The 117,500-nt window shown below is 43.7% G+C and overlaps 2 protein-coding genes across 2 annotated transcripts; one reads left to right on the top strand and one right to left on the bottom strand.

The window, feature by feature from the left end:
• Positions 1–21,842: 21,842 nt before the first annotated feature.
• LOC309565818 (5-hydroxytryptamine receptor 3A-like) lies at positions 21,843–99,089 on the top strand (the record flags this gene model as incomplete). The annotated part of the gene is made up of 9 exons (XM_082270824.1): positions 21,843–22,007; positions 38,375–38,538; positions 71,290–71,334; positions 74,379–74,488; positions 80,467–80,633; positions 85,428–85,585; positions 94,742–94,949; positions 96,073–96,276; positions 98,815–99,089. Exons 1-9 carry the CDS (start codon positions 21,977–21,979, stop codon positions 99,087–99,089), a joined length of 1,362 nt encoding a protein of 453 aa, XP_082126950.1. The 5' UTR covers positions 21,843–21,976.
• Positions 26,531–32,393, bottom strand: LOC309565069 (IQ motif and SEC7 domain-containing protein 2-like). Its single transcript, XM_082269826.1, is given in 2 exon segments — positions 26,531–28,967; positions 28,969–32,393. Coding segments are annotated over 2 exon segments (4,215 nt in total). The 5' UTR covers positions 32,265–32,393; the 3' UTR covers positions 26,531–28,048.
• Positions 99,090–117,500: the final 18,411 nt, after the last annotated feature.

The following is a 117,500-nucleotide window of genomic DNA, read 5'->3' as shown; positions in this document are numbered from 1 at the left end:
TGTTTTTTGTTTACAAAAAGTTACAGCCTAAGGAATTGTGATTGTCCTTTAGGTTAATCATTTGAATAAATCATTTGAAATAATAAAAAACAATATGATGTTCAAACTTTTGACTTCTTTCTTTAATAACTACATAACACAGTACTTCTACTTCTACTTTCAGTACTTGAGTAGAATTTTTTTTTCAAAACTACTGGTACTTTTTACTTTTAGTACTTAAGTAGCAATTTTTTTGAAAAAACTACTTGCAATACTTAAGTAAAAAAAATGTTGAATACTTTAGTACTTCCACTTAAGTAACTTTTTCTGCGAGCACTTCCATGTACTTTATACAAGTCTGGTTTTACATGGTTCGCATCTACCACAAGAAAAAAATCCTTTATGATCTAAGAATGTGGTGAGTGATTTCGGGGAATTAGGTACATTTTTTACCAACTTGTCCCTTATATTTGGGCCCCTACTGTACACAAATTTAGGTGTGTTCGGCAAAACATCTTTTAAATGTTCATTCCTTAAAAGGATGGGCCAATGTTGATGAATGATATATTCTATTTCCTTGTATCTAGTAGTGAAGTTGGTAATAAAGGTTAGGGAGTAGTCATCTGCTTTTTTATCTTTTTCACTGAGCAGTAATCCCCTATCCATTTGGGCTAGCTCTTCTCTTACTTTTTGTAGGGCTTGATGTTTATATCCCTTCTCTGAATCTGTTTACCAACATTTCAGTTTGTTCTTCAAAGTCCTTCTCTTCTTTGCAGTTCCTCCGCAGTCGCATAATCTGTCCTTTTGAGATACCTTTTATCCAGTTAGGGTGGTGGCAGCTGTGGACCGGGATGTATCCGTTCTGGTCTGTAGTTTTAAAATGGGTCTTGGTGTATAGGTGATGATGTTTTCTGTATATGGGGAGGTCCAGGAAGTTTACCTGATCTTTGTCCCAACTTCCAGTGAATTTTATGTTGTAATTATTGACATGGATTTCTCTAAAAAATTATTCTAATGTTTCTTCTGATCCTTTCCATACAATAAAAATGTCATCAATTAATCTTTTATACAAGCAAATTTCCCATTCAGTTAAAAACAGGTTGGCTACACTTGGAGCGTATTTGGCTCCCATTGTGACCCCCCCTATGTTGCCGATAGTAAGATCCTTGGTGCCAAAAGTAATTTCCACCCATGGCTAATTTTAGTAGCTTTAAGATGAAACTGCGTTGTTCTTCTTCCATTGAGGTCTGCTCGTTGAGTGCCCATTCTACTGCATGCAAAGCATTTTTTTGACCAATATTGGTATATAAGAACTCTACATTGATGGTGGCGAGGATGACCCCCTCCTTCACTTCTAAGGGATCATTCAAATTGATGAGGGGTTTACTGTCCCGTAGATAAGATGGGTGTTGTTGTACCATTGGTTGAATGAATACATCAATGTATTCTCCAATTTGTGAGAAAAGGGAGTCAATCCCACTGATGATGGGCCTTCCCAGGGGTGTTTCAGCATTCTTATGGATTTTGAGTACCTGGTAAAATGATAGGTACCCTGGGTGCTTCTGGTAAAAGATATTTATATTTCTTCTTATCAAGAATGCCTTTGTTATATGCCCTTTTTAGGTATTTTTTACATTTGTTTCTCTACTTGTTTAAAGGGTTACTTTTCATTTTTTTAAGTATCTTTATCTTGTACCAGCTTGTTCAGTTCTCTGCAGTAGTCTTCCTTATTTAGGACTACAACCCCCCCCCTCCTCCTCCCCTTGTCGGCTGGGCGAATAACTAAATTTTTCCTCTTTTCTAATTCCTGGATGCTCGCACATATATCTTTCTTAGGTTTGTTCCATGTCTTCTTCATGCTTCTTACATCTTGTTCTATCATAGATTTAAAGGTGTCCACAAAGTGGTTTGATCCATTCTTTGGGTTGAAGGTGGATTTGTTTGTGTACTTGAACTGTGTAGGTAGATGCTATTATCAGGGTGACTTATATTGTCTTTCCCCATATGTAGAGATGTCGCGAACATAAAATTTTATGTTCGCGAAACAGCGAACGCGAACTTCCGCAAATGTGCGGGCGAACCGGGCGAACAGCCATAGACTTCAATAGACAGGCGAATTTTAAAACCCACAGGGACTCTTTCTGCCCACAATAGTGATGGAAAAGTTTTTTCAAGGGGACTAACACCTGGACTGTGGCATGCCGGAGGGGGATCCATGGCAAAACTCCCATGGAAAATTACGTAGTTGATGCAGAGTCGGGTTTTAATCCATAAAGGGCATAAATCACCTAGCATTCCTAAATTGTTTGGAATAACGTGCTTTAAAACATCCAGTGTGTGAATATGATCAGGTATGATGTTGTATGGATCAGGTAGTGTAAGGGTTACGCCCGCTTCACAGTGACAGACCAAACTCTGACAGACCAAACTCCCCGTTAAACGCACCGCAAACAACCGCAAACAGTCCATTTGCAGTGGGCACAGTACAGTCTGTGGGCCTGACACTCACTGGCAGGCAATGCAATTATATTACAGAGGAAAAATTAAATTACTTTTTTATCTGCAAGGTGCTGTGTCACCCTATATGAGTGGTGGGCAGTGGGCACAGTATGGTCTGTGGACCTGACACTCACTGGCAGGCAACTGCAATTATATTACAGAGGTAAAATTAAATTAATTTTTTATCTGCAAGGTGCTGTGCCACCCTATATGAGTGGTGAGCAGTGGGCACAGTACAGTCTGTGGGCCTGACACTCACTGGCAGGCAACTGGAATTATATAACAGAGAAAAAATTAAATTACTTTTTTATCTGCAAGGTGCTGTGCCACCCTATATGAGTGGTGGGCAGTGGGCACAGTACAGCCTGTGGGCCTGACACTCACTGGCAGGCAACTGCAATTATATTACAGAGGAAAAATTAAATATATAAATATCACTACTAGTGTTGAGCGAACACGGACTGTATTATTCGTGTTCGTACCGAATAATTGGATTTTTTTTACCCGAACACGGACACGGACACTTTACTGTATGTTCGGGTAAAAATCCGTGTTCGGTCGTTTTATTTCCGGGTTTTGCATGCTTTGGCGCTCTTTTCATGGCGGGCTTTCAACAGCCAATCAACAATCGTTTAACTGGTGTGCCTTAAGCCATCCCAGCCATGCCTGCAAATGTCTTAGTAGCTGTGATTGGCCGTCTGAAGCATGTGACCAAGTCTTTATAAGTTCGAGGCAGCCGCCGCAGCAGCGTCATTCTGCTGCTTAGCTAAGGGACAGAGCACACATCAATGTGCTGGCTGCTGATTAGGGAAAGATAGGCAGGAAAAAACCATTTGTGTCCGGATAGAATTGAGGGACAGGTCGGAGTGTTTAGGCAGGGCGAGTTGTAGGCATTTTAGGGATAGAGTCTGCTGAATTATAGGGTCAGTGTCTTCTACAAACTACAATCGATATTGCTGTGTGGGGGGTGGGGTGAATCTGCACTCAATCCTGATCTACGATCTCTTCTCAATCCTGTTAGGGACAGAGTCTGCTGAATTTTAGGGAAACTGTGTTCTACAAACTACAATCGATATTGCTGTGTGGTGTGGGATTGGAGATAGGCAGGTGTCAGTGATCCACATCCATTTTTCTGTGTGTGAGCTGCAGTGAACACAATCTTTTTGGGCTGCAGTGAACACAATCTTTTTGGGCTGCAGTGAACACAATCTTTTTGGGCTGCAGTGAACACAATCTTTTTGGGCTGCAGTGAACACAATCTTTTTGGGGTGCAGTGAACACAATCCTTTTTGGTGTGCAGTGAACACAATCTTTGTGGGGTGCAGTGAACAAAATCCTTTGTGGGGTGCAGTGAACACAATCTTTTTGGGGTGCAGTGAACAAAATCCTTTTTGGGGTGCAGTGAACAACATCCTTTTTGGGGTGCAGTGAACACAATCTTTTTGGGGTGCAGTGAACAAAATCCTTTGTGGGGTGCAGTGAACACAATCTTTTTGGGGTGCAGTGAACGCAATCTTTTTGGGGTGGAGTGAACAACATCCTTTTTGGGGTGCAGTGAACAAAATCATTTTTGGGGTGCAGTGAACACAATCTTTTTGGGGTGCAGTGAACACAATCTTTGTGGGGTGCAGTGAACACAATCTTTTTGGGGTGGAGTGAACAACATCCTTTTTGGGGTGCAGTGAACAACATCCTTTTTGGGGTGCAGTGAACACAATCTTTTTGGGGTGCAGTGAACACAATCTTTGTGGGGTACAGTGAACAGAATCTTTGTGGGGTGCAGTGAACACAATCTTTGGGGGGTACAGTGAACACAATCTTTTTGGGGTGCAGTGAACACAATCTTTGTGGGGTGCAGTGAACACAATCTTTTTGGGGTGGAGTGAACAAAATCATTTTTGGGGTGCAGTGAACAACATCCTTTTTGGGGTGCAGTGATCAAAATCCTTTTTGGGGTGCAGTGAACACAATCTTTTTGGGGTGCAGTGAACAAAATCCTTTGTGGGGTGCAGTGAACAGAATCTTTGTGGGGTGCAGTGAACACAATCTTTGGGGGGGTACAGTGAACACAATCTTTTTGGGGTGCAGTGAACACAATCTTTGTGGGGTACAGTGAACAGAATCTTTGTGGGGTGCAGTGAACACAATCTTTGGGGGGTACAGTGAACACAATCTTTTTGGGGTGCAGTGAACACAATCTTTGGGGGGTACAGTGAACACAATCTTTTTGGGGTGCAGTGAACACAATCTTTGTGGGGTGCAGTGAACACAATCTTTGGGGGGGTACAGTGAACACAATCTTTTTGGGGTGCAGTGAACAACATCCTTTTAGGGTGCAGTGAACACAATCTTTGTGGGGTGCAGTGAACAACATCCTTTTAGGGTGCAGTGAACACAATCTTTGTGGGGTACAGTGAACAGAATCTTTGTGGGGTGCAGTGAACACAATCTTTGGGGGGTACAGTGAACACAATCTTTGTGAGGTGCAGTGAACACAATCTTTGTGGGGTGCAGTGAACACAATCATTGTGGGGTGCAGTGAACTCAATCTTTGTGGGGTACAGTGAACACAATCTCATACTTCTGAAGATTTGAGGGTGCTGCCTGTTCCATACTCCCCCTACTCCTCATCTAGCCTTTTAGGGGTACAAACAATAGTAATTGGGGCCTAGTGTGGTTGTGTACGTGTGATATACATACACTTTTTTTGGATCATATTTTCTATTCCGCTATTTAATCAAAAACCTTTGGGGATCAGTTAAATTGGGGGATAGTCTGTGTTGGTACGTGTGAGAGAGATCCACCTTTCCAAGTTGTTGGGGTTCATCTCATACTTCTGAAGGTTTGAGGGTGCTGCCTGTTCCATACTCCCCCTACTCCTAGCCTTTTAGGGGTACAAACAATAGTAATTGGGGCCTAGTGTGGTTGTGTACGTGTGATATACATACACTTTTTTTGGATCATATTTTCTATTCCGCTATTTAATCAAAAACCTTTGGGGATCAGTTAAATTGGGGGATAGTCTGTGTTGGTACGTGTGAGAGAGATCCACCTTTCCAAGTTGTTGGGGTTCATCTCATACTTCTGAAGGTTTGAGGGTGCTGCCTGTTCCATACCCCCCCTACTCCTCATCTAGCCTTTTAGGGGTACAAACAATAGTAATTGGGGCCTAGTGTGGTTGTGTACGTGTGATATACATACACTTTTTTTGGATCATATTTTCTATTCCGCTATTTAATCAAAAACCTTTGGGGATCAGTTAAATTGGGGGATAGTCTGTGTTGGTACGTGTGAGAGAGATCCACCTTTCCAAGTTGTTGGGGTTCATCTCATACTTCTGAAGGTTTGAGGGTGCTGCCTGTTCCATACCCCCCCTACTCCTCATCTAGCCTTTTAGGGGTACAAACAATAGTAATTGGGGCCCAGTGTGGTTGTGTACGTGTGATATACATACACTTTTTTTGGATCATATTTTCTATTCCGCTATTTAATCAAAAACCTTTGGGGATCAGTTAAATTGGGGGATAGTCTGTGTTGGTACGTGTGAGAGAGATCCACCTTTCCAAGTTGTTGGGGTTCATCTCATACTTCTGAAGATTTGAGGGTGCTGCCTGTTCCATACCCCCCCTACTCCTCATCTAGCCTTTTAGGGGTACAAACAATAGTAATTGGGGCCTAGTGTGGTTGTGTACGTGTGATATACATACACTTTTTTTGGATCATATTTTCTATTCCGCTATTTAATCAAAAACCTTTGGGGATCAGTTAAATTGGGGGATAGTCTGTGTTGGTACGTGTGAGAGAGATCCACCTTTCCAAGTTGTTGGGGTTCATCTCATACTTCTGAAGGTTTGAGGGTGCTGCCTGTTCCATACTCCCCCTACTCCTCATCTAGCCTTTTAGGGGTACAAACAATAGTAATTGGGGCCCAGTGTGGTTGTGTACGTGTGATATACATACACTTTTTTTGGATCATATTTTCTATTCCGCTATTTAATTTAACTGGGCCTCCATGCGAGACCTGTGTGCCTTGTTGCGCTGTTTTGAGTACTCCACCAACATGGCCAGTGGCAATGACGCCGTTCTCAGCTTAACTATCCCACTTCTATGCCTCCTTGAAAAAACAATTCGGGCGATGATGGAAGAGGATGTGGCACAGGATGAGGAGGAGGAGGAGGATGAAGAGGTAACATTTCCAAGGCTTTCAGGGCAGTCATTCGCAAGGGGCTCCGAGGGTGGGTTCCTGCACACGCAAACGCCAGGGACGCAATTGTCCAGCAGGGGCACAGTTCTGGAGGATGAGGAGGATGAGGAGGAGGAGGAGCTGGAGGAGGAGATGGAACCATGTTCACAGCAGGGTGGCACCCAGGCCAGCTCATGGCCATCACTGGTGCGTGGCTGGGGGGATACAGAGGACACGGACGATACACCTCCCACAGAGGACAGCCTTTCGTTGCCTCTGGGCAGCCTGGCACACATGAGCGATTACATGCTGCAGTGTCTCCACAACGACCGCCGAGTTGCCCACATTCTAACTTGTGCTGATTACTGGGTGGCCACGCTGCTGGATCCCCGTTACAAGGACAACGTACCGTCCTTAATTCACTCACTGGAGCGCGATCGCAAGATGCGCGAGTACAAGCGCACGCTGGTAGACGCCATGCTGCTGGCATTCCCATCTGACAGCGGGGCCACAGTGGAAGCACAAGGCAGAGGAGGAGGAGGAGGAGGTCGCCAACGCAACCAGGGCACCGCCAGCACCTCAGAAGGCAGGGTTAGCATGGCCGAAATGTGGAAAAGCTTTGTCAGCACGCCACAACAAACAGCAGCACCAGCAGCTCAGATGGAACGTCTTAGCAGGAGGCAGCATTTTACCAACATGGTGGAGCAGTATGTGTGCACACGCCTACATGTAGTGAATGATGGGTCTGCCCCCTTCAACTTCTGGGTCTCCAAATTGGGCACATGGCCTGAGCTTGCCCTTTACGCCTTGGAGGTGCTGGCGTGCCCTGCAGCCAGTGTATTATCTGAACGGGTATTTAGCACGGCTGGGGGCGTTATAACAGACAAGCGCAGCCGCCTGTCCAGAGACAATGTGGACAAGCTCACGTTCATTAAAATGAACCAGGCATGGATCCCACGGGACTTTTCCGTACCTTATGCAGAATAGCAATGGATACCGACCTTACCCACCCATTGTTCCATTTTTGCTCTTTCTCACTCTTTTGGGGTGTACCCTCATTTAAAATTTTTGAAAAGAAGCAGTGTTGGCTACCTCGTCCTCCTCCTCAGGGCCAGATTAATGTAGGGGCTATTGGAGCTGCAGCTCCAGGCCCCTACCTTTTATATAGGCCCCGGGTTGGCCATATTCACTGTTACCGCTCTTCTGTCACTTGTAAACACAGAAGTCTGGCTTCTATGCTCGCTTCCCCAGGCAGCACCCTCAGAACCTCCCCACACAGCGTGAAGGCCGGACAAGGAGGGACAGTTGGCGATGCATGGATGTGTTTATGGGCTTCAGAGACAGCATCCCATGTTGAATTAGGCATGCATGGCTGCACCCTTCCTCCTCTGGGTGCATGGCAAGGCACGGCCCTTAAGGCCCTTCAAAATCCTCAGCACCAAGCCCATGATGCTGTTAATCCGGCCCTGGTCCTCCTCCACCGCCGCTTCCACCTACACCGCCCATAGGTGTGCGCAGCCTATTGCATTAAGGTGTGCACCCCAAAGTTGAAATACACATGCATGTGTTTGCCAGCAGGGAGAGTAATGTATCGGGGCCATGTACCTGTAGGCAAGGAGAAATAGAGCAGAGCAGGTCCCAGGGAGATCTTTCCCATCTCCTCACTGGCAATGCTATGTGCCCTAGGTGATTAGGGTGTGCCCAGGCACACCCAGCACACCCTGTGCGCACGCCTATGTCACCGCCACATCCACCACCACCTCAACCTCCCTCCTACTCCATATGGGCCTCGTCCTTCAGAGATGAAGAAGAACATTGTTTTATTTTCTGTTTTTTTTTGTTGTTTTAAGTTATTTCCCTATCCACATTTGTTTGCAGAGCACTTGCCATGCTCTTAATTACGTTTTGCTGCCATTTGCAGCACTCTAGCCCTTTCCTTTGGTGTTTTAGAGCCATTTTAGTGCCTTAAAGTTCGGGTCCCCATTGACTTCAATGGGGTTCGGTGTCCGGGAAAAGTTCGGTAAAAGTCCGGGACACGGACCCGGACTTTTTTTTAAAGTTCGGCCGAACCCGTCGAACACGGACATCTAGGTGTCCGCTCAACCCTAATCACTACTTGTACTAAATTAATAGACGATGTTGTAATCCACTGCGCTTTAGGAAATACAGGTAACACAAACCTGACAGAATAACACAAATAACACAAATTGCTGCTACTTAAATGAGTAAATATAATAAAAAATTAAATTCATCCAGAAAAAACAGGAACTGGCTTTTTCATTTGAATTTCAGTAGCGCAGGGATGGTGATAACCTCTTACCAAATAAATAGGATGATAACATATACCAAAATACTTGAATCAGATGTGATAAATATAAGCATAAAATCATAAATACATAAAAGCATGAAATCACATCAATAGGAGTCCATAAAGTCCATAGGTATAAAGTGCATAGAGCAATGAAAGTGCAAACATGACGGATCACAGGTGCAACTTATGGGGACCATCTTTGCTTGCCACCACCACACAGTGCTGGGAGAAGTATCTGAAATTCAGACTCACCAGAAGCCTATGCCTAACCACTCTCATGGACTAGCCAACAACAGCATATAGTAAAATCAGGTTTCCTCCAGATCTCTGATTTGTGCTGCAAAGACTCCTCTGGAAGATTTCCTGGTAAATTTATAGTGAGTCTGAATTTCAGATACTTCTCCTGGCACTGTGTGGTGGGGGCAAGCAAGGGTGGTCCCCATAAGTCGCACCTGTGATCCTTCATGTTTGCACTTTCATTGCTCTATACACTTTGTACCTATGGACTTTATAGACTCCTATTGATGTGATTTCATGCTTTTATGTATTTATGATTTTATGCTTATCACATCTGATTCAAATATTTTGGTATATGTTATCATCCTATTTATTTGGTAAGAGGTTATCACCATCCCTGTGCTACTGAAATTCGAATGAAAAAGCCAGTTCCTGTTTTTTCTAGATGAATTTTATTTTTTATTATAGGAAAAATTAAATTCATTTTTTATCTGCAAGGTGCTGTGCCACCCTATATGAGTGGTGGGCAGTGGGCACAGTACAGTCTGTGGACCTGACACTCACTGGCAGGCAACTGCAATTATATTACAGAGGAACAATTAAATTAATGTTTTATCTACAAGGTTCTGTGCCACCCTATATGAGTGGTAGGCAGTGGGCACAGTACAGTCTGTGGACCTGACACTCACTGGTAGGCAACTGCAATTATATTACAGAGGAAAAAATTAATGAATTTTTTATCTGCAAGGTGCTGTGCCATCCTATATGAGTGGTGGGCACTGGCAGTGGGCACAGTTCAGTCAGTGGGCCTGACACACACTGGCAGGCAACTGCAATTATATTAAAGGGTAAAAATTAAATTACTTTTTTATCTGCAAGGTACTGTGCCACCCGATATGAATGGTGTGCACACAGTACAGTCTGTATATATATAGAAAAAAGTAAATAAAAGCAGACTGATATACCAGCCCTAAAAAGGGCTTTTTGGGGTTCTGTCAGGATGCGGTCCTTACAGCAGGAGTGGACACAGAACACTGGCCTAGCTAATGATTTCCCTATTAAGTCAGCAGCAGCAGCACTCTCCCAGCTCTAACTAACTCTGCAGCTTCAGAATGAATCTAAGATGGATGCTGTCCTTGCTTTTTTATAGGATGTGGGAGGGTCTGGGAGGGAGGGTATGCTGATTGGCTGGAATGTGTCTGCTGACTGTGAGGTACAGGGTCAAAGTTTGCTCAATGATGATGTATAGGGGGCGGACCGAACATCGCATATGTTCGCCCGCCGAGGCGAACGCGAACAAGCGATGTTCGCCGGGAACGGTTCGCCGGCGAATAGTTCGTGACATCTCTACCCATATGGTGTTTTCTTAATTTTCCTGATAAATCTTTGAATGTCTATATATAATGTCTATATATGCTAGAGGTATCATCCCGGAACCATTTTTTATAGCCGGCGGTCAGCTTTCTGGCGGTAATGACCGATGCGGCTCGGGAGCCGCTCGATCGTTACCCCAGCGAGCGGGAGGGGATGCCCCCCTCCTCCCGCCGTCTTCTGCAGCTCTGCCCGGCTGGATGGAGTCCCGATCAAAGCCGGATGCGGCTTAGATCGGGTCTCCGATGATGTAACCTGGAGGCTGCGTCCATGATGTCATGTCCGGGTTACTCGGCTGCTAAAGGCGCCAAATTTAAAAAGTGAGTGTATTCAAAAATGCAGTTTTTGGCGTTTTGAAAACATGGAAGTGTAGTGGAAGTGTAATTTTAAAGCGTCACCTATGGAGATTTTTTGACCATAGTTTGTCGCCATTCCGCGGGTGTGCGTGATTTTAAACCGTAACATGTTGGGTATCTATTTACTCAATGTGACATCATCTTTCGCAATATAAAAAAATGGCGTTTGAAAGACCGCTGTGCAAATACCGCGTGACAAAAATTATTGCAATGACCGCCATTTTATTCTCCAGAGTCTTTGCTAAAAAAATATATATAATGTTTGGGGGTTCTAAGTAGTTTTCTAGCATACTGATTTTAACTTGTGAACAAAATGTGTCAAAAATGGGCTCGGTCCAAAAGTGGTTAAAGTGGCATAGATGGGAATGGGTGCCATTAAAATCAAGGGGCTGTGACTTGCCAGTCAACTTTGTGTGTCCAAAGTTGCATGAAAAGTTGCACTAGTGGGAATGGAGCCTAAAACTCATTACTTACATGTTGAGCAATAGAAATCTAAACTTTCAAAAATGTTCCTTTGTAGCTTATTTCCTTCATATATTTTCCAGTCACGTTACCTCTCTCTCCCTCCCTCTCTCTTCTCCTCTCTCTCTCTTTCCCTCTCTCTCTCTCTCTCCCTTTCCCTTTCTCTCTCCGTCTCTCCCCCCTCTCCCTCCTCTCCCCCTCTATCTCACCTTCTCCCTCTCTCTCTCTCCCTCTCTCCCACTCTCTCTCCCTCCCCCCTCTCTCTCTCTCCCTCTCTTTCCCTCTCTCTCTCACCCCCCTCTCTCTCCCCCCCCTATCTCTCCCTCTCAGGAGAAGCTGCTGGCCTAAACGAGGCTATGAAGTCAGGAGCAGATCATGTTCTGTGAAGGATAGGAGGGATGGGGGGTGGGGTTGGCAGGTCTAGACATGTCTGTCTAAGAAAGACTGACAACCTTTTCAGGAAATGAAAGTTAGCTTATCAAATTCAGATAAAGGGAAATATTGTTGTCAGTAAGGAACAGGAAGATTGTCCAGCTTAGATAAGACTTTCTAAGCTACTCAAGCAGCTAGCCAGAAAATGAATAATATCAAAGATAAATATATTTAACATACTATTAATGGGAAACATTTTATTTTTGGAGTTTCCCTTTAAGATTAAAATCAGTTAAATACCTTACAGATGCAATAAAACAAAAGCTACGTTTCATTAGAAAGCAGTAGAGCAGAAAAGTCTGTTCCCTGCCAGCATGGTGTAGAGAATAATCCTTTCTCACTGCCTATTTTACGCTGACAACAGAGTTATCTACATTATGAAGGAAGGAGCAGTGAACACATACTTTCCAAAGCTGTAATAGTGAAGGTAATGCCCAGTGCCAGTAATCAGGCTTTCATTTCTTAATAATAATAGATTGCTACAGGAAACTCAGACATTACATTTTTTGCTAATATGGATTTATTATGCAAGACTTTTTTTTACCAGCTACACACATAATCTATAACCATATAATATGTTCAGTAACAACCTTGCCCACACCGTAACTGTAACTGACAGCCTTGTATACACTGTAACTCTACTCTGATAAACGAATGTAGCACTCTCTAGCTTAGTGTGCCAGTGTATAGCTGTAAGCTGTAGTGTAGGTAGATTTGGCTTGGCTAGCAGCCAAGTCTGGGCTGAATCTGGATCAGCGTTGAGTGACTCAGGGAGGCTGGGTGACTCATCAAGCAGCACCTCTGGTACCTCCACCTACTTGCTGGAACCTTGAAGAAGCTTACAGAAGAATAGGTGGGAGGTTAGGAGGGGCTGCTTGGAGTATTGATGATTGCCACAGCCAATCCTCACCTAAGTGGGCTAGCAGGGGGCGGGCATCTCTTAAATACTTTTAAGTCATGCCAACAGGGGCCGTCGGGTGGAAGATTGAGATGGAGTGCTGAGGAGGCTGTCGGTAGCCCTTGAGGGAAACCCTCTAGTATGGGGGGGGGGTGACCTTGGGCCTGGGGCTCGGGAGCTGGAGGGACCCTTCACAACACATGGAGGAATCCTTGCCTGGATGCACGGGAGCACGTTTGAGGACAGCAGGAGAGAGAGTCAGCAAGTCCAGGATGTCTCAAAGAGAAGTCAGCCGGGTGGGCTGGTGAGTGTGCAGTCTGGGAGGACTGTGGGAAGTAGGGAAGTAGCCAGGAGGGCTAGTGAGAGGGGCAGCTGGAGCCAAGCGGGCTGGAAGTACCTGAAGAAGTGGTGCTGGGATCAGTAGCCACAGGAGGAATGTAAGCTGGACACTAAACACTGAGCTACACAACCAAAAGTACCCGTGGTCCCTGCCTGTAAAGGGCCTTTGCATGATCTGAGTGCTTTGCCAGATTCATCAGTGTTCCAGCTGGGTCTGTGTTTTTTTCTGCAAGCAAGTAAGCGCTTGAGGAAGAGGAGTGTATATAGACCGTGTATAGGAAAGTTGTCCCCAAAGAGTTCTGAAGTCAAGTGGGCAACCCATAATTTCCCTTTTCCCTATCCAAGTTTTAGCCCATAAAAAGCAAGCACTGGACTGTTTCTTGACTCTGGGATACTGTGAAGATTCAGTGTGCCTGTCTGTGCAGGGTAGGGGATCCCAATTCACCAGCGGCTCCTACGTGGGGTACGCTACACTAATGAGACCTATTTGCACTATGCTGTGAATTTGTATAGTTTTACAAACAGCCCAAATCCAATAAACAACTTTGACTTCTCACTAAACTCGTCTACGTTTATTCTGTTCAAGTACTGTAGTGCACAGCCAGGAAGAAAACTGAGTCTATATTAATTGTTTTTAAATGATATACTTAATGCAATGGTGTAGCATCATAGGTTGTAGGGGTTGCAAATTGTGACCCTGCCCCTAGCTCAGTGGGGCCCGTGCGGCTCCCCTATCATATTAGCATGCTACATCCCCTCCCCACAAAAACCCAGAGTACAGCTCCGATCCGCCTTGGGTCTCAAAGCCAGCTCTGTAACCAGTACCCTAAATTAGTGGTTGGTTGCTAGGGATGCCTACCGTCTAGCAACCAGCCACGTGGTTGGTCAGCCTCCAGCATTGAGTGGAGGAAAACTGCACTAACCGCGCTGCATTAAAAAAAAAAACACGGTGATATGGAGCCCATTAGGTCCCGCCCACTAAGCCCCACTTACAGAATCCCACCTGTTAAGACTCACACACTGAGTCCTGCCCCCTAAGTCCCGCCCACTGGGAGCCTCCTGTCAAGCACTCAGTAAGGTCAGATTAAAGCAACCCAAGGTGGGGGCACTGTGTGTGTTCCCAGGTGTCAATGTTGAGGGACAATGATGGAGGTACATCTAATAAGGGGGGAACTGATGGGGGCCTACAGTGAGGGGGACACTGATGGGGAAATTACAGTGAGGGAGACTTTGATGGGGGAGTTACCGTGAGGGGTACACTGATGAAGGAACTACAGTGAGGGGACACTGATGAGGGGGGGGCTACAATGAGGGGACCACTGACAGGTGAGCTACAGTGGGGGGGGGGGAGTGATGGGGTAATTACAGTGAGGGGGGTCACTGATGGGGGAGATACAGTGAGGGGGACACTGATAGAGTAGCTACAGTGAGGGGGACACTGATAGGGGAGTTACAGTGAGGGGAAAACTGATGGGGGAGCTACAGTGAGAGGGAAACTGATGGAGAAGTTATAGTGAGGGGGACACTGATGGAGGAGTTACAGTGAGGGGGACACTGATGGAGGAGTTACAGTGAGGGGGACACTGATGGGGAACTACAGTGTGAGGGAAACTGATGGAGGAGCTACAGTGAGGGGGGCACTGATGGGGGAGTTACAGTGAGGGGTACACTGATGGGGGAGTTACAATGAGGGTTACACTGATGGGGGAGTTACAATGAGGGTTACACTGATGGGGAACTACAGTGGGAGGGAAACTGATGGAGGAGCTACAGTGAGGGGGACACTGATGGGGGATTTACAGTGAGGGGGACACTGATGGGAGAGTTACAGTGAGGGGGACACTGAGGGGGGAGTTACAGTGAGGGGGACACTGATGGGAGAGTTACAGTGAGGGGGACACTGAGGGGGGAGTTACAGTGAGGGGGACACTGATGGGGGAGTTACAGTGAGGGGGACACTGATGGGGGAGTTACAGTGAAAGAGAAAACTGATGGGGGAGTTACAGTGAAAGAGAAAACTGATGGGGGAGATACTGTAAGGGAGACATTGATTGGGGGGGGGGGGCTACAGGTAGAATACAGGGGATAGAGATGATGGAAGAATACAGAGGATGGAGATAACGATAGAATACAGAGGATGGGTATGATGGTACAATACAGAGGATGAAGATGACAGTAGAATACAAAGGATGAAGATGACAGTAGAATACAGAGGATGAAATGACAGTAGAATACAGAGAATGGAGATGATGGTAGAATACAGAAAATAAAGATGATGGTAGAATACAGAGGATGAAGATGGTGGTAGAATACAGAGGATGGGGATGATGGTAGAATACCATCTGACAGGGACCACTGACAGGTGAGCTACACTGGTGGTGGGGGGGGGGAGTGATGGGGTAATTACAGTGAGGGGGACACTGATAGGGGAGTTACAGTGAGGGGAACACTGATAGGGGAGTTACAATGAGGGTTACACTGATGGGGAACTACAGTGAGAGGGAAACTGACGGAGGAGTTAAACTGATGGAGGAGAGGGAAACTGATGGAGGAGCTACAGTGAGAGGGAAACTGACGGAGGAGCTACAGTGAGAGGGAAACTGACGGAGGAGCTACAGTGCGGGGGACACTTATGGGGGAGTTACAGTGAGGGGGACACTGATGGGGGAGTTACAGTGAAAGAGAAAACTGATGGGGGAGCTATAGTGAGGGAACACTGATGGGGGAGATCCTGTAAGGGAGACATTGATTGGGGGGGGGGGGGCTACAGGTAGAATACAGAGGATACAGATGATGGAAGAATACAGAGGATGGAGATAACGATAGAATACAGAGGATGGGTATGATGGTAGAATACAGAGGATGAAGATGGTGGTAGAATACAGAGGATGGGGATGATGGTAGAATACAGAGGATGAAGATGACAGTAGAATACAGAGGATGGAGATAACGATAGAATACAGAGGATGGGTATGATGGTAGAATACAGAGGATGAAGAAGGTGGTAGAATACAGAGGATGAAGATGGTGGTAGAATACAGAGGATGGGATGATGGTAGAATATAGAGGATGAAGATGACAGTAGAATACAGAGGATGAAATGACGGTAAAATACAGAGGATGAAAATGACGGTAAAATGCAGAGAATGGAGATGACGGTAGAATACAGAGAATAAAGATGATGGTAGAATACAGCGGATGCAGATGATGATAGAATACAGAGGATGGAGATGACCGTAGATGATGGTAAAATACAGAGGAGAAGATGATAGTAGCATCCAGAGGATGGAGATGATGGTAGAATGCAGTGGATGCAGATGATGGTAGAATACAGAGAATGGAGATGACAGTAGAACACACAAGATGGAGATAATGAAATATATCTGCTGTACTGTATGAAGACAGGTTGGGTGTTGGGAGATTTTGGGGTATTTTATTCATTTTATTTCCCTCTATACTCTTTGTTGGGGATAGATGGGGTGGGGGGGGGGCAGTGAAAGTCCATGTAGGGGGATTGGAAAAGACACCCCCCTTACTGATGGGAAGATGCCTCCAAACTAGATGGAGGGGGGGGGGTACAGAGGTGAGTGATGGAATGGGGGGATCCAGCGATGAGTGATGGAATGGGGGGTAAAACCTGCCACCCACCCCATGGACATGGACTCTGGAGGAGAACTTGGAGAAGAGGACAGAAGTGGTGACGAGAGGAGCATCCCAAAGGACCGTGCCTGCCTGCCTGGAGGTCAGTGTCATGCAGCTCCAGTCTTAAGCCTAGTACACACACATGCACACTTAAGCCTAGTACACACGCAACGATTTTCCGCCGACTGGTCGTCCGTCTTTTGTCCAGAGTGGTGTTTTGTTGGTTGGAATGTGCCTAGACTGCACTGGACTTTTGTCGACCGACAAAATTTTACTTCAGAAGTGATGTCATGTGTTAGTTTGCTTTCTTTGTATTCTTTCTTCTCTGAGCATGCCCAGTCTTGCTCATTGGATTTTTCCCTGTCGAAATCTGTACTGACTGCACGAAAATCGGGCGTGTTTTGACGGAGGAAAACAATTTTATAGCCTGCACACCAGATTTTTTTCGGCCGATAAGTCGGAGTCGGTTGTCGGAAGCATCATACTAACAAGCCGAAAATCGGCAGATCGGTCATCGGACGAAAATTCCCTGCCGAATTTCGACGCGTGTGTACAAAGCTTTACACTGGACCTACATGGACTTTCAGGTTAGGCAGCAGCTGTTTTTTAACCCATTCTTTACTGCATCTGAACCACATCTACCGTGCAACCGTGCCAAGACTATACCATACCTACACTGCATGTAGGTTAACTGGTTAAGTGCACTGATGCCCTTAAAGGACCCCAACAATAGCCATCAGAAGACCATCCCAAAGAACTGCCCCCTTAATAATTATTCTGCAAGCCCCCTTTGTTCCCCTGCCCCTATCCTCCTTTATTTTGGACAGTGCATACCCAGTCAGTCTAGGACCAGCATCACTGCCATAAATGCGCTCTGGCAGTATAGTTCCAGCACTCAATAAATTAAACCTCATTACTGCTCACTGCTGCACTTGAGGTGGCCATGCTACTGTTTATGCTGATCTGGATGCCAAATGTCATCTTTTGTCTAGTCCCTACTGTTTATCCTAAAGGCACACTACCACTGACGAGCGATTTTCCTCCTCGTGCCGCTCAGCAGCCTCAGATCTTGCAGTGTCCATTCTGCTCCATTCCTGCAAGGTTTCTTGATCCCCGGTATCTGCAACACATGAGCGGTCCATTCTGTCCTAGTAGTTATGTGCTTTGCCCCACTACTTTATTTGTGAGTGCATATAATTCGTTTTTTTACAATAAACACTCTGTTTTTAAACATACTTTACTATTAGCCTTCGCGCTGGTTTCTCTCTGTTTATCTATTGCATGCTCTGGAGCCCACCTCAGGCCATCCAGCAGCTTTTGTCCTTTTCTGTGTAGCTCAGCTGTCAATTGTTTAGTGCCTGGGTACCCGTGACCTATACACCAATTTATCACTGTCATATGTGCTTACTCTGTGAGTTATTGTTCTACTGCATTTATATATTGTTTTATATTATTTATTATTCCATTTATCCTCCTGGGCCCTCTGCTTTTAACCTGTAGCAAGGTTTCATATGCCTAAAAGATGACTGTTTGACATTTGAGAGGGACTCGGCTCCATCTAGTGGCCAAAACGACACATTGCAGCTGATCTGGAATTTCCTGTGATGTGATTTTCCTATCAGGAAGTTGAGCAGACTACATCATCCATAGTGCTTTGGGAGTACCAGGCACAGCCTTCTGGGGAAAGCTTGATAAAGGAAGGGAGGAGTCAGGCTCGGCCCTTCTGCACTGGACTCTGAGCAAGCAAGAAGCCAGTGCTGTGGATTGATGCTGTATGTTAGGCCAAAGCTTCTCGGCCTGAAGTGACTGATTTGAAACGTTCCATCTTCAGCAGAAGACCCTTCCCGGAGGTCCTATTGATGCTTGCAGAGACCGGAGTCGTCCACCACAAACACCTAGCTCGGCTGGTGACAGAGATCAGAGACTAAGTCAACAGTGGAGAGTTCCAGAGGGAAAGATCCTGTTGGTGAGAGGGCACTTGCCCAAAACTGACTTTATTTACCAAAAGAAGTAGCTTTATCCAGAGATAACCGTAGTATAACAGAAGGCAATAAACCCCGGGTGGCTCAGTATACCACCTCAGGAGATTCATAGACAAACATCAGTACCTGTAGAGGGGCTGTCCGAGGCCTATCTCTTCCACAGATGTTTTACCGCCAAATTACACAGACACCCCGCAGTGACTATCAACTGTTAGCTGCCTTTCTCTCTTTCTCTCTTGATCATTCATCTCTAGTGTGGAATACAAAAAAGGCCTGTGCACCAGCATTGCATGCGAAGATCTTGAGAAGAAAGAAGAGAACTGTGTGAAGGGACTCAGATAGGCCTACCTGTCTGGTACTGTGTCTAGCATTTATTATACAAGAGTGTGGGGGTATTTTTATCTTTCTAAGTTGGTACAAGTAACTTCTTAAAGAGCCATATTCCATTGTATTTCACTTGTTCATTCTGATACATAGTAAATTAAGCCTTAATTTAACGCATCCCTGTGTGTTGTCCCATTGTGTCATCCAGAAGGACTGCAATTGGAGAAAGGTAACAAGTAATTATTACTTGCTGAAGTGTAATATTTTAAGTTGTGTTCTCTTGTAGTCATTTGGTGTTCCAGTCCTATTCTGAGTCAGTTGTGCCTAGGGAGGGTTCGAGCAAATTCTGTGGGTTGTTAGGCAGGGTGTAGACCCAATAACATAATCAGCAGCTCCTGCGGGGGTGGTGCTACAAACCTTTATTTTGTTTTTTGAGATGTGCACTCTGGAATGTTTTTACTTCTAGTCCCTACTGTAAGGATAAGTTAACCTTTTAAAAAAATAAAAAATAAATGCACATTTTTTTGCAGGTAAAAAAATGTGCATTTATTATTTTTTGTTGTAGGGGCCTGGAAAGTAGATGCTGATGCCATACAGCACTCCTGCAGACCTGTCAGTGTATCTGCTTGCTTGTACCTCTTACAGGCAAGTCAATACACTCTCATAGGAAGAATCAATAAACTACCACAGCGCTTACAGTGCCGTGGTAGTTTATTGAGAACTACAAGCCAACAGCTGCCAAGGCTGTAGGGACCTGTAGTTTTCAATTCATAGAGCACTGTGAATGAGTGATGCAGCCAGTGCCCCACACGGACGCATTTTTTTTAGAATTTTGACAGTTAGCGGGTTGTTGGGGGAGATTCCTGCCAGCTTTCAGAGAGGTGGATCGGAGGGGAGCAGGGGGCCGTGGCTTTCATAAAACGTTACACACTGAATATTGATTTAGAGCAGTGATGGCGAACCTTGACTCGCCAGATGTTTTGGAACTACATTTCCCATGCTGCTCATGCACTCTGCAGTGTAGTTGATCATCATGGGAAATGTAGTTCCAAAACATCTGGGGTGCCAAGGTTCGCCATCGCTGGTGTAGGGTGTAACATATTATGAAAGGTGTGATATAAAAAAAGCAGGTGCGCTAATCTTATCTCCTGTCTCCGTTGACGTCTGCTTTAGGAGGAAACGTGTCAGGGAGGAGCGCCGCATCATCATCACCCATCGCCGCGGACCGCACTGCAGGCGGCCGCAGTTACCCTCTCTTCGGTCCAGTCCCAAGGCTTGATTTTATACGACCCATGTAAGTGCACCCTGTAATTTTTTAATAAATAGCAAGAAGGTACTGCACTATTGTCTGGTCTCTATTTTATGAGATACCGTAGGGACATATTGACTGACTCCAGAGGGGAATTATCCAGACTGAGGTTGCCCAGGATAGAAGACGCTGACCACTCAGGAGAGCTTACGATTAGCCCTATACCATCCTCCATCCGGTAAGAGGCTCATCCTCTCATTTGAGTGGTGCTCTTTAGCTTCCTTCTACACCTAAGCACCTTTTTCTCATCTGGACTTCTCTTATACGCCCTTAATTTCTACTTTCTGGTAAGGGGCTAGTCCTTAAAGTGGTGGTGGGATCACCTGCACTTGAAGTTGCTGTGGAATTTCACCTGGATATCTTCATATCTGCTACAGATTTTGTTTTGGACTTTATGCACCCCAATTTATTTATGTTTTTTTCACTTTTATTGCAGTGGCATTTGGACTTTTACACTGTTGATTGACTCACTGTATTTTGTTCTTTGTGACATATCAGAGTACGCATCAGTTTATTCACCATATGTATTAGTTAATAGTTTACCTAATTGTTGCATCATATTGCATTTGTTCACCTCAACCTGACTGGTTGACACTTATAAGTTTAGCGCACGTGCTTTTTTTATATCATATCATATTCCCCGATTGGTTCTAAGGTTGCAGCTTTACTTTATCTTTATTCAGCACACTTTTTCTACATACACATACCTATTATGAAAGGTGAACTTATCCTTTAATCACTTTGTATGCTAAATTGGTAATCCATTTTATGCTTGCCTAGTTACCAACCATATTGGGTGACAATATATAAGTTTGCCTTTACTACCTGGATTGGTACTTGTTTTCTTTGTTATGGCTCTACTACTGGGTATTAAGTATTACTTTCAGTAAATTCCTGTGATAATATATGTTCGTAGACTCAACATGGTATGTCAGAGGTTCTCGAGGAATGCCGAGACAAAGAACAAAAGACCCATCCTATCCAGCAGCTCCAATATGGGTAGTGCCACATAAGCCTGGTTGAAATTTGCTGTAACTTTAGATGCAAATACTGCTTAAAGGAGTATTTCTTAAATTGTGCTGCCATGCTCACACCTATGTGGATAAAACTATGTTTTTTAGCTGCCTGTACAGGTTTTAAACAATTTGCTATGTAATAAAATATAAGGAAATGTAGTTTTTTATGCACACTTTTATTTGCTTGTGTATATGACTTTAAATGATATTAGAAATAGATCCACTAGCCCACATAACCCAACCCATCCTAAATTGTCTATTATTGCCTTCCAGTCCCAGTTTCCAGGCTAGGCAAACAGAATTTCTATGTTCAAAGCTGGACAAACAGAATTGTATAACATTTTTCTTGACCAAATCTTTCCCTTTTTTTTTGTCCAGCCCTACCTCCCTGTGAAACGCCACTCCCAGTCTAGGGCAGGTTAAATATTTAGATTACTATGTAGGCTTTGGGAAGCAAATTATCAATAATTCCCACTTGAAATCCTGTGTTTAGCACCAGCTGTTGAAATATACTGCATGTGCATCCAGGGGAGTTGCCCGTCAAGTTTAACTGCTTGATCTTACCTTACCTGGAATAACTATGAGTTCAGAACAAAGAACGTACCTCCAGCTTTGACTGCTTGTCAATCTTCTGAAATGCTGCAGAGTCTTATGGTTCTGTTATGTGGTAAGTTTCATCTAAATTATCCTTCTTTATGACTTTCTACTTTTATTATTAGAAAACAAAGTTTACTTCAGTAGGTTGATGATGAAATTCAGGGTAAATCTAACAAAACATAAACTGGACGTGCTGCTATCACAGAAAACTACTGTCAGTCCGATCCTTTATTCATACATTCTGTGTATTTCTTTAGGGCACTTTAACGAAAACACTTTAAGTGTTTTCGTTAAAGTGCCCTAAATTTACCTTAAGGCAGCCCATTAATTATTAATGGATTGACAACCCAACAGAACGTAGATTTTAATGGACTGGCTACTTTTTTCAATGCTGCGCACCATAATGTACAGGTGGTTCCCCTCTATGTCTTAAGATATCTTAGGAATAGTTCACTGGACAGCAAAGAAAGGTTTAGGTTTCATGTACACTGGCAGCTCCTAAACCTTAGTTTAGGAGCTTTTGGCTTTTTTTTTGCAAAAGCTCCTAAACTCAGCTCCATAAAAGCCTATGTGTCCATGTACACATACAGTAGGCTTTTACCAGAGTTTAGAACCTGCCGAGTTTAGGTGAAGTTAAACCTCCCTCTCCTGAACTGGGAAGAATCGCATTTAGGATAGGAACCCTTTGACCACCAGCCACAGGAAAAGGCAAAGCACAGCAAAAACGTGTCTTTTGCGTTTTCCCACGGCTGTGGTCAGGGTAGGCCTTTGTACCCTTACAAGAGAGTCGCGTTACATTAAGAAAATAGCCACTTTGAAAGAATTTGGTTCCAGGGTAGAAAAACATGGCATATGAACCACTTATTGACTTGACAAAGATATTTTTTTTTCGCTGCTCCACATAAAACTCAGACTGATGAAAAATCTTGTTAAAGTGATGAACAGGGAAGGTTTTCATTATTTACCACTTTTTTGGACATTTCTCACATACATGTGAAAATCAGTATTTTTTGCTAGAAAATTACTTAGAACCCCCAAACAGTAATTGACTATATGTGTTTTTAAAGCAGGGGCCCTAGAGAGAAAAAAAAAAACGGTAATTGTTTCAATTTTTTTATGTCATATGGTATAAGTGCAGCAGTTTTCAACCCCAATTTTTTGGGAAAAAATGCACTTTAATGAATTTTAATGCAGAAAAACAGAATATAATACCAAATTGTTTTTTAAAAATATAAAAGATGATGTTACGCCAAGTAAATAGATACCAAACATGTCATGCTTTAAAATTGCGCAGGCCCATGGAATGGTGTAAAACTACGGAAATTACATTATCCAGGTGACGCTTTAAAAGCCTTTACAGGTTTCAGATTTACACAGGAGGTCTGGTGCTAAAATTATTGCTCTCAGTCTGACATTCACGGTGATACCTCATGTGTGGTGCAATCACTGTTTACATACCAATACCAGACCGAAGGACACAGAATGTGTGCCCCAGGGGGCGTGTGAGGGGCATGATTCCAGGAGCATGTCCATAGATGCCCTCCCAGAACAACAGCCGTGCTGTTGCCATCTTTCGGTTATGGCGAGGTTTGGAACTGGTTTAAAGAGAACTTGTCATCAAGAAAAAGAGCCCTGAGAAATAGAGCAGTAATAATTTTTACAAGTCGAAAACTGTCTAGATTAAAGTATATACCCTTTTCAAAAGAGAATTTTTTTGTAATAGAAGATTTAGCCTCACTTTCAGGAGCAATAAACATTTTTCAGATGTTGGGTCACCTTTCTCCATCCTATTCCCCAAAAATAAATTAACTTCCTTGAGGTTCTACTTTAATATTGCATTGTAATTGAAAGTTCCCTATGCAAACAACAATGCCAAATACTGTAAGGGACCATTCACAACAGGAACTGTTTGTGACTCACACAGTATTGCACTGCGTGTTCCTGTGCAATTTACATGCAGTTCTTCAGCCCATCGATTTTGAATGGGCTGAAATCGCATTGCACCGCACCAAAAGAAGTGCACTGCAACTGGGTTGCATGGTACATCTGTATCATGTGATCCAGTGAGGGCAAGCTTATTTGCAAACTGCGTTTGAGGTGTCATTAACTTTGCATTGACACCCGCTGCAGTTTGCAAGGCCAGTGCAATTTGAATGTGGTGCGGGAATTCAGCACAGAACGCGGGTTTTCTCACAAAGCAATCTTTGCATTCTCTGCAGTGTGCAGCCATAGAACAACATTGACTACTCAGACTTCTAGCAGCTTGTCACCAGAGATCTGTGAATGTTTTTGGAAAATGTTTGTAAGGAACAGGAATGACTGGAGGATTTCAGTTAAACTAGCTTACTGTAATATTTTGCCAATGAAACTAGAAAGTCTCAGTTTTATTCACTGAGCTGTTATGCTGAAATTTGCTTTAAAAAATTAAACAATCTACAATGCTTTCAATAAAACAATATACTATACTAAGATTTTTATTGAACTTATTTTCCACTGTCTATTTTTCTTTCTATGAAAGAAATATAAAACATGAGGTTAATGATATACAGTGCCTTGCGAAAGTATTCGGCCCCCTTGAACTTTGCGACCTTTTGCCACATTTCAGGCTTCAAACATAAAGATATAAAACTGTAATTTTGTGTGAAGAATCAACAACAAGTGGGACACAATCATGAAGTGGAATGAAATTTATTGGCTATTTCAAACTTTTTTAACAAATAAAAAACTGAAAAATTGGGCGTGCAAAATTATTCAGCCCCCTTAAGTTAATACTTTGTAGTTCCAGCTTTTGCTGCGATTACAGCTGTAAGTCGCTTGGGGTATGTCTCTATCAGTTTTGCACATCGAGAGACTGAAATTTTTGCCCATTCCTCCTTGCAAAACAGCTCGAGCTCAGTGAGGTTGGATGGGGAGCATTTGTGAACAGCAGTTTTCAGTTCTTTCCACAGATTCTGTAATGGATTCAGGTCTGGACTTTGACTTGGCCATTCTAACACCTGAATATGTTTATTTGTGAACCATTCCATTGTAGATTTTGCTTTATGTTTTGGATCATTGTCTTGTTGGAAGACAAATCTCCGTCCCAGTCTCAGGTCTTTTGCAGACTGCATCAGGTTTTCTTCCAGAAAACCTCACCAAACCATGTTTGACAGTGGGGATGGTGTGTTCAGGGTGATAAGCTGTGTTGCTTTTACGCCAAACATAATGTTTTGCATTGTTGCCAAAAAGTTTGATTTTGGTTTCATCTGACCAGAGCACCTTCTTCCACATGTTTGGTGTGTCTCCCAGGTGGCTTGTGGCAAACTTTAAACTACACTTTTTATGGATATCTTTAAAAAATGGCTTTCTTCTTGCCACTCTTTCATAAAGGCCAGATTTGTGCAGTATACGACTGATTGTAGTTCATCCAGAGTGACCATGGGCCTCTTGGCTGCATCTCTGATCAGTCTTCTCCTTGTATGAGCTGAAAGTTTAGAGGGACGGCCAGGTCTTCGTAGATTTGCAGTGGTCTGATACTCCTTCCATTTCAATATTATCGCTTGCACAGTGCTCCTTGGGATGTTTAAAGCTTGGGAAATCTTTTTATATCCAAATCCAGCTTTAAACTTCTTCACAACAGTATCTTGGACCTGCCTGGTGTGTTCCTTGTTCTTCATGATGCTCTCTGTGCTTTAAACGGACCTCTGAGACTATCACAGTGCAGGTGCATTTATACGGAGACTTGATTACACACAGGTGGATTCTATTTATCATCATTAGTCATTGATGTCAACATTGGATCATTCAGAGATCCTCACTGAACTTCTGGAGAGAGTTTGCTGCACTGAAAGTTAAGGGGCTGAATAATTTTGCACGCCCAATTTTTCAGTTTTTTATTTGTTAACAAAGTTTGAAATATCCAATAAATTTCATTCCACTTCATTTTTTTTTTTTTTTTTTTTTTTTTTTTTATATGGAGAGATTATATTTTACATTACATCTTATACAATGAGTTGGCAAACCACAGCTGTGCCTTGTTAAATGTTTCCCTTGCATACATGAAATAATAAATATCTATAATAGTAGTGAACAATACAAAAAGAAATAACTCCTTTACTATTTTTTTTTTTGTTTAATCTACCAGCAAGGTATATAGGTGACCGCTAGTCTTTTGCAACACAAAAAAAGGTGATCCTGCTAACAGATATTCACCTCTTTATTTCTCAAGTATAAAATGCCTTCATTAACTTATAAAAGAGAAGTTGTCATAGAAAGGTGACTTTCTACTTCAACATATGCGCGTCAGTTCACGAACGAGGGAATTGTACAGCATCAAAAGATATAGGACACTGTCACATTGTGAGGGGAGATCCTGAGAAAATATCATCATGGTACTATCGTACTGGGATCCAACTGAAGCAGTTCTCTGGTTCCCAACAAAATGGTTCACTCCGAAACTTGGCAATGAGGTTGGCTGTAGGCACAGCTCCTGAAGCAATCTGGAGGCAATTCAGCATTTTAGCGTTGCGGTTGATGAAAAATGATAGCAAAAACTATAAAACAAAAGTCAACCAACAAGAACAAAACGTAGGAGTATCAAATGGGAGGGTGTCTAATGGACATTTAAAAAGAAAAAACAGTACAAAGTGTGATTTGTTGCATTGTTTTTTTTGGCAAAAAGAGCTAACAATCCCTTTAAGAGGTCCAATATTTTGAGTGATCCAATACAAAGATCACAAAGCAATGTGCAGGCACCCATTTTGCATTCTATTATAGAGGTCCAGTGCAAAGCTATACCTACCATGCATTTTGGCTTTACGAAGAGACACAAACCCTGTTTACATCTGGGGTATACTTTATCTTTTTTGTATAGAAGATATTAAGTGGATCTGTTTACCTACACTGATTAGTGGCAGCCATTCTGTGAGGTGAGATACTCAGCGATGACATCACTAAGACCAAAGTCACGATTGGGCTGCTTTCAATGTGCGACAGCAATGGGGTCCACTCTGAGGCTGTTTTAGGTGTGTGTTGCTGGGTTAGCTGAAAGTTTGTGGTTTGCGATGCGTCTTTCTGAAAATCTTCACATCATAGAAGATCTCAGAAGTATTCATATCGAAGCAGACATTCTACTTCGTACAAAGGATTTTACACTTTATATATAGGTTCTTTATATATTTATATATATATATTAATATAGACATCTCTTCTTCTCCATATATAGATCTCTTTGTACAGTTCTGTTAAGAAAGTGGCGACTGATCAATGATTGTGCAGTAAAAGGGAGGGCACAAGTGACTTTTTGTTTTGTCTATGTACACTGTTTAAGGGGTCCATTCCCTGCATCATTTAGTGGTTTATACCCTGGACTGCACATACACCAGGAAGAGTCTTTAAGATACAATGCAGAGCCCCCTTTGACACCACAAGCAGATGGCACTGGGAAGATGTGGCAAACCTTCATATTGCAGTCATGGGGAGTGAAGCAGCATCAGCTTTGTTCTGAAGCTCCAGAGCCCACAGAGGTTCATCCTGCACTCGTAGCCACCTGGCTAGTCACTCTTACATTCACAGGCCCCTTTAGCAGTAGCAGCAGAGTCGGGCTTGACCCAGCAATCCCATTTTCTTTTGACGTACACAAGCATACTCTCACCACACATGCCAGCACCTTGAAGGTGCATTAACCTACTCCGAAGATATCAAAACAATCACCGGCACAGCAGTCTCCACTAAAACTACACAAATCACTCGGGGGTGTCACCTTTCACTAAGCAATCACAGTCCTCCTAAGCCCTTTTGAGCTGGATTAGCTTGGGGCCTTGTAACAGAGAAATTACCCAATAAAAAAAAAAAGAAAAAAGGATTCCTGTGCAGAGAAGGAAATGGAAGGGTGGCGATTACATCAGCGCTCAGAACTCTGTCCATCTTTCTTTACATGCCAGAAAGAGTTCCAGTGAGGGTCTCACTAGATGCTGCTCTGTCCTGGTAAGTGCCCAAGAGTGTCCATATAGCTGAAGGAACAACGGGACCTCAGATGCAGTCCCCCGTGTGCATGCTGTTCCCCCATTTCAGTTCCTGCACTTTCCGTATTTGCGGTTGCCCCTCACTGTAAACAGGGGGTTGGCCAGGCTCTCACACCACCGTACTGATTCTGTTGACTGGTTTTTGTTTTGGATTGCCTTGAGATGTGTTTGTCCCCATAGGATGGTGGGAAGCATGCTGGGGAAGAGGGGAAGTTGGAGGCAAAGGGGAGTGAGGAGTCAATGGAGTGTGAGGTGTGTGAGGTGTGTGTGGAGACGGCGGAGGAAGAGGAGGGTAAGAAGGATGTGGCGGGATAGGTGACAATGGTGAGCAAGGTGACTGGTTATGCTGGCTATGTGGATGCTGTGGATTATACTGGGCCTGTGGGGGGCGCTGCTGTTGAGGAGGCATTTGAGAAGGGTGATGACTAAAAACAAAGTGCTTGGGTGGCTGTTTCTGCATGGATTGGTGCATATGCTGGGGGTAAGTGTGTGTCATGGCATGTTGAGGTGCAGATCCATACATGGGTAAGGGTGACTGAGGCTGGTTTGACGGGTGTCTGCCATGCAGGGTGTATTGAGGGTGGGGGGAGCTGGGGGTCAAGGGTGGCCCTCCCACAGCCGGTCTCTTTTGCTGGTTTGGACGCTGCAATGTGAACTGAGCTGAGGATGGTGGCACATGGTAACGATGAGAAGGTGGCTGAGGGGGCTGCTGAGGTGGTGCAGAAGCTGGTGGCTGAGAGTGATAGGGTGGTGGGGGCTGAGCTATTGGCCCCCCGCTGTGGCAGTACTGAGCATGAAGAGCCTGGATCTTTGATTGTCCATCAACTCCTGGTGGAGTGTGGGGGTGAGGAGGCAGTGAAGCTGGAGGCAAATTTTGGAAGGGTCCTTTTCCTCTTTTACTTCCAAACAGAGAGCCTAGGAAAGAGGAAGAGTTGGAGACGGGTCTTGGAGCCTTGTACTCCTCAGGAGGAGGAGGTGGTTGAGCAGGAAGTCGCTGATGAGGACGAGGGCTGCTAATGATAGACCCCAACATCAGAGAGATCTCTTAATGAGCTGCTCAGTGCGCTTCTCTTCAGTCCTTCACCTAGTGCATATGTGTCATCTAGACTTGGTCGTCCCAGAGTGCCATTCACAGCCTCCTTCATCCCTGGCCCAGGAGAGGTATTGGGGCGCATTACCCCCTTTTGTTTCTCTAGTTCCGATTCGACTCTGTACTTCTCCATTTCCTGAACTTCTGCAATGGACTCTCGTAGGTCGCTGGTAAACCTGAGCCGATCTTGAAGGCTTGGAGCATTGAAGATAATTAGGACCTTCCTTTCACCACCAGGGGCAGCGGAAAGTAATTTGATTCCATGCTGGTAATAAGAATTCTGGAAGAGCTGCATCTGCATGTCCACCAGTGGAAAGGATTGCCGGAAGCTATAGGTCACCAATATCTTCTTCTTCTGGAAAATCTTTGTGACCACCAAAAGATCATTGAAGAGGAAGACCTCCCTCTGGTGCAGACCCATCCTCTGGGGACGGTTGGGATCTGGGACCTCATAGAGTTGGCAGCAGCAAACAAGACGTCGATGTGGAAGAGAAAGAACTGGCTTTTTTCCGACAATCATTCTCTCCACAGCTTGCACCTGAGATACATGATCATCATTTGTCCTCAATTCCCGACCCTGGATTCTCTGGTATATTCCAACAAGCAGATCCCTGGGAATATCCTCCCCATTGTCCACCCCACGCAGGTTTTTGATGAAGTCATCTAGCTTCATCTTGCGCTCAGGTTTGACGCTCGGGCTGTACATGTCCGTGTTCAGAAGAATAATAGCGAATGCCAGGATAAATATGGTATCTGGGTTACGGAACTGACGAACCAGGGCCGGGTTACATACACAGTAACGCTGACTGAAAGCCTCAATGAGCCTCTCCACCTTCTGTGCCTCTCCCTGAACACGTATGTGAGCCTGGAATTTGCGCAATGCCTCATCTAGATCCATGTTTGAGAAATCCATTTCATCCACCACACAGTCTAAGACATCTCTGTTAAACTGTTTTTGGCGGTTTCCAAGGAACTCTCCAATCATTTGTCGGCTCAGACCTTTCCTTTCGAGGATAAAATGTGCTACCCCCACGGGGGTATCAGATAGGAAGCCCCTCTCAATCAAGTACTGAATTCCTTTTTCTGGTTTTTTGTTAAAGAGGTTGAGACCGATGCGGTATTGCCTCCTTTGCACCACATCATTGTTGAAAGCAGGAGAGTCCCAGCTGTGCCTGGTTTCCCTCTGGTACGTCTGCTTACAAAGGGTATTGGGGGGCTCCCGTAGGCTGTCACGGGAAGAGGAGCCTGAGCTGCAGTTGATGGTTTCATTGGAGTTGGTGGTGCTGTTTAGACTTTCATTGTCACCATCAGAATTCTCCCCAAGTTCCTGTTTACCATGATGCATATGTCGCACCCCTCCCATCCCGCCTCCCACAACCCCCACTGAAGTACCGTTATTTCCACCCCCAGGGTCTGATGGAGGAGGCAGAGGGTCCGGATGATAATGGCGATGGGGATGTGGGGAGCGTGCAGGTCCTTTGTGAGGTGCTTGTTTAAGAGTCCCATGTGGGCTGCAGTTCTCTTGTTCATAAACAACCTGCCTATTTAAAGAGCCTCGGTCTGACCTATCACTTAGGTCCACAGAACTGTCACTAGGAGGCTCAATAGTGAGCAAAGGAAGATGAGCGCCTCTCATGCGAAAGTCCCGGCACTCCATGCAGGGAGTGCTCCTCCTACTACCATTCTCTCGACTGTCTTCCCGGGAGGAAGAGGTGGCCCAGTACTCCTGCCGTGAACTAGTTCCTTGTGGAGTGTCCTGATCAGAGCTTGGAGGCCGGTCAAGAGAAAGAGGTGACACGGGTACTCCTTCGTCCATATAAAGAGTGACATCACTGAAGGAAGTGGCAGTACTGTCTCCATGTTGTTCCTTGCTCTCTCCCTTTTCCAAGCTCCCTTTTTCATCTCGAGGATCTGGGCAGTGCATAGATCGGCAGCTTAGGGCATCATCTATTGACTCAGCCAAGGACTTAACCTGTTTGGAGAAGGAATCCTCCAGTTCTGTGATTTCATTGGAAAACTCCCCTGAGGTGTTGATGGAATCACCGTCAATACCGCTGCAGGAGCCCCCATATTGAAGACCTCGCTCCCCCTGCCCACGACATGCAGCTACCCCTTCGTCCAATGATACCGGTTTGCCCTGGAAATATGGGACGTTGTGGGTCTTGTCGTACTCCTCAAAGGAGTACTGCATGCGCATGTTGGATAAGATGATCCGACGAGACATGCGGCTCTCAGAAGCAGAGCTACGAAGGCGTTCAAAGTTCTTATTCATGCGATACTGTCTGAACGCAGTCTGGATGGTGCGAGCCGCTCGCCGACTGAGGAAATAGCCCCCATACTTCCTCTCCAGCATCTCCACCTTTTTGTCCTGGAGGTCTGATGACAATTCATAGCTGTCAGACAAGGCTTTGGATCTCTTGTTTTCTTCTTCTTCCTGCTTACGCAAGGCAACACTGGCTGGCTGCAGTCTGGCCCTTTGACTCCACTGGAGGCCAGGATGGGATGGGTGACGGGTGGGTGATGGCAGATCGTAATGGTCCGTTTTCACCTCTCCACGGTATGGAGGCTGCTGGCCTGGACTGTCAACAATGGTTCCAGATTCACTTCCAAGAGAGTCACCACCTTCAACACTGACCGTCCTGGAGTTCTCTCCATCAGACCCGATCCTCTGTGCTGCTAGATCGGTCCCCGCAGCATCTTCTCCTCCCATGCTCCAGCAGTCTAGGGTCCTGACATCAACAGGCCCAGGGCGCAGCCCTGCATTTGGACATGATGATGCTGTGGGACAGTCCGCCGCCAGAGTGTGGGGGAGCATCATCTGTTTCCTCTGCAGGGTGGTGGCCGGGCTGTTGCTGGTGCTGTGTCCGGGGCTGGAGCTGCGGGAGGCGGCTCTGTGTGGCCTGGCAGAGGCCCGGTGATGTGGTGGGGGGGTTGGGTAGGTGTCCCCCCCTCGGTGATGATGATGATGATGGGGGGGGTGATGATGGCCGTACCCCCCGCACCCTTCCCGGTACTCTGCTCGGTGCTGCTGATCCTGCCGGCTCTCCCTCAGCTCCCGGTTCTCCTGGCTGACTCGGTCCAGTGTCACCTCCAGCTCCTCGATGCGGCGTCTCTGGGTCTCCAGCAGCTTCTGCTGGCTCTCGATGATGTTGTTGAGCTCCAGCAGATACTCCACGGCTCGGTTCGGGGACTCCTGGCCGCCGGGGTTGGGGCCCGAGCCGGCTCCCCCTTCCATGGCCGCCAGGGTGGGTGTACCGGAGGTGGGGGGGGGAGGTGCGGAGCTCAGGTCGGGCGGCCAGGCATGGTGGTGTTGGAGGTGCCGGGGGCGGAGCGGACACGGAGCTACCGCGGCGACTGCTGCAGAGTCACTGCGCCCATTCCACTTCATGATTCTGTCCCACTTGTTGTTGATTCTTTACAAAAAAATACAGTTTTATATCTTTATGTTTGAAGCCTGAAATGTGGCAAAAGGTCGCAAAGTTCAAGGGGGCCGAATACTTTTGCAAGGCACTGTATCTATTTCCTGGCAATAGGCTGAAGAAATGAGTTGAAAAGGAGCCATTTAAACCCCATTGCAACCTTAAAGCGGTATTGCAGCTTGCCAAACAGATGTGGTACTTGCAATTGTTTTCTTTTCTTTGGCTTTCGCCCCTCTGTTTTCACTTGGTGATCTGGCCAGTAGCAGTTAGTGGGAAGGAAGAATGAGGACAGGAGGCAGAGTAGACAGCAGCATTGTCAGTCTGGGGGAGAGGGGAGTGTTAATGTATTAGCAGATTTAGAACCACTAACAAATTGAAGCAAAACCCCAGCTAACACTTTATAAGCAGTCACAGCAATCAATTGTTCCTTTTGGGATAAAGGTTTTGCATGAATAAATAAAAGCTGATCATTTTAATCACCCCTGCCCGTGTTAAGTAATACTACTCAACTTTTGAACTCCCGAATGAGGGACACTTGAGTTAAGGGACGACTTGCATCGGGCATAGAGTGTTCTGGCAAAATGTGGGTGTGGTCAAACTCTGACCAGTGGGATGGGGCTTAGGTGGACTGGTTAAACAAAACCCAATGCGTTTATCAATAATGTTAGTAAGAATATCATGTGGTATCAGGTGGGTTGGTGAGGAATGAATTTGACTTTTGTTGTGCTGCTTTATGTGGGTTAGTAGGGAAGGTCTTGGCCCATACCACACTGAATCAGGTAGGTTGATAACATTGCCTTTGGCCTGTATTACATTTTATCAGGCAGGTTAGTGAGGATGGACTTGGCCTGTGCCATGTTGTATCAGGCTGGTTGGTGCAGAGAGAAAAAGAGGGGGTGAGAGAGAGCGGGGTTAGAGAGAGAGAGAGAGAGAGAGAGGGAGGTGAAAAAGAGAGGGGAGTGAGAGAGGGGGTGATAGAGAGCGGGATTAGAGAGAGAGAGGGAGCTGAGGAATAGAGGGGAGTCAGAGAGGGGGGTAAGAGAGAGGGAGGGGAGTGAGAAAGAGAGGGTAGTGAGAGAGGGGGAGAGAGAGCGGGATTAGAGAGAGAGAGAGGGAGGTGAGAAAGAGAGGGGAGTGAGAGAGGGGGGTGAGAGAGAGCGGGGTTAGAGAGAGAGAGAGGGAGGTGAGAAAGAGAGGGGAGTGAGAGAGGGGGGTGAGAGAGAGCGGGGTTAGAGAGAGAGAGAGGGAGGTGAGAAAGAGAGGGGAGTGAGTGAGGGGGGTGAGAGAGAGCGGGGTTAGAGAGAGAGAGAGAGGGAGGTGAGAAAGAGAGAGGAATGAGAGAGGGGGGTGAGAGAGAGCGGGGTTAGAGAGAGAGAGAGAGAGGTAGGTGAGAAAGAGAGGGGAGTGAGAGAGGGGGTTGAGTGAGAGCGGGGTTAGAGAGAGAGAGAGGGAGGTGAGAAAGAGAAGGAGTAAGAGAGAGATGGGGGGGGAGAGAGAGATGGGGGTGAGAGAGAGAGACATTAGGGCAGCCATAAGTGTGAGCATGTAAACATTTGAACGTTACATTAAGGTAAATAAACATTTATTTTTAATTTTTTTATAAATTAGCACACATTGATAATATGATAAAAAAAACTGCTTGTGTTTAAATAAACTGTATAGCTATAAAATAAAAACCTTGAAAATAATGTACAGTATGATCCCTTTAAAGTTTTACTTAACCCAGAACCTGCATTAATTATATCTGGTCTCCCATAGTACACAGAACATGGAAATGCAATTATTTTTGTAAATATAAATTGCTAAATACCTTTTTCTCATCAGCAGTATGTAGCACCCTCCTAGGTAGGTGCTACAGAGAAAGTATAGTTCTGGGTCCTGTCTGCTTACCAGGCTGCAGGTTAATCTATATTGTTCTCTGCTTACCAGAGAGCAGGATCTGTTGGTAAGGTCTGATCATTGTGCTCAGGTGCAACTCGTTCTGTATGCAGAGTGTTTTACACTGGTCCAATAGGGAGGCATATTGGACAGTGGGAAGAAACCTGACAAATGAGTGCACAGCCCTAGTGTCAAGTGAGTGAAAGTGTCTTGGTGCTTGCTGTGAAACTGTACAAAAGCCAGGAGCACATGTGCTAGGGGTCTGTCGGCTAGATAGCGGAGGGAGGGGGCAGCTGCCTCCTCCTCTGTAGAGGGGTTGTGAGGCCTCAGGTGGTTGACCTGAGGGCCAAGAGTGTGCCAGTAAGGAGCTGAACCCAGAGGTCCAGGGAAGCTGACTGAAAGGGGAGACATTGGAGGATCTGATTCTGCAGTACACTGAGTACAGATCTGTGTCAAGGGGCCTGACCTGAGGGGGGGCACCCCTGCAGCTAGAAGAGTCAGTGGACAGTTGTCAGTAAAGGGGATGCTAGAAAGAGAGAGTATCCTGAAGATAATGTATATTCACCAAGTCTATTGCTGGAGAGAAAAGAGCAAGGAGACTTAACCTTTTCCATACATGTGGCAGTATGAATTAAGCAGTGCAGCTGCTTCCACAAACAACCTGGTGAGGCAAAGTGAGAGTTGTCCTTATCCATTGTGAATAGTTCCAGTTGGAGTATCCCACTATTCCCTTCTCCCATTAAAGTTCCAAAATAAACACTAAAAATAAATACCCCTGGACTGTTTATTGTGTGACAAGCCATCGGGTGTAAGGAGGGACGTGTGAACTGTGCCTCAAGTGACTGTATGCAGATAATCAGAGGAGGCCCGAGAAGTCATCATACAGCAGGCCCTACGGGGACAGTGCTACAAGTATATAACAGTCTAGTGACTTTTATCAGTTCCTGGTAAAGCTTGTAGGAGGAGTTTTCATACTGCACTGAGCTGTCCTATTAGGATCCAGGACCCCTAACCGTCTGTCTAGATGGTGCTGATTGACCCTGTGCTTATCACATGCACTCTCCCAAGAAAAAAAAAAACTCTCTAGCAATACACACCAAACTGAGCATGTGCAGCCTGACTCCAAAGGCTCTGTCTTATCTGGACATGTTCTAGAGTCAGTGGAAGAAGGAGAGGATCAGAGGAGACAGGATCTAACAGCCTTTTTACGCAATGCGGGGGAATAACCCCTTTAGGCCTCATGTATACTGCTGCTGATAAACTGAGGTTTAGGAGCAGTTGGGAGATTTTTTCAGCAACCCCTGAACTCTCCTCTATGTTATCTTATTTGTTCATGTACACTGAGACATTTATAGTCATTAACCACTTGCCGACCGCAGCAAGTACATTTACTGCGGCGGTCAGCCCCGTACAGGCAAAGTGACGTAGGACTACGTCGCTAGCCTGAGAGCCTCTAGGGGGCAAGCCCGGGCCGCCGGAGGATCGCTCCCGCCCACGCTCATTCCCTAACAAGTTCGCGCGTGTGACCGGTGGACCCGATGTCCGCCGGCCACTCGCGATCTCCCCGTGGAGAGGGAGAAAGGCAGGCGGCTGATGTAAACAAAGCCACCTGTCATTCTCCCTGATCTAACTGCAGAGATCATACGATCCTGCTATGTAGGATCGTATGTCTCTGTGGTTACATCACTAGCCACACCCCTTTACAGTTGGAAGCACGCCCCTAGGGACACACTTAACCCCTGCATCACCAATGAAGTTAACCCCTTCTCTGCCAGTGTCATTTTTACAGTAACAGTGCATATGTCTAGCACTGATTACTGTAGTAATGTCACTGTCCGCCGCAATGTCGCAGTCCCGCAAAAAAAATCGCAGATCGCCGCCATTACTCGTTTAAAAAAAAAACACCAAAAATTACAGAAATCTTTCCTTTAGTTATTAAACGCAATAACTTTTGCGCAAACCAATCAAAATATGCTTATTGCAATTTTTTTTACCAAACATTACATTTTTTGGGGGAATTTCATATAAAAAAATTTGAAAAATATTGTTATTTTTTTCAAAATTGTCGCTCTTTTTTTGTTTATAGCGCAAAAAGTAAAAATCGCACAGGTGATCAAATACCAGCAAAAGAAAGCTCTGTTTGTGGGAAAGAAAGGACGGCATTTTCATTTGGGTACAGCGTCGCACGCCCGCGCAATTGTCTGTTAAAATCATGCAGTGCCGAATCGCAAAATAGAGCCTGGTCAGGAAGGGGGTAAAATCTTCCGGGGCTTAAGTGATTAAGAGGCAGTTGAGTTTAGTGGCATTTTTTTGAAAATGTGTTCAGACAGAAGTTTATTGACATTTGAAATGCCAAATGCTTGTAACAGCGTGCAAACGCGTCTAAACATGGAAACTCACGTTTATAAGCGTTTCGTTTATAGGCGTTTACAATGGGGATACATTTCTGATCATTTTGCAATTTGTAGCAGCTTTTCCAGGCATTGGGCTTGATGTGGGTCTGCCATTGTTACCGGCAATACCTTCAGCCCATTTAAACTGAATACCCAAGTGTGAGTTTGGAGACAATGACCATTCCGGCATCTTAGGTTTGGTTTGTTTTGTTTATTTGATAATGGGGATGGGAGAAGGGAATGAGTGGGATACTCCTCTGGCTCAACTAGGTACAAATTAGACACTTTGCAGAAAAATGCCTGTTAGCGCTGTCTTGACGCCGGCTGGGTGCCAACCAATGCTTGCTGGCGCTTGAAAAACGCTGACTTTCTGAACTGTACTTGCACTTGACTTTTGACACTCTGGTTAGCTCAAAAGGTCTTGTACTGTACTACGAACTGACTCTTGACACTCTGGTTAGCTCAAAGTCCTGTATACAGCTCCCTCCAGTCCTTCCTGACTGAGGTAGCCTCTGTAACTGCTTGTGCTGCTGCAACTCTCAACACTGTAAACTGCACGCTGTACACTTTAACTCTTCAGGGCCCAATCGCTGGCGCCCTCTTTTACACTTCAGGGTCCTCTCACTAGGCACCCCCTCTACACTTCAGGGTCCTCTCACTAGGCACCCCCTCTACACTTCAGGGTCCTCTCACTAGGCACCCCCTCTGCACTTCAGGGTCCTCTCACTAGGCACCCCCTCTGAACTTTAGGGTTAACACTGGCACCTCCTTTACCGCTAGCTAGCTCCTGGATCCCTTGGACCTTCACCGGAGCAGTCCCCTCCCAGTTAGGCAGACCCCCAGGGGCAGTTTGCAGTACTCAAGAACTGGGAATGCTTTCCTGAAACTGGACCCCCTGAACTCCGCTGGTCCTCGGCACACTGGATCCTCTCTGCCGCTCAGCTCAGCTCTCTGTCCCCTCAGACAGGCCGCCTGGGACACCTGTTCCTTCTGACAGGAGGAGAGACAGCCGTACTCTCCCTCCTGGGACTCTGCTTCAAAAGACGCTGCATAATGCGCTCCCCTCCAACTTATACCCACTCCCAGAATCCTGTGTGGCAGAATCTGCCTTTCTGGGGTAGATACAGGTCTGAATATGCCATTGATTGGGTTTCCTCCACTGCCCAATGAGAGCTCTCTCATGGAGTACAGTGGGGAAACTCCCCAGTCTAAACAGCCACACCTGGGAGACATGACAGCCCAGCTAAAAATCATGGCCCTGCTGTTAGGCAGCCAAGGCCCAGTATAATTTACCTAGCACCTACTCTGTTGGGTGCTACAAATGTAAAAACACTTCTAAAATGCAAACGCCGCTAAAGGTGCATAAACATGGCATGTAAACACGGCAAAACGGATGTTTTTAACTGTTGGTTACTAGCTGTCAAATTCCAGTGTTCAGGAGAGGTTTTCAAACGTCCCGTGTACTCTAAGCCTTAGGTTACACAGTGAGTATAACAAGCGTGCTTTACTTCTTATACAGACTGATTTTACTGTTGTGGGTTTAGTAACACTTTAAACCAAATCTGTGATGAATATGGATGGATGCTGATGTGTGATATTTAGTGTGAAAGAACATTTGACCCATCATAATCCATTCTGGTCTCTGTTCTTTCCAGCAGCTACATGTTGTGGCCAGAGCACATGTGGATACCATGATGTAGCAAATTTTATTGGAGTTCTGAATCAGTCTACTCTTCTTATGAATATCCGACCTGTCACAGACTGGAGAGAACCCACCCTGGTATCCATGGACATGACCTTCCGAGGGGTTCTGGATATGGTACAGTAAATGAGCTGCATTCATTTTCATTCATGTTATCAATATGGAATACTTTTTTTACATACATGAAATCAGTTTTAGCCAGAAATCATACATTCACAAAATGCACCTCCTATCATAATTGACCCAAGGGATCCAGTTCTTACAAAAAAATTACTTTATATATTGTACAGTTGCTACCATCCCAATGACAAAACATGCATATTTTTGGACGTAACAAAACAAGATTAAACAAAAACATAAATATGAAACAGACATTAATTTTCATAAATACTACAATTTTTTCTAACGTAGGAGCAGTATAACCAGACAGGTTATGGTGAGTTGTATTACAGAGACCACAAAAGTCCTCCAACTGAACCTGTGTGGAGCAAAGTAGAGTCCTGCTTCTGAACTCTCTAAAGTAGTTGTAAAGGCTGAAGGTTTTTACCTTTGCACATTCTATAAAGCTTCAATGTGCAGCTCCCTCCTCCCTTCCCATACCTATAATATATATAAATCTTGCAGTATGGTTAAATTTACTTACAGAAGATAATCAGTTTCGTAATTAGACCTTAAGGGTCCCGTCAAAAGCAAAGAAAAAAATATTGGAAAATTTAAAATATTTTTTTAAAACTGTGCAATTTTTATACAATTTTTATGCTAACAAGTAAGTGGTACTGACCATATTAGGGGGTTAAATGACAATGATCGAGTAGTCATGTTAAAGACAATAATGAACAATACTGGGCCTCTATTGAGTGCCTATTCTGGCACTCCTCTCCTACATGCAAAAATCATAATTTTTTTGCTAGAAAATTATTCAGAACCTCCAAACTTTATATATGATTTCTTTTAGCAGAGACACAAGGTAATAAAATGGTGGTCATTGCAACTTTTAATGTCACATGGTATTTGCGCAGCAATTTTTCAAACACATTTTTTTGGAAAAAAAAAAAACAGTTTCATGAAAAAGCAAAAAAAAAAAAAAAAAAAAATACTGCAGTTAGCCCAATTTTTTTTGTAAAATGTGAAAGATGATGTTACACCGAGTAAATAGATACCTAACATGTCACGCTTTAAAGTTGTGCACACTTGTGGAATGGTGCCAAGCTTTGGTACTTAAAAATCTCTGTAGCACCCTACAGGTAGGTGCTAGGTAAAACTATGGTGGACCTTGTCAGCCTAATAGCAGGGCTGTGATTTATCTAGTTAGGGTGTCAGGGCTTCCAGATGTGCCTGCTGAGGGGAGAAGTATCCCCACTGGCTCCTGTGAGAGGCTTTTCATAGGGCAGTGTGGGAAGCCCAATCAAGGGACACATCCCAGCTTGTAACTACCCCAGAAGGCAGATTATGCTGCAAGTCATTCTGGGAGTGGGTTTAAGTTTGGGGGGGAAGTGTGTGGCATGGGGTCTTTGGCGGGAGCAAAGTCCCAGGAAGGAGAATGCGGCTGTCTCTCCTCCTGTCTGAGGAAGGTGGATGTCTCGGGGTGTCGCCTGAGAATCCAGAGAGTGCTGAGTTGAGCTGAGGGGATCCGGTGTGCCGGGAGCCTGCGGAGAGAGAGAGAGGGGTCCAGTCCCAGGAAAGCCTACACAAGTCGTGAGTACTGCGGATTGCCCGTGGGGGTCTGGCTAGAGTCAGAGGGGACCACTCCGGAAGAGGTTCTGGGATCCAGTGTCAGCTAGCTGTAAAGGGGGTACCTAGGTTGAGGACCCTGAAGTTGTAAAGGGGGTACATAGTCAGTTGACCCTGAAGAGTTCAAGGAATAAAGGGGGCACCTGCAGTCTGGGCCCTGAATTGTATTGCGTGTGCCAGTTACAGTTATAGTTATCCGGAGTTCTACAAAATACTACCTCAAGCTGTGCCAGGCAGGGGTATTCAGACACTTACACAGTGGAACAGTGTCAGGAGTTCTACAGTTCTCAGTCTTGGATCTACTGGGCTATAGGTCAGGAATTCAACACTTCTTCTGTATTACAGAGTGTACTCGGAGTCAGTGAACGTTGGCTGGCGCCGGCTGGCGTCAAGGAAGCGCCAACGGGCATTTACAGGAACAAAGTCCCAATCCAAACCCAAACCAAAGTCCCAACCCAAGCCAAAAGGAGTATCCCCCTCATTCCCTTCTCCCATCCCCTTAATTTATAATAAAAAACACAAACAAAGATGCCGGAGTTACTAATGGCAGACCCACATCAGGCCATAGGCCTGGAAACCTTGCTACATCTCCATAGGCAACGATTTAACATTTTTTTCAGGTTACCAGTTTAGAGTTTTAGAGGAGGCTAGAATTGTTGCTCTCGCTCTAACGTTCGCGCCAATACCTCAGATCTATGGTTTAAATGCCGTTTACATATGTGGGTGTGGCGAACATATGCGTTTGCTTTTGCGTGCGAGCACACGGGACGGGTGTGCTTTACATTATTTTTTTTATTGTTTATTGTTTATTTTATTTTTATTTTTACATTTTTACACTTTCCCTTTAATTTTTTTTTTAATCACTTTTATTCTTATTACAAGGAATGTAAACATCCCTTGTAATAAGAATAGGGCATGACAGGTCATCTTCATGGAGAGATGTGGGGTCAAAAAGTCCCCACATCTCTCCTCTAGGCTGGAAAGACTAAGACACCCTGGCTTGATAAATCACAGCCATGCTGTTAGGCAGACAAGGCCCACTATAGTTTTACCTAGCACCTATGTGTAGGGTGCTACAGCCACACCACACCAAAATTAGTCAGGTCCCTCTGACTCTGAGGCAGCCGCCTCCTATCAAAACCCTGCCAAAAAATCAGGAGTATCCCACAAACCTGGAAAGGGGGAAAAGGGAAAAACGAATTTACAGAATAAATTAGCGTGAAAAAATATACCTTTACAATCTTCTGTACATGTATATACACATCTTAAGGTGCATGAAAACTGATGCACCCCCCACCAAATGAACTCACCTGGTGGAGAACAACAAGGAAAAATATAATGCAAACATCCTGACTGCTTAACTCTAAGGTGGTCCAACCTGTATGAAGAAAGGAAGCAAAAGTTAGTCAATCTCATACATCACATGGAAATCACATCACATTGCTATATAACTGAACAGTTGAATGGAAAGGCCCTCCTTCAAGATTGCAAGGGCGACCTTCCCATTCCCTCCCTGACTACCTCTGCCAACCAGTGTCTTGACATGCCGGGGTCCTCCTTTAATTTGGAAGAGCCGATCCCCTCACACTAGCTGTCTAAACAGAGTCCTCTTTTTTTTTTTAAGTGAAACACAACGCCTCCTGCTGTCTCTTTGAACACTCCAGTGAGGAAACAGGGCAGGTCACAGTCTCACATGACCCACAGTCCTGCTGAGTCAGGGAAACATCACAGGGGTCAAGCAGGGCACCCCACACCAAAGCTCTTGGCCCTCACAAACTTTGCAACAATTTATACTTCTGTGTAGACCAGGGGTGTCAAACTCAATTTAATCGCGGGCCGCATCAGCATTATGGTTGCCCACAAAGGGCCGGTTATGGCTGTAAGATCAGATGTCCAGAGCACCCCACGCACCCTTACACCCTTACATGAGATGTCAAGAGCCCCCCCACCATCATAAGACAAGAGTCACCCATCCTTCCTTATATTACAATGCACCCCTTACCTTGTGCTACTGCCAGGAAGATGCGGATGGATCTGGGAAGAAGAAAGTGCAAGGTCTGGAGGAGGACCAGTGGAGGGCTGGAGTCACCTTACAGAGTCTGCTGAATACTGAGACAGTAGGAGGCAGACACAAGGTGGTGTTGTGGCTGCACAGCGAGGTGCAGGATCTGTAGGAGGAGTTTTGCCCTCCTCTCTGCTGCAGACTGCTGAGAAGGGGGGTTGGGCAAAGACGAGCCTTTTTACAGCAGCACAGAGAAGCACAGGATCTGGCAAAGGAGTTCTGTTCACTCTGCTGCTGACTACTGAGACAGGGTGGGGGCAGAGGCAAGGGGGGTTCCGCAGCTGCAGAAGAGGTGCGAGGGCCACATGAAATGGCCTGGGGGGCCGCGTTCGGCCTGCAGGCCTTGTGTTTGACACCTGTGGTGTAGACTGTGGGTAAAATATCACACAGCCATTTGTAATCCACAACAGATCCCGGCCGGATGGCCCAAAGGATCCAGCACACAAAATCTAGCTTTCAAAAGACCTGGACCCTGATTGTCCCAAAAGGTCTAGCAACACAACACTTGACTTTCCCAAAGACCCTGGCCCGATGGCCCAAGGGGTCTATTTCACTTTAGCAGATGCAACTTGAATTCAGCACTCTATTATTGTATGAACAAAAGATTTCCTTGGTCAGTTGTGGTAGCCGGCCACCCAAATTTTCTTGTTAAGTCTCATCTTCCTCCACTAGCCACTGATGAATACTGATGAACTTATTTTCTCTCAGATATAGTACTCCGGATGAGGTATTTGAACATATTCCCCATTTTCATTTTTGACCCGGATGAACCAGGCTTGTCTGGAGCCATCTGGGTGACGGACCTCCACCCTATCTATGTAGATGGAGCTTCCATAATACCACTGAACCTTGACCTTTTTAAATTTCTCCTTCAATCCTTCCTCTGGAGAATCTCGGTACCGCTTAGGGACAAAGAGATAGTCCCAGATAAGTTAATCGCACCACCAGTCTCTGTATTTTCCCACCAATAGCATGATCTCCCTCCGGGCATATGGGTAGTCATAGCCATACTCCAAGGCAACTTTTCTCTGCATCCACCTCTGCATTCTTGACAGTCTGGGGAGGGTTTTCCGGTTACCTCTCCCTGGTGGAGAAATTGGGGTATGCACTCTTCGGATCATCTCCTCATAGGCAGTGTTCTGATCCCTGGCCCGAGCAATATTTCCCAGTGGGGTGAGGTCTGGGACCCTTGTAACATAGGCCTCACAGAACCCCAATTGCTGAGCCAGTTCCCCCCTCTCAATAGCCTCCTTGGCTTCCTGGTCTAGGGGTGCAACAACTTCGGGACCTGGGGAGCTACTTCCAGTCTCCGATCCCCACTCCTATTCAGTCTCCTCATTGGATCCTCAGTCATCCATACCTTCTTCCACAGAACCATGCTTCAGATAGAAGGATGGGGAGTCCACTCGAACAGGGCTATTCTCACCCTCACTGTTGACAGGGGAGGAAGACACCTGGGCAAATTCTGTGTGGACAAGCTGGGGAATACTTATAGGGGCGGACTCCATGGTGGCCCTGACCGACTGTGCTTGGAACCAGGCCCCTACTCTTTGAGTGGCCATGCATCCCCTCCCTAGGGGGCTCTGCGACCGAACCCCCCAACTGCAGGCAGCGCCTCCATCTGCATCATCAGCCTGAAGATGCCTCTCCCTGCTCCACGGAGGAACTTTGATTCGCTCCCCGTCATCTCCTGAGTGAGGCCTGTCTCCCACATAACTGCAAGCTTCTTGGGACGGCCCTCGCTCTTCTCTGCCCTGAGCAGCAAATCTCCGCGTTGCCCACATTTAACCCACGCCTGCACCCTCAGAGCAATAGTGGCACATTGAGGACATACCACTCCCAGGAACTCCTCTGTGCATAACCTGAGTCCGCCGTCCGGCACCATACAGATACCGGTATCCCAAACTAGCGGGGGATCGGGCGAGTAGATCTGCTCTTGGCTCTCCGCAGGGCTTTCAGCCACGGTGGTAGCCATTGCGGGAACACTCTTCGCTCCTCTGGTGAACGACATATCTCCTTCTCCTATATGTGTCTCCTGCATGGCCGCCCCCGGAGGAGGGCGTATTAATAGAGTCCCCTGGGTCGCTCCGGATTGGCCAGAAGTTCCCGCTATCTCCACCCATTCTCCATGTTTGGCGGTGACTGCTCCCTTTGGGCATATCTTTTTTGTGGCGCGCTTTCCTGCGCGGTACTGTAACTCTTCCCCTGCCATGCTGCTGCGCTGCAATCACTTGGGGAGTAACTGCAAAGCGGAGTATGTCACTTGCTAGACATACATCCGCCCACCTTAATTGCACTAGGGCCTCCACTGTGCTTTTCTTACCTAAAGCCAGCTGCCCTCTCTTGCTCAGTAAGAGCAGCATCCTGCCACCGGCTGCACTCCGATACTCCTCTTCCTTGCCACACATGTGCAATTAACATCTTCCATACTGGCTCCGGGACTAGGTCTACGGCCCTCCTCGGCTGGCCGACTACAATCCCCACAGTATGTGTGCACCAGCCATTAAGAATAAATGTCCCGCTATCAGATGCACGGTCAACATTCTTCCGCATAGCTTGCACCACCACCCGGCCCCTGGCACATCTCTTCCCGTGCTCCTGGCCTCCATTTTCACTGTCCACACATGGACCTCCGGCGTCCACTTCTCTGTCCTTCCCTGGACCCTTGACGCCATTTGCACTGTCCACACTAGGACTCCTTGCTATCAGGCAGTTACTGCATTCACGCATCCTGACATACTTGTCTCCTGCTTTCCACTTTCTGACAGCAGAATACATCTCATAATCCATATGAAGAGTCTTGGTCACTATAAAGTCTTTCCTGAAGCATTTGCATTGTCACAAGCATCCCTCTCTGTGGGCCTCTAGTCTCAGTCCACTCTCCCTGCCTCCCGCAGTCACAGTCTCACACCTGGCCTGATGCTGATGTAGCAGTTCCGGACACACAAATGGAATTTTTGGACTTTCCCTTGTGCCGTTGCCAAGGGCAACCGGCCCAGTAGCTAATGGCAAAATCCCGGACGAGCCCCCAAATGTAGTAAGGTTTCCAGCCCCGTGGCCTGATGTGGGTCTGCCATTAGTACCGGAATCCTCTCCAGCCCATGTGAGCTGAGTCCCCAGGTGTGACAATTGAAACAGTGACAACTCCGGCATCTTTGTTTGTGGTTTTTATTATAAATTAAGGGGATGGGAGAAGGGGATGAGTGGGATACTCCTCTCGGCTTGAACTAATTACAATTGGGACTTTGATCCTGGAAAAATGCCCGGTGGCGCTTCCTTGATGCTAGTCAGCGCCAGCCAACGCTCACTGACTCTGAGAACACTCTGTAAAACAGAGGAAGTGTTGAATCCCCGACCTGTAGTCCCGTAGATCTAAGACTGAGAACTGTAGAACTGATGGCACTGCTTCACGGTGTAAGTCTTTGAATACTTTTCCCCCGCCTGGCACAGCTTGAGGTAGTATTATGCAGAACTCCAAATAGCTAACACTGTAACTGGCACACTCAATACATTTCAGGGCCCAGACTGCAGGTGCCCCCTTTGCTCCTTGAACTCTTCAGGGTCCACTGACTATGTACCCCCTTTACAACCCCTTTACGTCCTAAACCTAGGTACCCCCTTTGCAGCTAGCTGACCTTGGATCCCCGAACCTCTTCCGGAGTGGTCCCCTCTGACACTAGGCAGACCCTCAGGGGCAATCCGCAGTACTCACGACCTGTGTAGGCTTTCCTAGGACTGGACACCTCTCTCTCTCTCCGCAGGCTCTCGACACACCAGATTCCCCTCAGCTCAACTCAGCACTCTCTGGACTCTCAGGCAACACCCGAGACATCCATCTTCCTCAGAGAGGAGAAGACAGCTGCACTCTCCTTCCTACTCTGCTCCTGCCAAAGACACCGTGCCACGCACTTCCCCCCAACTTATACCCACTCCCAGAATCCCTTGCAGCATAATCTGCCTTCTGGGGTAGTTACAAGCTGGGATGTGTCCCCTGATTGGGCTTCCCACACTGCCCTATGAGAAGCCTCTCACAGGAGCCAGTGGGGATACTTCCCCCCTCAGCAGGCACATCTGGAAGCCCTGACACCCTAACTAGATAATTTAGTTAATTTGTTTCAGGATTTTTTTAGTTTATTTTTTTTAAATTCCATTTAGTTTATTCTATTTTCGAATGTATTCCAAAATTTCAGAATGATTCTAATTTGGATCATTGAAAAAGAATTGACTGTTTTGAATCCTGTCTTAAGAATATCTGGGTGTTAAGGAGCGGGCCAGGGGAAGCCAGCCTCCACATCTTTAACAACTGATGACTCATCAGCTGTCAGCGGGCTTCCCCGCTGAGAGCTGAAATGTAGACAAAAGAATGCTGGCAATTCAGAAAAAAAACAACGTGGGGTCCCCCTTCATTTCCAACCAGACCCTTATCCGAGCATGCAGCTAGGCAGGCCAGGAAAGGTGGTAAGGAACGAGCCATACCAGGCCCCTTGCCCTCAACATTGGTCAGGAATCTTAAGGGGTGCAATTTTTTTTAAAGGGAAACCACGGCAAAATGTAAAAAAAAATGGTGTGAGGTCCCCCCCGAAATCCATACCAGACCCTTATTTGAGCATGCAGCCAGGCAGGTCAGGAAAGGGGGTAAGGAACGTGTGAGCCCCCCCCCCCCGCGAACCATACCAGGCCACATGCCCTCAATATGGGTCGTGAATCTTAAGGGGTGCGATTTTTTTATTGGTATTGGTTCTAGCATGGTTTGTACTTTGGCCATTAAACCACTTCAGTTCTGGAAGGTTTACCCCCCTTCATGACTAGGCCATTTTTTACGATACACCACTGTATAACTTTAAGTGACAATTGCGCAATCGTGTGAAGTAACGAAATAAAATTGATGTCCTGTTTTCCAACAAATAGAGCTTTGTTTTGGTTGTATTTGATCACCTCTGCGATTTTTTTTTTTTTTTCAATTTTGAAAAATATGTATATATATATATATATATTTTTTACCTTCTGCTATGAAACATCCAATAAAAAAAAATAATTTCTTTATCAGTTTAGACTAATATGTATTCTGCTACATGTTTTTGGGAAAAAATTCCCAATACGCACATATTGATTGGTTTGTGCAAAAGTTATAGCATCTAAAATCTATGGGATATTTTTATGGAATTTATATTTATTTTTTTACTAGTAATGGCGATGATCAGCGACTTATAGCTGGACTGCGACATTGTGGCAGATGCTTTTGACACTTTTTTGGGGAGAAGTGACACTTATATAGTACTATTGACATTAGCAGGGAAGGGGTTAACATCAGGGGCAATGAAAGGGTTAAATGTGTTCCCTGGGAGGGCTTGCTAACTGTGTGCGGGTGCTTTGGCTGGGGGAAGACAGAGATCCATGTTTCTGCTTAGCAGAAACACAAGATCTCTGTCTTCCCCTCTAACAGAACGGTGATCTGCCCGCTGATTGTCTCCTGCTGTGTCCAATCACAGCGGGAGCGAGTCACCAGTGGCACACATGCACGCATCAGACCCTCAAAATATCAATGACTAACAGGTACGTGATTTCATGCCGTCCTGCAGCAGTGCATGTACATGGAGCGGCCTGGAAATGGGTAAATAGGTTGTGAAGGACTCCTGAACCAGTGTCAGGGGGTATCCTTTTTCATCAAATTTTTACTTTCGAAGATTGCCTTGTAGGGCATAGTCTTCATCCGTGTACAATTATGTTGAAGTCTGCAAAATTTACTTTTTGGAATGTTGGCCATCCACCTCTGTGGAGATAGATAGATAGCTACATCTTTATTGCACAATTCTAAATCTAAGAAAGCTACACTACTTGAAACACAGACATGGGTGAATAATGGACCAAGATCGTTGGAATTACAGTGTACAATGAAGGATTCTATAAGCGACCTAGGGCCATCCTAGAATATTACGATGTCATCTATGTATCGTCTATAATAGACAATATTCTTGAAATAGGGCTTGTTGTTCCAAACAGACTAATGCTCCCATGGTCAGGTCCACGTAGCTGGGGGTAAAATTGGCCCCCTATGGCTGTGCCCTGGATCTGTAAGTAAATGCTAGTATAGAATGGGGGGGGGGGGGTTTCTCCAAACTCTTGTGGATTTTGGGTAGGTGATAGAAGTATTGTGTTCTGTAACTGTCAGTTTGAAGAAAAGAGTCTTCTGTTTTAGTAATGATATCTTCCCTAATTGCATTATTGACCAATTGTGTGCTTCTGCACAAAATTGTGGGAGTGGGTCCTGATGGAGTTGTTCTTAAAGTCTGATAGTAATCTATGGGCTTCATGAAATACCACTCTATCTTGTAAAACAGCGCCCCTGCCCCTGTCAGCTGATCTAATAATTTGGTAGATAAGTGGTTAAGTGCCTGTTGTTCCTGAACTGTAAGATAAGAACAGGTTGGTTGAGTGACCAATACGGAACTACACATCCTTTGTAAATCTCAGTAAACTACTTGATAGAAGCTCTAGTCTAGATGTAAGGCCCTTTGATGTGTGTTGGATTAAAATGGACTTCGGATGAAACGTGGCATGCTGTACTGAGGGGGAAGTGTGTGTGCGTGGGGGGGTATTGTGTTAACAGCAGCATCATATTATATTCATTCTCATCAGGATCAGTATAAAGATCTTCCTAATGAGCTAGACACATAGTATCAATGAGGCCAGGATCCAGGAATTCTTCTAAAGTATTGTTGATGGTGCTATATGTAGTCAAACTGTCTTCGACTGCTTGTATATTGTAATATGGTTTGACTGTTAAGCTCCTAATAAACTTGAGATCGACAAAGAATGTGAAGGGATTGAGACGTGCGGATGAAGCAAAATGAAGTTCTCTACTGAGTCAATGTACTGGAGATAATGTATCTGATGAAAGATTGAAGATCTTTATAGTTTGTGCTTCTGCCTCATCTACTAGTTTTTCTCTTTTAGACAGGCAGGGGGGAGCCCCTAAAAAAGATACTGTTAGATCTACCAGGTTATGGATGGGGAGAGCTACATCTTGCTTAGAGGTGGCAACATGGGTAATTCTGCCACACTCAGATGTAGATGGTAATGGTGGGATATGTTTTTAATACATCATATCAGGGTGGGGGCCGGTTCTGGATGAGGTATAGGAGGCCTGGTGGGTGCTATGGGGCTAGTTACAGGCTGATTTGGATCTTGTGGTGCTATCTGATTGTTAGATGTACCTACAGGCTGGTTGGGATCCTGTAATGCTGTCTGATTATTAGGTGTATCACATTTTCGTTTTTCTATTTCTGATCCTCTGAAGTTTGGAAGTAGAGTGGTATGGCGGGTCCCTATGTTTTGGCAGAACAGAGGGAGTATTCTCAGATATTGCAACAGTGACCCTTGGCCCATGTGTAGGCCCGAGGTCCCTGTCTGTACTTGGTTGGTTGGATAGATCTGCAGGTTGATTAATGGAGTCTGTGAGTTTTGCAGTAGGATGATATAACATGAGGGGTATTGGTACTGTAAAAGCAGTGGTGTTATCCCAATTGATCACTCTCTGGTAATTATACCTTGTTTCTCCAAAAATAAGCCCCACCCCGAAATTAAGATCTAGCTTTATTTTTGGGGATGGCTGCAACATAAGCCCCACCCTGAAAATAAGCCCTAGTTAAAGTCGTTGTAAAAACATGTTCTCTGTTTTGTAAAAAGATTATATAATGTGCAGTGTGTCTGCTTTGGTAACTTTATTGTTGAAATATGTTATTTACAGCATTGCTGGACGCTCACGTGACCCACCGGGGATCTTCTTCTCTCCTCCCAGCTGATGTCAGAGGCTCCTCTCTTTGCAGTGCTTGGAGCTGGGAAGAGCTCCGGCGGGTCATGTGAGCACCCAGCAGCACTGTAAATAAGGTATTTTCCACAATAAAGATACAAAAAGAGACACACTGCACATTATATAATCCTTTTACAAAACAGATTACATAATTTTTACAATGCGTTAACCAAGGTTAATTTTTGGGATTACAGAATGTCATAATGCTGACTCCTGAGCTGACAAGGGGAGAGGGGGTAAGAAGACAGGGGATACAGGAACTTTTTAAAAACATTTTATTGTTTTATTCTAGGTTTTTTAGAACTTACAGAAGGGTAAATGACACAGCACAAACTGTGCTGTCTATCATGGTTTAAAGCAGGGGTGGGTAACCTTTTTTCTGTCGAGGGCCATTTGGGTATTTTTAAAATCATTCGGGGGCCGTACAAAATTATCAACTTAAAAATGTGCCTGTTATATTTGTTCAAACATTTAATTAACTCACCCTTAATGTGATGGCTGCAACTGCATCTCTTTGGTGAGGTGTGTGATGTTAGCTGGTATTGATGATGTTTCTCCTGGCAACTGGTTTTCCAGGTTTGCTCCCCTTAATGCATTAGTGCCCCCTTCAATGCAGAGTTATTAGTGCCCCTATCAATGCAGAGTGATGAGTGCCCCCATCAATGCAGAGTGATGAGTGCCCCCATCAATGCAGAATGATTAGTGCCCCCATCAATGCAGAATGATTAGTGCCCCCATCAATGCAGAGTGATGAGTGCCCCCATCAATGCAGAGTGATGAGTGCTCCCATCAATGCAGAATGACTAGTGCCCCCCATCAATGCAGAGTGATTAGCGCCCCCATCAATGCAGAGTGATTAGTGCCCCCAATCAATGCAGAGTGATTAGTGCCCCCCATCAATGCAGAGTGATTAGTGCCCCCCATCAATGCAGAGTGATTAGCGCCCCCATCAATGCAGAATGATTTGTGCCCCCCATCAATGCAGAGTGATTAGCGCCCCCCATCAATGCAGAGTGATTAGTGCCCCCCATCAATGCAGAGCGCATGGAGATTAGAGTGCCTCCTGATTACACACAGAGTGGGTTCCTCTGTTTACCCGGCGCGGGCACTCTCATACGAAGTCACGCCTCCTGGACCGACTCCTATGATAGACGTCACCACTGTGCTGTCTATCATAGGTAGGAGGCGTGACTTTGTATGATAGCGGCCGCGCCGGGTAAGCAGAGGAACCCGCTCTGTGTGTAATCAGGAGGCGCTCCCCCTCGCCTTCCCCTCCGGAGGCAGCCCAATGGCAGGGCCGGATCAGATGGCTTCGGGGGCCGCATACGGCCCGCGGGCCGTAGGTTCCCCACCCCTGGTTTAAAGGATCAGGGTATTTTTTTTTTTTTAGGGTTACAACCACTTTAAGATCGTCATGATGACATAACTGTATTTGAATAAATGTAGATTATTGTTCATTATATAAATAAATAAGACATCCCCGGAAAATAAGCCCTAGTCTGTTTTTTGTAGCCAAAATTAATTTATGACCCTATTTTCAGAGAAACATGGTAATCATCTAAATCTCTCCTTATTTTATTATTTTATTTAATCTGGTTTTAACAAGATTTTCTGCCTCTCTTTTAGTATTCTTTTTAAAAATATTAAATTATTTAAGCAGTAAATTGGTTGTATTATGTGTAATACATGTAATACAATGTCTATCGGGAATTTTGCCTTATCCAACAATGTATGGTATTTCCTCTCCCTTTGTTGGATAATGATGTAAATGCTTTTTTGGGAACAAAATTCCGATATGTGGTCCCAATCTTTTTGCAATTAGTGTGCCAAAAAATGCACACCTGTGTTTAATCCTAGGACCCTATCAAGGGGATGTTCCAATGTCATAAACTAAAATGTCTTACTTGCAAACATGTGCAGCATGGTCAGAAACTATTTTTCACTAAACAAAAAACTTGATAACTTTTACAATTGTTCATCTGAGTCCGTTATATATTGCCTCTCCTGCCTGTGTGGACTATTGTATGTAGGCCTAAACATCAGAACTCTCAGAAAGAGGTTCAGGGAACATGGGCAGTCCGTGGAGGAAGGTGTAGACAAACTTAGTGTCCCAAAACACTTTCTGGAGTTTCACCATAAATCAACTGCTGACTTCTGTTCTGGGTTATAGAAAGTATATCCAAAAGTTTCCCGAGAGCTGAGCACACTCGGCATCTCTGCGAAAGAGAAACTGATTGGATTTACACCTTGGACACTATGGCTCCAGGCGGTTTGAATAAAGACCTTGAGGTCCATTCCATTCTATAATTTTCCACTGTAACTTTTTTACTGTTCTTTTACTTTTCTTTGGATCTATTTGACTACAGCAAAATCATAATAAACCATCTTTTGGACAGACCTGTTGTTATAATTGTTGACTGCCTCTAATGGTGGCCACTCACCTACAATAGGAAACCCTTTGTTCCCCCTAGCAATCCTTCACCTACTCCCCCCCAATCCTGCAAGTCAGTTGACATCATCCTTATAGTCCAATTTATATAGATACCTAAACTACCCCCCTCTTGGGAGTAGATGTGTTTCCCATTCTGAGGTGGCATTTTTTAGGCCCCTCAGATTCCAATTTATTGTGATTAAAATGGAGAATTCCTACCTACATATTATTTTGTAATGTTCATGATTGTCTTTAATATGGCTACTCGTTCATTGTCATTTAACCCCCTAGTATGGCCAGTACCACTAACTTGTTCATATAAAAATTGTATAAACATTGTTCAGTTTAAAAAAAAATGTTTTCATTTTTCCAATATTTTATTATTTGCTTTTGACAGGACCCTTAAAGTCTAATTATGAAACTGATCATCTTCTGTAAGTAAATATAACCATGCTGCGGGATTTGTATATATTATAGTTGATTATTTTCACGTTTTCATATATGGACAGCATTAATGTTGTTTACAAGATAATGTTTTTTAAGTTTTTTTTTTTTTAGATAATGCATAATAATGTTTTCCAGTTAGATACCATTGACCTGAGATTTATATATTACATTATTACATTTGATTGTTTTCCAAAACTTTTTTATATATACTCAGCATTCCTGTTCTCTGCAAGGTAATGCATAATATTGTTTCTCAATAAAGGTATTAACCCAGATGCGTTAGCATGCTGGGAAATGTAGGCCATGCTTATATAAATATATATATATATATATATATATATATATATATACATATATATATATATATATATATATATATATATAGCCCATATCAGACATGGTCACATCACAGCCTGAGGAAGGAGCATGCATGCTCGGAACAACCGCCAGCCAGCCGGTCCTCCTGCTTTTCCTTCAGTGACCTCACAGCTGATGGCTTTGCCATCCCCACACAGACTTGGAACCCTGGAAACCACCAGTGTAGCAGTTTAGAGCGATCCGTAGCAGAGAGACCCCCACATGTGATATGTGAATATTTACACTGTGACTGTGAGTTGATTTATTTTATTTAATAAACCAGGATTTCTAATCTTCTACTACACTCAGAAAAGTGCTGCTGTGTCTCTAGTTTGACTATCTTTCCAGAGTCCCTTCTACTCTGACAGCTGGCTGCTTACACCAGAAGTGTAATCATCAGACATGTGCAATTAGTTTCATTACAAATTTGTTTTCAGGGGAAATTTGGCATATTCATTTAATTGTGAGCATCCGAATAAAAGAAAGACTCTTTTGACGAATACGTACAAAAATGAATTGTCAGAAAAAACGAAAACCCGAAAGAATGAGAATCCGAAAGAACGAAAATCGGAAAATACAAAAATCTGAAAATACAAAAAACTAAAAGAACAAAAAACGTTTTTACATCTGCGAGTTTAACTCATCAATTACATTCGTATAATTTAGTTTATCATATTTTTTGTTCTTTCCAACTATTCATTATCGCTGAATATAAAGAAATAATTGATGAATGCATTCGTAGTTCTTTTGGATATATTCGGAATAATTTGATTTTTGGATGGGCAGTGATAATGTGTTTTCTCTGGCCAATGAGCTAATGTTTCTGTGTCAGACTGCATTCCATCCAAAGTCCAGACAGGTTGTGGTGGGCCGGTGGCACTGTTTTGTTGGATTTGTGAATTTTTGTGACACAGAGAGTGAGAGATAAATTATTAGGATTGCATCCGAAGTTACAACTTTTCCAAAGTAATGAATGCTGCATCTAAATGAATGGAACAAATAAGAATGCATCCGAAGTTACGAATGATCCGAAGTAAGAAATGCCGATCATATGAACAATCCAATAAACTAAAAGAAAACAAATGAAACAAAAATGAAACAAAACACATTTTTAGTAGTGCACATGTATAGTAATCAAAATGGACTAAAATGGTCCTTAAAGGACACTTCCATTTCCAGGACATTTATATAATTTATTATCATCTATTTTTCTTAAATACCACCGTTTATAATTTTTCTTTCTTCTGATTCTGAATACTTACATTTTAAAACATTTACCTTCCTTACCGCACTCTGAGTGCCACTACTATCTTCCCAGGAACATAAATTGGAACTGTGTCCAGTTCTGGAAACTTTTTACAAAAAGATATTGATAAGACAGAAAGCATACAGAGATGGGAAAAAAAAACAGTGCAAGACTTAACCTTCCTAGCGGTATTCCCGAGTGTGACTCGGGGTAAGATTTTAGAGCCAAAAGCGATAACCCCGAGTCACACTCGGGGTAGCGCTAAGAAGATCACTGGATGCTGGAAGAGGTTTTACTTACCTTTTCTCCGGGATCCAGCGAAGACTGCGAGCGGTATGCGGCGGCGGAGCTCTCTCCCGATCGTCTGCGAGCCCCGTCTTCCGTCTCTGGCGACGTGACGTCCGCCGGGGGGTGGAACCGGCGGCAAATTCAAATGTAAAATGCACCAAACACACTGATACCGTTCCAAATTAAATAAAATCACATTACATTGCCCCCCAGTGCCCTTTCCTGCAGTTTTACTGTACCTTTTTATGTAAATATATGTATATATATATATATATATACATATAAATATATATATATATATATATATATATATATATATATATACACGTATATACATATACATATATATATATATATATATATATATATATATATATATATATATATATGTGTGTGTATATATATATACGTAATTCTTGTGAATGAGCAGCCCAAACCAACTGTATACATTATATATATATATATATATATATATATATATATATATATATACGTATATATATATAATATATGTATACATAATATATGTATACATACATATATATATATATATATATATATGTAATATATATAATAAATGTATACAGTTGGTTTGGGCTGCTCATTCACAAGAATTACATGCAAAATAATGGTACCGCTTTCAGCACCTAAAATCCAAAAGAATCATACCGCCAGGGAGGTTAAGGGATAAACCATCAGGAGAAATTGGAGAAACGTGGTGAGGTTGATTTACTAAAGGAATTGAGAATCTTTACACAATTGTGAAAATATTCACTTAAATTCGTCAATCACTTGAAGAGCAAATTGCTGTTTACTTTTTTCTGGATTGGATATTCAAAGTGAGCAAGAATTTGCTTTTCATATGACCAGATAATTTAAAGGGTAACTACACTTTCATGGGGGGAAAAAAAATAGCAAATAAAGAAAAAATAATATTGCATATACAATTGCGATACAAGTCATATTGTAATTGTATGTTATTAAAAATGACCTTTCCTTTTCAATCTGCAGCAGCTGTTATTTTCTGAAAATGCAATGCAATATGCACAGAATGTTTACAGAATGCCCCCCAGAAACATAATTTCCTGCTTGCGTGATTGGCTCCCTGATTTTCCCAGAATTCTGCCCTAAGATACAAGTCAGATTTCCGACATCCCTTGCAACAAAACATAATTTTTGGTGAGCTACTCCCAAGAGGAAATCATGTCTAAAGGGATTCAGGTCCAGCAGCTTTCCTTGTTATTGCCCTACAGGTGCACAGCTGATTGATAATTTTGAAACCACTCCCATTAGATTAACTTTCCCACATGGGCACAGAGAAACACACAGGGATTACTTCGGAATAACAAAAGGTAGGAATCTCCAACAAAGATTGTTAAATTTTTTGCAATGTACAGAGATCACCAAGGGGGGGATGTTTTTTTCTCAACAAAAGTGGAGTTACGATTTAAGTAAATATTTTTACTATTTATTGTGTGAAGATTCTTACTCCTTCAGTAAATCAGCACACATATGTACAGAATTGAGGAAAGAAGAGAAAGGGGGACATGACTAAAACATTTAAATCTTTAACCACTTCCCATCTTTAGGATATACCTGTATGTCCTTGGATGGGAGTGGTGATATCTGGGCAACTGCCGACCTGCCCGATGCCTATGACACCTGTCACATCAGATTCCCTAGACAGAGTAAGAACAACATTGTTGTTCCTTCCTCTCTGTGACATCAGAAAGTAGAACTGATGATTTTTTCACTTCTGGTTTGTCACTTCCGGTTTGTTTTCAAGTTGTTAATGGCTTGGAAAGCATCTGATCAAACTGATCTTGGTTGGATCAGATGCTTTAAAGGGCAAATGGGTTATCTGGGGTCTAGCAAACCCCAGATCTCTCCATAAAGAGGACATGTCATGGCCCATGCTGTGATAGCAATAAAGTTAAAAAAAAAAAGAAAAAAAAAGTTACAGTGTAAAAAATAAATAAAATAAAAACATTAAAGCACCCCCTACTCCTCGTGCCCATGGATATATGTAAACACACATGTAGGTCCCGCACTCATTTGTAAACGGTAATCACACCACATATGTGAGGGATTGCCATGAACGTAAGAGGGAGAGCTATCATTTTATCACCACACCTCCTGTGTAACTCCAAACTGGTACCCTGTAAACACTGCCTATGGTTAATTTTAATGTACCGCAGTTTGTCTCTATTCCACGGGTGTGTGCAATTTTAAAGCATTACATGCTGGGTATCTATTTATTCAGGGTAACATCTGTTTTTATTTTTTTACCAAAATATTGGGTATTATAATGTGTTTGTATGTACCAATATTTAGTCAAGTGTATTTTTCCGAAAAATTTGCATTTGATAAACTACATCAAAATTTCAATAGCAGCCATTTTATTCCACAGGGCCTCTGCTTAAAAAATATATAATGTCTGTGAGCTCTAAGATATTTTGTAGCAAAAAAGATGCAAATTTTTGAGACAAATTTCAGCATTGGCCTGGACTGGAAGGTGGTTAAACACAATAAGGGTGTGAATAAGGTTCAAAAGGGCAGTAAGAGACAAAGAACACCAGGACATGACCTCAAGCTAGCAGAATGAAAGTTTTCTTAGCTTTAGGAAGTATTAGTTTACCAAAGTAGTAGTTGGGGTTTATAAAAGACTTCCATCAGAGATAGTCACTCAACACTAAGTGAATTTAAACAGGCTTGGTAAATTGTTTTTTCATTTTTAAGGTTGTGCATATGAAGAAATAATGATGGCTACTAAGTGGAGGCCCAGCTTGTCTTTCTGCAGGTCATTGAGTAGATCATCAGTAACAATTGAAATTGGTAGGGTTAGAGACACTCTTAGACAAATCTAGAGAAACCAGATATGTCTGCTATTTAGAGAATGTTGACATTTTGTAATAAGCGCTCTGAGCAGAGAGTGTAACTATTCATTTAACAAATGTACATTATGTAAATGAAAAATGTAAGGCGATCAATGTCCTCAAATGACAGCTATTGGACTCTAGGTCAAAGTAAAGTCTTATAGCAAGTTGGGTACCCCCAAGATGAACAATACAAATATTCCACAACAGATGATTAAGCTAGTCAGCCCAAAAATACCTGTTTAAACAGTTTCAACATTTTAGGGTAAAAACAGTAATTTTTGCTGAATCCTGCACATTTGCTAATACAATTTTATTGATTAATTTTATATATATATATATATATATATATATATATATATATATATATATATATATATATATATATATATATATATAATATATAAGATATATTGTATACATGTTCCAGGCTGAGAGCTCAGATAGTTTACAATGAGTGACCAAATTTTGCAAATGTGTCTAGATGTTACATTCTGTGTTAACATTTGTGTTCAAGTAATTGTAAACTCTTAAACCAAGTGAAGTGACTGGCCTCAGGTGATACAGAGATGAAGGAAATCCTTCTACATACAGAAAGTTGTATCTGTTTATCTGTAGTTTTCGCTTCTCTACAGCCATTTAAACAAAATGTATAAAGTTTGTCTGAGCCGTTAGAGAAAAGGAGGGAGAGAGCTGAAGGTACACTCTGCAGAGCTCATTAAGGATAGCTCTGAGAGCTGATTGGAGGGAAGGGCTGCACCCACCCCCTTCATGCACCCCTCCCCCTTTCCCTCTCCTGCCCCCTTTTATTCTCTTGGTATCAGGAAAACATGTCAGAAGGGATTCAAGCTGATAGCAAAGAAATAAAGCAGCAGGCAGAAATGACACTAGGGGGTTCATTTACTAAACCTGGTGATCCCATAATCTGGTGCATCTGTGTATGGTAGCCAATCAACTCCTAACTTAAGCTTGCTTAATTAGGCTTTGACAAAAAAACCTGGAAGCTGATTGGTTTATATGCAGAGCTTCACCAGATTTTGCACTCTCCAGTTTTAGTAAATCAACTCCTTAATGCTCTTAACTGATACAAATATGCACTATAGAAGGATATGCTTTGTTCATTTTTCATGTCTGAGGTTTAAGACCACTTTAACCCCTTCATGCCAACAGTATGCATATATGTGGCCCCACTGGACTGGAGTTTTTTCTGTGGGGCTGCATCTACATCTCAGCGGGAGCCCTGGGTCCTGTTCTAACGATCGGTACCCAGAACTCCCGGGTTACGGGTCACCTTAGAAACCTTAAGATTGGCTATCACAGTGATCAGTCACTGTGAAGCCCACCCCTGTGTTTCTCTCTCTGTGAATGGAGAGGAGAGATACATTGTAAGTCTCTCTCTCCTTGCAGAGAGAGAGAGAGAAAAAAAAAACAACTGCGTGTAAGAGAAAAAAAAAAAAGCAACTGTGTGTAAAAAAAAAAAAAAAACTAATAATGATAAAAAATAAAATAAATAAAGAATAGCTAGATCAATTTTTGATCTAGATCAGTGCCAAGGGTTGGTGTTTGGGTCAAGTAACAGCTAAAAGTAAAGGTTAGGGATAAAGGTCATGATCATTATATTTTGGGCAGGATTTTTCTTACAAAAGCAATTTTTAAATTAGTATCAGTGTCAGTTAGTGTCTGTGTCAGTGTGTTTTAGGTAGGATAAAAAAAAAAAAAGCAAAATGCCCACTATTGTTTCTGGGCTGTATTACCGGTACATACATGATCGTCAGGAGCAGGCAAATTTATTTTGGGTTGTACTTTGGTGGTAGGTTATGGTAGTAACAAGAAATTTACAGCTAAATTTAAAAAAATATGATTTTTTTTACAATTTTGGGACAGTTTTCCTTTTGTATTAAAAAAATCAGGAGATATCCATTGCCATTTAACACAAAATTAAGGCCCAATTCATTCCGAAAAAAACAAAAAACAACTGGATGCGCAAAGTAGTTGTGATGATATATACAGTTTTACTAACACATGTCAAAGTTACAAAATTGTGCTTAGACGGTAACATTTGTTTTACCCTTCGGTGGGAAGTAGTTAACTATCTGGAGAGCATGTTGGGGAATTTATGTATGGTTCAGTGTACTGCCCTGCCCATGTGCACATTTCCTGCTCTATTTATATATTGATCTAAGTGACTGCAATTCTTTGCTTTGGGCATCCTCAAGTTACTTGCAATGTGGAGTGGCTCTTGTGCAGAACATGGAAATTAAGCCAATAGCCAAGCTTTGGTACAAAACAACTGTTGGTTGGTTGGTTCAGGATCAGAGCTTGGTTTTATTTAAGCTGACCTTGCACTACATACAGGTTATGTTTTTTAAATGCTCCCCATTTGCAGAAACACTGCATTACCTGCAGGGCCTTTCTTTTGCCAAAACGTGGCGGAACGCCATCCGGCACATCTGGCAGCTCTCTTCTCCGCAGTCTGTCACGTTACACAGAAGTCGGTGGAGGAAGTTTTCTATACCATTCACTTCCTCCATCGACTTCTGTATGCTAGCGCCAGCATCCAGGCCATGTGCCCTACATGTGATTGATGTATGCCCTGGGACTGTGTCCAGGTGCAACAACTGTTGGCATTAATGGGGGAATGGGGAATTCCAGAGGCAGCTAGCTCCACCTGATGCCTGTCAGATCAGTGTAGCACGGAGCCAAGCGAAGCTTGCTAAAACTCCTCCTCGGTTCTGTGCTACTCTGATCTGACACGCGGAGCTGCACGGAGGAGACTGCACAGTAGGCTAAGGAGAAAAAAGGTAAAATATGAGGGGTTGTAGAAGTTTAGAGCTATGGATTAGGGTGAGCTGTAGATAGGGGTGCAGAAGTGAAATATGGGGGGGGGGGATCAGCTGTGGATGGGGGTGCAGAAGTGATTGTGGACTGGAGGTGTGGTTTGTGGTTTGAGAGAGGGGGTGTGCATTGATGACATGTTGACAGAGGTCAAAAGTAAAGTTTTGAATGGGGGGGAGGAGGGGGCTGTTGTGGAATGTGGAGGGTGAGATGGTGAGCTGTGGGAGGAGGGGGTGAACTGTGGACGAGAGAAGAGAAGGTAACCTGTGGGTGCCGGGAGAGCATTGGAGGGGGGAAAGGTTGAGCGGTGTGGGGGGGGGGGGGGGGTGAACTGTGGACAAGAGAAGAAAAGGTTACCTGGGGGAGAGGGGGGAGAGGGTGAGCTGTTGATGAGAGTAGAGAAGGTGACCTGTGGTCGGGAGGTGAGCTGTGAACAGGGGGAGAGGGTGAGCTGTGGACGAGAGTAGAGAAGCTAACTTGTGGACGGGGAGGTGAGCTGTGGATGGGGGGGAGAGGGTGAGCTGTGGATGAGAGTAGAGAAGGTGATCTGTGGAGGGGAGTTGAGCTAAGAATAGGGGGAGAGAAGGTCAGCTGTGGATTGGGGAGGGGGAGCTGTACACAGGGGGGATAAGGTGAGCCTTGAATACACCCATTATTTGTCAACGCTTTTCTTCTCTTTCCCGAGGAATGACGGGAATGGGGTGGTGCATAACTGAGAACTGACAGCAGCCGGTAAATACATGTCTAATACATATAGGGTTCATTCACACATTTGTAAAATGGGTCCGCATCCATTCCACACTTTGGCGGAACCTTTACAGACCCATTGTTTTTCATTTCCAGTCTGAAAAATTAGGTATTCACAGGATAAAGAAGTAAGTGTCGGCCATTCCAGGCCCCAAAAATTAGCCCACATGCGTTTACCTGACAGCTAAGAACGTAGTATTCTGTGGCTGAGGGTACATTAGCCATTCACAGGTAACAGAAGTAAGTGTCGGCCATTCCAGGCCCCAAAAATTAGCCCACATGGGTTTACCTGACAGCTAAGAACGTAGTATTCTGTGGCTGACGGTACATTAGGCATTCACAGGATACAGAAGTAAGTGTCGGTCTGTATAGGCTCCAAAAAGTAGCTCACATGGGTTTAACTGACAGCAAAGAATGTAGTGTATTTGATAGCTAGAGGTACATTAGGCATTCACAGGATACAGAAGTAAGTGTCGGCCTGTATAGGCCCAAAAAAATAGCCCACATGGGTTTAACTGACAGCTAAGAACGTAGTATTTGATGGCTAGAGGTACATTAGGCATTCACACAGGATACAGAAGTAAGTGTCGGCCTGTATAGGCTCCAAAAATTAGCTCACATGGGTTTAACTGACATCAAGGAACGTAGTGTATTTGATGGCTAGAGGTACATTAGGCATTCACAGGATACAGAAGTAAGTGTCAGCCTGTATAGGCCCCAAAAATTAGCTCACATGGGTTTACCTGACAGCTAAGAACGTAGTATTCTGTGGCTGAAGGTACATTAGGCCTTCACAGTATACAGAAGTAAGTGTCGGCCTGTATAGGCCCCAAAAATTAGCCCACATGGGTTTAACTGACAGCAAATAACGTAATATTTAAAGGCTAGAGGTATATTAGGCATTCACACAGGATACAGAAGTAAGTGTCGGCCTGTATAGGCTCCAAAAATTAGCTCACATGGGTTTAACTGACAGCAAAGAACGTAGTGTATTTCATGGCTAGAGGTACATTAGGCATTCACAGGATACAAAAGTAAGTGTCGGCCTGTATAGGCCCCAAACATTGGCTCGCATGGGTTTAATTGACAGCAAAGAACGTAGTATTTGATGGCTAGAGGTACATTAGGCATTCACACATGATACAGAAGTAAGTGTTGGCCATTCCAGGCCCCAAAAATTAGCCCACATGGGTTTACCTGACAGCTAAGAACCTAGTATTCTGTGGCTGAAGGTACATTAGGCATTCACAGGATACAGAAGTAAGTGTCGGCCTGTATAGGCCCCAAAAATTAGCCCACATGGGTTTAACTGACAGCTAAGAATGTAGTATTTGATGGCTAGAGGTACATAAGGCATTCACAGGATACAGAAGTAAGTGTTGGCCATAAAAGGCCCCAAAAATTAGCCCACATGGGTTTACCTGACAGCTAGGAACGTTGTATTCTGTAGCTGAAGGTACATTAGGCATTCACAGTGTACAGAAGTAAGTGTCGGCCTGTATAGGCTCCAAAAATTAGCTCACATGGGTTTAACTGACAGCAAAGAACGTAGTGTATTTGATGGCTGGAGGTACATTAGGCATTCACAGGATACAGAAGTAAGTGTCGGCCTGTATAGGCTCCAAAAATTAGCTCACATGGGTTTACCTGACAGGTAAGAACATAGTATTTGGTGGCTGGAGGTACATTAGCCATTCACAGAAAAAATAATTGTCGGCCCTGAAAGGTCCCAAAAATTTGCCATTCAATGGACATGAAATGCCTTTTATGCCACTGTATGTAGCGAAGCCAAGGACCAGGAATTGCTGTGGGTGGATGGCGGTCTAGCAGATATTTGTGCCTGGCATGAGGAATTTCAATGTAACATGGTCTACTGGTCACATGTGTTGAATTCCTCAGAGATCCATGCCTCATTCATTTTTATAAATGTGAGGTAGTCTACACTGGATGGGGGGCAAGCCAACATTTCCATTGCAAATTGTGCAAGCTCTGGCCAGAGGTCAAGCCTGCCCACCCAGTAATCCAGGGGTTGATCACTCCTCAGAGCGTCCACAACGGCCGTTAACCCGATGTAGTCGGACACCTGTCAGTCTAGGCATTCCCTGATGCTGGATCCGGAGTACAGCTGTCGATGGTTCGGCTGAAAGAAGGATCTCATATCTGAAGTGACCAAGACATCTTCAAACCGCCCTCTTCTTGCAGGCGCTGTTGGATTGCTACCCGCAACTGTCTCTCTGTGACTGGAAATTCCTCTGCCAGCGCACGGAAAAGCAGAATGCAGCATTTCACGCAGCAAGGCCTGGAAGCCCTGCATTCTGACCGCCCTCTGTCATTGTGGTAACATTTCCGCCAGTTTGTGTTTGTAACGGGGGTCTAAGTACGTTGCCACCCAGTACTGTTCCTTGGCCTTTATGCATTTTATACGGGGGTCCCCCTTAAAACACTGGAGCATGAAGGCCCCCATTCACACTAAATCATCCAGGATAATGTCATCCTCGTTCCCCTCCCCCCATCCGTGGATAACACCAGGGATCCCAGAAAGGTTTAAAGCATGCTCTTCTTGCTCCTCCTCATCCCCCCCAGCACCATCCTCCTCTGACTCCTCTTCAGACTCCTGCTGTTGATTTGTCTCAGATGGAGTAGCACCCACTGGGAATTCATCCAACATTGCGACTTCCTCATCTTCCTGCTCCTGGACGGCTTGATCAATGACACGACACAATGCACGCTCCAGAAAGAAGGCGTAAGGTATGATGTCACTTATGGCGCCCTGCCACGACTGACCAGTTTGGTGATCTCATCGAATGGCCGCAGAAGTCTGCATGCGCCCCCTATTGAGCAGCCACCGGCGAGGTGAAAAAAACCCAAGCTCCCCAGAACCTGTCCTGCCGCAGAGTTCGAACAGGTAGTCGTTAACTGCATGTTTCTGCTCGAGCAGCCTATCAAGCAAATGCAATGTTGAGTTCCATCGCGTCGGGCAGTCACAAATAAGACGCCTGACGGGCAGGTTGTGTCGCCGTTGAATCTCAGCAAGGCGAGCCATGTCTGTGTAAGATCTTCGGAAATGGGCCGAGATTTTCCTGGCCTGCCGCAAGACGTCCTGGACCCCAGGGTATTTGCCAACGAATCACTGCACCACCAAGTTCAGGACGTGTGCCATGCATGGCACATGTGTTATTTTGCCCTGTTTCAGCGCGCTCAGCAGATTGGCACCGTTGTCACACACCACGTTACCAACTGTCAAATTCAGCGTGTCAGCCACTGATCTGCCTGCGAACGCAAAGCTGAAAGGAGTGCAGGACCAGTGTGGCTCTTGGCTTCCAGGCACAACAGACGCAGCACAGCATGGCAACGTTTCACCTGGCATGTGGAATAGGTTCTGGGGATCTTGGGCGGCGCAGTGGAAGAGACGGTAGCAGCAGAAGAGGAGGAGTCAGCCGAGGAGGATAGGGAGGATGGAGGAGGAGGAGAAGTAGAAGAGGCAGGCCTGCTTGCAATCCGTGGCGGTACAACTAAATCTACACGAGTGCCACAGGTTACATGCTTGACGGCCGTCTAGAAGGTTCACCCAGTGGGCAGTAAAAGTGATATACTTTCCCTGCCCGTGTTTGCTAGACCATGTGTCTGTGGTCAGATGTATCTTGGCACCAACACTGTGTGCCAGAGATATATTCACTTGCCGCTGAACATGGCCATACAGCTCTGGAATGCCCTTCTGCGAGAAATATTTCCTGTCTGGGACCTTCCATTGTGGTGTTCCAATGGCCAAACATTTCCGAAAGGCCTCCGAGTCCACCAGTTGATATGGCAGTAGTTGGCGGGCTATCAGTTCCGACAAGCCAAAACTTCAAAAAAGTCAAACTTTGGGCAAGAGGGTTATCCAGCATCATAATTTTTTTCCACTCCAACATTTGGACCACAGAAGCCTGCCTTTTTCCAGAACAACGTGACGACGGCATCATGGAAGGTGGAGTGGAGAGCAAATGTGAGGAGAGAGAAGAAGGAGAAGGAGAAGGGGCTGTATGGTGAGAGCCTGGAGTGTGGCTTTGTGGGTTCTGACAGTGTTGCTCCCACTGGTCTCGGTGATGGGAGTTCAGGTACCTTCTTAAGGCAATCGTCCCTAGGTAAGTGTTGGGCTTACCGCGACTTATGCGTTGACTGCAAAGGCTGCAGATGGCAACACTGTTGTCAGCAACAGACACATTAAAAAAAGCCCACACTGCTGAGCCATGTGCCAGCGTCCTGGAAGCTCCAGATGTGATTGTACATGGTTGATGGCTCGCTCCTGATACATTTGCAGTCTGCTTTCTACCTCTTGTGCAATGCAAGTTCTGTCTGCCTTTCCTCCCTATCTGCCGGTCCGTCTCTATCTCTGAACTCCCTTCCTCTTCCTTTCTTGTGGCCACCCACGTGACGTCCATAGACTCGTCATCATCCACGTCACCTTCCCCACCACTAACATTCAAGATCTCGGAGTAATCAGCAACAGTGGGGACCAACCTTCTTGGGCTGATCTGGGTACTGTCGTCAGACTGCTGAGTGGCGGCTGTTGCTACCTCCTCTTCCTGATCCAATTCCAACAATGGCTGCGCATCGCAAATGTCTTGTGATGGATCAGAAAATAATTCCAATGACTCAAGCGGAGGGTATGTGGCGGTGTCTTTGGGGGTGCACACAGCAGAGAGTGAAGAGGGTGCAGATAGAGAGGATGAGGAGGGTGCAGAAGAGAAAGCTGAGTGAGCCACTCAACCAAGTCTGGTGCGTCCTTTGACATAATTGCATGCGGCTTTTGAAGCATCACAGTTTGGCTCCGGCCTACTGCTCCTGCCCTACCCCTACCACATCTGCGTACGTGTCTGCCTCTTATGTTTTTAATTACCCTGTGACAAAAGTCTCCAGAGACTCGCAGTATATCTGGAAAAAGGTAGATAACACTCCGCTTCAATCTGTGGTATTGGGGGGCCACAGGTTTATCACACCAGTTCTACAAATAATTGGCCAGTAACTGTTGTCACTGTGTGTAGCACAGTCAACACAGCAAAAGAGGCCAAATTTTTACAGGACTAAAATACACTCTTAGAAAAGAATACTGTTAAATAACACCCCACTTCAATATGTGGTATTGGGGGGGCCACTGGTCTATCACACCAGTTGTTGAAAAAATTGGCCAGGGAGTTTGGCACTGTGTGTATCAGACTTAACTCAGCAAAAGAGGCAATATTGTTGCAGCACACAAATACATTTGTAAAAGTATACTCAGATAACACCCCACTTCAATATGTGGCCACTGGTCTATCACACCAGTTCTTGAAAAAATTGGCCAGGGAGTTTGGCACTGTGTGTATCAGACTTAACTCAGTAAAAGAGGCAATATTGTCGCAGGACACAAATACACTTGTAAAAGTATACTCAGATAACACCCCACTTCAATATGTGGTATTGGGGGGCCACTGGTTTATTACAACAGCTCTACAAATATTTGGCCGGTAACTGTTGTCACTGTGTGTAGCACAGTCAACACAGCAAGAGAGGCCAAATTTTTGCAGGACTAAAATACACTCTTAGAAAAGAATACTTTTAACTAACACCCACTACAATATGTGGTATTGGGGGGCCACTGGTCTATCACACCAGTTGTTGAAAAAATTGGCTAGGGAGTTTGGCACTGTGTATCAGACTTAACTTAGCAAAAGAGGCAATATTGTTGCAGGACACAAATACACTTGTAAAAGTATTCTCAGTTAACACCCCACTTCAATATGTGGTATTGGGGGGGGGGGGGCACTGGTCTATCACACCAGTTCTTGAAAAAAATGGCCAGGGAGTTTGGCACTGTGTGTATCAGACTTACCTCAGCAAGAGAGGCAATATTGTTGCAGGACACAAATACACTTGTAAAAGTATACTCAGATAACACCCCACTTCAATATGTGGTATTGGGGGGCCACTGGTTTATTACAACAGTTCTACCAATAATTGGCCAGTAACTGTTGTCACTGTGTGTAGCACAGTCAACACAGCAAGAGAGGCCACATTTTTGCAGGACTAAAATACACTCTTAGAAAAGAATACTGTTAAATAACACCCCACTTCAATATGTGGTATCGGGGGGCCACTGGTTTATCACACCAGTTGTTCAAAAAATTGGCACTGTTTGTAGTATTGCTGCAGCAACGCTCAGTTACCACACCTGTCACAATGCTGCACAGTGCACAATAATACTACTAATCCACTATAATATGCTTTCTACAAAGTATATTATAATGTGGATTACCCTAGTTCCCCCCCCCCCTTTTTAGTGCACTGCACAGCCATACCATAAAAATTGCAGCCCTTTAAATGACTTTTGTGGACATTAACAGAGCGATTTGTGTCACTGCAGATGCCGATCTCTAAATGCCCCTAAAGCACAGACTGGATACCTGACCCTATACGGAAGAGACTGTAATAGACCTATACCGACATTGCAGCCCTTTAAATGACTTTTGTGGACATTAACAGAGCGATTTGTGTCAGATGCTGATCTCTAACTGCCCCTAAAGCACAGACTGGATACCTGTCCCTATACTTAACCTCGCTAGCGGTATCCCCGAGCGTGACTCGGGGTAGGAATTTTCTGCTATTAGCGGTATCCCCGAGTCACGCTCGGGGTCAATGGGCAGAGCGTGCAAACAGTGCAGAGAGCGCAGCGGAGCTTCTCTTACCTTATCCTGGCGATCCAGCGATGAGCTCTCATTGCTGTGACCGCCAGTGAGATCTCCGCCGCTCGTCTGTCGGTAGGAGGACTTCCTGGTTCCATTCCCTGCAGCAGCAATGCTGCATGGGAGCGGAACTGGGAGTAAAAATCAAAGTAACACCAAACACAAACATATAAAAGGGAGGTGATACAGTGTAATCTGAGAGCATTACACTGTAACACTTTGGTAAAAAGTGGTAAAAGACACAGTGCCCTCTCAGTGCTCCCTTGCCATTGTCCTTTGCGTGAATAAAAAAAAAAGCGCTGTCCCGCATATGCGCTTTTGGATGAGCTGAGCGACTGCGACAGCGGCAGCGACACGGAGCTGCTGGCAGAACAGAGCGACAGTGAGTCATGCGGAGATCTGTGATCTGACTCTGATCCCGAAAGTAAAGTGACGCCGATGATCCCGCACCTGACCTAGGTGATGTGCACACTTGGTGCCCTTTAGACAGCGACGCGGACCAGGCAGCGCCCCCGAGATTCCCTTTCACTGGTTCTCCGGGGATGAAGGTTGACGTGGAGAGAGACAACCCCCTGGTGTACCTCAAGTTATTCCTAACGGAGGAGGTAATTCTAAAGATAGTCGCTGAAACCAATCGTTACCAGGAGCAGCAGTCCGCTACGCTGCGCGCCAAATTTTCCCGTTCCAGAAAATGGGAACCAGTCAGTAGCGAGGACATCTGGAAGTTTCTAGGACTCATCATTCTTCAGGGGGTGGGGGGAAAACCACTCCAAAAATGGTATTGGACCACGAATAAAATGCTGGCCACTCCATTTTTTGGCACAGTGATGTCCGAGTACCGATTTTCTCTGATTATGAAAAATTAGCATTTTGCAAACAACGAGGAGTTTGAGGAGGCCACGCATCCTGCGCCCAAACTCAAGAAAATCTGGGAGGTGTACCAAACGATCGTCAAAAACTTCCAGCAGACCTATGTGCCAGACAGGGATGTTTGTGTGGACGAAAGTCTCATGGCCTACAAGGGACGCCTGAGCTGGATCCAATATATTGCATCGAAAAGAGCGCGGTTCGGGATCAAATCTTACATGCTCTGTGAGTCGTCCACAGGATATATATGGAATGCTGTAATTTATACCGGGAAAGGTACAAAGTTCGATCCCAAGTACAGCGGCTATGGGATGGCCACATCCTCTGTCCTTTCACTGCTGGACCCCCTTTTGAACCAGGGATATTGCGTTACAACAGATAACTTTTATACCTCTCCGGAACTATTTGAAGTTTTGCTCCGAAACAAAACAGATGGGTATGGCACTGTTAGGCCAAACCGGCGGGACATGCCATCCATGTTTAGCAAGAAAAAGCTAAAAAAAGGAGAGATGGTTGCCTTTCAAAAGGGTAAAATGATGGCATGCGGTGGCGAGACAAAAAGGACGTGTGTCTCATGAGCACCGTGCACAACACCACCACTGCCATGGTCCGCACAAAACATGGAATAGATATGCAGAAGCCGCAAGTCGTGATCGACTACAATCACACAATGGGAGGTGTCGATCGAGCCGATCAGGCAATGACCTTTTACCCGGCGATGCGGAAGCAACAAAAAAAGTATTACAAAAAGATTTTTAGGCATCTCCTTGAACAGTGCCTCTGGAACGCCTATATTCTTTACAAAGCCAACACTGCCATACCCCTCATTCGGACTTTATCTGGAAGGCGGCTGAGCAGATTTTCATCAACCACCCGACACCATCATCAGTATCTGCAAACAGACCCGGACAACGTGCTGTTGATGTTGGCAATTCAGAGCGCCTGACAGGCCGTCATTTTGTGGACTTTGTACCGCCCACCCCAAAAAAGTTGGCACCTACCAGGATGTGCGTCGTCTGCTGTTCTAAAAAGGATGGCAATGGAAGAAAAGTCCGAAAAGGAAACAAGGTACTATTGCCCAGATTGCAATGTCGAACTTTGTCTAGTGCCCTGCTTCAAACTTTTTCACACTCAGGATGTGTATTGAATTTCTTTGACAAATTTCATTATTTTTCCTTGCCTTCTTGAATAAAATTCTATTATTGATTGGATTATAATTCATGTGTTTGTGTTTCAAATTCATTACATCTGGGATGTCTACTAGAGTCTTGTTTTGGTAAGTTTTAAGTCAGTAATTACTAAGAATTGTAGGCCTTTAATACATAACGCCAAATTTCCATGGAAAGAATTGTACCGCTTTTGGAACAGAATTCCTGACAGAATCATACCGCTAGGGAGGTTAAGAGACTGTAATAGACCTATACCAACATTGCAGCCCTTTAAATTACTTTTGTGGACATTAACAGAGCGATTTGTGTCACTGCAGATGCCAATCTCTAACTGCCCCTAAAGCACAGACTGGATACCTGACCCTATACTGAAGAGACTGTAATAGACCTATACCGACATTGCAGCCCTTTAAATGACTTTTGTGGACATTAACAGAGCAATTTGTGTCACTGCAGATATCGATTTCTAACTGCCCCTAAAGCACAGACTGGACACCTGTCCCTATACTGATCAGAGACTGGACCTTTCCGAAATACCAGCCCTGAAAAGGACTTTTGTGGACATTAACAGAGCGATTTGTGTGTGACTGCTTCCGATCTCTAACTGCCCCTAAAGCACCGACTGGATACCTGCCCCTAACCTGAGAAGATACTAGTAGACCTATACCGAAATACCAACCCTGAAAAGGACTTTTGTGGATCTTCACAGAGCTATTTGTGTCTGGCAATCTTTCCCTCATGAGACCAGCAGCCCCCTCCCTACACTGGCAAAAAGCGAAATGTGAAATGGCCGACAGCTCAGGTCTATTTATAGGGCAGGGGGCATGTCCATGTGCTGAAATGTTTTAATTGGCTGTCCCGTTCCATCTGACTGTGTCATGGGTCAAAGTTCTTCTGAATGAAAAAGAAAATGGCGGCGCGGACATATTCGCGAACATCAGCAAAAGTCCGACTTTTTGCGAATTTGCGAACAAGCAAGGCCATCCCTAGCTACCACTACTATTACTTGTTTGATTATTTTTGGAAACGTATACTTTTAGATATACTCTATTTGATAAAGAAAGGAGTGCAGCACTTTATCTAATTTATTGACACCCTAGTAGCATGACAGTCTTTTCTTACTAGTCCTTTGCAACTACAATAATAGGGGGTTTCAAGTAAGTTTAATTTGCAGGTACAAGCCTGTTCAAAAGTGTGTTGAGGAATGCAAGTCCAAATTATATAATTTAAATATTTTCTCAAATGTGTGCCCTTTGTTTCTTCCATAATGTTAAAAAACAGTCTACAATTTTTTTGTACAGGATGAAAAGTTACAGATAATTACAACGCTGATGGACTTTGAAATGGTAAGACATTTGTATCTTTTGAAGTACCTTACAATGAATAGGAAAACAACCTAAAGGAATGATGTGACAATTGTGAAAAAGGAGATAAAAGGATATACTGATGACATTCCACTTCATAGTACAAAACCTGCCTTTCCAAAACTGAGATGAACAGGTTGTTTTGTCCTGTTCCGCATGTACAAAATTATGAGAATTCCCCTTTGCGCTACTCAGAATTTGAGGGCCTAAACTGTGATGACTCACCAGGAAAAAATAGTGAACACCTACTTAAATTAGATGCATTACCGGGGGCATATTTACTAGCTGAGCACAGCAAGCAACGGGCCCCAAGGCAAAAAACTTTCACCTGCCTCAGTAAATTACTTTTTAAATAACTGTCTTAACATTGTTACCTTTGAAAGCAGCTACAGGGCGAAATGTAGTTGCAATCAGTAAAAGAAAAAATTTTACCCTTCCTCCTATTATTTTTTTTCTTTCCCATTTACCTGATGCTGGGCTGTTCACATTTCAGTTATTTATCCACATAGCAGATCCAGTGTTGTCCTGTTGAGATCCTCTCCTCAGCAGCCGCTGCTGGGTCCTGCAGCTCCATGTTTCTCTGTGATGTCTTCGGAAGGCTTTGCCATCTCTTCCGTGTCCTGGTGCAGCCTTCTGATGACACACTGCTAGGCCTGCCCGTCACCTTTGTTAGTGAATGGGGTGACGTGTAGAGCTCCCCATGCCACCTGGGGTATGAAAGTCACATACCCCAGGAGGCACCTGGGGCACTGACATCAATCACCTAGGCAAGTAACAGAGGATGCGGGGGGGGGGGGGGTGAAACTAATTCTTAATTTTAAAAAATCAAGTAAACAAAATGTAGCACTGCCCCCTAAAGGACTTTTGATAATTGACACTTTTGGATTCCCCTGGGTTACCTGTAGCAACCTGTAGATGTTTTTGTTGTTTTTATTTTACATTGGGATGGGGGAAGGGATGAGTGGGATACTCCAACCTTGAACTATTCACAAATTCTGAGGACTTCTAACTTGAGGATGCTGCAAGGCTGCTACTTCATGCTGCCACTTGAATGATGCTGAAGTAAATGATCCTGTTTGTATTTCTCTTCAGAGTACTCCCCCAGTACCCCCTTTCTCTATACCGGCTGACACCCGTCCACTGACTACACTCTTCAGAGTGGTCCCCTTCCTGGGCATACCCCTGGGCAATATCCTCTGTACTCACGATACTACTTTCCAGATTCTCGCAGTGCCCCAACTCCTCAGTCAGTTCTCCTGGACCTCTGGGTTCAGCTCCACACTGTAGGTTCACCAGGCCAAAAGGCCTGTGACCATCACCAACTGCTGCAGAAGAGGAGGCAGCCGCCACCCTCCTTCTGGGACTCTGCTTCCCGCCAAAGACCTCTACCTCACGTGCCCCTGGCTTTTTATACCCTGCCCCACAATGCACCCAGACAAACAGTCTGCGCCAATCCCGGGGGCTGTATCAAAAGACTGCTTGACATTGGCCAGGTTTCCTCCACTATCCAATGTGCCTCCCCATTTGATCAGCTGGGGACACTCCCTTAGACCAGATGAATCACACACTGGGTACCCTGAGCAGACCTAACTCACAGATCCTGCTCCCTGTTAAGCAGAGTGCAATATAGAATTTACCTGCTGCTCCTCTGATAGGCAGACAGAGCCAAAACTATGCTCACTCTCTAGCACCTATCAAGGAGGGTGCTACAAAAAAGAAAAGAAAAATAAATGATATATGTGCAGAAGGGGGAAGGGGTGTGGGATGGAGAAAAGCCAAGTCCGTTTAAAGGGTAAAAGTCTGCTTTAACAATTATTTTAGAAAGGCAGTGAGCCTGATTCACTATATGGCAAAGTCCAAAAGTCTGAATGAGTGAAACAAAAACTCAACTATGATTGTGCATTCATACCTGTTTTAGTGAGTACCAATATGATATGAAGCTGTGCACACTTGTCTACTGATACATTTTTCATGGAAACTGGGCTGCGTGAACATTTCTTTCTAATGCTGAAATACTAGAAATTGCCCTAAGTCAAGTGCTAACAGGAGAACGTGTTCCTTAATTATGATTGCTAGCCTTTAATGCAGTTAGGCAAGACATCTGTCTGGAGCCAAAGTAAGGCAGGCCATACATGGTTCATATCTTTAAGACCATATATGGGCAGGCTGAATGTACCAAGTTGAGCGACTGATCAACTTGGGTTCAACCTGCCGGATTTTACTTATGATTATCTTCACTAGCAATAACCAATGTCTTCTCCTGGCGGGGATAGCTCTCCCCACGGCTCAGCAGGAGGAATTCCCACATCAACACTGCCTGTGTTGATGGAGGAATCAAGCACATTTGTTTCCTGCAACCTGTAGGAAAGAAATGTGTGTATGGCCGTCTTAACTTGATACTCAGAAAAATAATTTAAAATCTTTGTTGTGTGAGCACTCAGCACTGGTTCAGCATTTAAACACAGGTGACTCAATGATCAAAGTTCTCAACAGTTATAAGAATCAACCAGGTGGGTGATTTAACCTTCTAGCTCTAGCATCTATTAAAAACTATAACATCAGCTTTGGGTAGACTAACCTTTAAAGGTAAATATAGTTAAAGACGAGGGTTTTTTTATGACCAAAATAGTGAAATAACCAATTAAGTGTTCTAATCTACAGCAGCCAGTCATATTTTACTTTTTAATGCATGTACAGCTGTTGTAACAAGCAAAGGTGATTTCTTTCATCTTCCAATGGGGACCCTGATTTCACTCCAGGATTCCCTCACTTTGCAAGAATTTCCCCTCAATTCCCGTTTTTGGCTATGGGAGAGACAGTGAAGGGAAATCTCTCTAATGTGACAAAGATGGAAAAAACTGACATGAGTTATAACCCTCCCTTACTATATCCAAAATGAAACATTTTGCCTTTAGTTGTACTTTAAGTTCCTAACGACTATTTGCTAAAACTAAATTACTTTTCCTTTAAAGAAATAACGATGAATTTATTTTCAACGTATTTACTTTTCTCTATTTTAATAAAAGGTATGGCAAAATCAGTTCCTATCCTGGGAACCAAGTGATTTCTGTGACATAAACCGTATCTTCATTCCAGAGGGTTCAGTCTGGATTCCTGACATCACTATAGCTGAAATGTAAGTGACTAGAATATTTTAGTACCTTGTGAAAGTGGAAATTAAAGAGGAGTTCCAGCCTGGCGAAAAAAAAACAAAAACAAAAACTCAGCATCTAAAAAATACTGTAGCTTCTGACGTTTACAATTAGGACACTTAATGTACCTGTCCAAGTATCCGGCAATGTCGGCACCACTAGCCGAAATGTACGGCATCTTTACTAAGGGAAACAGGAAGTGATGCCTTGCAGCTTCACAGCCTGTTTCCTACTGTGTATACATGAGTCGCTCTACGCTTTCTAAATAGTCCCGCTGTCTTCTGGGACCTGTTTGTCTCCCAGAAAGTAGCGGGGTGGGGGTGGGGGGGGGGGGTCTGAAGGGGCCGTACATTTCATAGATCGCCACGATCATTGTGTGGCGATCTTACCCAGAGGTAGGAGCGTAAACCTGGTTTGGACAGGTATCCGCTCCCGCTCCTCCCCCAAAAGTGCAAAATGTGGCAGGGGAGGGGAGGGTGCGAACAAGCAGAGTTCCCCTTTTGGGTGGATCTCCGCTTGAAGACTGTAAATTTAGACAAGCAATAAAGAATTGAAAGCATTTTAAATTATCCGAAGATTCCAAATGAATAAAACTTTGATAATGATCTAGCACCATGGGTACAATCAAAGCCCAACTCTAGGCAAATACATTTAAATTAGAATTAATATAGTTATGCATTCTGGCTCATGTAAATAGATTGTTGATCATTTAATTAACCACTTGCCTTCTGTGCACTTAAACCCCCTTCCCATCCAGACCAATTTTTAGCTTTCAGTGCTCTCACACTTTGAATGACAATTGCGCGGTCATGCAACACTGAACCCATATGAATTTTTCGTCCTTTTTTTCACACAAATAGAGCTTTCTTTTGGTGGTATTTAATCATCTCTGGGTTTTTTATTTTTTACAAAAAAAAGAAAAAAGTTTTTCTTATTTTCTGCGAGTAAATTTTGAAAATAAATACATTTTTCTCCTTCACTGATGTGCGCTGATGAGGCGGCACTGATGGGCACTGATAGGCTGCACTGATGGGCACTGATGAGGTGGCACTTATGGGCACTGATGAGGTGGCACTTATGGGCACTGATGAGGAGGTACTAATATGACGCACTGATGAGCACTGATAGGTGGCACTGATAGGTGGCACTGATAGGTGGCACTGATGAGCACTGATAGGTGGCACTGCTGGGCACTGAGAGGTGGCACTGCTGGGCACTGAGAGGCGGCACTGACAGGCGGCACTGATGGGCACTGATAGACGGCACTGATGGGCACTGGCGGGTGGCACTGATGGACACTGACGGGTGGCACTGATGAGCACTGATGGGCGGCACTGATGAGCACTGATGGGCAGCACCATCAGTGCCCACACTCAGTGCCAATAGTGCTGCCAGTCAGTGCTCATCAGGGCCTAGATGAGCAGGCACTGATGGGCACTGACTGGCAGTACTATGGGCACTGATTGTGGGCACTGATGGGGGGTACTGATGGCGGGCACTGTGGGCACTGATGGTGGGCACTTAGTGTGTTTTATTTACCTTGTGTAATCAGGGCACTGGTGATCAGTGTCCTGATTACATTCCTCTGTGTCCCCGACGGCTGATCGGCTCTCCTCTTCCTCCCACTGCAGTCTCTGTGTGAGGAAGGAGCGCTGGCGATGAGAGATGATCTCATATGTTTACATATGAGATCATCTCTCATTGCATGGGCCGATCACGTGGTAAATGGCCGCTGTGATTGGCCATTTACCACGATCTGTGATTGGCTGTGTCCAAGGGACACGGCCGACACAGATTTTCCCCGATGCGCGCTCGCGGGAGCGCGCAGGTAGCCTGTCTCTGGGAGGCCATTTAAAGACGGCCTCCCGGAAATTCGAGTCCGCGCTGTAGCCGTACTTCGGCTATAGCGCGGATCTGAAGAAGTTAATTAATGAAGTACAATAGTTGTGACTCTGCGGCTTTGGCTTATAGTAGAGGATGTGTTTTGCAGAGAATGCAGAGCTGAAATAAACATACATGTGAGCATTAGGAATGGGCCGAATGATCCCCTGTTCAATTTGCACCAGAAAATTCGAACAATGTGAAAGTTCGGAACCGAATAACGAACCCCATTAAAGTCTATGGGACTTGAACTGTAAAAATCAAAAGTGCACATTATGAAGGCTTATATGCAAGTAATTGGGCATACAATGGTTATGCCCAATTTTCAATTTTCCATTAAAGTAACGCTGTGCCGAATCACAAAATATGGCCTGGACAAATCCTTCCGGTCTAGAAGTGGTTAATTAATGGTGCACTTTAACCTGAGTACTCACTACACTGACACACTCCACTGACAGGTTCACTGAAAGGAAATATACACCGCTCCACCGACACACTACAATATACTACAGCAAAAATGCACTAGCACACAGAAATTTACTCCATTAAACGTACACTAACGCACAGAATTATACTGCGTTAAACGTGCAGTAACGCACTGAAATAAACTGCATTAAATGTGCACTAATGCACAGAAATATGCTGTGTTAAACGTGCATTAACGCACTGAAATATACTGCAATAAACCTGCACTAACGCACAAAAATATACTGTGTTAAACGGCACGTAACGCACAGAAATATACTGCGTTAAACATGCAGTAATGCACAGAAATATACTTTGTTAAACGTGCATTAACACACTGAACTACTGTATATTACAGTAAACCTGCCCTAACAAAACAAACTGACACTAAAGTAAAAATTAATAGATAATAGTGTGGAAGTGGTGCGCTATTCTGTGTAAACAACAATGTATACTAATTGAATATCCATAAACATGTTGCAATCAAAAAAACAGTACATATCCTTAAAAACAAACCTAGAACCAAAATAGCAATGTGATACATTTAAACAAAGGATCAGTGCCAACTGTGCACTGAATCAAAATTGCCAAAAACAATGTGAATAGGTGAAGTATATTACATAAACGTAAAAAATTTTGTGGAATGTTCATCCAATATAACAAAAGGTAAATCTGTGAGTCTCTTATAAATGCAGTGCTACTTTATTAAAAAACTTCAGTGCTCAATGTACAAGATCCCTCCACCTGCTATCCACCTTTGAGTGCAATGAGCGCTCACCTGCAGCACAAAGGTATTGTGCAGTATATGGCAAACCAATCCACCTGGGGGAGTCCAATGGCTTCCCTTGAATCCTACTTTGATCAGAGTGGAACAGCTCCACGATTGTATATAGACAAACAGAGTGATTTCATAGTGTAGTATGTTTAAAAACATTTATTGATTAAAAAAAACTTCATCCAGAACACTCACATTTAGATAGGTACAAAACCGCATGGGATCCAAATCTTTATGTGCTGTGAGCGGCTTCAGCTCCCCGGCTTTCCGACACAGGTCAAAGTGTAACAGACAAGCCTGAGGTCACTGGCTCCTCCTACGCGTCACTGGAAGTCACTGAGGAAGTCACATGATCAGTGACACAATGCATAGTGCACCGCCTCCACACTATTATCTATTAATTTGTTCAAGTTTATGACTATTTGATTTGGTGGTAGCATCAAATCAAAGTAAAAACGAATGGTCAGGTCACTACACTCACACTGACTGAACTATCACTAGATTCACACTAAAGTGACACTAAAGTAAAAATTAATGGTCACTACACTTACACTGACTGAACTATCATTAGATTCACACTAAACTGATATTCTACACTGACAATAGAATCAGAATAGCCCACTATAGCACACTAACTCTTTGGTAGCACTGAACAGAGCCCTGTTCTATCTCTCCCCATGCCGTTAACACACTACAAATGGCCGCTATTGAAATAATACTTTTATAGTGTAGGGTGGAACTAAGAGCAATGAGCCATGATTGGATAAAGTCATCATTACTTTCTCCAATCATGGTTCTGACAGTGCCCTGTGCACTGATTGAGCAAAGCTTTCATTGCTTCAGCCAATCAGGGCTTCCAATGCACTATGCATGGGAGCAGTGCATTTGGCGGGCTGAACAAATGGTCGAACTCCCCGATACCGTTCGCCCATCCCTAGTCAGTGGTGTAGCGTGGGGGGTGCAGGGGGGGCCGGCCGCACCGGCCGCAACATCTGGGGGGGCGCATCCGCAGTGTCACTCTGTCTGTCTGACTCTGACATACACAGTTCACACACTGTCTGCGGCTGCCTCCATCTTTAGGCAGGGAGATGTCCAGTGCAGCCGCCCTATGGTTGAAAATGGTGGGGCGGGGCTGGACTGTGCCTCACCTATCCATTGGTGTAGGGTGGGGTGGCGTTGCAAGCCAAGCCCCGCCTATAACGCCTCTCCTCACTGCTCAGTCAGTTTAGCAGCGAGTGAGTCAGCAGCCTGGCGCTGTCACAGAGTGGGTTTTTTTTTTTAATAGGCTTAATAAAAGGGTGGACCTGGGGCGCAGAGCAGTGGGCCCTGAGCGCACCCATTGTGTGACAATAGCAAATGAAAATTCGCTATTGTCACACGGATCCTCCTCCTGGCCAATCAGGAAGCAGGTCCAAGACCCGCTTCCTGATTGGCTGAAAGGCTAACGCATGCCATTGGCCGAGGAGGAGGCGGGAGGACTCAAAGAGGCGCGGGGAACTGAGGAGAAGCTGCCGCTGCAGGTAAGTCTCTCTGCATTGAAAGGGGGCACGATGATCTCTCTGCATTGAAAGGGGGCACGCTGGTCATTCTGCATTGAAAGAGGGCTCGCTGGTCATTCTGCATTGAACGGGGGCTCGCTGGTCATTCTGCATTGAATGGGGGCACGCTGGTCTCTCTGCATTGGAAGGGGGCTCGCTGGTCATTCTGCATTGAAATGGGGCACGCTGGTCATTCTGCATTGAAAGGGGGCATGCTGGTCATTCCGCATTGAAAGGGGGTACGTTGGTCATTCTGCATTGAAAGGGGGCACGCTGGTCATTCAAACTTGTATTTAGATGCATTTTATTTTAATTACATCAGTATTTTCATAACAAACAATACATGTGCTTAGGGGGTAAGGGTTTCTTTAACTAATCTAGTGGAAGAGACTCGAGTGCTAAAATCCCGCGGGTTAGGGGGCGCAAATTACTTGCCTTGCCCCGGGTTCTGACAACCCACGCTACGCCACTGTCCCTAGTGAGCACTGTTAATTGGAAAACATGCTAAAAGACCTAAAAAATCTGCTAGAAGCTAGTAGCTAGCTAAGGAAGATGTGTATACAAGATCTTTATGAAGTGTTTACAGTGTTTCATATATATTACCCCCAAAGTAGCCAATGGCCATGGGATGACGGTCAATTAACTTGGTAACAATCTTGTGTGTGGTAGCAGGCATGGCCAAGAGCACTTGATGAGTGCCAGTCGCTGTGTTCTTCTAAGAGGTGTTGCACCAACAGATAATGCCTGCATTGCTGTTCTTTGAGGCATACAAAACATCTCCCATCTCCAAAAAAATAAGGGAAGGTGTTATATAGTTGAGTATAGGAGAACTAAGGAAAAGTGGACAACACAGTTTGGGATATCAGCACAGCAAAGGCAGAGTGTTCATAAGTAAGGGGCTCACTGGCAGGATCAGCAGATATTTTTCTTTACTTACTGATTTTTTAACTGAAAAAACATAATGAAATGTGCATGCAGTGCAGTAATGTACTAAATATATTTTTTCTTCTTTGCCCAAACATAGGTTTAGTATTGCATCTAGGTGCCTGCCACATATTTACCTAAAATTGTCTTTATACTATATTGGCACAAGGCAATAGAAAAATAGTAATAAATCAGTTGAGATACGTGTGCTGCTTTCAGAAGAGAGAGAAAGAGCTCAGGTTGGGCATCCTCACAGTTCACTATCAGTCCAAAATTTGACCTTTTTTTTTTACAATTTAATAGTTCATATATATATATATGTTTGTATGTTTGTTTCACCTGCCCTGTAAACATTACTTTTTACTATATTTTTTGCCAGGACAGAGGAGGACTCTCTTGATGTCCTATATATGGAGCTCTATTACAATGGCACCATTCGGAGGAAAAAAACTCTTAAGATCGTGACCTTATGTTCTCTTGACCTGTATAAGTTTCCTTTTGACAAACAGAAATGTAATTTGACTTATGGCATGAAAACAAATCCAGGTAATCAATTTTAATTAGACTCGAATGTTGAGTATATGAAGAGAAGACCTTGTATGTCAAGATTTACCTGTTGGTTCCTAAAATGGGGGTTTCCACAGACATAAGATGTATTAACTGTCAATCCTTTGTTCCTCTAAGAAAACATGTTTGTATGAACCATCTTTCTTAAGTTAATTAGAAAACATGATTTGTAGAACAGAATTGTTATGGCTTTTTTGTTAGACAAGCAATCACATGCATCAGATGCAAATTTTAGGAACATGCAGTTGACTAATTATTTTATTGTTTCTGTTTTTTTTTTTTTGTATGAAATTCGATTTGTGTGGGGAGCCCTTGAAATAGAATTTTACTGTGTCACAGAATGTCAGTCTAGTAATGTAATAATGATAAAACAGAAAATAAAACAAGTTTGAGAAAAGACAGTTGTAATACCATGTTAATATACACTAAAATAATCAGTCCCCTGCATCTTTAGTAATGGAAATATCTTGTGAGTGAGGCTAGGTGAGGTCAGGTTTGTTTAAAAAGTAAGAGACTTATTGCACACCATGTGAACACATGTCATCTATGCATAAAAGCAAATAGGGTATTTTTTCTAGCTTACAAAGAGAGTATTTCAGAAGGGATCTGTGTTAGTATGGCTTTTTTGTTACAACTGGTCAATATACATATTGGGTATACTTCTTTTAAATATATATCACTGGCTATTTAAATGCTATACTTTTTTGCCTTTATTTTTCACACAATTAGAATGTTTTTCAATTATATCTATAGCCAAAATGTTTGTTTTCATTTTGGATAGAGCAGTGAATGGTTAACATAGTAGTTAAAGTTGAATAAAGACAATAGTCCATCCAGTTCCACTTGTGTAGGTGTGTGTGTCAGTGACGATAATCATTTCCCATAGCCCTGTACATTGTTTTCTTTAAGATGCATGTCCAGGAGTCTTTTAAAAATATCAATACTCCCCGCTGACACCACCAATTGTGGAAGAGAGCTCCACATTCTTACTGCCCTGACAGTGAATAACCCCTACGCAGTTTAAAGTTAAACCTCTTCTCCTCAATTCTCATTGTGTGGCCCATGTTCTCTTACACTCCCTGAGACTGAATAGTTTTTTCCTATGCTGGGATCACCATTGAGGTATTTGTAAATTGCTATCATGTCCCATCTCAATCGTCTCTTCTCCAGCAGAAATAAATTTAGTGCTTAGTAATCGCTCCTCTTAATTAAGGTCTCACAATCCCCTAATTAGTTTTGTTGCCCTTCTGTGGACTCTCTCCAGCTCCAGCACATCCCTTCCGAGGACTGGTGACCAGAACTGGACAGAATGCTCCAGATGTGGCCGGACCATAGTTTTATAAAGTGGCAGGATTAAAGTCTTATCTCTGGAGTATATCCCCTTTATGCATGCAAATATTCTGCCGGCTATGCTTTTGATCAGTCTGTCTTCCATTAGGACCCCCAGATCTTTCTCCATCCTTGATTCCCCCAGAGGTCCCCCCCCCCCAGTGAGTAGTTTACATTTATGTTTTTAGCCCCCAAGTGCATTACTTTACATTTCTCCACATTAAATCTCATTTGCCATATAGTTGCTCATTCTATTATTTTGTCCAGGTATTTCTGTAAGATTTCTATATCCTGATATTAAGTTATTGCCCTGCTTATTTTTGTGTCTGACATTGAGATATTTATTCCATCCTCTACATCATTTATGAATAAATTAAACAGAATTGGTCTAAGGACAGAACCTTGGGGAACCCCACTTACCACTCCAGACCAGTCTGAATGAACGTTATTTATCACCACCCTTTGGACGCACCCCTGTTACTAGTTTTCTATCCAAAAACAAACCTTATGGTCAGTGCCTGCAGACCTCTACTTGTAGATTAAGTGATTATGGGGAACTGTATAGAATGCCTTTGCAAAATCCAGATACACAACATCCACAGGTATCCCCCTATCTAGATTGCAGCTCACTTCCTCACAGAATGTTAACAGATTGGTCTGGCAAGAATATCCCTTCGTAAATTCTTGCTGATTACTACTAATGATACCGTTTTCATCAGCAAATCCTTGGATATAGTCCCTTATCATCTCCTCCAATAATTTACCTACTATTGATGTCAGGCTGACTGGCCTATAGTTCTCCGGAATATGTCTCTGCCCTTTTTTGAATACCCCATTTGCTTTTACCTGGGAGTATCTTAGTACTTGGGAGTAACTTAGTGACTGGGAGTACCTTAGTACCTGGGAGTACATTGGTGACTGGGCATCCAGGCACTAGGTACTCCCAGTCACTAAGGCACTTCCAAGTACTAAGGTACTTCCACGTAATAAGGTACTCCCAGGTAATAATGCACTCTTAGGTACTCAGGTACTCCCAGGTACTAAGACACTCCCAGGTACTAAGGTACTCCCAGGTGTGAAGGCACTTCCAGGTACTAAGGTATTCGCAGTCACTAAGTTTCTCCTAGATACTAAGGAACTCCCTGGTACCAGGGTACTCCCAGGTACTAAGACAGTCCCTGTCACTAAGTTATTCCCAGGTAATAAGGTACTCTTAGTCACAAAGGTACTCCAAGGTACTAAGGCACTCCCGGGTACTAAGGTACTCCCTGTCAATAAGTTACTCCCAGGTACTAAGGTACTCCCAGTCCTCCTTCTCGGCTGTCCCTGCACTGCTTTTCAGCTCCTGCAGCCTCCCCCTGTCAGCCTGTCTCCCTCCGGTCCTGTGCCTGCCACTTCCTCTGTCCACCTATCAACCCTGGGCTCCCCTCCCCGCTGCCTCTCCTGATCAGTCCCGCCCTTGGGTCTCCCCTGTCAGATCCCTGCCAGCTCTCTCCATCAGCCGATCAGCTGATCAGTCCGGCACTTGCTGTCTCCCCTATCCAGTCCCTGTGGGCTCTCCCGAGCTGATCCACCGTCTATCTTACAGTGCCTCTCCTAGTTGGGTCTATGTGTCACGTCCCAGTCACTCTCTTCACGCTCCCTGCTCTCAAATAGCGTGCCTCGCATGTTTCTCCTGCCTCCAGGAGCTCTCTCTCTTTCCCAATAGCTCCCCCTGTCAGCTGCTGCCAGGAGTTTTTAGCCATCTGTGTCCCATTCAAAAAAGTTATCAGAAGTAAGTTTGCCCTTGGAAGATCTCTATTGGTGTTCTGGTAACAACCCCAGAAAGTGAATTTTCCTTTACTTTTAGTCCTAGTGACAATGGTCAATAGGACAACTAGAGACTGTGAATCTCAACAATGGGGCAGAGCAGGTGCACACCTACAGGGGTCACCATTGCGACCTGGCCCCATGCTCCAGAGGGCCCCTCTGTAGCTCCTTTCCCTCTCGCAGACATTCATCAGCTGCAGGTAGGAAATGGAGGGCATCAGTTCCTTTACATGCCACTCCCACCACCTCGCTATCACTGTCCTGCTGCCCCTGACACCTGCATGCTTCCCTGGCCCACACCCCCGCAGCGCTGCCGGGTTTCCCCATCCCAACTCCAGCCAATCACATGTGACACCTTGAATGACAGCTATTGTTTACTATCGCTGACTGCGATTGCTGTGTATCACTTACCTGGTAGCAGAGTCTGATATGATGAGGAAGGCCTCTCTTACTCCTCTGACTCAGGGCCCCTGATAGAGTAGACAGGAGGCGCAGGAGTACAGAGTGGCAGGAGTGCCTGTAAGTCTTGCTAGAAGCAGGGCAGCTGTCCATGCTGGGCAGGAGAAGTCACCAGATGGCTTCAGCAAACAGGTAAGTAGGCAGATAGCAGGTGCTGGCGACAGCAGGGAGAGTAGCAAAGTCAAACTGGCTGGGTCATACACAGATGGGATGGATCGGGTACAGGATATAGACAGGAAATTGGTCAGGAGACAGGCTGGATCTGGAACCGATCAGTGGAATAGGAGTCAAAGGAGCAGGCAGAAGCAGAAGTTAGGGGTCAAGCTGAGGTCGATGCAGGTGGAGTTCGGAGGAAGGTCAAGACAAGCCAGGGTCAGCAACTGGAAGCAGGATGCAGGTTCACAGGATCACAGATACACAGGAGGCTGAAGACAAAGCAGCACTGATCTTAAGTACTGGCTGAGTTTAAATAGCCTGTTTGGCGCCAGCATCTGTCACAGGCGTGCGCAAGCACGCACGAAAATTCACAACGGCACGTGTGCATGCTCGAGTAAGTGCAAATGTGCATATTTATTAGCCAGTGTTGAATTCCTATGTGCACGAAAAGGGAATATGTTTTAGCCTATGCCCAAAGGTTCGTCCAGAGGAGTTATCTAGTTTGCTGGCATGTGCATCCTGACACTGTGATTGGCCACAGCGATCACATGGTAGAGGGCCAATCACAGAGCCTTGTACTCCGATCTGTGATGACACAGCAGTCACAGATCGTGCTGCTGCTCCCTCTTGAGAGCGTACATGAGTGGGCAATGTGGGAGGACGTGCCATCATTTTCCAATTACACAAGCAAGAAATAATAATTCTGGCGAAGTTCTGTACATCAAATGTTTACAGAATGCCTAAAGGTTGCCATATTCCATTGAAATTTACATATCAGTACAGCACTGCTGATTGAAAAATAAAGGTGATTTCTAATAAAATAACAATAAATAAATTTAAAATTACAATATGTCTTGTGTAGCAATTGCATATGCTATATCATTATTAGTTTTGTTCCAGATACAGTACTTATACTGTATCTGCCCATGTCTTTGGGATTGAAGTGTGTTTTACATGATCCCCTGTATATGGTTGAAAGCATATATAGTTAATTTGGTCATTTGTCTTCTCTTCCCCCAGTTGTTGATGTACAGTTGATTCCCATTTCTAATGCTGAAACCGTAACTAAATTGTCAAAAGAAACATTTTTAAAGTCAGAATGGGATCTCATGCAAGTAGATGTTATGCATTTAAATGTCTCTAAATATGGAGAGGAATGGAGTAAAGTAATTTATCAGGTAACACCAACCTAACTTATAAGTTATCCACTGTAAATCTAGCCCTTGTTCTTGTTTCAAATGGGTATATATTTACCTGTGTGTGTGTGTGCGTGTATATATATATATATATATATATATATATATATATATATATTATATTACCAAAAGTATTGGGATGCCTGCTTTTGCACACACATTATTGAGTTGAAGGAGTGTGGAGAATAGGGCACTCTGGATAACAAGGAGACTTTGACAAACAGTACATGAATGGCTCTTCAAATGTGATTAATGCACCACAGCAGCACTTCAGAAGAGGGAAGAACACTCTATAGAAAAAACAAAGCAAAGAAGAAGGTCCTTCTAAGTGCAGTAGTAAGACACTTTAATGACAAGGCAAGGCTAAAACACTTACAAGACGGAAGTGAAAAACAAGCATATCAATGAATCCATACTGTCCAGCGGGATGCCTCCTTGGAGTAAAGACGGCTGCAGGTGGAAGTTCCAACCCGGTGGGAAACACTGTGTCTCTGATCCTAAATGGAGAGCCGTGCTGTCAGGACCAGCAGGGAATCCAGGCAATCTGAAGTTGGCAGGACATGTTTCGGAGCAGTTGCTTCTTCTTCAAATCTTTGCCCAGGAGACATTCTGCTGGATGTTATAGATTCATTGATATGCCTGTTTTTCACTTCCATCTTGTAAGTGTTTTTAACCCTTCCTTGTCATTAAAGTGTTTTATTACTGCACTTAGTAGCGCCTTCTTCTCTGCTTTGTTTTTTAATATTGAGTTGGTCCACCCTTTGCGGCTATAACAGATTCAAGTCTTCTGGGAAGGCTGTCCACAAGGTTTAGGAGTGCGCCTATTGCAATGTTTGACCATTCTTCCAGAAGTGAAGTCAGGCACATGTTGGAAAAAAGGCCTGGCTTGCAGTCTGTGCTCTAATTTATCCTAAAGGTGTTCTATTGGGTTGAGGCAGGCCAGTCGAGTTCCTTCACCCCAAACTTGCTCATTGATTTCTTTATGGACCTTGCTTTGTGCACTTGTGCACAGACATGTTGGAACAGAAGGGGCCAACCCCAAACTGTTCCCACAAAGTTGGGAGCATGAAATTGTCTAAAATGTTTTGGCATGCTGACATTCCCTTCCTTGGAACTAAGGGGTCAAGCCCAACCCCTGAAAAACAACCCCACACCATAATCCCCACTTAAACAAATGATTTGGATCAGTGCACAAAGCAAGGTTGTCCATAAAGACATGGATGAGTGAGTTTGGAGTGGGGGAACTTGACTGGCCTGCACAGAGTCCTGACTTCAACTTGACAGAACACCTTTGGGATGAATTAGTGCAGGCTGCAAGCCAGGCCTTCTCTCCAACATCTGTGCCTGACCTCACAGATGCGCTTCTGGAAGAATGGTCAAACATTCCCATAGACACACTCCTAAACCTTGTGAACAACCTTCCCTGAAGAATTGAAGCTGTTATAGCTGCAAAGGCCAACTCAATATTGAACCACTAAGACTGGGATGCCAATAAATACTATTCTTGTGCGTGTGAAGGCAGATGTCCCAATACTTTTGGTAATATAGTGTGTGTGTGTATATATATATATATATATATATATATATATACTGTATATACATGTTGTTTGTATAATATTTAGCTATGGAGGCCTTTTCAAAGATATGGCCCCCAACGCTTGTTTTGCCTCTAGGACTCTGATAAGAAGACATGACTCTGCTAGAATCTTTGTTAGAGCCCCTTCACACACACTTTAGTTATCACAGGTTTTACTTGACCTTGTGCAGAGGAATATTTGGAGAATTCAACAGGAGATGCTCCTGCAAGCTTCCCCCATGCCACTGGTCATCTAAAGCCACTTCTATTTAACACTCCATTGATCACAGGCACTCTGACATTATCACGCACAATGCAGAACCAGCAGTCTTGCATGTTAAGGGCCTGGAGAGCAGTATAGAGCACCTGGTGCCAGGTAAGTGAGGGATAAGTTAAAGTGGAAATAATCCCACAGGTTTAATGGTTTCCCAAAACAGTTGCATTCAGGGCATGCCTTGAATGGCAGCTGTTTGTTATGGGCCATACACACTATAAGATTTTCTGAAGACTTTTTCCTTTACATTTACCAAAACCATATAATATGAGGTCAAACCTAAACACTTTCAATTTGTACGCAATCTGGCAGGCCCTTGCACTACATAAAAAAGGTAAATCTGAAGGAAAAAGTCTTCAGAAAATCTTATAGTGTGTATGGCCCTTTAGAAGCGTGTACGAAGATTAGTTACATTGTTGTCTCTTTAAAATCCTTTCACAAAGGGGAATGATTTCATATCTTTTCTGGCAGGATCATATATAATATTGGGGAGGGGGGCGTGGCTTGGACCCGTTCTGATATGGCCGCCTGACTCTGAGCTCCTGCACTGAGGGGTCTGATTTTGCCTTATCTGAGCCCTTTCCCTGCGCCTACCACAGCCCGAGACATGGGGAGCAAAGCCAGGAGCTCTTCTGCCACCCGAGTGGGCACTCCGAGAGAAGTGGAGACTCAGCTCAGCCGCAATATCCCGGATATCTTCCGGACACATCGGCCTTATCCGTCCCCCTCTTCCTCTCAATCCGCCCGCTCGCGCTCCCGCTCACCAAACAGGCAATCTGCAGAGCTGGGAGCCTCCTTGCCTATGTCCGCCCAGGATCCTCCGAGAGCTCCGACGGCCCCACCGACCCTCTCAATGGCGGACTTACAATTTGTTGCCGCGGATATTAAGGCTGCCATGGCGGCGGCTATAGCAGAGCTCCGCAGTGACTTCCAGGCCATGTCAGCAAGAGTGGAGGAGGTAGAACAGGTCACTGCCCGCCATGACGCCTCCCTGGGTCATGTACATCAAGTTACTGAATCGCATGCCATACTCCTGAGGGACCTTAACAGACACGTCGAGGACCTGGACAATCGGGGTCGCTGGAGGAATCTGAGGGTGAGGGGAGTACCCGAAAGCAGTGAGCATCAAAATTTACCTCAGACCATCACCTCCATATGCAATGATCTGCTTGGGAGGCCCCCCGAAGCGCCCGTGGTATTTGAGCGCATCCACAGAGCCCTGAGACCCCGTGGAAGAGAGAATGATCCGCTGAGAGACGTGGTGTGCTGCCTGGCCAACTTTCAGCTCAAGGAAGATGTTTTACGGAATGCCAGGATGCGGCAGCACCTCACGTTTCAGGGCGCGGACATTAAACTGTACCAAGACCTCTCTGCCATAACATTGCAGAGAAGGAGAGAACTACGCCCTCTACTAGAAGAACTTAGATCCAGGGCGATCGTTTACCGCTGGAAGTTCCCCTTCGGATTGTCGGCCTCGTCACAAGGCCGATCGGCTTTGCTGAGAGTACCAGAAGACCTCGAGCACTTCTGTGCCACCCTGGGCATCCCACCGGTTAATGTCCCCGACTGGTACAGTGAGTTCCGCGTTTCCCCGATGCACCGGGCGATCTCCATGGATGGTATCCAGATGGCTGACAACTTCGTTTTGGGCCGCCGCCGCTCCCACCCGCCTTCTTCACCACCGGGCAATAGCAGGGATGCTCCTCGCAACGGGAGCCCGACGGCCTCGCCCGTCCACCGAAGAGCGCGGCACGCTCCGTAGCTGAATGCGCTCATCGCCTTCATCTAGTAGCACAGAGACCTTCTTTTTTCTTTTTTGGAATCTGCTCGTCGGCTGGTCATGACTTTTTTATTTTTTTTCTCTCCTCCTGCTGTCCTGTCATGAAGTCTCCCTTGCCTCCGTGATGTGTCCACGATCCCGGACTCCTCCGCACCACCGAGCTGCCTGATGCCTCAGCACTGATGCCTGCTGTAAACGATCCCGCGGGTCCTATTGACAATGCATCCTGCATCCAGTAACCGTGAGCTGCCTTTCCCTCACATACGGTACCTCCGAGCAGCCTGATCCTCCCACCCTCGTCACTGGAAAAGCCGGCAGCTATGCCTCTTCGCCCCCTCTACTCTGGACTCGAGTTCCTCATGAACGTTACCGGTATGTGCCTTGGATCCCCCTCTCATTGTGCCTCGATTCTCCCCCCCCTCCCTCTTGCCTTCCCCATTGTCACCTGCTACCACTCCTTGATGCCCGAGACTGTCCGCCGATGGACCACTTCGGCCCTAGCTCTGGCCAGCACCTTGAGATATAATATTGGGGAGGAGTTTAGTGCAGAGAGTTTAAGCTGGCTGATGAGAAGAGCAGAGCCAACAGAGAGACGGTATAAGGACTTCATTTTTCCTTTGCTACCCCGGGGATGGGCACCCCTACTTCTGTGCACTGACGGTACAAAGAGAGAGATATTGTTGTTTTTTGTATGAAGAGCAATAATTTATTTGAACAGTACAGGGAATTACCTCAAAACATTTGAGTTGGACTGAGCTTGTGGCTGCTTCAAGTGTATGGAGTGGATCCGAGGTACCTCTGATGCTTTTAAGTGAGGTAGAACCCCATTAAGCGAAGATAGACTGTGCATCTCATGAAGAACACACTCTGAGAGACAGGAACCCGGTGAACCAACTCTGTGTAAATCTGGTTGGTCTAGAACAAGGGTCTCCAAACTGCGGCCCGAGGGCAGAATGTGGCCTTTTGCTTGTCTTTATCCAGCGCTTGGGGCCCTATTTATTTTACTGATTAGGGATGATCGAACTTTTGAAAAGTTTGGTTCGACCAGAACACCCGAATTTCCCAAAAGTTCGGTTCGAATTTCAGAACCCCATTGAAATCAATGGGACCCGAACTTCAGTAATCAAAAAACACCATTTTGAAGCCCTAAAACCCAATAAATGCCCCTAAAAAGTGCCTAGGGTTCTGGGTCATGCCCCATTAACTATTAATCACACAAAAAAAAGTTCTTAAAATTGTCATTTTTGATAAAAAAGCCAATTATTGAAAAAAAAAAAGAGAGATTTTTTGACTTTGGATTTAGTATCTGGGGGGTCTAAAAAGTGTACATGTGAAGTTTCAGCTCTGTAGCATGTCCAGAACCATGAAAAAAAAAAAGATAATTTTTCAGTAGAACAGGGATGTGGGACCCTCCTTTAACACCTATATGATCTTTTTTTCTGGTTCTGGACATGCTACAGAGCTGAAACTTCACAGGTACACCTTTTAGACCCCCAGACACAAAATCACACAAAAAAAGTTCTTAAAAATTGTCATTTTTGATAAAAAAAGCCAATTGTTAAAAAAAAAAAAAATTTTACTTTGGATTTAGTATCTGGGGGGTCTAAAATGTGTACATGTGAAGTTTCAGCTCTGTAGCATGTCCAGAACCATAAAAAAAAAAGATTGTTTGTATTAGAAAACTTTCAGATCCCCAATATGGCTTCTCGGTTTCCACACCTTGCCGGTTTAATAGAAGGCATTTTTTTGGGTTCTTTGCAGTCAGGAAAAACATCTGAACTTGTGTATAGTGGTACTGTGCACAAGTTCAGATGTTTTGCCTGCCTCCAAAACCCCCCAAAAAATGCCAGCATTTTTTTTTTTTTTGACGCTAGCGTTTTTTTTGGCATTTTTTTGGGTTCTTTTGAGGCAGGCAAAACATCTGAACTTGTGTATAGTGGTGTATATACACACATCCATATATTTATATACACACCTAGACATATATAGGTGTGATAGTAGCAGAAATATATGCTTGCGCTAATGAAATCATTTACAGTAATATATTTCTGCTACTATCACACCTATATATGTCTAGGTGTGTATATAAATATATGTATGTGTGTATATATACCACTATACACAAGTTCAGATGTTTTGCCTGCCTCAAAAGAACCCAAAAAAATGCCAAAAAAACGCTAGCGTCAAAAAAAAAACGCCCAGGTGTGTTTTTGCTGGCATTTTTTGGGGGGTTTTGGAGGCAGGCAAAACATCTGAACTTGTGCACAGTACCACTATACACAAGTTCAGATGTTTTTCCTGACTGCAAAGAACCCAAAAAAATGCCTGCTTTGAAACCGGCAAGGTGTGAAAACCGAGGAGAGAAGCTAACCCCCTGAGCTGAAAGTTTTCTAATACATACAATCCTTTTTTTTTTCTGGTTCTGGACATGCTACAGAGCTGAAACTTCACAGGTACACCGTTTAGACCCCCCAGACACAAAATCACACAAAAGTTCTTAAAAATTGTCATTTTTGATAAAAAAGCCAATTATTGAAAAAATTAAAAGAAAAAAAAAAGAGATTTTTTTTTTGGATTTCAGATCTGGGGGGTCTAAAAGGCGTACATGTGAAGTTTCAGCTCTGTAGCATGTCCAGAACCATAAAAAAAAGATTGTTTGTATTAGAAAACTTTCAGATCACACCAATATGGTTTCTCGCTTTGCACAGCACCTTACCGCTTTAATAGCAGGCATTTTTTTGGGTTCTTTGGAGTCAGAAAAAACATCTGAACTTGTGTATAGTGGTACTGTGCACAAGTTCTGATGTTTTGCCTGCCTCCAAAAACCCCCAAAAAATGCCAGCAAAAACACACCTGGGCATTTTTTTTTTTTGACGCTAGCGTTTTTTTTGGCATTTTTTGGGGTACTTTTGAGGCAGGCAAAACATCTGAACTTGTGTATAGTGGTATATATACACACATACATATATTTATATACACACCTAGACATATATAGGTGTGATAGTAGCAGAAATATATTACTGTAAATGATTTCATTAGCGCAAGCATATATTTCTGCTACTATCACACCTATATATGTCTAGGTGTGTATATAAATATATGGATGTGTGTATATACAGCACTATACACAAGTTCAGATGTTTTGCCTGCCTCCAAAACCCCCCAAAAAATGCCAGCAAAAACACACCTGGGCATTTTTTTTTTTTTTTGACGCTAGCGTTTTTTTTGGCATTTTTTTGGGTTCTTTTGAGGCAGGCAAAACATCTGAACATGTGTATAGGGGGTATATATACACATATATGTCTGAATATATACCCCTAGACATATATAGGTGTGATAGTAGCAGAAATATATTACTGTAAATGATTTCATTAGCGCAAGCATTTATTTCTGCTACTATCACACCTATATATGTCTAGGGGTATATATTCAGACATATATTTGTATATATACCCGCTATGCACATGTTCAGATGTCATGTCTGACATCAAACATGTCCTCAAAAAAGCACTGGCAGTGGCAGCCCCTGCAGCATAAAATATGCTTGGCTGGTGAGAAGCCATATGGGTGTGCCGAAGCAATTCAGAGAAATGATCATTTCTCTATAGCGGTCACCCTGCTATGGAAGGGTTTTGTCACCCTGCCATAGCAGTCACTGCCAGTTAACCCTACACTACACTACGGTCCCCTTACACTTAACACTTTCCCTACAGAAACTAAATTTTTGAAGCTAACTTAAGTGTAAAGGAGCACTCTAACTACACTAGATATCCCTTTCCTCACACTAAAAATAGCTAAATGACACTTTTAAAGTAAAATTAACAGAACTGCTTCCACTCTCTTCCATGTCCAGTATAACCATGCTAGGAATATGGCGGGGGCGATCTTATATACTGGGGGGCGTATTCACTAATGATTGGTCTAGGGACCCCCTAGTCACTCCAATCACATTCCTAGCATTCTCCTGCCCCCTCAATTGGCTTTTGCTAATGGTTCTGGTCCAATCACGGGCTTTTAAAGCCCATTTCCTGAAGCATTGCATTTTGGGCGGTTCTGGTTGCCGAATTCCGAACTTTTTGGGCAAAAAGTTCTAAATTCGGCCGAACCTCGAACACCCAATGTTCGGGCCGAACCGATGGTCGACCCGAACCGTTCGATCATCCTTATTACTGATATGAGGCATTATTCATTCCACTGACACCAATGATGGGGTACTGTTCCTCCCACTGACACCAGAGATGGGAAACAAATTTTCCCACTGACATCAATTATGGGGCACTATTCCTCCCACTGACACCAATTATGGGGCACTATCCTTCCTAATGACCACCAAGCCTACAGAATTGTTTAATCTCACTGATGCCAGGGCATCTTCTACTCCCACCTGCCACAGTCCAGCCCCCCTAAAGTTTGAAGGGCAGTACACTGGCCCTTTGTTTTGAAAGTTTGGAGAACCCTGGGCTAGGGGATAGTGATGGATAGGGAAGTAGGAGCTCTATCCTGTATGAAGAAGTTGGACCCGATGCAAGAAGTGCCCCTAGTCAGAGGAGTGTCATAACTTCAGCTGACCAGAAGTATGGTGAGTGGGTGTTTAGGGCATTCCATGTCTTAGACACAGTGTACCTGCAGGTGTGCAGCACAAGTGGAGTTCTGCAGGAGCTGTGGACTTTGAGTATGGCCAGTATTTTAGGCCTGAACAAGCTCTGTTATAGGAAGTCCCTGGAAGAGAGCATGTGGGTAATTTAGGCATAACTGGGTCCTGCCTACAAGTGTGCCTATGAACTGTTAAGCCATCAAATGGCTGATGTCCTAGCTGATCACATGTGTAGTACCATGGTAACTGCATGTCAAAAAAGAGGCAGCTTCCTTGACTGTAAAGGATGGGAGGATCTAGTTCCTCTTTAAGTAAAACTACTTTTTAATGTTCCTATGGACAAAAACAAACATTTAACACTAAGAGTGAGGGGTGGCACTTTGGATTTTCCCCAGAGTTCAGTTTTAGAAGTTAAAGACTACAGGCTCCCCCCAAAAAAATGAAAAGTCATCAGCTACAAATACTGTAGCTGCTGACTTTCAATATTAGGGCACTTACCTGTCCAGGCATCAAGCAGGGTCCTCTTCCAAACTGGTTCTTCAATCAGCTATCGGGTGCTGGCGCCGCCATCCTGACTAAGGGAAACCAGCAGTGAAACTCTGCACTTTGTGAATAAGCCGCAGTCCTCTGACCCTGTGAAGTGTCCCAAAAGGCTGCTGGGGGGGGTCGTACCATGGCGAACTGAGCAGGACGTAGAGGGGGGCCCCTTTAGTGAAAATCTGTGTCCTCTTGTTTCTACAATACTAACTCCAACCTTCTTTTGCAATGGAGAAATTTGTATGTTTGTATTTTGAAGGTTTGTAATTTTAAGGTGTAATTCTCAAGCAGGCAGCATAGTAAGCAAACTTGCACTGCTTTTGACATGTATCTTTACCATTGTTAACCTTAATAAATATTTGATTTTCTGTTTGCAGGTTCTTATAAGAAGAGCTCCCATTCTATATGTCATTAATCTTATTATACCGGCCTGTTTGCTTGTGGTGGTGGACGTATCAAGTATGTTTATTCCCATGGAGGGTGGAGAGCGCCTAGGATTTAAGATAACCATTGTGCTTGGCTTCTCTGTGCTTCTATTGATTCTAAATGATTTCCTCCCCAACACAGACAATCCACCTATACTGGGTATGTCTTACAAAAAAGACAAAATAAATGGGCAATTGTATAACATATCTTCTCATTTTCTTTATGAATCCTCATTACATATTAGACTACTTGTTTACACTCCATTTGTTTTAAAATTAATATAGATTATATGAATATTTTAGACCATGTTGGATACAAAAAGAAGCAAAAAAGTGCCATCTATACTAGCTGATCAGTCTCCCTTTTATGGGATAATGTACAATATTTCAGTTCAATAATTATTATTAACAAAAAGTTAAGCCTACATGAGTAATGCACATATTTTAGCTGTCTAATAAGTGCTGCATAAAGGCAGTCCCAGAGTTCCAAACATCTGACTTGCATAAGACTCATACTTACAAATGGAGGGAGACAACAGGAAGTGAGAAGAAATCTACCCCTAGGAAGGGAGATTCACTTCCGTAAGAGTTATTATGGGAAAAATGTGTCTCCACTAAAGCTTTATTACCAATCCTTGTTTCCACAACAACCCAAAATTTTCAAAATCCAATTGTCACAGGGACAGAAAGTGTAGTGAAATCTTCTATACAAGGGGACAAGCAGTAAAACAAACATTACAGGGGTTTTAACCTTCCCTATGCTATCCAAAGAAATAAAAAAAAATATTTTTGTTAAACTTTATTAATTCATTAATTAATTTATAAATTCAACCTAAAAACAAACTTACAGAACCTATCTTGTTTGTAACCGGGGACTGCCGGTACTTTAATAAAAATCTTTTATTTATTATAAAATCCCGAACTCTACAAATATCTTTCTTAGAATAAAAGAAATACGTTTGTAGTAGACAGAGTTGGGTTGATTTAACCACTTCAGCTCCGGAAGGTTTACCCCCCTTCATAACCAGGCCTTTTTTTGCGATGCGGCACTGTGGTACTTTAACTGACCATTGCGCAGTCATGCGACACTGTACCCAAATAAAGTTAATGTCCTTTTTTTAACCACAAATAGAGCTTTCTTTAGTGTTATTTTACCACCTATTTTTTATACATTAATGAAGAGAATTTATTAAGGTTAGAAGCATTCTGCCTTTAGAACCACTTTAAACTTTAAAAATAAATTAACAGAATAAATAAATATGTTTTCTTTGTCCTTATTTCAGGTGTCTTCTGTATGGTATGTCTGCTCATTATGATCATTAGTATTATTGACTCTATCTTCATATCATACATGTTGCACCTTTCTTCTGTGCGGCCAGATGTACCCGCATTTATAAAGCTCTGGGTTCTGAAACGACTGGCGTTTGTCCTTAGAATTGATATAAAGGAGGATTTGGACTCCATTGTTGTTGGGAGCAGTAACCAAGGTAAAGGCATTTCATTTTGTTATTGTGTAGAATTACCTCCTAGAGGGCTGCTAGGATTTGGGCCCCCCTAATCCTGCACAGCCAGGCAACACGCATTTCCCAGCTTGCATTTACAGACAGAAAACCAGTCCTTGGGCTTGCTTTTATGTTTTACTGAGGGATTATAAACTTGGGGGATAAGGGGTTATGGGATGCCCAAACTAACTTCAGCAACAACTTAGAGCACAACTTTTCTATATAGAACTTGACACAACATGGGTGCTAGACTGTACTCCCTCCGGAATAATGAGAGTCCTTAATGGATCAGTAGCAAATATCTTCTTACAGGAGCACTATGTCCTCTATAGAAAGAGGACATTTTCCTCATAGAAAAGAGCAAAGTCTAAGGCTACATTCACACCTGAGCGTAGCGTTTTTGCGCGTTTTTTACAGCGATTTTACCGCGATTTTTACCGCGATTTTACAGGCGTTTTTTGTGCAGGCGTTTTTAGATTGAATAGAGACCAATGGAAAACGCATGTAATCTGCCCAAAAAGAAGCTCATGTACTTTTTTGAGCGTTGGGCGTTTTGCTCACAGCGTCAAAACGCTCAGATGTGAACAGGGGCCATTGAAATGAATAGGATTTGTCTTGTTGGGAGTTTTGAGAGCTGATCCTAGAGCAGAAAAACTCCCCAAAAATGCCCCAAAACGCCTACATGTGAACGGAGCCTAACTGTATGTAGGAGCTCTGTGTCCCCTTAGCAGAAATTTGCAAAGTCTCAACTGTATATAGAAGCTCTTTGTCTCCTTAGTAGAAAATGCGAAATGCCAGTGCACCAGAATAGATCCTTGAGCAAGGGGTTATGGTAAGCTGACACTGTCCCTCTTAAAGTCTAGCTAAATATTGCATCTGGCTGCCTTCTCCCTTTGTTGGCTCTGGGGGTGGTAGGTAGAGGTACTCACACTGTCCCCTGAAATCCTGCTGCTTGGCAAAGACTGCTGTTTAGGCCTTCTGCTGTACAGGTCGCAATACAGGGTGTCTCCTGCATGGGACTGAAGAGTGGTGAAGATCCCCCTGGTCAAACTGCTCCTTTCCTTCCTTCCTCATCTCCTGCCTGGAGGCAGAACCCCCAGCCTTGGGGTCCCCTTCAGGCCTCCTGATCCTCGACATAGCACTCTATACTCCAACCAGCAACCACCACTGGCCAGGGTCTTTAATATTTATGGACATATCTTACCACCCTGCCAGGCCTCCTGAGCTTGAACCCCACAGACATGCTCACTTTAAATACTTGTGAGCCAAAAAAAAAATTGCATAAGCTACTTACATCTAACATATTCATACTATGTGCAATCCTTCCCCTAAAAAAGAGGCCCTGTGCTCATAGGCCGAGAAAAAGGTGCCTGGTCCCTGGAGCAAGGGCATCCCATAAAACAAAAGCAGAGGGGAAGAGGGCACAAACTTGGACAGGGAATATATACAAAATAAATTAAGATATCAATTTGAATATACAGTATATATACACAGCAAGAAAGCACACCATATATACAATCCTGACTACAGCTCCCTGTAGCTAGCATTTTATCTAAGCCAGGTATTATGTAGAAAAATAAGCAAGTATATACAATGCTGAACAGTACAATTTTAGGAGTGCCGTCTCCGGAAAGATAGAAGTTATTTTTTCTTTTTTGAAGTTTTAATGGTACTATATACCTGGCAGTGTCACAATCAGGGGTCATGCTCGGAGGGTAGTGGCTATAGCAGTGGAAAGGCTCACCCGGAAACCAGCAGGATAAATACCCAAGTGGGTGACCCAGGCTCAACCAAGATGTAGTGTCTAAACAATAACTAGTCTTCACTAGAGCTTCTGATGGTGGAGATGGGATTTTCTGTGTGCTAGTGCCAAGTTGCAGTCCTCAGGATTGCCCCACCAAGAGGTAAACAAGCCAGGTTGCAGTAGCAGATGTAGCAGATAGGGATCAAGTAGAAATGAAGTTGGTAAATAAGTCGAAGGTCAGCAACAATTGGTTGCAGGTTGGGATCAAATAGAAGTGTAATCAAGGAACAAGACAAATGTCAATAAAATAAACGTTTGAAGGTTGGGATACAGCAGAAGCAAAGTCGAGGAACAAGCCAGAAGTCAAATGGTAATAAGGATGTGGATGGCAGCAGGAGCATAAAGAGCAAACTATTGGCTAGAAGAGAGCACATTAATCTGGCAAACAGGAAGTACAAAGGCATGTTAATTAGGATGTTCATGGAAGGAGCAAGAAGTTCAAGGTTCACCAGAAACAAGTTAGAAAGTGAGATTGTTCAAGGTATCAGGCAGGGAGCTTTCCAGCATCTCAGGGAGCTCAGCAAGAAGATGTAGCAGAGGTCTTGGGTTCAGACTCAGGTCCTGACAGGCAGGTATCCTTTTATTATGTGAATCATTTATTGTGAGTGGCTGAATAACATCAACATGTCTTGAGATGTAAATGCTATGCAATTCTAAAAGTGTTAGAAGATTTGCATAAAATCTACAATATCCCACTAATAATGACACATTTTCTTTAGCTTCAGAGGAAAATCTGACACTCACTGAATCAGAGAAAGAAACCAACAAGCATCTCTCAAAAAATGTCAAAGACAGCGCAGAGATTAAACTACTTAAAAGATTGCTTTTGGAACTGCTTATGGTTCGAAGACATCTTATCGTTTCTAAAAAAGAGGAAGAGGCGAAATCTGAGTGGAATCTGGTGGCTTTTGTCTTGGACAGGTTCATCCTCATCCTTTACCTCCTCATTGTGGTCATTATTGTTATTATAGTGGTCCTTGTGTGGGCGATGTAACAGTTCCAGCCTAAAAGTTCCTGGCTGCTGTTCACCTGAAGGATAAGGTGTGGTAAAAGATAATTACATACCAGAAGATAACCAGGACTATCCCCAAATCTCCCTAGACAGGGGCTCATCCGCAAATGTGTAAATTTCAAAATTAGCTATTTAAAATATATCTTTGGCATAAACTTTTTTTGATCAAAAACTTTTTTGTTTTGTGTAGAGTATGCAAGGTTTAGAATCTCTCATTTTTTATTGTTGTGTGTGTTCCTGCTGAATAGGACTCCCTCATTGCTGGTCATCTAATAACATTCCACCGAAACATATGTTAGTATTTTTGTATTTAGTAGTACAGTATCCCATGGTTTTGGGGACAGAAAATCTAATAAGACCAATTTAAGTCAGACTATGGATATTTACAACATTTAACAAGCAAAAAGCAAAGTTTAAAATGAGCCTCCACTGACATCTATAGCTGCAGACACTGTGGAGCAATTCACGCTCAAAGTTTACAACACTTCCATTTTTTTAGTTTGGGTTTCAACATTCTTCTCTCTTCCTGTGCACCTTAGAGATTAGAAGGTTGGCAGACTACCAACTCCCTAATCCCTTCCAGGAGAGGAGAGCTGAGGTGAATCACTCCACAGTGGCTGTAGCTACACAGGTCAGTGAGTGGTTGTCTTAAAATGTATTTACTGCTAGTTAAAAATATGAAAATAATGTAATTAAATCAACAGCAGAGACCTATATGGCAGCAGTTACAATCATTCCAGGTGGATAAAAAACATTTCCTATAGCCAACATTGTAGGTGTAGGAGGAATTGTTAGAACAGGAAGAATTACAAGAAGCAAAGCACACTCCTACAGATTACGTTTCTAGAAAAGGGCTACAAGGATGCTTTACAGACAGCTTTACTGAAATGTCTATGAACCCTTCAGAAACAGAAATATCTAGGGGCTTCTACAGAAAAAAACAAATAATTCTCTCAACTAAGTAGGTTGGATATTGTACACTGCACAAAACCATATGAAGGTGTTTAGAAAACATGTCACTTCCAATAACATTACCATTGGACCCCATTCAAATGTTTCCACTTTGACTTTTTCGAAATAAAAGAGAATTAAAGATGTGATTCGCTCATAAACCAAATTATCTCATCAATAACAATATGTGGCCTTCACACTTGGTTGGACAACATAAAATAAATATATTTCATTAAAATCTAGAACAAAGTTTCCTACACACATTTTGGATCCTGTGATAATAGGGATCCTCTCCAAATTTTCATTCCCAATAATAATAGTGATTACTCCTGAATTTCAGTTACTATATTTGAAGGTATTTTCTTTTTTAAATTGTTGGAAGAAAAGAAACAAAAATATAAAAGGCTCAATTTACAAAGCTTTATTCAAGCCCATGGCACTCTCTTTTCAGCCATGTAAGTGTGATTTTCAAATATCACTGGACTAAGCTAAAAAATAACTAACTTATGTAAATATACTTTTCTGAGCATGTTAGCTTTGTGAATTTCTAGTTTTAATTTCTAAAAGGGGAAATTTGAACTATAGGCAAAACTTTTTTTTTTTTTTTTTCATTTTGGATAGGGTAAGGGGGGTTATAACCCCTGTCAGTTTTTTTGGCATCTGTGTCCCTTTGGAGAGATTTACCTTCGCTTCCAATCCCATAGACAAAACAGGAAATGAGAGAAAATCCCTGCAAATGAAGTAAAACCCTTGCCCCCTCCCCCAAGGGAACCAGAACTAGTGTCATCTTTGGAAGATTTGAGGTGCTTTTACTAAGGGAAATGAAGGATTTTTTTTGCAGGGAAAGAAAATCCACCACTTTTCCCCAGTCAGAACGGAGCTCTGCCTTGTCTACATAGGTAGAACTCCGTCCAGTATGTCTTACCAACAATCAGTGGGTGCCATGGACATCCATTGGACGGAACCTGCTAATCGGCTTCTGCTGTGGTGAGCTGGTGGGGCGCACGTGCACTCCCCCACCTGGAAGTGCTGGATGACGTATATAGAAATTTGCTATGGGGCGGTCGACAAGTGGATAAACAGGACAAATGAAAAGAGTAAACAAACACAGACAGCAATAAAAACCTGTAAAGAAATCAAATAGGTGTTCTAATTCCTCTCCACTTTAGTTAAGTTGTATTTTCTCCTTCTTGTGTTTTGTTTTTGTTGTATATTGTGTTTGGTTTACTACTTTGAGGATGAGTATGACATCTAGTGTCCTCAGGTGGTACTATATACTTGTGCTGTGTTTTTCTCTGTGCCTAGTAAAAAATTAACATTCTGTTTAAATTCAAGTTGGGGATATGTAAAATGTTTACTGATGTATTGTATATTTATATAATTATATAACTATTTATTAGTATTTACACTGTAATGGTAAAGTTTTTTAAGCATCACATGAACCTTTATATATTTTTTATGTTGCATACAGTCCTTTCCATATATATATATATATATATATATATATATATATATATATATATTTTTTTTTTTACAGTATCTCACAAAAGTGAGTACACCCCTCACATTTTTGTAAATATTTTTTATATATTTTCATGTGACAACACTGAAGAAATGACACTTTGCTAGAATATAAAGTAGTGAGTGTACAGCTTGTATAACAGTGTAAATTTGCTGTCCCCTCAAAATAACTCAACACACAGCCATTCATGTCTAAACCGCTGGCAACAAAAGTGAGTACACCCCTAAATAAAAATGTCAAAATTGGGCCCAAAGTGTCAGAATTTTGTGTGGCCACCATTATTTTCCAGAACTGCCTTAACCCTCTTGGGCATGGAGTTCCCCACAGCTTCACAGGTTGCCACTGGAGTCCTCTTCCACTCCTCCATGATGACACCATGACATGTTGGAATACAGGGAGGGGATCATGCTCTCCTTCACTATGTCACAGTACATGTTGGCATTCATGGTTCCCTCAATGAACTGTAGTTTCCCAGTGCTGGCAGCACTCATGCAGCCCCAGACCATTTCACTCCCACCACCATGCTTGACTGTAGTCAAGACACACTTGTCTTTGTACTCCTCACCTTTTTGCCACCACACACACGCTTGACACCATCTGAACCAAATAAGTTTATCTTGGTCTCAGAAGACCACAGGACATGGTACCAGTAATCCATGTCCTTAGTCTGCTTGTCTTCAGCAGACTGTTTGCGGGCTTTCTTGTGCATCATCTTTAGAAGAGGCTTCCTTCTGGGGTGACAGCCATGCAGACCAATTTGATGCAGTGTGCGGAGTATGGTCTGAGCACTAACAGGCTGACCCCCCCCCCCCACTCCTTCAACTGCTGCAGCAATGCTGGCAGTACTCATACTTCTATTTCCCAAAGACAACCTCTGCATATGACGCTGAGCATGTGCACTCAACTTCTTTGGTCGACCATGGCGAGGCCTGTTCTGAGTGCAATCTGTCCTGGTAAACCGCTGCATGGTCTTGGCCACCGTGCTGCAGCTCAGTTTTAGGGTCTTGGTAATCTTCTTATAGCCTAGGCCATCTTTATGTAGAGCAACAGTTCTTTTTTTCAGATCCTCAGAGAGTTCTTTGCCATGAGGTGCCATGTTGAACTTCCAGTGACCAGTATGAGAGAGTGAGAGCGATAACACCAAATTTAACACACCTGCTCCCCATTCACACCTGAAACCTTGTAACACTAATGAGTCACATGACACTGGAGAGGGAAAATGGATAATTTGGCCCAATTTGGACATTGTCACTTAGGGGTGTACTCACTTTTGTTGCCAGTGGTTTAGACATTAATGGCTGCATGCTGAGTTATTTTGAGGGGACAGCAAATTTAGGCTGGCCATACATTATACAAAACATTTCTTACAATTTTCTGAACAATTTTCTTGAAATTTACCTTCAACTATGTAGTACAAAGGCCTGCCTAATTGGATACAAGTGAAAGTGTTGTTTAGCTTTGACCTCATATTATGTGGTTTGTGGTAAATCTAACAGGAAATTGTACAAGAAAATTGAACATGTATGGCCAGCCTACACTGTTATACAAGCTGTACAATCACTACTTTACACTATAGCAAAGTGTCATTTCTTCAGTTTTGTCACATGAAAATATATAATAAAATATTTACAAAAATGTGAGGGGTGAGATACTATATAAATATATATATATATATATATATATATATATATATATAGAAATATATATGTATGTATATATATATATATATATATATATATATATATATATATATACTTAGTACATACATACTTAGTAGGTATATATATATATTCATTTTTCAATGTATATGTCATTTTTTTTTTTTTTTCAAGGGATTAGCTAGGACACAGGACTTCAATCTCATCGACCATTATTGTGACCTTTGCAGGCTTGTGTTTAGCCACATAAAAATAAATGGTAGGATATCGTTAATTCCGGTGGTTGGGAAGGGGGTTGAGTGGTAACAACAGGTAGTTGACACATTTTTTTTAATACCCTCAATTGCCCATCTAAACTGTGCAAAGGCAGCTGGAGGAAGCTGTACATACTGTATTGCCGTGGCTGCAATGCTTTTCTAACGTGGCAGTAAAAATTGTACAGCATGCCGCATTTGTCAGGCAGAATGGCTGCTAAACACGACCCATGCAAGTAAATGGAACTCCACCACAAATGCTCCGCAGCTGTGTTTGATTGCAGTGTAGTGCTGCCGGTTTTTACTGGTTAAAACAGGTGTTTGTGAGGGGATATATCGCCTCTGAACTGCCTGCCAAGTACTTTTCAGAGGGACAGTAAACAACAATACACATGTAAACACGCCCAAGCAGTGCTTCTTATGGCAGCTCAATAAAATTCTCGAAAGATACAGGCTTACTTTAGCCATATAATGTAAATAGAGTAAAACCCCAAATACCTAACAGCATTAGCAATAGCAGCAGTCATCCCACCCAGTCATACAGGGAATGCACCATTCCTGTCCATTCTACACCCAGCACAACCCTGCATTGGCTCTAAAAGGGTCTTCTGCCAAAAAATAAGGGAATATATACCTGCCATCCAGGGTATACCCCTTCTGACTTACACAATATGTACTCACAGTATATATATACCCTTGTAAAGGTAGGGTGAGTGTTGCTGTAGGCGGTTGACGCCTCCTCCATATGCTCCTCATTAACTTGTTGGGTGCAAAGTGTGGGCCATGTAGTAGGCCTACCCAGGGGTGGGTTTAGGCAATGAACGGGCTCACTCGTTCCAGCACAGGGGTAACACCTTGCCCGAAGTTGTGCTCACCAATGCCCAGGACCAGGCAATGGCCATGGTCATGTGAAAGTCAAACAAGTATGCGTTGCATTAGGAGGGACGTGCAGCGCCTATGCCCACTCCCCATTTCAATGGACCTCTGTTACCTCACTCCTAGGAACAGAATGGGGTCCCACTGAGCATATAACACAGACTACATGCGTACTCTACCTAATATTTCTTGTTCTGTACCAAGTGACCAAGTATTAGATCTCCGTAACGCTCCCAGAGACTGGTGGAGACAGACAGCTAGGGAGGGAGCTGAATACCAATCCCCCTTACTCACTTAATCAGGTACCACACCAATGACTGGTTGCTGTTCTTCTTTCTGGTTACTCATAGCAACTTCTTTGCAAGATAACCTTTGAGAAATATGCCAGGACGCTCCATCCTTCCCTTCAGTAACTTCAGACCAGTCTTGGATCAGAATAAACAACTTTAATGAACATTTAGCAGAACATGTACATGAGGCAATGTCCTTTCCCTAACAAAACTCAACTGTGGCTGTCCCAGGTTACCTGTAGCATCTTTGGGGAAAGTCCAAACTGGTGATAGCTCAAACAAAGAAGTTCATGTCCTTGGGAGTATTCTGATGGATTAATGTTCCACCAAGTTTCTTAGCACATAAATTGGAGTCTCCGTACATGCATCCCAAGTCTGTTCTAGGTTCCCATGCTTGTTCTAGGTCTTCGCCCACTCCACCCCTCCTCCCCTTGTGGATCCGGGGCTTCTCCCTTTATTTCACACAGGAGGGAGGCTGGACCCCAAAGGAAAACCCTCAAACACACAAGGGAAGGTGGAATATGCATTAACCCTCATTTAAATATACCTTCTTTTTTACATATACTTCCTATTTTTTCATTTAAACTAACTTTTTTCTTACTCTTTCATTGTTTGTGGACACATTGTTTGTTGATAGTCAGGGCTGTGCCGCCAATGAGGCCAACTGAGGCAACTGCCTCTAGCAACACTCATGGAGGCATAGTGGAGGGGTGACCCTGAGGCCAGAGTGCCCACATTGGAGACTCTGTCCTTAGTGCAGCTCAGTAACACTAAGCCTGGTAAAACCAAAGACTCAGCATTACTGGGCTTTCTGCCTGGCAGCTTCATCTGACACACAGCTGGTGCACTGGCCAAGCCTCTTCAGTGATTTAGATGTTAAAAGTGTGGTGGCCAGGCAGAAAACTCTTTCAGTAAAACTTAGTCTGCACTTTTAACAGGTGGCAAAAATGGCCACCTCAGGCAGCATCCACTCTTAGCATGGCCCTGCCTGTAGTTTTACTATAACTAATATGTTTCATGTGAAAAATATTGGGATTTACTGATTGCTATCCCTGTCAGTGAGACTGGTAGAGAAAGCAACTAGTAGTCCAACTGCCAATAATTGTCCTAATCATGTGGCACCATTGTATGTGACTATGAGTGTTGTGTTACCTGTCAGACAAACCTCTGTGCTTGCTCATATTAGCTTTGGTATTCCTTTTCAAGAGAAATGTATGTTTTTATCTATGCCTGGATCTTAATACCAGCTAAAAGAGGGTTTTGTGATTTTATATTTCTGTTGCTCCTTGGGGATTGGATTGGCTGATGAGTCTGTCATCTATCATTTAATGTAACTTTTTAAATTTTACAATTAAAAGTAATATTTTGCTTTATCTACTGCACTCAACTTCGGTGTTTCAGTCATCCTCATCTTCTATCTGTTAATTGTGATCATTGCTACTATATCAGTCATTGTGTGCATGATTTTAACTCAAACTGAAGTACTCTGGCTGCAGTACAGTTATATGGTAGGGATAGCTACATACAGTATTGTCAGAATATTTATACTGCTCTGAATATAACAGTGTCTATTTATGTCAATAAGCAAAGATCTGTAAGGTAGGGGAATCTCAACTTATTTCCACAAATCAATACGTAACAAATTCTTTTTAATCGATTAATTTCTTTTTAACAGCATATACCAATCTTAGTGAAAACAGTCTACAGTAGGGAATATATAAAAATATTTATTCACAAGACATGTATTCACAATAAATGATTAAATTTGAGATGACACAAAAAATAACTTTACATAAAATACAAACTAAAAGGATAAATGCAATGTGATATTTAGCACAATAATGAAAGTAAAAATAAAGCAAGATTACCTTTTCTCAGGTATAGCATAAACCATAGGTAAGTATTCTATATAAAGAGACCACAATTGTCTGTGAATTGAACAGCCGACAGTCACTCCACTGCAGATGAAGTGAGAATAGGCTAAGCAAAACGGTAGACTAATACGCTAATATGCGCTAAATCTGATATTAATAAAAATGTATAAAAACAAAAGTCAGCTTTTTAGAGAAAAATCTATTATGGTTTATATGGCTGGGATTGTAATCTCATTACCCTTAAATATGCAATTTAAAACATATAAGGAAAGAAATAAACAATTGTTAAATAATAATCAAATAAACAGCAAGGTATATTTACCACACTTAAGATGGCTGCTAGCTTAAATGGTCGTTACCAGAGTCCTTAAGATGGATGCCTTCTTAAAATGGTGGCCAGTTAGGGAGGAGTTTCGTTTGGTGTCCCTCAAAGTTTCAGATAAATGATGGAGCAAGATGGAGTATGTATAGATGAGTATATAGATGGATGTGAGCAGCGTGTGTGTTGTAGGTGTAATGAATGTTGTCAGTAATGTAATGTGTCCTATTACATCTGGGTTCTCCTTTTTATATTGTATTGAACAAAGGACTATTAAAATTACCATAAGTTAAACCCAGAGGGAGGAACATTATCCCCATTGGTTGGGATTACTTATACATTAACTGGTGATGTCATTGGCACGCCTCTCCTAATAACCCAATATTTTGGATATTAAAGTTAAATAAAAATTTCTTTATATTTAAGATTAATCATAAAACACAACATAAAAACTTGTCCATACTCTCATAATATATATACATGTCCATCTAATATCTCCATCACTCATCTTGGCAGGAATTGGATCTGGTAACACCATTTATATAATATATTTTTAATACAATATATATATTTATTGGAAAAATACTGATTTACCCCGAGAATGCATTTAGTATTAGTGTCCAAAGGGGGCAGTATTGTATTGCTTATTAGATTCGGTATATAGAATAATAATACCATTGTTATCTGATGACCTATCCCGACCTCTTGGCTAGTGAACAGCCTTAAATTATTTGACCACGTCATATGCTGTCAGATATTGCGTCTAGATTGGAAGAGCTATATGGCCATAAAAAATAAAACACAAACTTCTCTAAAATGAGGTAATTAGTATTTAGCTTTGTCTAAGTAAGATTATTATGTGTAAAAATATAAACCCAAAATGTGATATAACATTCCTAAATATATATGTATACATATATGTATAATTATTACCCATATTTTCTTACACACGATATAATGTATCTTTAAAACTTATATAGTTTAAATTAACCTAATAGAATACACTGGACTATTGTCCATTGTTAAAATACAAATAAGATTACAAACGAGACTGGCCATCAGTAACTATTGGTGTCTGGCTAAAATGACTCTTATCTGATAAGATGTCCATGTACCACTTATTTACGATTTAAAAGAAATACAAAGATATCTGTTGAAATTTTCAAGACTCTGTAAGGCATTTTGGAAAAAAACATGGACTTTCCATGAACTCCTAACAAAATGGATGCTGTACTGTTCAAAATCTCTATGTATAAGATGGAATATACATGGCTTTTTAAATCCATTTTTTTCTTTTATTTAATCCCCCAATAATCCTGACAGTATCAGAGAACAAACTGGACTATCTCGAAATCGCAAACAGGAGCTCATCCAAAAAATATATTAGTTTACAAATTAGCTTACTGTTTAAAGTATATTTCTAGCCAAAACTCTAGTTTGGAATCGGGTAGGGAAAGCACTGTTATTTTTTTTTACTGTGTTCCTACTATGGAGATTCACTCTTCTTTGTGTACAGTGACAGTGCCTAGACACCCCAATCCTTTCTGCTTCACAAGAGCCTACTGGAAGTTGGACATCATCAAAGCCATATCGGACCTACTATTGTATCTGATCATTGGATTACTTTGATACACCTGTAGCAGAATTCCCAGCATAGGTGCTGGCTGTGGGTCCCCCTGGGTCACCGGGTGCAACAAAAGTACCTTTGAACATGTTTCTCCAAGTGTGAGCACTGAGACAAGGACCAGTCCAGTATCTTTGGGTTTTTTGGTTTATTTAGGAACTTGGATGGGAGAAGGGATGAGTAAGATACTCCTGCAACTGAACTATACACAACTTTACAGGGAATAAATGCTGCTTAACGCTGATTAGCGCTGGCTTGATGCTGGTTAACGCTGGCCAGACATCCGTTAATGCTGACTTGATGCTGTAACTTCCCTTTTTACTGCGGAAGTCCCTTTTTAGCTCCCTGAAGTAATTCTCGCCTGAGGCAACTACCTTTGCTGCACTGCTGAACGCTTCAGGGCCCACACTGGTGCCCCCTTTCACTTCCCTATCTTCAGGACTTTGAACACCTGGCACCCCCTTTCCCTGCCAATACTACTGGTTAGCTGGCTCCTGGATCCCCTTGACCTTCTGGAGTGGTCCCCTTTCCTAGGCAGACCCCTGGGCAGATCTTGAGTACTCACGATACTGTTTTTTCTGAAGACTGCTGCCCAGCAGCTCCACTCGGTCAGCAACACTCTGGATCCCTCTCTGCAGCACAGCTCAACCTCCGGTCCCCTTAGGCCCACTGCCTGAACCATCTTCCACCTTCACTCTCTGACAGGAGGAGAGACAGCCATTACCTTCGGGACTGATACTTCGGCCAAAAGACGCTCTGTCACATGCTCCCCACAGATTTATATCCAATCCCAGGGTGCATTGCGGTTAAACCCCACCCACTGAGACTGTCATTAACCCTGGTATGCCATTGGCTAGGTTTCCTCCACTGGCCAACACGATCCCTCATTGGACACAGTGGAGGAGACTCCCCAGACTCAATAGACACACCTGGAAACATGTGACAGCTGGCTAACAATTCAGGCCCCCCTGATAAGCAGACAGGGCCACATATGCATTTTCCTACCACATACCTAAGAGGGTGCTACACACCCAATGACATTGCGGGAGAAACAGAATGAGCTACCCTTGTGACAGTATGCACCTATATTAAGAGGGTACAGGAAAAACTGAGTGGCTGAAGCTGCAAGCGCATCATCCCCACCTGCATGTAACAATACTACGACTGGGTCATGTGCCCCTCCTGCCCACCCCCCCTATTTGTCCAAGCCCTGCTAACATCCCACTCATTTGGGGCAACAACTGAAGTCTTGTGAAAGCTAAGGAGCCCTAGGGTTGCTGTTCCACCTGAACCCAGAATAGTACGGCATGTGTAAATACATGATATATGTTCATGATAGCAGTTTTCACCGTACTGGTATTTTTCTGTAATTTGGAACATACAGTCTGTGATGTAACGCATAGTCGGAGTTAGTGACGTATCGTCCTGTTTTATTGAATAAAATACCTTATTGCTGATTATATCGTGGTATGTCCCTTTGCTTCTTTATATCTGCTGGGGAGATTGAAATAAGAAGCACCCTGTCAATTTATGCCTTGAGTCTAGCCTATATGAGCTTCTGAACTTAGGAGCGATCCGGGCAAGGACTAATTACACTCTTATATGAAGCACAGTTTATGTGCTGGAGGTAAGCGCATATGAAAGCCAGAAAATATTTTTTAGTGGAAGAGTTTTTTTGAGATTTTTTATTACCACCCTGAACAAATTTGAGCACTTTCACTGTGTGCACACTATAATTTTTTTACACTATTGGATTTATTCACTCTTAATTAAGTGTACTTTATTAAGACAATATTGCACTATTGTTGTGTTTCTTTTTTCTTCTATATATTTGGAATCACGGATATAGGATTTATCGAGTAACAGTGGATGAAGATTGTTTAATATTTATCAAACTTTTGGAGTGGCACATTTTATTTTTTTTTAATATATACACTATTTTCCGACTATATTTTTTTAATGGAATCTTACCATTCATGGACTTCTATATGAACTGATATTTTATTTTGGATTGAATTGATAGTTTTTTTTCCCCTCATTTGCACAAGAGTTGCTATTTTGCACAGGGTTGAGATAGGATTTTATCACTGATTGAATTTTATTGAAGAAAGAATTTATTTAGAGATCAATTGATTTTATTTATATTCATGTTCACCATTTGCACATTATTGGCTAAATTTGCACAGCATATCCACATATATATTTACTTATATACCATTTATACTTTGATTAGCGCACCATTATATATATATATATATATATATATATATATATATAATATATATATATAAAAATTACTTTTATTTCCAATAGTGAAGGGTCTGTCTGATCAGAAAACTGATTAGAAACAGCATTGTGTCCTCAGATACCTCATTGTGGCTCTGGTATTCCTGGCTTTATGTGGTGTCACCTGGTCCATGCTGTATTCTCCATATATATATAAAGTGGTTTCAAGGATAATTTAGCAAGAGACAGGTGACATTCAGGACACCACTACTTTACTTAAAGTTGATATTGGTGTACTTACCAAATACATTTTAAATGCAGCAATGAGCTTATCATAGTGTGAGAGTCCTTTATTTTTCTATATCTTGCTCCATACCATTGTAGGAATGGCCCGCTTAGATGCTGCTGGATTCTACTGACCCTTGTAACCTTTTTACTGGTGATTTGATCTGTAGCTGCAACTAGACACTTACTGTATCAACAGCAATGAATGTCTTCCCTGCAACCACAACTTCCAGGGCCCTGAAGTCTGGACGGGTGGATTGGAAATATATACCGGCAAAGGTTAATAGAGACTACATAGACCAGGGATGTGCAAACTGTGGCCCTCCAGCTGTTGCAAAACTATGAGTCCCATCATGCCTCTGCCTCTTGGTGTCATGCTTGTGGCTAATGGGACTTGTAGCAACAGCTGGAGGGCCACAGTTTGCATATCCCTGACTAGTGGCGGCTGGCGCTCCTTGGGCCTGGTGGGGCGGGGGGGGGGGGCAGACGGACCGCACCATACAACCCTCCCCCTCCCAGACCACACCAGGCCGCACACCATACCCCCCCTCTCCGGACCACAGCAGGACAGGACCATGGCAGGGGGCAGGACAGGACTCGGCTCACTCCCCCTGCCTGGACATCTGCAGCAGGCGACGGCAGCGGCTTCTTCCCCCTGTCTTCTGCATCTCCTCCCCCCTCCTCCATGGCATGGCTTCTCCTTTTGGCAAATTGGGAAATGGGTCTCAGAACCCGCTTCCTGATTGGCCAGGAGGAGGATCCGTGTGACAATAGCGAATTCTCATTCGCTAGTGTCACACAACAGGGTGGGCTCTGTGCCCCAAGCATGGTTAAAAGAAAAAGCCCCATTGAACTCCATGCGTCCGGCGTCCTGCATGTAGATTAGGGGGCTAGGCGTATGGATGGGGGGGGGGGGGGGGGGCGGCGCCCCTGCACCCCCAATGCACCAGCCGCCACTGTCCCTGACATAGACAGAAAATATAGAAAGGGGTAGATAGATACAGTTGCAGTCCTGGGATAATCTTTTAGTTATAATAAAGTAACATATAAGGGAATATGGATATGTACCTTTAACTTGTTATACAGTATATAAAGTATAGTATTCTTTTAGGTCCTCTACGCATACTGACAAATTTGTTTAGCACATATAAAACTGAAAGGACATCAAAAGGAAAAAAATATCTTCGATTTTTACCATTTTTTCTGAGTGATCTGAGAGTTACTAAAAGAACTAAAATTGATGGACACGTGCTGTGTCATATGTAACTCAGAAATTAAATTCTTTCTTGCAAAAATATTGATGGTGTACAAAATAATCAAATACTATAACATTTTTTTTTTATTGCAATCTTAATAAAAATAAAAACCACTATCACAGTGTTTCTTTTTTATATATTCTTTTTTAAAAATCAACATTTTCTATAGAATTAGGCAAAAGATATGTCTTTTTTAAATGACCTGTAGATGGCAGCAGAATGCTAAAAGTTTAATAAAGTAAAGTTGTTACATTGAAACAATTACGCCTCAGGAGATGCAGTGCTGCTGGCATGGTACAGAAGATTCTCCTTTACCATGCCAGCAACACTGCATCTCCTGTACTATGCCCGCAGCCCTGCATCTCCTGTACCATCTCCTGTGCCATGCCTGTACCATCTCCTGTGCCATGCCTGTACCATCTCCTGTGCCATGCCTCTGTACCATCTCCTGTGCCATGCCTGTACCATCTCCTGTACCATGCCTGTACCATCTCCTGTGCCATGCCTCTGTACCATCTCCTGTGCCATGCCTGTACCATCTTGTGTACCATGCCTGTACCATCTCCTGTGCCATGCCTGTACCATCTCCTGTGCCATGCCTCTGTACCATCTCCTGTGCCATGTCTGAACCATCTCCTGTGCCATGCCTGTACCATCTCCTGTGCCATGCCTCTGTACCATCTCCTGTGCCATGCCTGTACCATCTCCTGTGCCATGCCTGAACCATCTCCTGTGCCATGCCTGTACCATCTCCTGTGCCATGCCTATGTACCATCTCCTGTGCCATGCCTGTACCATCTCATGTGCCATGCCTGATCCATCTCCGGTGCCATGCCTCTGTACCATCTCCTGTGCCATGCTTGTACCATCTCCTGTGCCATGCCTTAACCATCTCCTGTGCCATGCCTGTACCATCTCCTGTGCCATGCCTGTACCATCTCCTGTGCCATGCCTCTGTACCATCTCCTGTGCCATGCCTTAACCATCTCCTGTGCCATGCCTGAACCATCTCCTGTGCCATGCCTGTACCATCTCCTGTGCCATGCCTGTACCATCTCATGTGCCATGCCTGAACCATCTCCTGTGCCATGCCTGTACCATCTCCTGTGCCATGCCTCTGTACCATCTCCTGTGCCATGCCTGTACCATGTCCTGTGCCATGCCTGAACCATCTCCTGTGCCATGCCTGTACCATCTCCTGTGCCATGCCTATGTACCATCTCCTGTGCCATGCCTGTACCATCTCCTGTGCCATGCCTGTACCATCTCCTGTGCCATGCCTCTGTACCATCTCCTGTGCCATGCCTGTACCATCTCCTGTGCCATGCCTGAACCATCTCCTGTGCCATGCCTGTACCATCTCCTGTGCCATGCCTATGTACCATCTCCTGTGCCATGCCTGTACCATCTCCTGTGCCATGCCTGAACCATCTCCTGTGCCATGCCTGTACCATCTCCGGTGCCATGCCTCTGTACCATCTCCTGTGCCATGCTTGTACCATCTCCTGTGCCATGCCTTAACCATCTCCTGCGCCATGCCTCTGTACCATCTCCTGTGCCATGCCTGTACCATCTCCTGTGACATGCCTGTGGCATGCCCACAGCCCTGCATCTCCTGTACCATGTCCGCAGCCCCTCCACCATGCCCGCAGCCCCTGTTTTGGGTCTTGTGGTGGTCCAGTTGGGTCCAGGAGCTGCTGCATTCCCCACACTAGGCTTATACTCGAATCAATAGGTTTTCCCAGTTTTTTGTGGTAAAATTAGGTGCCTCGGCTTATATTCGGGTCGGCTTATACTCGAGTATATATAATGTTACTTAATTTGTTCTCTAATTTAAAGGGAAAAGTTTGTCTTTATAAAATCTGACTCGCACCTAGATAATAGTACTAATTTGGGTATTCTGTCAAAGTGTCTTTACTGAGCTCTTCACCAGTATTCATACTGCAGCAATTTTGTTCAAATCAATACAAGATAATTTCTCTGTCCACGTGACTTTTCTGTGAGTTGGGTACAATCTCTGAGGCATAAATACAGACCGCAAGGACACCTTCCGCTATATATGACAAATTGCATGGAACTGCTGGATTTGGTAACATTAACCATCTTGATTGCATTTGCGAATGGGTGATAAAACTGCCATGCCAGACCCCTTGTATACTTAAAGCGGAACTTCACTCAAAAGGGGTAACTCCACTTTTCTTCCTCCTCCTCCCCCCCCCTCTACAACGTTTGACACATTACAATTTTTTTTTTGGGGGTGTGGGGGGGGGGGGGGGTACCTAGTATGATAGATACCTGCTCCCACATACTGTACCAGCACACCATGATATTATCTTGTAGGCAGACCAGATTTTTTTTTTTTTAAATAATTTTACTATAGCTTTAATCCTGCCAAAAATCTTGCCCTGTGTTTTCAGCCTATGCTGCACTCTTACCAGTTTGCATTGTTCTCAGCCCTCTCTATGAACTACAGAACCCGCTTCCCCCCTACCTGTCTTATGGAGAAGAGGAGAGGGAAGGTGTTCTGTAGTCCTAACACTTTTCCTGTCCTAGAGTGACAATACTGCTTCCCCAGAGATACAGTAGGTCAGCGATGTCACCTTGGACAAGAAGTGTGTTACTGGCAGATAGAAAGCCAGATGAAAATAAAGAAAGCAGTGCAGCCACCGCATTTAAAGTCAAACTGCACTGCTTCTGATCACCACAAACCAAAAATGCTATTTCATTCATTTGTATTATTCAAAGCAATCTCCCCCATCCATCCATTTCCCCATGCTTTATTTTGCTGAGAAATCATTTTGAAAAACACTCTCTAGCATTTCTAGTCATGGCCATCTTGAGTAAGGGCACATGATTCATGTATCATTTACTTCCTGGAATTCACCCTAGCTCAGGCATAGGTTGAGCTGAGAACCCTCCCTCCTCTCCTGAAAACTCCTGGAATGTATGGCATCATTTGCCTAGACATGGAATCCAGGAAGTAACTAAATAAATGTAAAAAAAAGTTTAAAACAAGTAAATATAATATGCTTTCCTATTTATTTACTGTTGTTAGCAGCATAAGGATTAAAAATAGTCCATGTTGTTTGAGAGAGTGAAGTTCCACTTTAACCTCCCTGGCGGTATGATTCTTTCGGATTTTAGGTGCTGAAAGCGGTACAATTATTTTGCATGTATTTCTTGAGAATGAGCAGCCCAAACCAACTATTTATATATGATTTCTTTTTACTGTGCGTTCTTCTTAATAACATCCCAGGTATGATAAAGTTTGAAACACAAAATCCTAAATTATAATATAATAAATAACTATAAAATAATAATATAATAATAACACTTTTTTTCCAAAAAATAACACTTTTTATAGAATAAATTATAGTAAATAACGTAATCAAAAACACTGACATTTTTTTTTTCCCAAAAAGGATGCAATATTAGTGGTCATATTGCTTCAATAAACGTCCCGGGTGTGGAAAATTTTGAAACAGGGTACAGCGCAAAGTCCAACGTCACAGTCTGGACAGTAGTACCGCGTTTCCTTTCTGATTTTCCGCCCGGTGTCGTCGTGCTTGGAACAGCACACCACACACATCCTTGTGGGTGCAGTCTTCTTCTCCGTCGGCAGAATGTGGTCCATAAAATGACGACCGGTCAGTCGTTCGGGGTTCACAACACCAGCAACACAGCGTCCAGATCTGCTTACTGTTGGTGTTTGGTGCCTGAGAAATATGAGCTCAGCAATTTTCCACACAAAGTCCGCATGGATCACAGGCCGGTCACTCTTCTTTTTTAGGAGAATGACGGCATTCCACAAACACTGCTCCAGGAGGTGCCTGAATATTTTTTTACAATATTTTTTCTGCTGTTTCCGCATTGCCGGATAGAAAGTCATGGCCTGGTCAGCTCTGTCCACACCTCCCATGGTGTTGTTATAATCCAGGACCAGTTGCGGTTTCAGAACATCTTTTCCCCCTTTTGTATGTACCAGGACAGTGGCGGTGTTATGGATGGTGCTCATCTGGCAGACATCTTTTTTGTCACACCATCTCAGTGCCAACATTTTTCCTTTCTGCCAGGCAACTAATTCTCCGGGCTTCAGCTTTTTGTTGGCAAAGCTGGGGGGCATGTCACGCCGGTTTGCTCTGATGGTCCCATACGCATCCGTCTTATGTTTGTAGGAGGAACTCAAACAGTTTTGGGGATGTATAGAAATTGTCTGTGGTGACACAGTACCCCTGATTCAGCAGAGGCTCAATCAGCGTCAGAACAGAAGCAGTTGCCATCCCATAGTTGCTGAACCTTTGGTTAAACTTGGTTCCTCTCCCGGTGTATAGGACCAAATTCCAAATATATCCAGAGCTGGATTCACACAGCATAAATTATTTTATTCCAAAGCGTGCTCTCTTGGACGCAATATATTGTATCCAGCTGAGTCTCCCTTTATAGGCCATTAGACTTTCGTCTATGCAAATGTCTCTTTCTGGGACATAGGACTCCTGGAAATTTTTCAAAATTAGTTGGTAAATGTCCCAGATCTTTTTGAGCTTCGGAGCTGGATGAGAAGTCTCATCAAAATCGTCATTGGTAAAGTGATAATACCTCATAATGAGGGAAAATTTGTACTCCGACATAATGGTGCCAAAAAAAGGAGTGGCCAATAATTTGTTTGTGGTCCAATACCACTTCTGCAGGGGTTTCCCCACCACTCCCTGCAGAATAATTAGGCCCAGGAATTTCCATATGTCCGCTCTGGTCACGGGTTCCCACATCCTGCTCCTTGAAAACCGCCGATGCGCTGCGGCTTGTTGCTCCTGGTACCGATTGGTTTCCACAACAATTTTTTCGATAACCTCATCGGTCAAAAAAAGTTGCAGGTATGCCAAGGGGTTGTCCTCCTCAACATCGACTTTGATACCAGGTGCTCCGGTAAACGGGACCCTTGGGGGTGCTACGTGCTCCGTACCGCAGTCGATCACGCACCAAGTACGCACATCACTCGGCACAGTCACAGCATCATCACTGAACTCACTTTCTGCGTCGGATGACGAACTTCCCCATGAATCGCTGTCACTCCACTCTGCAAGCGATTCAGGATCGCTGTCACTCTCGCCCAGCAGGTCATATACCGCTTTTGAGGTTGCGGCACGCTTTTTTGATGCCATGGTCGCTCTGCAATGTCTAGATACAATGTATAGGAAAAATGCAGGAAGTGCAATGGAGAAAGCACTGGGGGGCAATCAAAGTTCAATTTATTTTATTTA

Source organism: Pelophylax lessonae (assembly GCF_965119305.1).
Source record: "Pelophylax lessonae genome assembly, chromosome: 10".
Lineage (NCBI taxonomy): Eukaryota > Metazoa > Chordata > Amphibia > Anura > Ranidae > Pelophylax > Pelophylax lessonae.
This window is presented reverse-complemented; position numbering and strand designations above follow the sequence as displayed.